Genomic DNA, 113,438 nt, shown 5'->3' on the forward strand with positions numbered 1-113,438 from the left:
TCAGAGCTGCTGTGATTGGATGAATGATGTCGCCTTCCCCCACCAGCTCAACAGGACTATTATCTTTCTTATTCCCAAAGTTGCAAATCCTTCTAATATGAAATAGCTCCGCCCTATTTCTCTGTGTAATGTGGTATATAAGATTGTCACACCCCAATTCTTGAAATAATAACTATAACTGGGGTACGACGCATCATTTAAAATGAACAAGGGAAAAACCTTGTTAAATCCGAATAAAAGGGATAACAATCGGGCTTAGCCCCTTTGAATGAAGAAAGACAGGTATTCAAGTGATACAAATCAATCAATAAGCATAATAACTTCAGGATCACAAGTTTAGTGTCATGCTTCGGATAACCAACATTTATAGAATGAAATACTTGCGAATTAAAAGTCTCAACTCAGCAAAAGATATTGTTTTAGAGTCACAACATAAAGTTCTTAAGTTAAGGAAACAAAAGACATATATTGGCTAGTTCTACAGCGAAAGTCAAAACACGGAGTTGAACCCTAGCCTCAACTCGCCCCGTCAGCACCAGCTGTTAACCTGAAAAACATTTGAAGATATTTGGCTAAGTACTAATGTACTTAGTGGGCTGCAACTTTTGAAACATTTCATAATCTGAAGGGCAGTTTATCCAATCATACTTGACATGACTTAGAAGGTTTTTAAAGTGAAAGAACTTCTAAGCATGTTAAAACATTTCATTATATATATATATATATATATGCTTAATTTGTGCGCAGTTGTCACACTCATTTCTGTTACTCGCTATGATCCCGGACTTTTTAGCCACCGACGGATCCATTTCTCCCATTTACTTGAACTGAGGGCGTAACCCAGACAAGTTTACTTTTGACCTCGGGACGCTACCCAGGCAGGCCCTTACATTACATGCTTCGGAACACATCCAGCAAGCACCCTTATAACGCCTCTTAGTTAGTGCCCGAATGGAGATCAACCCACCGAGTCAGCTAACGGTGTACACAATTCTCAAATAACGTGTTAGGCTATAAGAGAACCTCAATTGATTCGTTGTGGCGAGCCTTAAATAGAGTAGAGTGCACATAAACATTTTATTGGATAAACAGTTTACATTTCATTGAATAAATAATTTGCATTTCATTGAAACATTTAGAGCTTAATAACTCAATCATACTTTATACATTTGGAAAGTAAGCCCACCTGTTTAGGCAAAGCCTGTCGTTTAACTTATCTCTGAATCGGAATAGCAGTGCTAATCCTCCTGACGTTCAAAGCCTACAAGAAATCTATTCTTAATAGGTCTCTTAAATCTAAACTCAAGTCACGGTAAAGTGCTTAACATTCTATGATTCACTTAGCCGGGTTTTCAAAATTTAATGAATAAATAATTGAAAACAATTCTCTTGAGTTAAGAACACCAACAATATTCTTACTCGTCTTTCTTTTGAAATTGGAGTTTTAAAACCAATTAAATCATGATGCAATGCATGACTCATTTCATATAGTGTTTACTTAAAATGCACAAGTCCAAGATACAAAAACAAAGGCAGCCCACTGTCGCCTTTGCCCCATTTCTCTGCTCTGCTCTACTATACTCTACTCTGCTCTGCTTCAACCAGCTCTGCTAGTCAGCTCTGCTCGTCAGCTCTGCTAGTCAGCTCTGCTCTTCAGCTCTGCTAGTCAGCTCTGCTCTTCAGCTCTGCTAGTCAGCTCTGCTCTTCATCTCTGGCCTCCCAGCTCTGGCGTCCGAGCTCTGAATCCAGCTCTGGCCTCCTAGCTCTGCTATCCAGCTCTGGCCTCCGAGCTCTGCTATCCAGCTCTGGCCAGCTCTGCACCTCCAGCTCTGCTCTGCCCTCTCGCTCTGCTCTGCTCCCGTCTCCCTGCTCTGCTATCATCTCCCTGCTCTGCTCTCCCAAATTCAGTAACACCTCACGACTCTCTCTTTCTCAACCCACCAGTACAGCTCACGCCGATCACCTCCTTGGCAACGGCGAATCGCCGTCACCTCCCTCTGTTTCCGGCGACCGCAGCAAGCCACGACCGCCACCCTCAACTCTCATCCAAATCTCGATTGATCCACCCACACAGCCAACACTCCACAAAAATCTACCTTTCTTTCTTTTCCTTTAACACCGACAAGTTCTAAAGCAAGCATATAAACAAGACTCTACCTTTATCTATTCTTTCAAAAGTTATGCAGCAAAAATATACATACACACAGATACATGAACATGATTTTAGATTCTTGAACGAAAAGTGAAGTAAAGAAGCAGGGGAGTTAAAGGTGAAACCTTGGCTTGAATTTGCTGGGCTGCTGTGTGAATCGAGAATGGGCTATGGTTGCTGCGTTTGAAGCTCAGTCCGGGTGGAAACGAGAGAGATGAAGTGAGTGAATGAGAGGAGATGATTTTTGTGAACTTTGCGGAGGAGATATATTTGAAGAGAGAGATAACAGTGAGGCGGTGGAGGTGGACGAAAATATCAAGGATCAAAGGTGGGTTGGGCTTGATGGATCAAGATAGTGAATGGGCCGGTTCTATTTCCTTTAAAAGCAATTAAAAGCTTGAGGCCCAAATAAAATAAATTCACATACTCACATAAAAGCTTGAATGCTTAATTAAATAAATATGCAATACATATAAATTTAATTACTAAATTTACAAATGCTTTTGTAAATCATTTTTGTTGGAATTATAATAAATTCTTTTTCTCAATCCGGCGTGAATAATCTTAATTCTAAGTTCAAAGTTATTCTAAACTTAGCTCGAGGAAACGGGGTATTACAAATATTATCTCTAAGGTCCTTTGCAATAGATTGAAGAGTGTCTTGCCTCAGCTCATTGACCGTGCTCAATCTGCTTTCGTGGAAGGATGAATTATCCATGATAACATTCTTATCACCTTTGAAGCAATTTACTCTATGAAGAAGAAAACTAGAGGCAAGTTTAGGACCATGGCTTTAAAGATTGATATTAGTAAAGCCTATGATCGTGTCAACTGGGACTTCTTGGAAGCTGTTCTTGAGAGGTTGGGTTTTTGTAGTAAATGGCGTGGTTGGATTTCCTTGTGTATTCGCTAAGTCTCCTATGATGTTCTTGTCAATGGCATGATGGTAGGACCTATCATTCCGGGTCGAGGGTTACGACAGGGGGATCCGCTTTCCCCTTATTTGTTTATTCTTTGTGCCGAGGGTCTTTCGGCAATGGTTAATTATGAGATGGCACGTGGCTCTTTGCATGGGATCCAGATTAGTCGTAGGGGACCTGCGATTTCTCATTTGATGTTTGTCGACGACTGCATTTTTTTTTGTCGGGCTTCCGTGGCCGAATGTTCTACTTAGGGGTGTAAATGAGCCGAGTCGAGTCGAGTATTGCCATGCTCAGACTCGAGCTCGACTATTTTGATGAAGCTCGAGCTCGAGCTCGACTCGGCCGAGCTTGATTTTTTTGAGCTTGAGCTCGACTCGATGTCATATTTGTGAGCTCGAGCTCGACTCGGTTAAGCTCGATTATGGAGTCTTGCTTGAGTTTGAGCTCGAGCTCGTTTAAGCTCGTTAAGCTCGAGCTCGTTCAAACTCGGTGAACTCGAGCTCGTTTAAGCTCGTTTCATACATCTTATGTTCCTCCTGTTTCACCATCTCCACTTCCACCTGTTTCACCATCTCCACAGCAAATATTGCTAACTGAAAGTTAAGAGCAACACCCAACCAATAAAAAATCAAATCCCAACAGCAGCAAGCAATGAAATTCAGCAAGAAATTCGGCAAGCAATTAAGATATCAAAGTTCCAAACTCTAATCCACAAATTGAGCTAGATATATACCTTGGGCAATTTCATTATCTATTTAAACTCAGCTCAACCAAGCATGATTTTGGCAAAGAAAGAAGAGAAATAAATAAAACAATACAAGCATCGTTTGAACAAAAAAAAGAGAAATAAAACTAAGCTCAACCAAACTTACCGGAAAGTCCCAGAAATTCCTTGCTGCTCCGCTGCTGTCGCGCGCGCCGGGGTGCGCTCCGTGCTGCTCTGCTGCTGCTGTCGCTCGCGCCGGGGTGCACCGTTCGCGTCACCGGTGGCCGGTTAGACTCAGCCGAGATAGAGATGAGAGATTGGGAAAATGAGAGCTAAAGGCGGCGACTCTGTGCTGCTCTGCTGCTCTTGCTGTCTCGCGCGCGCCGGTGGGCGCGTCACCGGTCGCCGGTCGTCGTCCGAGAGAGAGAGATGAGAGATTGGGGTTGGGGCGGCTCACGGCTGGTAGGATTTAAGGTTTCAAATTAAAGCGTGTAATTCAAATTTAGATTTTGTTAGAATGGGCTTAGGGTTTGGGCCATTTTGTGGATTTTAAATATATTTAATTTTGGGCCAATATATAATACATTATATAATAATTACTTGAGCTCGATTAGGCTCGCGAGCCTAACGAGTCGAGTATCACGAAACTCGAACTCGGGCTCGGTACCAACTCGAGTAGCTTGAGCTCGAGCTCGACTCGACTAACATCGAGTCGATTTCGAGTAATCTTCGAGCCGATCCCGAGTAGCTCGCGAGCTAGCTCGACTCACTTACACCCCTAGTTCTACTCTCAAACGGGTCCTTGGTGATTATGAGCTCGCTTTCGGCCAAGGCATAAATTACCAGAAGTCTGGTATTCTGTTAAGCTCTAATGTCACTATTGGAGAGCGGGATTCTCTGTCGAATCTTCTAGGCGCGTGGTCTCCTCTAAACACGGGTCGATATCTTGGCCTTCCTTGTCTTATCGGTCGCAAGAAGAAGAAAATTTTCCAATACCTTAGGGATAGAATGTGGGAGAGAATTCAAGGATGGAATGGTAAGAAACTTTCAAAGGCGGGAAAGGAAAATCTTATTAAGAGGGTGGCGCAGGCTATACCGTCTTTTTGCATGGCAATTTTTTCTTTGCCTACAGGTCTCACGGAGACATGGAAAGGTTACTTAACAGTTTTTGGTGGGGTAATAAGGCCGGTGAATGGAGGAGTATAAATTGGATGAAATGGCATAAGCTTTGTGTGGATAAGAAGATTGGATGTATGGGGTTTCGGAGTCTCCAACTTTTTAATGTGGCTATGTTGGGTAAAACTGGGTGGCGTTTGATTCATGATCTGAATGCGCTGATTAGTCGGGTACTAAAAGCTAAATATTTTCCCCAAGGCGATTATCTCACTGCCAAACTGGGGCATAATCCTAGTTTCACTTGGCGGAGTATCCATTCGGCTCAAAATATTGTGAAGAGGGGGATTCGTTGGCGGATAGGGGATGGGTCTGCTGTTAAGGTTTTTAAGGACCCATGGTTACAACAGAATGGAAATTTTTGGGTTCCTTCGCTTCCTCCGCCGGGTCTTGATAACATGTTTGTCTCTGATCTTATTGATGCAAATACTGGAGGCTGGAATTTGAACCTCATTAATCAGTTGTTTCCCGATGATGTTGTGGCTTCTATTTCCAGCATTCCGTTTTGCCCGAGCTCTGGAACTGATTGGCTCATTTGGCACTATTCGTCCAATGGTTGTTACACTGTTAAGTCGGCCTATAGAATTGCGAGTGCTCTTACTCTCGATATTAGCTTTGGCGAGGAAGGACCTTGGACAAATATTTGGAAACTGAATATACCCCCGAAGGTTAAATCTTTTCTGTGGAGAGCGACAAAGAATAATCTTCCCACTAAAGAAAAGTTTTTATCGCGAGGTGTTCAGGTGGGCGGGGAGTGTGGTGTTTGTAGAGTGGGTTACGAGAGTTGTTGGCATATTTTCTTTGCATGTGCCTTTGCGGAGGAGTGCTGGCAGATTGGAGGTCATTCGATGCTTTTAACTTCCATCCGAGCTTCGTGCGACTCCTTTAAAGAAGCTCTCTCTTCCTTGCTGTGCAATGAAGATGGTGTTTTAGCAGCCAAGGCGTGTATGCTGCTGTGGCAGATTTGGAAAGATAGGAACAAGGCGGTGTGGAATGGCGTTCTCCCTATTCCCAGTTGCATTGTTGCTTTGGCTGCAAGCTGTCGGGAAGAGTGGTTGCTGGCTCGTGATGTTCACCCTTCTTCCTCCTCGGCTGCTGCTGGCTCGTTGCAGGTCAATGTGTGTGTTGGTTGGCATAATATCCAGGTGGGTTGGGTGCGGTGTGGAGTTGATGCTGCTTTCTTTGCTCATGATCGATCTATGGGCATTGGAATGGTTGTGAGGAATCATGTTGGCGATTTTGTGGTGGGAAAGACTTTGAAGGTTCTGGGCAACAGAGATGTGGCAGAGGGTGAACTTATGGGTATTAAGGAAGCCTTGTCTTGGCTCAAGTCCCTTGGTTTTGAGCATGGTTGGATTGATTGCGACAGTAAGATAGCTTGCGACGCTATTAAGAATAAAGAGAGGAGCTTAAATGAGAAAGGTGCCCTTGCTGATCATTGTCGTAATGAACTTTTATCCATGCCGGGTTTTTGGGTTTGTAATGTCCGACGTAATCAAAACGCTATAGCTCATTGCTTAGCGAAAGCTGCGAGAGATGTTTCTACGTTTCATGTTTGGAATGAACCCCCGATGTTTGTGGAGGGTCATCTCCATGTTCCATGTTCGTGTGCTTAAATAAAATCTCTCATTTTTCTTCAAAAAAAAAAGAAACAAAGTTGATTAGGGCGATGCTTTAATGCTCGACTATTACTCAATGCTCGAATACTCAAACGTCTAGGGTTGAGCACTTGAGTACCGAGTGGTGAGCGGTCGAGCATCCAGGAGCAGCAAGCAGCATCACATTTTAGATTCAAGAGAAATAGAGAGAAAGATGAGTGATGATGTGAGACATTTTAAATCCAGGAGAGAGCGTCGAGCAACGACAAACAACTTGATATTGTAAACGAGAAATTGAAGAATTATAGACGTGAAAGATGGTGTCGATGGAAGGAATTGTAGACATGGAGGAGAAAAGACGGTGATGATAGAAGAATCGCAGAATTGAGGCAGAGAGGAGGAAAGAGGCAATGATTGGAGAAATATTATTTTAATTTTTTTAGATATTTTTTATTTATTTTTATCTCTATTTTGTTAGAAACATTTTGTCAATTCATTCAAAATGTGAATATATTTTATATAATTTTTTTAGATGAGTTAGTTTTATCTTAAGTTTTTGAAATAGGCATCATCTACTATTAACTCTAACATTTATATATTTTAAATATGAAGAAAAAAAATGTAAAATTTTAAATATAAAAAAAATCTCAATAATTATCCGGCGGAATTCGACTCATTATATAATGAGTCTGATTTTAAATGATTGACCAAACAAGTTACAATTATAATGAAAATCGTGGCAATATTTTTTGTAAGAGGGAAATCATAAAATAATTTATTTGTATGTCAAGTATTAATTGCACTAATTTATTTGTATTAGAAGAATTTATTAAATATTGTTGGACGTAACGAAATTCGGGTTTTTTTGGTTTTCCTCTTCAGAATTTCGTCCCCAATTTGGGAAAAGAAACAAACAACCCTCTCCACTTTCCTTCTCCCCTATCCCCCGTCGTCCTCCTCCGCCACGGCCGCTGCCGCCGCAGCCCTTCCGACCGCCGAACCACGTTCCTCTTAACGAACTCGAAGTATCTGTGCTTCTCTTTCATTCCACCTGTTTCTCTGCTGTCTTCGACCTCGCGTTCGACGAATCTGCCTGCGCTGACTCGTTATCTAGTTGGGAATTCCGCCGCCTAAGCCAGCAGAGTAGGCAATTCTTCCTTTATCAGTTCGATTTTTCTGTTATCTGTTGTTTTTCCTCATTTTTTCCTTTCACTCTGTTCAATTGCGATCGTTTTGTCGGACAGTTTTTCTTTAGGGCTTATTTTTTATTTTTTTGGTTGCCTGGGTTGCCTGTATTCAGTTTCTGCGACTGCTACTTGTTTTATGTGCTTCTCTGTAATGATCAGTGTTGACTTTAAATTGTTGCAAATTGGTTTCTAGATTTAGAGTTTCCTCTGGCTTGTGCTGTAGTTATGGTATTTTCGATGATCTTAGTGCATTTTTTTTATTATTAATTTTCAGCACTCTGGCTCTCGTTCACTCGGCTCACTCGGCCATCATTCACAGGTAATTTATTTGCTGTTTTATCTATATAGAATCTCGTTTTGAATCCCGGAAGTTGCATTCACACAAAGGTCTAGAGACTATTACAAAGATGTGTTGCCTGGTGATAATTATTCTTTGAATATTATTGAATAAAGAGCATATTGATTACCTCATTAAGGATCAGTCCCTTCTTTGTTCTTTCCATTGTAAGTCAAATTAGTTGCGCACCTTCAGCATTTTCTGGTTGCCTGATTGTAGCAAACTTTGTAACCAATACAAGGGAAATTGAAGCACTTTATAGAAACTTTGCAATTTAATATTTAACCTATATAAATGTGAATGTCAATCCTTTTAAATGTTTATTGTTTATTGTTTATTGGTATTATTATTTTTGTTGTTTCTATTGTTGTTATTGTTACTATTATTATTATTATTACTCTTATTATTATTTTTAATATTAGCAAATAGATGGCAAATTGGCAATTAAAACCAATCCAAGAATTACTATTTAGCTCTCCCTATCTTTAAACAAAAAGCCATACAGGTTGCATTGCATACTTTAAACAAAGTTTCATTTTGTTCTCAATCAGAAAATCAAAAGAAAATTGTAAATGGAGTGACCATGGTACTTAAAGGGTTCCTCTTTCTTAATTATGTTGCATAAAACTAAACTGAATCAATGGGACTCAGAAATACCCTGTCAAGGTAAAGGATTGGTCGGAGCTGGAGGTAGATATTGAAGCTAAATACAATGCGGGATGATTTGAGTGTTTGATTTTAGAAAAAAACCCTTACAGTTTTTTTTGTCAGTTTAATACGTGGTTAGTGTACACTGTATCAACTTTTTTCATTTGACTCATTCTGAAGGGACCACACTATTACAGTAGTACACCAACCTTACACAAATATATCTGCTCTTTATCAATCCCCTCTGAGTTGGAGCATGCTATTCTTTTAGCTTCATATATACAACTAATTTATGACACATAAAGAAAATTGAAATCACAAGGAAAGAATGGCTGTCAACCAATTTAAAAATACTGAAAAATCTAGTTTACAGTTGGCGTCAGATGTTTGAGAAGTTGTAAGTCTTAACTACCGAACCCAACGAGGATCCACACATCAGCAACAAAAGCTCAAAAAAATGATAGTAGAATTTTGAAGTGCTAATATTGAGCAGCACAGAATGATGGTATTGGTTGCTCCATGCCTTTAGTAAAGCTGATTGACATTGAATTGAGTAGTCACATGACTCACATTAAGTGCTAATATTTAGCAGCACAGACTGATGGTTGCTCCATACCTTTAGTGACATGGATAAAGCTGATTGATGTTGAATCGAGTAGTCACATAACTCACATTAATTATGTTCATTCCCCTTTCTTGTGGTTAAGTGATATGATACAGACAGAGAGTAATAAAATTAAACAATTAAGCTGTAAAGGCTCTGCAGGCTTTATATGCTAAAAACTTGAAGATGAAATTACAATAATAATTTGACTAATTCCTAATCATTAATGCTGAGAAATCCCCCAGTTGCACTCACCTAGAGCTGGCCTTATATAATACCAGAGATCTTCTTGATTTTTCCCAGTTCCTAGTTATTCTCCTTTTTCTGTATCTGACTGCTATCAGTCTCTGGTGAAATAAGTCCAAAAGATAAAAGTAGAACTGAAGTTCCGAAGTCCCAATAAAACCACAAGAAAGATAATACTCTTCTAGCGCTTATATTGAGCAGCATGTGCTAGTGCTTTCCTCAACAGTCAACACCTATTTTATTTTTCTGAAACTGACTGGGATAAAAGTTGGCTAATATTCAGTAGATTGTCACATATTTTCTTTTTTCTTTTGTTGTGAAAAAGTGTTAATTACAGAAGTCAAGCAAGAGGATTAGGACGTGTAGCGTAATTGAACAGGTTGCTGTATTTTGTGCGTCCACAGATGACTCCTGTAAAGCATTCTATAGATGACACTTGCAAAGCATTTTATGCTATAAATAGGTTGTGCAGTAAAAACTATCATTCGATCAATTACTTATTTTTAACATTGAGCCTATCCCTTAGTTCTAGGCACCTAGATCAGGCCCAACACTAGAGGGATGCACAAATAAAAATGGCAATAGGGTCCACGTTGTGGGTTGTTTCACCGAACATTGTTGTGGGTCAAGCGATACTACTCGTTTGGCCCATTGTAGAAAAATGATATCATTATGATCTAGAATTGACAATTGTATTAACAACTATTTTTGATACCCAACATTCAGTACTAATTATTAAGAAATTAATATATCGTTGTTATATGCTTAAATCATATTTCATATGAACACTCACAATATTTCTAGAAGTGATTTAATTCTTTTTTTTTCTAGTACGATATAATTTTATATCTCATATTTGTTAATATTGATATCATTTTTATTTTTAGTGATTAGATTAATTGCCATTTCGATAAAACGAATCAATAATTTTGTGAATTTATAATATAATATTTATCACGTATTGGAGATGATATATTGATTCATTAATAGTTAGTCAATATAAAGTAATAATATATTAATGTTAGTTTATGTAATCTGCAAGTGAGTTTAAGGGGGAAAAACTTGCACTTTCTATTTTGGTAGTACTTTATTAATTAATATGTTGTGGATTGATCGTTTCAAAGTGTGATTAGCCATATAAAGCAAGCAATTCATGTTAGTCTTTATTTCTGTGTTTAAAATGCCATTAGCCTATCTTGTAATTAGTCTATGTGGTAGTAGAATTTCGATCGTCAAACAAATTATCAAGAGAAGGCATTACTATTTATGATGTCTTCAGCCATTCCAGCGATGCATCGCGTTGGAAGTTCAGGAAACACATCCAATTCAGTTCGTACTCGCAAGGAAAAGAGGTTAACATATGTATTGAACGATGCAGATGATACAAAGGTAATGCTCACTTTAGTTCAAAGAAAATTTTGTCCCTTTCATTGTTGTTGATAAGAGACGAATGGCTGGTATATTGAACATTGGTCTTATCGTCTTTTTACCTTAACTGTGCACTGCATACATAAGCACGAGTGCATGACACTTTTTCTATTTTTGCTGCTTGTTTCCCCCCACGGCAAGAGGGTACAAATGAAGAACAATTCAGCTTTTGTTGATTGTGTACCTATGTTAGGAAACTTAGGATATATAATTTGTCAGTTCCATTGAATCTGAACAGTAGCTGTTAGGTTACACTACTTATCTGCTGTTTCTTTTTGGACCAAAGTCTAATAACTGGCATTGAAGGGCTGTAGTTGTGAGTTGTGTTTCCTTTATTGGCATAGACATGTGTTTTAGTTTTATTCGGCTCCTTAATATGCAATAGAAGATAATTTATTTGAGATGAACATATAGAAGAAAATTGCTACTGCCATGTAAATGCTTCTCTTTCGACTTTGAAGAGATCTTGATACAGCAGGAAAGGTTTAGTGCTTGTGTATGCTTTGGAAGATGATATATGGTCAGACTCTGTTTCTTCTATGTGAGTCTTTTGGTCCTTTATCAATGTGGACTGCTTTTTACATCCATCTTGTTACAAGACTAAGAAATGTCCATGGGGAATATAATTGATCACACATTTCTTAATCTGATTATCTAATGGGGAATTCTATTACATAATAAATTAATAATCACAAATAACCAGTTCTTTCATACTGCATTTGTTTTGCTCAAGGGATGTTTGATTATATCAGTCACATCTATCGAATTTGTTATTTATTTGCAGCATTGTGCTGGCGTAAACTGCTTGGCCGTATCGAAATCTGCAGAACAAGAAGGAAGTGAGTACCTCTTCACTGGTAGTCGTGATGGCACATTGAAGAGATGGGCATTATCGGAAGATTCTGCTACTTTTTCTGCTACATTTGAGTCTCATGTTGATTGGGTACAAGTTTGTTTCATACTTGGTTAAGTCTCTTGTTTACTATTTTCTTATACTGTAATGGTTATGAAGGGAAGCTAATATAGGATTGGAGGTCTGTGATATCTTATCCACATCTAACATATTGGTCTAACTTGGTATACAATTGATTCGCTGGCTCATTCCATACCAAGTTCAAGAAACCCATTTGTGCAATTAGTTCATATTGAACTGGTTCTTTTGAGCAAAATAATGATTTCTAGATTAGAATTTTACAATTGCTCGATAATTTGAATCCATTACTTAAGAATTCTTCTATGCGTTAGATGACCTCTTATAAGTGTATTTTGAAACATGTTGGTGGGGCAGGTTAACGATGCAGTTCTAACGGGTGGTAACACTTTGGTCTCTTGCTCCTCTGATACCACTGTTAAGGTTAGTGCAGTTCACATTTATTTCATGATGTTCTCTTTCTTAATAAAGATGAATTTATCTATTTAGTTTTTATGTGGTGCTAATACTAGGTATGGAATTTTGCTCGAAAAAAAAAATACTAGGTATGGAATTGCTTGTCTGATGGAGTATGTGCCAGGACGTTTCATCAACACTCTGACTATGTCACTTGCCTGGCAGCAGCAGAGAAAAATGTAGTCTTTCTGCCAAATAATTAATATTCTAAGAATATGATATTGTTCCAGACATCAGTTTATGATTCTTCTCTATTGTGCATAGAGCAATGTCTTTGCCTCTGGAGGCCTTGGTGGGGAAGTTTTCATATGGGATCTGGAAGCTTCTCTGAATCCCGTTTCCAAATCAAGTGATGCAAATTCAGATGATTGTTCAACTAGTACTAATGGTTTGGGATCTTTGCCGAGTACTAGTCTTCGTCCTATCAACTCAAGCAATAACATATCTGTGCACGCCACCCAATCTCAAGGCTATGCTCCAATTGCTGCAAAAGGCCATAAAGAGTCAGTTTATGCGTTGGCAACTAATGACCGGGGAACTCTTCTTGTATCCGGTGGAACTGAGAAGGTGCGAGCTCTGGTTGTTTGTCTGGTATTTTGATGAAGTATTAGTTTTAGTTCATCTCATGGGAAAGCTATATCAAGTGATGCTTCTTTTCATTTTGTCAGTGCTGTTCATTTCAGATGACATCCTAATCTATTGTTTGACCAACAGTTTTCTAATTGATCCAATATCGTGTGATGATTTTTCATAGGTTGTGCGTGTTTGGGACCCCAGGACGGGCTCTAAGACCATGAAGCTAAGAGGGCACACAGATAATATCAGAGCGCTGTTATTGGATTCTACAGGCAGGTTAGTTGAGGGGACTTCCTTTATGTGTATTTTCAGGGTGCTGTGATATCAGCCTTTTGTGACAAATATTTACACTGAGAGACATTAAATACTCAACTTGGTAGTTACTCTTGGATTGATATCGGTACTCAGCTTAAGTTATCAGCCATGACCTTGAAATTCATGTTTAGCTACTCAAGCTCAAAGCTGGTCCTCATTTTGTGTTAGTAAATGTAGTGGGATGATAGTTCTGCTAAGTGTTGTGAGAAAACCTATGAAGCACCAGTACGTTTCTGAGGGTAGCGTCCGAGTATTAAAACGAAAAAAATACGAATACGTGTAAATACGTCTGAAATACGTATTTAATACGTCTTTTTCGTTATTTTCGTATTTTTGTTTTTAGGGTTTGAGAAATACGTTTTTAATACGCCTGTTGACTAGAAAATACGTTTGACCCAATTTAAAAAAGAAAAAAAAGAAGACCAAGCCTACCGCGAATTAGTTCTCTGAATTTCTCATCTCCTAAACCCTACATATATGCAAGCGGCGCAAATCCCAGCCCATTCTTCGCCGTCGCGACTGCCGCCGCCGCTGTTCTGGAGCAGTTCATGAATTGGAGTGTGAAATCCCAGCCCATTCCCCGCCGTCGAGACTGCCGCCGCCGCCGCTGTTCTGGAGTAGTTCATGAATTGGAGTGTGAATTGGGTTTTTATTGGGGGTGCGTATCGTGGAAGATTGGGGGTTAATCGATGGGTTAAATTCTAAATATTAAACACTCTAATATTGATGGTAGGCGGTGGGTATATTGGGGTAGGCGGTGGGTATATTGGGGTGGGTTTAATTATGTTATTTATTTACTTGGGTGGCCGATTGGTGTGTAGCAGTGTAGGTAAGGGGTGGGTTTAATTTTGTTATTTATTTATTTACTTCTAAGTTTTAAGAATTAAGTAGTTATTTTTTATATTTGGTTATGAATTAGTTTCTATAATATATATATTAATATTATTTATAAAATTATTATAAAAATTAAAACGTATTTTTAACGTATTCGTATTGTAATTTTTGGGATATTGACGTATTTTCGTTCTCGTCTCGTATCGTATTCGTATTTCGTATTCGTACCGGTGCTTCCTAGGAGAAAACATGAAACTTGCCTGGATGATGCCACTTGATTCTGAAACCTATAGTGTTATTCTAGGACCGAGTTAAATTTACTTCTTTTCTTTATAGGAACTATCTTCCTTAACAGAATGTTGGTCTTTTGTTGTCATGAAAGTAGTGTTGCATGAATTTCAGACACTCGTTAGCCAAAATATTTGTTTAGTAGAGATTGCTCTCATTAGTTTCTTTGTTGTTTGTGGCAATAGGAAACAACACAAGGTGCGTCAACTTGGTTCCAATTATTAAGCTTCTAGTAACCTGCTTTTACTGTGACCTCTGATTACATGTCATGCTGAAATGTATAATGCATATCATTTCTGTTAATTTGCAGATATTGTTTATCTGGCTCGTCTGATTCTATGATCAGGTATGCGTTTTTGCATATGCTACTAACCACAGGAAGCATCATTCATGAAACAAGTGTTATTAACTTATTATAAACCATGGTATGACCATGTGCTTTTTCATGTTCCCTCTTTGATTTCTATAATTGTGTGGCTGAAAATTTCACAGGTTGTGGGATCTTGCTCAACAGCGATGCATTCATTCCTATGCTGTGCACACAGACTCTGTCTGGGCACTAGCCGCTACTCCATCATTTAGTCATGTTTATAGTGGTGGGAGGGACCTTTCTGTAAGTGTGTCTAACTTTAACATTATAAATATAGCCTCCTAATATTGTGCTGCTTGTGTTTATATTACCTTACCTCTTTATGTAGTTGTATTTAACTGATTTGGCGACAAGAGAAAGCGTACTGCTATGTTCAAAAGAACATCCTATACTGCAACTAGAACTGCATGGTGATGGTATATGGGTTTCCACAACGGATTCTTCTGTACATAGATGGCCTGCAGAGGCGCATAATCCCCTTAAAGTATTCCAAAGAGGTGGCTCATTTTTAGCTGGTAACTTGTCTTTTTCAAGGGCAAGGGTTTCACTGGAAGGTTCTACACCTGTGAGTCTTATAGTTCTCTTCTTTCGCTCTTAGTGACAGTTTTCAACTTTCAGTCTCAACAGAAGAATTAGTTGGATGCATCTTTATTTTAAATGCAGCAATTTTCTTTCAGTTATTGGTTTTACAAATTTTGAGAGGGAAACTGCAGCTGGATCGTTTTCTGTACAGTTAGCAAATGTCAATGATGTCTTGCTTATGAAAATGCTTCGGAGTTTTTGGGGATGTTTTAGGGGAGGATATTCTTGGAAAGGATTTATGCAAAATGTTCGGACAACTCCAATGTTGTTTGGTTATCTTTTGGATGGTTTTAGAGTGTAGTTACAATATTTGAAGAACTTTGGGAGATAGAAAACGATGTGGTTTGGAGGGAAAAAATGGTGTTAAATGTTTTCACTTCCTTTTGGAGAAAGCAAAAGTGGGGTTGAAATATAACCTAAGATTCCTTTTCCTTTTCAGTTATTCCCCTAGGCATAATAGTACTTGTGGTAGTAGTAGCTCCAAATTGAACCATTAATGATCAAAATTTGGAATAAAGGACAAATTAGTAATCATAGTGAGTATGTTGTTTGAATATGTACCTGCTTACCAAAGAACATTTCCCAATACCTTTTATGATCTGTATGTAATCGAGGTTTTAATGAAATTAAATTGTTATCGTGGATTCTTGTGCAATTTTTGTGTGGTAATTTTGCAAAGTAAGCATTTGACTATTTAAGTTTCTGTAGGTTCCTGTTTATAAAGAACCGTCTCTTACCATTTATGGAACTTCGGCTATAGTGCAGCATGAGATTTTAAATAATAGAAGACATGTCCTGACAAAGGTAACTCGATGTTGATTCCTTTCTTAGCCTCACTTGTCATTGCAGTTTCCCTACAGCTATTGCCCGTTTTGTAAATTCAGTTTTCTAAACCGATTGTTCAATATTACATTTTCAAGGACACTGCTGGTACAGTAAAGTTGTGGGAAATCACGAAGGGTTTGGTCACAGAAAATTATGGAGAGGTCAGTGATGTGCATAAACCAAATAACTTTTTTACATTAGCAATTTCAGTGGGAGATCTGGTGGGAGTCTGTTAGTAGTTTTGGTAGTTTCCAATTCCATGCTATCTGAGTTTTGTCTGTTTTGCTTTTTCAGGTTCCATTTGAGAAGAAGAAAGAGGAATTGTTTGAGATGGTATGTACTTTTTGTTAGCATTCCCATATATTCATGTACATTTTGACTTATTGGCCATATTCAGGTGAATGTTCCAACATGGTTCACAGTAGATACAAGGCTTGGGAGTTTGTCCGTGCACTTAGACACACCACAATGTTTTTCTGCTGAGATGTACTCTGCTGATCTAGGGATTGCTGGGAAACCTGAGGATGACAAGGTATTTTCTGAACACACATATCTATGTATATATATAATCTCTTGATCCCTACTCCCCCTGATCTCTTTTAGTGTATAAGTGTATTAGCTATGACTGGCTTCATAAATACAAAACTTTCCTATGGGCTTATTCTCTCCGATTTAATAGCATTCCATAAACCATAGCGTATTAATCCCCCGGGTCAGTGGTACCTTGTATTTCCTTACTTAGATAACTTTTTCTTGCTAATAAGATCCTTATGGTACTTTTCTTTTCATTGTGATGATGATTCAATAAACATTCATAACCTTCTAATTTCTTATTCTTGTCATGTGGTGTTCTTCTGTTATTATTGGAAACTAATTTAAATTGTCCTTTGTTTAATATGTAGGTCAATTTGGCAAGAGAAACCCTCAAAGGGCTATTGGCGCATTGGTTGACCAAAAGAAGGCAGAGATTTGGGTCTCAATCTTCAGCTAATGGAGAAATTCCACCAGGAAAGGAAATGTCTACAAGAACTTTAACCCTGTCTCGAATAGAAGGAGATAGTAATTCGGAGAATGACTCTGCAGTATATCCACCCTTCGAATTTTTAGCAGCTTCCCCTCCTTCCATTGTTACTGAAGGCTCTCAGGGAGGACCCTGGAGAAAGAAAATTACTGACTTAGATGGAACTGAAGATGAGAAAGACTTCCCTTGGTGGGTTCTTGATTGTGTGCTGAATAATCGCCTTCCTCCAAGGGAAAATACCAAGTAATGTCAATCCTCTTTACTTGCTTGAATTGGTTGTCTTGCATTTCTCGAGCCTGCTGCTAGTTACTTATTTTGTATAGTTTTGTGTTATGCAATGTCAGAAGTCTGTTGAAAACAGTCACTTAACTGTCTGAAGCTGCATGCCATTCATTGGTCATGAAAACTTCTCCTGATTGTTGTGAACTCACTTCCTCAGAAACCTAATAAATTGTTCAAAGATGCTGGCGTTGTAATTTTATTAGGTCTGGAGGACTCATTCATGCACTTGAGCAAAACAATCGCGTGGCTTCTGCTTCTGCAAACTTCTGTATTTGCTTGATGAATGTGGTTTTGTCTTTTACTTAACCCAAGAATGTGATAGAGTTATCTTGAACTGGATTTGTTCTTACCTGAATCGCCTTTATAAGCTTTTGAGCAAGTGATATGTAATTATAGTTTTGTAGTCATCTCTCCCCATTCTCATATATTCGCTTAATATGATGTCATCTCTCCCCACAATTCTTGTTTCGGTGCTTTCCAGTGCTTGGCTTGTCCTGAGCTCTCTTGTTGTATTAATTCCATGTATTTTTTTTTATTGCAGATGTAGCTTCTATTTGCATCCGTGTGAAGGTTCTAATGTGCAGGTCCTCACACAAGGGAAACTGAGTGCTCCTCGCATTTTGAGAATACACAAGGTAAGAATTTCCACTTCATACCTTAAGGCTAATCTCATGAGCACTTTGGTTTTTAAAATGAATTGAAAATAGACATCTAGTTTTCAACTATGCAGATTTGTCTTGATTAGTGTCTTAGTGCTTGCAATTAAAAATGTAATTTTATTCTAGTTGGTGATTGCCATGAACCTAGCAATTATTGTCTTCCAATAGAGACAATATTATTGTCCATAATTAGATGAAATGAAAATAGACTTCTAGTTTTCGACCATGCAGATTTGTCTCGGTTAGTGCCTTAGTGCTTGCAATAAAAAATGTAAATTTTATGTTAGTTAATAGTTGGTGATTTCCATGAACCTAGCAATTATTGCCTTATAATAGTGTCAACAATATTGTCCATAATTATTTGGACATTGATTCATTATGTAGAAAGTTTTTCAATAGTGTAAATATTATTCTGGTGATCTGGCTATTAAAAACCACCCACTATGTGAATTTTGAAGGTTCCACCTTTTCTTTGTTTTTTGACAAACCTCTTAAGGCTCTTACTCAACTAAGCATCTGAGTATTGGATTGCCCCTAAGAAAAATTATTAGCGTTTAACACAATATCAGGTTCTAGGTGAAGGAATCTTATTGCAGTAGCAGTGCCAATGGAAATAAGTTCAGTGTGGCCCATCACTTATTTTTTTCTTCTTCTGGATCTCAATAGAAGATGTCCTTCTGGCTCATCAGTTTATGGTTTCCCTACTCTTTGTTTTTATAGGTTGTCAACTATGTGGTAGAAAAGATGCTTCTTGACAAGCCAATTGATAATCTGAATGCTGATGGAACTTTTGCTCCGAATGCACCTGGAGGTCAGATTCCACATCCAGTTGTAGGAGATGGTTCTCTCCGATCTGGGCTGAAACCTTGGCAAAAACTCAGGCCTTCTATAGAGATTCTTTGCAATAACCAGGTAAGTTGTTTGCTTTCTCTGTGATAGAGAGACTGACTCGCATCTGAAAAAGTTATGTGTCACTTCTTGATTCAATACCTATAAGTAATTAATATGTTTTCACGGAAGAAAAGCTTGGAGTGCATTTTGTTTGGAAAAGGCTCTGCTTGAAAGGCTGTTCTTGCATTACTGCTCTTGAACTTGCGATATTATGATTTTCTATACTTCAAAGGCCTGAAAGCTCAAAGGCAAGGGAATCTTTTAGATTACTTCTGTTGCTTACCTGCAGTATCACATTCAAATGCTACTTTTCCAGTCCCTTTTTATTGACAGATCTCTCTTATTATTTGAAATATTGTTGGATTGTGTTTCATGGTACGTTTCTGTATAGATGAAGTTTTCTCCCATGTTAACTTCTCTAGTGATGCTCCAGGTATTACCTCCAGACATGAGCTTGGCCACTGTTCGGGCTTACATATGGAAGAAATCTGAAGACCTTATCCTTAACTACAGAATTGTGCAGGGCAGGTGATGAATAGATTTCGAAGGTGATACTACGTTACAAGCCTAAGCTAAATATCTTATGTGTGAGTTTCATGTAAATATGATTCTATTCAAATTACAATCTGCCTATACTGATATGATTTAACTGTTTCTTGAATACCTACACAAGAAAACAGACACACCAACCGAAATGAAAAGTGAAAATGAAAATGAGATGTAGCAGAACCAACTATTGGAATCTCAAAATTCCAACAGATATTGAAAAGTAAAGAACTGTTGGAACCTTTTTTATTCGAATTAAGTTATACCTATCTTTTTTCCAATCCAAATATATGATGGAATTTTCATTATAGCTCCTCCATCGAGTTAACCTTAGGGATTTTACCATTAGAATATGATGCTTTTGGAATTCTAGAAATCCCATCAGTAAATTTCTTTCTGGTGGAACTTTGTTAAGAGTTTTATTAATTTGTTCTAGCAGTTGATCATGTTTTGAACTGAAGACGATGTTTCTCATGTATTTATAATTTATTATTTTCGATTTTTTTTCAACTACCAGGCTACGCGTTCTTAGTTTTGTGAATATCACTAGTTCTGCCAACAATGTATTAGTTGTATTCAGGGGAATCGAGTTTGAATTTCAGCAGCATTTAGATTTGAGTAGAGAGTTTGCTATTGAATTCTAAGAACTAGCCCTTTGCATGGATTTGAATGGAGAATCTATAAAGAAAAGTTAGATTGACCATTGATGGTAACTAAATTTTATAGCGACCAGATTCTGGCTGTTGTGATGAATCTTCATTACCGGCATAACTTTAAGCCCTAGGGGGAAAATATTACTTGGTTACTCCATCCAAAAATATAGATAAAACCACTTTGATAAAATCATGCAACCATATTTTTGAGTTATAATAAGATTCCTGGGGTAAGTCAAAGCCTTAAAACAGAGAATCCTTAATTTGTTGTCTTACTAGAAGATGCTTGAGTAGAAACATTGATTAGTAAGAATTCAAAAGGTACAACACGCATTTCTTATTAAAAACATGAAGACATGGTTCTAACCATTTCCCATGTCTATTCTAAAAACATGGATAAGTATCAATGACAAAATTAATATATCCTATTTCTGAGGATCGTACATATGGTGCCACATTACCCTGTTTCTAACATTTTCTTGGCTGAACAATACTTTTCCTGCCTTTGGTTGCATCTTTTATGAAAACATCTTTGAAGGAAGGTTTACTGCAGATGGACCTGCCTTAAGCTAGAAAATCTATACAAAGTAGCAAGTGGAGGGGAAAATTTAATAATATGCGTATCCCACAAATATACTCTTTCCTTCTAAAAGTCGGAAGTACTAGAATCCAAGAATATTTGTTCTGTATGGACAATTTATGCTGACATATGCTTGTTTGCAACTTTTTACTGGTAAGATTTGGTTACATGGCTCAGGACCAGGTTTACATATAACAATTTATTTATTCTGCATGCAATAAAAATCCCATGCCGTAATGAACACCAAGTTGGATTAATTCTCTAAAGTATGTATGAATAAATTTCGTCTTGGCTAAATACCCCTATCCACTGACCAACATGCGAGTATTTAGAATATCACGGTAGACAATTCGTGCAGTAAAAACTGACTCTCACAGTCTCACTCAAACTAGAACAATTACTGCTGTTAAACCTATTAGTTGGCTAGTTAGCATCAGTTAGATTTTCGAAGATAAAGCCACCATATAGACTGATGTATCAAAGATAACATTCACCAAAGTTTGAGATTGCATCTTAAGGTTTTGGATTTGTGGATTCCCCATTAGAGTTTTAATGACAGCATCAGTTTGAGGGACAGAACATAGTGATGAAGAGAGGAGCTCAAAAGCGATGGTAAGGTTAGAGTTGGGCTTCATTGATGTGGTATAAGGTATAAGTGAGTGCACTTGGTGGCAGAGGCGAGGAGTATTTGGTGGATAAATCTGAGAGAGAGAATTTTGTGTTAAGCTGATAGAAATTCGTAATTAATACCTTAGACAATAGCATGCAACTCTTAATACTGAATTTGGTAATAGCTTAGATGGTATAACATGACCATTTGGTTGAGCAATGGCCAATGGTAATCCCAGGATTACCAACTGATCTTCTCTTGAGTTTCTATTGGAATTTCCAAGTACTCTCTTTTGTATGATTTGGCATTTGCATAGTGGATCATGAACTGCCCTTTTATTTACTTTTTAGTTGGTACTGCATATATTTTATTCAACATTGATCTTGAGGTGGAAACCGTTTTATGCAGTCTTTCAGTTTAAAATGGTGTTAGTCCGTACAGGAATATCCACCGTATTGAAAATTGTGGTTTAGATGTGTGTGCTGTTAATAAGTTTAACCCATAAAGCAGAACAAAATTGGCAATCACACATTTGGCCTTTGTAGTTTTCTTTGCAATGCTTGATTGCTTGTACTGTGAACATATTTGAAGGTGTCCTTGATGTCTCAAATTGAATGACATGAAGGGAATGGTTGTTTATTTGGGAATTACCAAGCAATGGTTGTTTGTCATGTTGTCTATGTTCCCATGCATTTCTTGGATTTTTTATGTACAAAATTTCAGTGTATTTTTCATTGAATTCTAATTTGGGGTTTATTTGACCCATCATTAGCTTACTTGTCGCTCCTTTTGAGAGCCAACAAGAAACTACTTGGAACATAACTGTAGTATTTTGTTATTAACAGGAGCCAGGTAGTTCTATGATTAATTAGGTTGCTTGGGCGTGTAAATACTCAGAAAGTTGTGCATCTTCAGAAGCTAGAAATGTAGCATATCACCAAATCTTGGAAAACGAAGCCGTTGCTGGAGAGAAGAAATACCTCATGAAAACTGTGCAGATTGCTCTCTGAATTGAAGGTCTCGTGATGCTGCGATGCGTGACTATCTTTCTTTTTGGGTGCCGGCATGGACGAGTTTAGCCTTTTGATTGTGTGGTAACTCGCAGACGTGCTGGGAGCTAATAGCATATGTGGAAATATTTGAGAACTTTCAACGGGTAGCTTTACCCAAAGAGTAACCAGTCTGAGGGATTTGTATTAAAAAATTACTGTTGCGAAGCAGTGAAGGTCAATAGATTTTTTTTTTCTTTTTCTTAAAAAAAAATAAAAGCCTTCACCAATCTTAGTTATTTAATTGGTAATTTGATAAGATAACTTAAACTTCACCTGTAAACTGTTCAGGTTTGACTGTTGATGCTGAAATTTAGCTGGTATATTTTTGAATCAAATTTAGGTTACCGTAGATTAAAGACATAATTAAACCCTCAAATGTATTAATCTTAGTCGCTGAGACCTGTCGCCTGGAAATGCAGATGTACGATTACAAAATTGCTTTTTTTCTGGTTTTTAGTTTATGTCATGCTTCTAACGGGTAGAATCTAATTTCCTTTCATTGTTTGTTATAACTTGATGTACAGAAGTTGAAAATAAAATGTGTTTGTAGTTACCGTCTAATGGCGAGTGTTTATTCTTTTGGAAACCTTTCTACTTGTTTTCTTTTATCATGTTCTAGAAATTTTTTTATTTTTTATTTTTTAGCATAAGTAACTGCTTGAATTTCATAGGGAAAGAAAAGATTACACATTATATATGTGGGGTGGAATTTGGAGTCTCGCCTAGCCATAAAGTGTAGTGCTTCATGATCCCGTGTTGGTGTTGCGTTGTTGCGTCCAAAATAAATTGGAATAGATAAATGTTGATGCACAACATCAATAATATAAGGAATAAAATGTGAGGAGTATGATTCCAATCAAATCCTAATTTCCATCTCCTTGAGAATAAGGGAAACAACCAACAACCTTGTTTCTAAAATCATGAAAAACACCTCCTCGACTCGATACATCGTTTCTTTTTAGAAAAAAGACTTCTTTTATCTCCATTTCTCTACATTTTGGTGTTTTAGTCACTCCAATTTTTGTCTACAAACTTCAAAATTTTCAAACGCTCCTTTGTTAAGTTTATAAAATATAAAATACATAATATAAATTGCAAATACTCCCTCCGTCCCACGAATCTTGACACGTTTTCCTTTTTGAGCCGTCCCACGAATCTTGACACGTTTCCTTTTTTGGTAATAATTATTACCTTCTCTCTCCTACTTTATCACTTTTATTACCTTCTCTCTCATACTTTATCAATTTTATACTTTATTAATTACACACTTAAAACACTAATCTACAACTCCTTAATTCCCGTGCCGAACCCAAACGTATCAAGACTCGCGGGACGGAGGGAGTACTAATAAGTGAATAAAATTATTCGGTTGGGCTCGTGGTAGACCTTGAATGGGCCTAAGGCATGCCTGGGCTTGAGTTTATAAAAAAAATCCAAATAGAAGCATTTGGAGTGGGGTTGCCCAACATAGGCACATCCAACTGGGTCGAGGTGATTCGGCATGACCCGACCCACTTGACACCTCTAATTTAGGTATATGTTTCTTATTGTTTCTTGCCCCTAAACAAAGTCACAACAAGAAAGGCCATAATTTGTTATCCCCTCGTAATATCACATATCGTGCACCTTCTACGTGAACATCGCATTTAATTCTAAGAAAAATATAATTAGGTCATTATAATGCACTTAGCTAGTAGATGATGGACCCTTTTGATGTGGCGTGCTGCAATTGGCAATAATAGTTGATGATCAATGTGAGGCATAAGGGGTCCCTTTTGTTTCATGTTTTTCGAGTTACATAAACTGTCATCACTAGTTAATAGGATCTTATTGTAGGATAATCAAATGAACAAATTGGCTTTGACTATTCTATGTCTTAGATAGTGTAGATTCTTATTCAATTCAAAGCTCTTTTTGACTTTCTCTTTTATAATTCTAATTTATGTGTAATATTGATTACCAATACACCATCCGAATTAAATACTTTTATAAAAGTTGAGCTCATTTATAGCCTGAATATTACCTTTATAGACTATATAGTGATTCTTTAGTTTGAATTTAAAATATAGCCTTTAATTATTTATGTTGCTCACTTGATAGGAGTCACAATTTTCGGTCAATTTAATAGAGTTCTTGTTAGTTTTACCACATTTTAGAAAGCATTTCAAGTTATTTATTGGCATATCATTGGTTTAATATTTATTTTTGAAAAAACACGTAGATTTAAATTAACCAAATTTAGACCATTAAATGTACGATGAAGATAACTATAAAATATATTTATAATATTTTTAAATTAAAACTAAAAATTTATGGTAAGATTAAAGTTCAAATTTTTAATTTAATTCTTCGTGGAATTGACCCCACCCTTGATATTGAGTTAATCCCAATGGGCTAAGAAACTCTTTTGTCCAATTTAGACATACGTGGAAATTTATTTTGTTCACATCGAATCAGAATGCCGCTGCTGTACGTTGACTGTTGACTTTGAGGGGCATTGATATGAATGCGTAATATTTTCTGACACGTGGAAAATATAAATTCTGGTTTGAGGGGTTGACTTATCACAACCAAATCCAATGCTTTATTTTATGGAATGATTTTATGAAATGAGCATGACTATAGACATGAATTGAGAAATCCATTTGAAAATGACGTGCTATTGTAAATAAGCAAGTGATGATGCAGATCTAACGCACTCACATAATTAGAGCCTTAATAAACACAGTCGTAGCGATTACGTTGTTTCCCATTTCCATAAGCATCTATATTTGTGCCCCAAATGGCAAAATCTTCAAACACAAGACTAATCAATATCGTCCACCATTATTATTTAAACAATCGAGACTCATTTTCTTTTTAAAATTATTGTGGTCACAGTTTTCTTATTACGCTAATGTATTGACTTAGTTACAAATCAAATATGTAAATGGTTTAATTAAGGGTTAATAACATATAATATCACAAAGTTTGCTCAAAATTCATTTTCCCCAAAATTTCATGTTTTATCAAATACGTTGATATTTGTTCAATTTGTACACGATTTTTTCCCCCTTAAATCGGAATCTACATGGCGCTGATGTGGCTCACCGGCACACGTCATTCCGGCAAATGAAATGCTGCGTTCGATTGGGTTAATTGCATAATTTCATATAATATCACGAACTTTGCCTTAAATCCATTTTCCCCACGATCTTTAAAAATTTCATTTTTTATCAAATATTTTGACATCTATTCAATTTCCCCACGATTTTTTTCCATTAGCAAATGGAGTATATGTTTCAAGTTACTTCACTTTGTAGTACACCCACTCCACTCCAAGCTATTCCTTCCTTATCTGAGCTGTGGATGATGAAGATCCACCAACTGTCCCGACTATTCTTGTTGGTCATGTCATTTCAATTGAAGAATTGAGTGGAAGCCATGGCAGGAATCGGCCAATTTGATTAAAAGAGCTCAAATATGCGATTCTGTCACACCACAAACAATTGGCGTATTTCTCGGCGAAGCACCGGCCAGCAATCAACAGAAGATGTGTGCGAAGTACCGGCGCCAACAATCGGCGCACAGGCTCGGAAGACTGGAAACAGGAAGCAATCAACGCCAGCAATCAGCGCCAATGGTTTGGAATCTGCGAGCAATCTGAAGAGGAACCCTTCGACCAAAGGTGGTGGGAAGGAAAGGAACTGTTTCTTTCTTCCGCCAAAAGCAACTGATTTCAAATGAGAAATTAAAAAACTTAGGGTTTTTTTATTATTATTATTTAGTATTATATGTGTAATTTAAAATTCATATATATTTCAAGTCAGAGTTATGTGTAAAATTAAATCCACGTCACTGCTATGTCATTTTTCTGGTCATCGAAAAAAAAATCATGGGGAAATTGAACAAATGTCAAAGTATTTGATAAAACATAAAATTTTTAAAGATCGTGGGGAAAATGGATTTCGGGCAAAGTTCGTGATATCATATGCAATTAACCCTTTAACTAAGTACTACCTCCATTCCACCATAAGTGAGGCAGTTCTTTTGAACACGAAATTTAAAAAGTTAAAATTTCGTATATTAAGTATATTTAATTATATATAATTAATGATGTTGAAATAAATTAATTCAAAAATAATTTCAAAAATAGGGATGAGTACTAATTATGGTAACTAAAAAAAATAAGAGTATAATTAATTTTATTAATCGAGTTTTAAATTCTCTGATTTTACCTAAAAAAAACAACTCACTTTCACTGGGACGGCCCAAAAAGGAATATGATTCACTTTTGGTGGGACAGAGAGAGTAATTAAGATACTTTTAAGGGATCGTTTTGCTTACATTAGATTGATGTTTGAATTTACTTTTTTAAGGGCTCGTTTCTTGTGAAGGATTAACTTTGATAAATATAAATAGTAAAATTAATTATTTATTTATTTAAATAAATTAAAATTTTGGGATATCTCATTTACTTAATTCATATCTCATTAAATGAATGAAAATACATAAATTATAATATTGAAGATAAAAATATTACTCCCTCTTTTCTATTACAAATGTCCTAATTTTCATGATGAAACGTATCATTGCATATGTCTCATTCTTTTTTTGGCAAATATTTAAGGGACTAATTAAATTCACTAACTAATAGGGTCACCCATGCCACCTTACTCTCTCTATACTCTAATATTTTTCTCTCCTTGCATCCACCGTCTCTCTCTCTCTCTCTCGTCTTCTCTTACTCTCTCCCTTCCCATCGTGAAACCTCCTTGTTCATTCTCCTAATATGTCCGGAGATCCGATGAAAATTTAGGACGCTGACTGGAAAGATCCCATCAGAGTGGGTCCGTTGCTGACTCGGAGAATCCCACTGTCTCCTCAATTCCTTCAGTTATTTGCCCTAGAATCTAAGATTGAGAAACAAATTTATCTGCTCACTTCGAGAAAGCTATCTTACCTAAATCGGTTACATTTCTTTAAGAAGTTGGAGGAGAAGGACCAAATTTTGACGAAGATCACGGGTAGGGGTGTAAGTGAGTCGAGCTAGCTCGCGAGCTACTCGGGATCGACTCGAAAATTACTCGAAATCGACTCGGTATAAGTCGAGTCGAGCTCGAGCTCGAGCTACTCGACTAGGTATCGAGCCCGAGTTCGAGTTTCATCATACTCGACTCGTTAGGCTCGCGAGCCTAATCGAGCTTTCAAACAAATTACGATTTTATCCCTATATTATAGCTTAATTACTAATATAGCTCATAATATATAGAATTTGTTGAAGCATGTATGAGACGAGCTTAAACGAGCTCGAGCTCACCGAGCCTAAACGAGCTCGAGTTCGATTAAGATTCAATAATCGAGCCGGATCGAGTCGAGCTCGAGCTCATCGAATATGCAATCGAGTCGAGCTCGAGCTCAAAAATCTCAAACTCGAGCGAGTCGAGCTCGAGCTCGAGCTTGATACATATAGACCGAGCTCGAGCTCGAGTATGTCAATACTCGACTCGACTCGGCTCATTTACACCCCTAATCACGGGTATCAGAGTGAAATAACGAGATGCAATGATGTAGATTCTTTTGCCTGTAATCTCAAAATTGGTTAGATCTTTTTAATTTTTGAGGTGATGGTTGAAATTCCATGACTTCTCTGCGATTTATTTGAGTTTACTTAATGGTGTTATGCATGGCAATCTACCCGCGGGTAACGGATATCCGTGAAAATCCAAACCTATTAGGGTGGGTTTGGATATCATTTCATATCCACGGATAGTTTCGTGGTTACAATTCACTATCCATTTAGTTCGTGGGTATGGGTTTGGATACTTACTATCCATACCCACGAAACTCGTTTACCCACGAAAAATACCCGTCAATTACCCGTCAATTATCTGTGAATTACCCGTCAAATATCCACAAAAAATTCCATAAAATATGGGCTTTGAATATATATTTTGAGATTATGGGCTAGCATATTATATCTTAAAATAGGCCCAAACAGAAACTGAACTAAGACCCAAATTCTAATAGTCTAAGTTAAATTTGAATTTTGTTGAGCAATTATAGATTTTTGTTGGTTTTTATATTTTAGTTGATGAATTTGAATTTAAACATTGTTCTTTGTGGATTTCAACATATGGATTTGAACCATGTTATTTGTGTTGATTTTTTTTTCCTATTAAATTTAATGTAAATTTATATTTAAATTTTGTTTCGTGAGTATCCGGCGAATAGCGGGTGACGGATACCCGCTGAATAGCGGGTTCGTGGATACCCGACGGGTAGCGGGTATCCGCAGGTAGCGGGTCTGGATACCATTTGATATCCATGGATAGTTTCGTGGTTAAAAACCACTATCCATTTAGTTCGTGGTATGGGTATGGATAGTCACTATTCGTACCCGTCGTACCCGATTGCCATCCCTACTCGCGATCTTTTGTGGCTGTTCTCTTGAATTTTTTTCTTTAAACCAAATTCATAATGATTCAAAATTCTGTATAAATTTAGGGTTTTAGGTGAATTTTGAGTTAAAATGGTTAAGAAATTAGTGTATTTTAAAAATAATGTTTAAACAATCTCCTTCAACTAACTTTATTTAATAATAAGCACTCCTTAATCTCTGTTCCCCAAGTAATGAGACGGATGGAGTATAACATTACAATAAAATTTGATCCATTTCTCCACTCATATATATCACACTCACTTAACACAAAACTCGTGTCACTGTAAGTGATGCATAATTTCGTAGATCAAAGGAAATATATATAATTTGATTATCGATAATTCAATAAAAAGTATTCATATTGATCAATCGAATACCGAAATACTAAAATTTAATTTAATTTTAATAAAATTAACTGAATTAGCCGAATTAATCAAATTAACCAAATTTAAATTTTCGATTTTCCAATTTTGAAGAAATATGCTCACCCCTACTGTAACGTATTAAATTGAGTAATATGATGATTCTTTATATATTTTTGTGTTCCATTTCCCTTGTCTTCTTAGATACATGCATCGAAAATTCAATTTTCTCAATCATTTATAAATGGATTATTGGCGCATAAATACATTAATTTTGGATCAATTTTGATTTTTAACATAAATTTTAAAAGTGTCAAAAAAATACACTAACTTATTAATTATAGTAATTTTAACACGAATTCTATTTACTTTCATAGATACAATTTGAGACGAACCAAAATAAATGCTTTACAATTTAATATAATATGATAATTCGAAGTAGTGTGAAAATTACTATAATTTGATTTGTCCACATCTCGTTCTGGCATGCTAAGTAAGCTTCAATTTGGTTTAAAATAGAAGTGATCATGTTAAGTTGATGTATTTTTTAACGCTATTTAAAGTTTGTGTTAAAAATTAAAATTGATCCAAATTAATTATTGTATTTATACGCTAATAACCCTTTATAAATATGTGTCAAGCTTGATTTTGACAACTCTAATCTAGTTAGGTACAAAACACATAGTACAATAAATGTCACAAAACTAACAAAGCTGTTCGACAAAGTTGTCAGGGAAACTATATATTGATCGCACTTAATTAATTTTTGTATGGTAATATCTTAATTTAATTGACGTACGGTATTACGTAATCTCTACTCATAGAAAAATAAAAAATCTTTGATGTTCATATAATACACTAATTAATCATATAATTATTGTTTCATTTGATCTTAGATATATCGAATAAATACGCTACAAATAACACCAAGATTTTTTTTCTTCTTTGAGTTCGGATCACATCACACCAGGAATTGGAATTCGATGACCCTGACAAACGTGATCTTGAATATGTATTTAAATTTACATAATACATCTTTTTGACAAATGCGATCTTGAGAATATATTTAACTTTACACTTACATCTTTACATTGTATATATAGAAGATTTCATCGTTCATAAGAATATTAAAAAAATGAAAAGTAAATTTTCATCATTAATCATCATGAATATGCAAAAGACAGGATGCAATGATACGAGGATCAAAATTACTATATGCAAAAACATACCAAAATAGTGGAGTCTTGAGCTCTAAAAATACTTGATGATAGCCACATAATTATGGAAACAACAAGATATCGTGAATTGAAAGCATAGATTCCAATAATATAATTAAGCACTATGTGCTCCTCATAAATGCTTATGTCCATCACCTTCTATTCTAATGATAAATCTTTTCTTTTATAACAAATTGCAGCTACATCACCAAAGTCATATTCGGCTATAAAGTTACATATGTCATGTTGGGTTTTAAATTCTACTTTTATTTTTTTTTCAATAGATACTGATCACCGAAGTGGGGATTGAAGGAAATTCGTAACCTATTAATAGATAATTTGAAAGGGATAAATACATTTTCAGTTGTATTGTCTCGATATGTAGAGACATATAGGGGATAAATAGAAAGGGAGTACGTAGGGTTCTAAAAGAAAAGAAGAAGGGAAAAAAAAATTTAAAAAAAAAAATGAGAGAGGGGGTAGGGTTAATATTGGAGATTTATGGCAATTCCTCCATCTCTTAGCTGGTATGTAAAGAGACATTAGGTGGGAATGTGAACTTGGAAATAGAATCATTTTAGAAAATAAAAGAAATATGAGAGTAATTCCTTGGTTGGACTATCATATCTTACTTCTATTGTATTAATTCGATTGCACTTAATACTTATTATACCCTCAGATAACAGATTATTTGTACAATCTTTGATATATGTATCATAAAGTTTTCACTATTCTTTGCATTGTAATTCTTTCGAAAGGCAAAACTCACGCCAAAGAAAACCTAAACAAATGTTGATTTCTGCTACTTGCCATCACTATTTTTGTGGGCAAAATAATAAAGAAAATTAAACTAAAACAAAAAAGTGAGTTGATTAAAAGACAACGATGACCTAATTTGGACTTGAATCATTAAACATAAACTTTACTCGGTCATAAGTGTAATCATATTCACTACATGCATACATCAATTGGTTATAAGTCAAAATCAATAAGAGCACCCGCAACGCCTTCCTCGAGTGACTCCTCGAGGAAGGCGTTGCCTTCGAGTAGGTGCGTTGCGGGGGGGAGGTACTCGAGCAATACTCGAGTCTTCGAGTATGCTCGAAGGGGGGGAGAACCTCATGCATAACACCATTAAGTGCGCAAATTCATTAATTCTTTATATATTTTTGTGTTCCATTTCCCTTGTCTTCTTAGATACATGTATCCAAAATTCAATTTTCTCAATCATTTATAAATGGATTATTGGCGCATAAATGATCTAAAAAAAAAGAAAAAATGATAAATTCGAATTTAAATTCGAATTTTGACTGCAATGCCTCGATTTGCGCACTTTGACCGACCGTTTCCATTTTTTTTTTCTTCTTCTCCTCTTTAAAAAACCCCAACTTCTCCATTTTTCTTCACACCATCTTCTTCTCCAATTTTCTTCTCCTCCATTTCTCTTCAAGAATTTTCTCCAACATGGATCCACACAACCCTTTCTACGATCCAAATTGATGCCCCGATCTCTCCTCCGATTATCATCTCGATATGGGAGGAATCAACTTGGAGGAGATCCCGCCCGAGGAGGAACCGATCAGTGCACAGCTGTAATACCCCGTTTCCCTGAGTTAAATTTAGAATTTATTTTCGAAATTTAGAAGTAAGATGATTCACGCCGGATATAAAGAAAATGAATTTATTTTAATTCCAACAAACGATTTGCAAAATCTTTTTTTTGTAAATGTCAGTCATTTAAATTCTTATGCATTTCATATTTATTTAAATTGAGCATTTAGTATCTACACGAGCTATTTATTTAAGCAAACACTGAAGAATTATTACAGTTTTCATAATACAACCCGGAAGACTTTTTATTTTATTTTACTTTCCTTCACCTACTCTTCCACACCCACCTACTTCCTCCACCTTTCCTCCCACTTTCAGCTACTCCCACCCAACTACTCCTCTAAATAACCCTCAAAGTATAGATCAATCATCACTTCCTTTCTCTCCTCAAGTCACGCTGCTTTCGATCAAGAAGGGGGTAAGGATTTAATGTTCCTCCTTTCACAAACTGTTTCACCTCATCCACTACTAATGTGTTGGTGATTACTTATTCTGCAGAAACAACAAATTCACAATATACATCCCTCATATCTCAAGGTTTTTCCTATACTGAAAATCTATATTTCAATGTTCCATTATCATTATTTTTTTTATGATCCATACAAGACACGTTCAGAGCACCACCAACACACACGAGAATTCACATAACTATGAATACGTTATGAGTTGTTCTTGAATTGAAATTACTGTACAGATAACTGAAGGAAGAATAATAATTTACAGATCTAGAAGCTTTAATAAGAAATTGTCATTAAACAATTTACAGTTTAGTAATACAAATCTGCCCTAATCCTACTTTTAATTGTGGTTAAATTTTTGTGCTAAGCCCATGTGTATGTGTGTGAGTGTCGAGGGCAGAAGTCGGCGGCCCGGGAAGCTCGCCGGTGATGGCGTGGCGGCGGCAGACCCGCCGTTGACTCCAACCTGTCGAAAAAAAAAAAAAAAAAAAGGGGAGAGATATCAGTTTTTATTTGAAAATGAGAGATTAAAGAAAGAGGAAGTGAAATTAGGGTTTATTTTCCGGCGACAAAGGCGGCGGCGCACCACGGCGGGGCGTCTGCTGTCCTGTTTCCGTTAACAGAGAAGAACGAGCGAGGGAAAAAGGTTTGAGAGAGATGGTCGGGGCTGAGATGGTGGTGAGCGGCTGGACAGCGGGGCTGTTCGGCGGAGGACGACGGCGGTGGTGGTGGCTACGAAAGCTGCTACTGCCGGAGTCGAGAGAGTCAGAAGTGGCGTCGCCTGATCTACGGGCGGTGGCCGGAGATTCAAGGGAGAGGGGCGGATCGACGGTGGCTAGCTTCAGCTGCGGCGGCCGTCGGATTCTGCACAAATAGAAGGTGGGGCAGCGGCTGATCGCTGCTGAAATCACCGGAGGTCCGAAAGAGAGGGAGAATCGAGGGTGATGGTGAGGATGACAGAGCGGCGCTCGTCGCCGGGATGGTGGCACGCGGCCGTGAAGTCCGAGAGAGAGAGAGGGAGTGAGATCTGCAAATTGTATGAGTGTGTGCGTGTGTGTAGCGGCTGAGGGGGAAAAGAAGGGAAGGGGGTTGGGCTTTGAGGGTTGAGATGTAGGGCTTGAGAATTTGGGCCGAGTGTTGGGCTTGGTTGTGGGCCGATTTTTCTTTGTTTAATTTTCAGTTGGGCCTTATTTAAATACCACTTGGGCCGATTTTTTTTAAGGAAAATGTTGGGCCTTAATTCAATTATTTAATAGATGGCCCTATTATTGTTTAATTAACTTGGGCTGCCCATTTTATAGTGGGCTGCGAAAATTTTTAAGAAAAAGGGGGAGGTCCTTGATTTAATTATTTTAAATGGGCTGCCCATTATTTATTAATTGGACTTATAGCAAGGTTTGAATAAATTTTATTTAAAGAATAATTTGCATAATAATATTATTATTATTATTATGTGCATATACGATTAAGCATGAGATGATTTGTATAATAATATTATATCATTATTATGTGCATATTTTAAGTAATTACTTACCATATGCTAAGTATGCATTTGCATCATGCAATAAAAGTATTTATGATTTAATTGGTTTTATTTATAAATCCAATTATTTAAGAAAATTGAGTAAGAATATTGTTGGTGTTCTTAACTCAAGAGAAATATTTTCAAGTATTTATTTATTAAATTTTGAAAACCCGGCTAAGTGAATCATAGAATGTTAAGCACTACACCATGACTTAAGATTAGATACAAGGAGACCTATTGAGAATAGATTTCTTGTAGGCTTCGAGCATCAGAAGGATTAGCACTACTATTCCGATTCAGAGATAAGGTTAAACGACGGCTTTGCCTATACAGGTGGGCATTACTTTTACTATACGTATATAGAGATCCCCTGCGTGTCGTAGGCCTCTTATACGAATATATGCATGAGATGATTTTAACTGTTAATTTCAGTTTATTATTATGCCCAAATGATAAATGACTCTTATGAAATAAAAATGAAATGTTTATGAAATGAAATGAAATGTTTATGAAATGATTGACTGCCAAAAATGTTTATGTTTTTATATGTATCCTATCTGTGTTGGTTCGCCAACTTTAAAGGAAATCCAATTGGGATCCTATGCTAGACAAAGGTCGCTAGCTAGGGTTAACGTGTACACTTATGGAGACCGCGAGTCGCTTGCGACCGGTCTTGGCGTCCGTGGTAAGGAGGCCTCCTTCCCGGCGCGTGACAGAAAGGAACAGATATGGATCATATGAAGGAAAATGATCGGCCGATCGACTTTATGAAAATGAAAGAAATATTTTAGTAAGCGCAGGTCATTTAAGAAAACCCCTGTGTGTTACTGTTATGGCAGTTCAATTTATATATGTATGCATGTTGTATTTTCGGCTATGCCCACTGAGTATTTTTATACTCAGCCCTGCATGTATTTCTAAATGTGCAGGTTGAGCAATTGATGGAATGGAATGATGTTGAGCGGGTGTTCCTTTGACATTTCAAGAAATATAACCTTGAGTATACATCTTCATATGTATATCTCACACGTTTTTCCGCTGCAAAACACTTTGATTAGGATAACTCTATGGTATGAAGTTGTTACACGTGTTATTGGGTAACCCACCTTAATCAGTTCTCTTTTATGTGTATGTTTTATAAGTATCCAAATGATCATATATGATCCTAGCTTTTTATCTATAAGTGATATTTTCATATACTTTAATGTTAAGTAATTGTCCATTTCCATTTTTTTATTGTTCACCCCAAGTCATAACCCCTGTTAACCCGTCATTGGGAAGTGGGCTGTGACAGAGTGGTATCAGAGCGGTTCGTTCGCTCTGGCCCTAGAAACCTTATTCTAAAGAGTCGAGTCTAGTTTGATTCTTTAGACTTACATGGGTTCATATGGCACCGCTCAACACTCCATTGCATCGTGCTCAATCAAGGAAAGAAGGTAACTGCAGTTTCAACGTTTTAAAGATGTTAATGTTCTAAAATGCTTCATGAATATGTTTATGTGAAGAGCATGTTATGATGAAATGTTGAATGTTTTGCCTTTCATGGCATATTTTCGCAGTCTATGATGTTATGATCAGATGAATGATAGAAAAGTGACATATGTTTTCCCAGAGAACATAGATTGCTATAAGATGCATGATCACAATTTCAAAAGAACATAGACTACTAGATTAGTAGGATATCTCTACAATCTAGATTCTTAAGGTAATGATTTAGAAGAATGAAAGAGAACTTAGAACGTCTCAGCTCCCTTAAGAAAATGATGGTTCTTTTGAACTACAAAGAGGAATGAAAAGATATGTACGAGGTAAAGAAAAAGCACAGAATGAAAATACGAGACGAATTCAAGGTAAACGTTGCATCAAAGGTTGAACCATAGTCTCTACGTTCGAATGTTCAAGTGCGACGGAACATCGAATCGACTTTTGCTACACGATAGATTTTAAGAATAGTGTGTTTTGCCTGTGTACGTATGTCTGTGTGTATATGTCTTAAGAGAGGTTTGGGGTTTGAGATCAATAGGATAAGGAACCTTAAGATAAGTTTAGTTGTCATGATGGACTTATGCTTTGTTATGTATAGTATGTTCATGGCTCTCCAAGTTCGGGACGATGTTTCCCGTGTGACTGGGAGGTGATGATGTTGGACCTGGCCAGTCCACATGATCCAAATCTCAGTAGACGTCTTTTGGGTTGAAAACCCATGTGTTTCAACTTTCGGTTGAAAAGCCAGATGGGTTCTTACTCGAGGTCATTTTGTTCGACCTAGTAGTTAATCATTTCATACCCTCTGGTCATTCTTTTGATTCTCTTGAACAATTTCTACAACACCTTGTTTTGATGTTGTGTTGAGTTTGAGCCTTGCAACTCGTGAGTTGTCATAATAGATCCCCTTGTTTGATAAGACTAAGAAGTGTTAGTCTACCGACGTAGTATACTACCCAAACTATGGCTTCGTATAATTGTGATTAGTTGAGATTAGTCTTTGTCCTATAAATGATATCGACCACTCATTATGATAGAAATTCAGAGTCCAAGCTAAGACCGTAATATAGTGTTCGAGTACGAGGACTTAAGTTAATTGGTCTATGATAGTTTTAAGACAAATTCATAGGAAAGTGTTATTCATGTGATAGATAACAAGAAATGGGTTGATGACTATTTTAGTCTTTAAAAAAAAATACCCCGTAGATGAGCCCTAGGAATGAGGTAGGAGCAAAATGAACCGCCGCAAAAGGACGAGGGAACTTATTCTCAAGTAAATCTCGTGTATATAAATTGGAATTAGGAATCCAATTGATATGAGGAGAGACCCGAATCTATTCTAGATCGGAAAGTTAAAGTACTAAGGAATAAGTCGATACCCTTAGTAATAGTTCTTTGGAAGCACTATGATCAAGAAAAGGCGATGTGGGAACTCGATTCTAGCATGAATGAGAAGTACCCAGAATTATTTTCTGTGGTACAAATTTCGTGACGAAATTTCTTTTAAAGTGGATAGTATGTCATACCCCGACTTTTAATCCCTGATTAAGGGCTTAATTATTAATAATTAGGATTCGGCATCCATTTATAATAAAAACTGGTTTGATTTATCTAATGTGATTTAATCATTATATATGTGTTTTAATGTGCTTAGTTAAAGGAAATTTTTATAAATGTGGTGCATAAGTTTTAATTGGTGAGTTAAGTGTATTTATATGAGCCACATGAATTTTAAATTATGCATGAAGTCATGAATTTTATCTAAATTTGATAGTACATGTAACACCCCGTACTTTTCCTTATGTTGTAAGATAATGTCTTAACACTATTGAGAGTACTGAGATGTCAGAGAGATTGATTGTCCTATTAAGAAAATAGGAATAATGAGTTGGAAATAGAGTCGAGAAAGAAAGAGTAAAAAAAAAAAAAAATCGGTCGGAGAGACGTCTAGTTTGTCTGTGTTTGCCGACTGCTTTGACGTGATATTATGTGAAATTACGTGACTGATTGATTATGTGAGTTTTGTTACGTATGTCATTGTGAGCAAGTTATTATGATTTTTTATTTGAGGATATTAGCACTTGAAATTTTAATTAAGTTTTCAAAGCAAGTGCAATTTATTTTTACCGAGAAATCAAAGAATGTCGGTTTATGAAAATTTTTCCAAACAAAATATTTTCAAATTATTTTTCCTATGATGAGGAATATTATAATTGAGTGAGTGCACTAATATTAGTGCCATATTTATTTTAAATATTGGTCACAATAGTTTTGTGTTATAGCATTGCATTAATTAGTAATTAGTCTTTTATGATTTTGTTAATGTAGCTTAATACATGATTTATTCTAGACTACACAACCTTAAACACACATGATTATTTTAATCTAATAAGCATGTGATTAATTTCCTTAGCCTTACTTGAAGTGGACGTGTGGTATGAAGATGAAGGGAAGGGATTAGTGTATAGGGGGGGACAAGTATTAAATGGTGAATAGTGTTTGGTCTCCAATTATCCTTCCTAAGCAAGACAAATTCACTTCATTTCCCTCATTTTCTTCACCATTCGGCCACTCTCAATTCCTCTCCCTCTCTTCCGATTTTGCTCCAAAAGATCACCATAGATGAATCAACAAAGCTTCCAAGTTCACATCAAGATCAAATCCTCCACCCAATCAACATAAACACCTTTCAATTCTTGAAGATTTCAAGAGGACCGTGGGGTTTGGTTTGAAGAGTGAGAAAGGAAAACTTTGATTTTTGTTTAATCTTGGGTAAGTGATTCTTATTTTTATAGATCTAGATTGTATGATGTTATATGTGAGTATATGATCATGATTGAGCAAGAAAATCACCCAACTTATTTCTATGAAATTTTCGAAAATTAGGAGCTTGAAACCCTACGAAATTTTGTTATTTGTTTTCTTGAATTGGCTTGAGTTATATGATGATTGATGATTATTGAGTTAATATATATGAATATCTTGATGATTAGCCATGTGATATAGATTTTTCTATTAGGTTAGTTTACCTAAAATTGGGATGTTGAGATCCTATGGATCAATTGATGTATTGATGATGGATTTGAGTTTATGAGATGATCTAGATGATTAATGATGGATGAGATTGAAGCTTGAGGTTGAGAAGTGAAAAATGAAAAGTGTTAGTTTGAGGAAGAAAATGACATACATGTGTATCTATATATGATCTTGTTTTATGATGTTGATTTGTGCTAATTGGTAACCTATGATGTTAGATCTATGACTTGATCAATAGGTTATACATGATTAGTGATATTTTCAAAAGAGTTTAGTTTAATAAAAATTATGACTTTTTGCCTAAGTGTTATTTAAGTGATTTTGGCTTAAGATATATGTATTTGAGCATGATATTAGTGTATAATTATGTTTGAGTAAGTCTTTTGTTGGCTAAGAAATTTTTTTTACTTTGTTTAGTTTATATGAGTTTTTGAGTTTTCACATTTTGAGAAGTCAATGATTGATAAAATGAGGTCTAATTGCTTTATGACCATTATGTGAAAGTTTGTCATGTTTAATTAAGAGTTTTATGATGATACATGAAGTTTCATTAGAGTTTAGTACATGATAAAAGGGAATCTATATGTGTATAATGATTTATATGATGAATGAGATCGTGTTTGAGTATTTGAGTAATTTTGAGCATGAAAATGAGAAGAGAATTTTAATGATGCGTTTATTGAAACGTTTTACTAGAGATTTGAGGTTATGATGTAAGAAGAGAGTCAAGATTTGAGTATGATGAGCATTATAATGTGCTTGAATGTTTGTGAGTATTATATGTGTTTAAAATGAGCTTTGATGAGTTTCCTTTAAGGAATGTTGGGTTGAGTATTTTAAGAGTTTGAGATGAGATTTCGGTGAATTTCGTAGGCTTACTGACCTACTGTGATCGACGGTTTTTCAATGTTAAAAAGCTTTGAAAATTTTATACCAAGTCTCTACATGAGTATTGAGAACATCGGTAAAATTTCAAATGATTTGGACTTCGTTTACTATTTTTATAAAATACAAAACCGAAACTGTACATTACTATCGAGAGTTTCAGAGAGCAGGGGAAAGAGTCATTCATTTTAGTAGCTTCCTGTGTGATCTAGCTTTCCAAAATTTTATGGTATTAACCTTATTGTGATAGCTAGATATCCACAAAATTTGAGCCCAGTTTGACAATATTTACTATTTTTTTTTTCTTTCAAAAATCCAAGTTTTCGATTGCTCAAAACTGCCGAATATGGTAGACTGTAGTAAAACAGTCATGTCTCCTACAATAGTTGGAGTTTTTGACTCTACTTTTTTTTTTTTTATGAAAATGGACTCGAAGACCTTTCTTTTGATATGAGTCTCGAGTCTAAGAGGCGTCGGAGTAAGAACAGGTTGGATTTTGAAGTTGAGTCAGTGTAAAAACAGAGCATGTTTTGATAATGTTTGATTGTGTTTTCTTATGTGCCTTATGTGATTGTGTTGTCTATGTGTTGAATGAGATTAGACGAGCCTTATATGAGAGATAAATCGAGACTTAGTACCATGATTTTCTTGAAACTTATCCTTGAACTTAAGGATTTGAGATGAGTGGAGAGTTTATATAGAGATGAGTAAAGAGATAGAATATGAGATAGAGCATGAGTTAAGGCTTTATAAGTATGGATTTTAAAAGGATTAAAATGTTTTAAATCAATTCCTTTTTAATGGAGTTTAAAATGCTTATTTAAGTCATTTATAAATGAATAATGAGAAATGCGTAAAGAAGTTCGTAAATGAATCGCGGCATGAGATTTTCAATTTCCCTAGTAAACTAAGGAGATATTATGAAGGAACAAGCAATGAACGAGATTCTCACCACCGAGTCACTACAACAATTGGAGAAGGAAAAAGTTCACGCACAAACAAGATATGTACATCACCTCAAGATGGAGGTAAAAAAAAAAAGAAATGGAAGGAAAGCACTAGAACTAAACTTAAGGTATAACCCAACCCCAAGGCTAGTAGGCTCCAGTTAAGAGAGTGAATACTTTGGCTAAAGTGCCAGAAGCTACAGCAAGAATAAAGTTGGAACGCCACCACAATGAAAACTTAGAAACCCCCATTAAATAATCATTTGGAAATGAGAAAATGAGTTTACATGACAGAAGGAGTACCATTAATCTTTAAGTGAAAGTTACCAAGATAATGAGAAAAGTTTGATGTTAGAATTTCCTAGTCAAATCTGAGAAGGTGACTTATGACAAAGGAAACAATTAAGGTAGTTCGCCACTTTACTAAGATGAAGTGGGTGAAAGAATGTTGTTAGGTCCTAAACTGGTCCAATAGATGATTGAGAAAGTCGACCACATCAAGCAAAGAAACAAAGAAACTCAAGATAGACAAAAGTCTTACGCCGATAAACGCCGATCGGAATTAGAATTTAATGTTGGGGATCGAGTTTTCCTCAAAGTCTCTCCCTCAAAGGGAGTTATACGTTTCGGAAAGAAGGGCAAGTTACGACCCCGTTATATAGGACCTTTTGAGATCCTAGATAAGTTAGGCCTTTGTAGCCTATAAGTTGGCTCTGCCACCAAGCATTGTGGATGTATACAATACGTATAGCATCTCGCAATTAAGAAAGCATGTGATTAAGCAAGATAAAGTAGTCCTAGCCAGGACCTAAGTTGTGAAGAGAAATCAGTCCAAATACTTGATCGCAAGATTCAAGTTTTACGAGGCAATAATATTGTTCTCGTCATGTAGTGGAACCATCACAGGATGGAAAGGGCCACAAAAGAGATGAATAAACGAATGACTAGTATAACAAGATAGAATACCAGATATGCAATTCCGAGGACGGAATTTTTTTAAGGAGGGAGGAATGTAATACCCCGTTTCCCTGAGTTAAATTTAGAATTTATTTTCGAAATTTAGAAGTAAGATGATTCACGCCGGATATAAAGAAAATGAATTTATTTTAATTCCAACAAACGATTTGCAAAATCTTTTTTTTGTAAATGTCAGTCATTTAAATTCTTATGCATTTCATATTTATTTAAATTGAGCATTTAGTATCTACACGAGCTATTTATTTAAGCAAACACTGAAGAATTATTACAGTTTTCATAATACAACCCGGAAGACTTTTTATTTTATTTTACTTTCCTTCACCTACTCTTCCACACCCACCTACTTCCTCCACCTTTCCTCCCACTTTCAGCTACTCCCACCCAACTACTCCTCTAAATAACCCTCAAAGTATAGATCAATCATCACTTCCTTTCTCTCCTCAAGTCACGCTGCTTTCGATCAAGAAGGGGGTAAGGATTTAATGTTCCTCCTTTCACAAACTGTTTCACCTCATCCACTACTAATGTGTTGGTGATTACTTATTCTGCAGAAACAACAAATTCACAATATACATCCCTCATATCTCAAGGTTTTTCCTATACTGAAAATCTATATTTCAATGTTCCATTATCATTATTTTTTTTATGATCCATACAAGACACGTTCAGAGCACCACCAACACACACGAGAATTCACATAACTATGAATACGTTATGAGTTGTTCTTGAATTGAAATTACTGTACAGATAACTGAAGGAAGAATAATAATTTACAGATCTAGAAGCTTTAATAAGAAATTGTCATTAAACAATTTACAGTTTAGTAATACAAATCTGCCCTAATCCTACTTTTAATTGTGGTTAAATTTTTGTGCTAAGCCCATGTGTATGTGTGTGAGTGTCGAGGGCAGAAGTCGGCGGCCCGGGAAGCTCGCCGGTGATGGCGTGGCGGCGGCAGACCCGCCGTTGACTCCAACCTGTCGAAAAAAAAAAAAAAAAAAGGGGAGAGATATCAGTTTTTATTTGAAAATGAGAGATTAAAGAAAGAGGAAGTGAAATTAGGGTTTATTTTCCGGCGACAAAGGCGGCGGCGCACCACGGCGGGGCGTCTGCTGTTCTGTTTCCGTTAACAGAGAAGAACGAGCGAGGGAAAAAGGTTTGAGAGAGATGGTCGGGGCTGAGATGGTGGTGAGCGGCTGGACAGCGGGGCTGTTCGGCGGAGGACGACGGCGGTGGTGGTGGCTACGAAAGCTGCTACTGCCGGAGTCGAGAGAGTCAGAAGTGGCGTCGCCTGATCTACGGGCGGTGGCCGGAGATTCAAGGGAGAGGGGCGGATCGACGGTGGCTAGCTTCAGCTGCGGCGGCCGTCGGATTCTGCACAAATAGAAGGTGGGGCAGCGGCTGATCGCTGCTGAAATCACCGGAGGTCCGAAAGAGAGGGAGAATCGAGGGTGATGGTGAGGATGACAGAGCGGCGCTCGTCGCCGGGATGGTGGCACGCGGCCGTGAAGTCCGAGAGAGAGAGAGGGAGTGAGATCTGCAAATTGTATGAGTGTGTGCGTGTGTGTAGCGGCTGAGGGGGAAAAGAAGGGAAGGGGGTTGGGCTTTGAGGGTTGAGATGTAGGGCTTGAGAATTTGGGCCGAGTGTTGGGCTTGGTTGTGGGCCGATTTTTCTTTGTTTAATTTTCAGTTGGGCCTTATTTAAATACCACTTGGGCCGATTTTTTTTAAGGAAAATGTTGGGCCTTAATTCAATTATTTAATAGATGGCCCTATTATTGTTTAATTAACTTGGGCTGCCCATTTTATAGTGGGCTGCGAAAATTTTTAAGAAAAAGGGGGAGGTCCTTGATTTAATTATTTTAAATGGGCTGCCCATTATTTATTAATTGGACTTATAGCAAGGTTTGAATAAATTTTATTTAAAGAATAATTTGCATAATAATATTATTATTATTATTATGTGCATATACGATTAAGCATGAGATGATTTGTATAATAATATTATATCATTATTATGTGCATATTTTAAGTAATTACTTACCATATGCTAAGTATGCATTTGCATCATGCAATAAAAGTATTTATGATTTAATTGGTTTTATTTATAAATCCAATTATTTAAGAAAATTGAGTAAGAATATTGTTGGTGTTCTTAACTCAAGAGAAATATTTTCAAGTATTTATTTATTAAATTTTGAAAACCCGGCTAAGTGAATCATAGAATGTTAAGCACTACACCATGACTTAAGATTAGATACAAGGAGACCTATTGAGAATAGATTTCTTGTAGGCTTCGAGCATCAGAAGGATTAGCACTACTATTCCGATTCAGAGATAAGGTTAAACGACAGGCTTTGCCTATACAGGTGGGCATTACTTTTACTATACGTATATAGAGATCCCCTGCGTGTCGTAGGCCTCTTATACGAATATATGCATGAGATGATTTTAACTGTTAATTTCAGTTTATTATTATGCCCAAATGATAAATGACTCTTATGAAATAAAAATGAAATGTTTATGAAATGAAATGAAATGTTTATGAAATGATTGACTGCCAAAAATGTTTATGTTTTTATATGTATCCTATCTGTGTTGGTTCGCCAACTTTAAAGGAAATCCAATTGGGATCCTATGCTAGACAAAGGTCGCTAGCTAGGGTTAACGTGTACACTTATGGAGACCGCGAGTCGCTTGCGACCGGTCTTGGCGTCCGTGGTAAGGAGGCCTCCTTCCCGGCGCGTGACAGAAAGGAACAGATATGGATCATATGAAGGAAAATGATCGGCCGATCGACTTTATGAAAATGAAAGAAATATTTTAGTAAGCGCAGGTCATTTAAGAAAACCCCTGTGTGTTACTGTTATGGCAGTTCAATTTATATATGTATGCATGTTGTATTTTCGGCTATGCCCACTGAGTATTTTTATACTCAGCCCTGCATGTATTTCTAAATGTGCAGGTTGAGCAATTGATGGAATGGAATGATGTTGAGCGGGTGTTCCTTTGACATTTCAAGAAATATAACCTTGAGTATACATCTTCATATGTATATCTCACACGTTTTTCCGCTGCAAAACACTTTGATTAGGATAACTCTATGGTATGAAGTTGTTACACGTGTTATTGGGTAACCCACCTTAATCAGTTCTCTTTTATGTGTATGTTTTATAAGTATCCAAATGATCATATATGATCCTAGCTTTTTATCTATAAGTGATATTTTCATATACTTTAATGTTAAGTAATTGTCCATTTCCATTTTTTTATTGTTCACCCCAAGTCATAACCCCTGTTAACCCGTCATTGGGAAGTGGGCTGTGACAACAGCAGAGTGCCTCCCCACCAAAGAAAGGCGGCCGGAGGAAGGAAATGGCCACCAAAATCAAGCACGACAAGGAAGGAAGGATCCGTCGTACTTACCTTCCCGAGCATACGGATCTCATCGTCCAAATTTGGGCGGAGGAGACCAACGACGCCATCCGTGGGACGGATCAGAAGGGAGAGGCGTATTGGGGCCGGATCCGCGCACGTGTGAACCCCATCCTCGGCGTCGACCTTAAGATCAAGCAACTTCAAGGCCACTGGTCCCGGGTGAGCGCGGATGTGCGTCTCTGGGAAGCTATTTGGGTGGAGACGCGCAACAATTGGCCCTCCGGTCATTCGGATGATATGCTTCGTGACAAGGCCCAAATCCTCTTCAAGGCTTGAAGCCCACAAAGGGCCTCCTTCAATTTCTGAAACGCGTGGAAAGTTCTCCGGAACAATCCCAAGTTCAAGTCTATGTACCTCGTTGGAGACGTGCATGCCTCCAAGAGGACAAAGACTACGGAAGAGGGTGGCTTCACCACCTCGGCGTCGGGCGAGAAGATCTCTTCTGCCCGGCCCATTGGCAACAAGGCGGCGAAGGCTGCAAAGGGGAAAGGGAAGGCAGCAGCGTCGCATACGAGCTCGGAGCCTCCACCGGAAATAGTGGAGAGGTTGGACAGGTCCGACCAGCAGATGAGGGCATTCACCGCCTAGTACCAGTGGAGGAACGATATCAGGGAGAGAGAGCTCGATATGTGTTGGGGATGGATCCAACAACCACGAAATAGGACGTCGGGCATGTCCGGATCGGCGGGCACTAGCAACCTGAGAACCACAAACACGTTAGAGCCCTTCTAGGAACACCGGTGGGGGTGTCGATGGAAGGGCCTCCGACGCTCAAGTCAGTTCAACAATAAAAGATATTTGACGGAATTCGTAAAAATAATAATAAAACGTAAAATTAATGAACTAATAGAGCAAAGTTGAAGTAGTCGGTCTGGTTGGTCGGACTAGTCAGCCTGACGGGTCAGGGTTGTTCTGAACTTCAAACCGTGAGAGCGTGGAGGCGGATCGATTGGGCAAGAAAGCAAATCATGTCGAGTATAAGCGCAGGTAGCAGTGATTAGAGTATGAATGATCTATATCCGGTCTGACCTAGTTGATGTTTATTTATAATGTGGTCGTCTGACGACTAGGGTTTGGTTGACATGTCTCCTCAAACCCTAGTCGTTCCGATATTCGTGGGATTGACGTTTATCCTTTCCTCCTGCCTTCATCCCCAAGTCATTGCCTTTTCTAGGGTTTGAGTCGTTGGGCCTGAATGACTTGGCATATGGGTTGGATTAAAATTGAGTCAGTTTTTGAACGGACTTAAGTGCTGGGCTGTGAATATTAATTTAAGTGGGCCATACAAATTTTACCCACTACAATATGCAGCTCCTAAACGCGGATACGACGCACATGACGGACGCACAAAGGGCATTGCACGCGTCCATGGTCGCCGACGTGCTCAGGCGTCGTGGTCTAGACTAGGATTTTAATTATGTGATTTTAACGATGGGGTAATATGATTTTTTTTTTTAATTTGTTACAACCAAAGAAAGGAAAAAACTCACTCACACTCTAGCTCCTAGGGTGACTCGAACTCCCGACCTATTGGTTGGAAGGGAAGCGTCTTACCAACAGACTGCGCTTCATCGTCACGATGGGGTAATATGATGTTTTAGGTGTTTTTAATTTTTATGTAATTTTTTTTTAGGTTTTAGGTGTTTTTAAATTTTTATGTAATTTTTTTTTTATGTTTTAGGTGTTTTTAAATTTTATGTTTAATGGCGTATTTAACTATTACAAAAATATGTTATTTAAATTATGCAATAAAATTTAAATGAAAAACATAAAATCAAAATTAATGTTATCAAGTAGGCTATCAAGTAACCCTAATGCAGCACTACCGACTCAATAACACAACCACTATCAAGTAGGCTATCAAGGAACCCCATTGCGGATGCTCTAATGCCCCTATTGTTACGAGTCACGCTCGCTAAAGCCCCTAACCCAATCTTTCCTTATAGACTTATAGTGTATAAACCCATAAATTATCAATTAATGGATTTAATTATTCTGCTCATACGTCCCTCCTACGTTGACCTCTCGCTCGAAGGAGAGATGCCCAAAAAACATTAAGATTTAGAAAGACCCAATTCGGCCTCTCAAAAATGGGCAAAGTCATGGATCGCAGCTCCAACACCAGTTGTACTCTTCGGAGGCTGAAATTTCTTTCGTCTTATGCCCAAAGTTTACTTGTGACCAAAATCCCTTAACCAAATAGTGACCAATTAATTAATCATATTGCCCAGACCGTTTGAATCAAACCTAGTATATTAGGAATATATTCATTCATTTATTAACACCAAATAGATCTCACGAATTTAAGTGTTAATGCTTAAATAATCTTGTGGGCCCATTTTTTCACTCACTAACATAATTAATTTTTTCCACTTTTCTTAATTTGTGGCCCCTTTATCCATTAACTAAATAAACAATACAAATTTTCTTAAAACTTGTGTTACCATCTCTTAGGACATTATTTCGTGGATGGAGGGAGTACTTCGTAAATGATGATATTCTCCCGTCTCATTCATGATGGCTCACTTTCCCTTTTTCGTCTAACCTATTCTAAAAAAGAAAACCACATTCTCTCACAAAAAGTTGTGGGTTGACAAACATGGTTTTCGTACCTCAATATCGCATGAATTGTTGTCATTTTCCCCCATGAATTGATTGCTAATATGTGTTTGTATCCCAATTTTGAGTTTTGTTGAGTTTTAATTCCTTGGTGTAGTTTTGGAGTGATTTCAGGGAAAATCAAGAATTAATTGGAGGATTTTGAAGACATGAGATCGAAGTACGTCTCGAGAGGAATCCGTGAGCGCAAACGGCGACCAAATCCGAGTCCGGACGAGGGAGAACGGAGCAAAACGAGCGGCCTGCGCAATACGCCCAGTAGCCCGCGGTCACCACCCGCGGCCGCGGGGTGGGACCGCGGGTCAGCTGTTCCCGACTCAGGAGACACCCGCGGTCACCACCCGCGGCCGCGGGGCGGGACCGCGGGTCCCCTGAGCATCCCCCACGTTTGAAGGCCGCGGACGCGGGCCGTGACCGCGGGAAAAGGGCGGGGCTCCCCCAAATGGACCCCAAACGCGTTTTTAACCCCTTTCCTCACATTATTCATCATCCCCAACATCACACACCCACTCCATCTTCCCCAATTCTCTCCAATTCCAAACCCTAGCCTCCATTCTCTACCATTTTTTCTCTCTTCCACACACAAAAACAACACCAAAATCAAATAAAGAAGGGGGAGACTTGGAAAGGAGCTCATCAAGACTACATGATTGAAGATCAAGATTATAGGATTTGTCTATGAATCTCTATCTCTCTATATCTTTATTTATGTTTTCTTATGACTTGAGATTTGCTTTTATTATGAATATGCTTGGCTAAAATCTCTTATCTTAGGGATTAGATTAGATGGATTTGTAATGGATTGATTTCTTTGTTCAATATATATCTTGATTGTGCTTATTGTTATATTTTCAAGTCCTAGATTTATCTCTTGTATGATTGGTTGGCCACCTTTTGTGCATTTCTAATTTGTGATTTGAATCGGGAGAGGATAATTACAATAGATTAGGAGTTTGATACATATCATCTCAATAAACCGGGAGGTTGATAGGTGGGTGAGGGCTTGTTGATCTTTTGTGCTCTTGGGAGTTATAGGTTAGAAATTGACCGGGGACGGCAATTATGACCCGTAATCTACTGTTTTAGTCGTCCGGGAGGGGGCTAGAACTAGTGGGGAGATCGCCCTAGATAAGTAGGCCATATCAAGATTAATATTGCTTTAGATTGAAGTTCATTACGATCCATCGAAATCTAGTCCCTAGGATAACTTTCCTTCGAGTCATTCCCCAATTTATTAACTAAGTTTATCTTGTTGTTATTTTATTTATTTGCTTATTTAGCTTTGTTTTAGTTCTCAATATCTCTTCATCTTTGGTTGTCTAAATAGATTGAAAACAACTTATTAATAGTATTTAGAAGTTTAAATTCACCAATCCTTGTGGAATACGACCTTGCTTCCCTTATATTGCAACTACACCGTATACTTGCGGCGTGGTGAAAATAATAGCGAACAAGTTTTTGGCGCCGTTGCCGGGGATTGGTTGAGTTTTTACTTTTGATATTGTGAAAAGTTGTTTTTATCTAATTTAGATATTGTTTTTATGTTTGTTTATTTATATGTTTATTTGTTTTTGTTAGAGAAAATTGCTCCACAACCGTAAAAGCGGCACCAAAAATGGATGATGGAAGGAATGAGTTGGTTGAGCAACTCCAACTACAATTGGCGTTGATGCAACTTAAGTTGCGTGTTTTGGAAGCCAAAAGAAATTGTAGGCAACCAATGATCCAAAAAGCCTTCCAACCAACACCTTCCTATGGTGACTTTTATGACATGGGGTGCAATGCCATGGAGTGGCAATCACCATTGGAGTATGAGGACCATTTCAATAGTTGGAATTATGAAATTTCTTATTCCACTCAAGAAGGCTTCCAAGGGGGAAATCGATGCTATCAAGAGGAGAAATCAAATTCAAAAGACGATCTCCTTCAATGCTTCATAGCTACACAAGCTTGGATAGAAAAAAGTCTAGCAAAATCGGAGGTTATGCTAGAAGAGCAAAGAAGGTCTTTGGCTACCACTATGGAAAATCAAAAGCGAATTGATGATTTGTGCATGGCCATTAGCCTTCAAAATGGAACCTTGTATGAGGAACCAATGCCAATGCTAAGTGAAGAGCCTCAAGAAGTTGAAGAAGAGTATGAAGAAGATGAGGATCAATTCTCCAAACCCCTTGAAGTCGAGAGCCCAACTTTTCCGACACAACCTCTACAATTTCAAAAAGATGAAGATTTCACAAGCTTTAAAGAAAGCAAAGTCAAAAATTTTGTCGATCCTTACCTCGCCACAGGCGATTCTATGAAGGCTTGCTTCTTTCACTTTTATTTATCTTCATCTTTTGATTTTCACTTTGATTTGTCTAATAAGGAATTGTTTGAGTGTGGTGGTACTCTAGATGGTGAACGAGATTACCATGACGCCCGGGATGTCTCAAGAATTGCAAAGCCACCATATTTTTGGGTCGCGGTGGATGGAGCATGCAAATTTGATGAGAAATGGCCACCACCTAAGCCTCCACCTCGTTTGTGAGTACGAGACAAGTAACCATTTTCTCCTTCATCCAAACTTATTTCTCCTTTGTGTGAAATAAGTTTGGGGGGAGGGTGAAGATGGGTTACTTATCTCGTTTATCCGTTGTTTATTTATTTAGTTAGTTTAGTTTTCGAATAATGAGATTTTGTCTCTGTTTTTGAGCTTTTCCTTGTCTTTTGTTTTTGAGCTTGATTGTTGAAAAACATGAGTTGGATGAAATGTGTGTTGGGCTTATGATATGAATGTTGCTTTTGAAAAGAAATTGTGTGTATCACTTGTGGATTATGCATGAAAAGTTTGAACTTGTGACAAGTGAGTTAAATGTTTTGCCTCCAAGAACTTGATAATGAGCTTGTAAGATTTGAGCCATTGATTGTCATATTATCACAATCTCATTTTGTTCTTGAGTGTAAATCGATTGAGCATGTATGTTGGTCTCTAGAACTTGCCATGAGTCCTCTCTTGAAAATAAAAGTAGATGTGTTGTTAATATTGAAGTGATTTAAGGCCATCTTTGTTAGCCACTTGACCCCAATTGTGCCAAATTCTCATATGATCCTAGTTTACCCCTTTTGTGCCTTGTAGCCTTTCTTTGAATGAACCAATGATAAAGGGGTAGAACTTAGAGTGTTAGTGGTTGCTTTGATGAAGAAAAAAGTTTGGGAAATGATTGAAATTGCTTATCAAGCTTTGATTGTGTGAAAATCACTAATCCCCTATGAGCTCAAAAAGAAAAAGAAATGAAAATGAATGTGAATAAAAGAGCATAAAGGGGAGTGATTTGCCTTTTGAATCATAGCCATGATAGATATCACTAAGGATGAAAAGATGAAATGTAGGGATTTTGGTTTTTGATTGATAAGAGAAATGGTGAAGTTGATTTGTTCATTGTGATTGATGGATTGTGGGATGAGTCACTTTGCCTAAAAAAACTACTCACCTTACCAAAGAGCCCTCATTACAACCCAATGAAAGCCCTTTTTGATCTCTATTTATAACACATTGAAGCATAGAGAGTTAGGACAAATGGCAAGCCTATGGTAGATTGCATGCATTGTTTCGAATTGAGTGTAAACACGTCCATTCTAAACACTTGAGAGTCGAGTGCATCATTGAAACATTCACCTTGTGAGGATTCAAGCTTGGAGGCTATAATGTTGAACTTACTATCACTTGTGACTTCTTGAAATGCATATCTACTTGTGATACACTAGTGAAATATTTTGAAAAAAATTTGAAGCCCTTGAAATGACACCAATTCATTCTCACATGTTTGTTATCTTTTATTTCTCTTCTCTTTGTTGTTTGGGGACAAACAACGCTTTAAGTTTGGGGGGGTTGACAAACATGGTTTTCGTACCTCAATATCGCATGAATTGTTGTCATTTTCCCCCATGAATTGATTGCTAATATGTGTTTGTATCCCAATTTTGAGTTTTGTTGAGTTTTAATTCCTTGGTGTAGTTTTGGAGTGATTTCAGGGAAAATCAAGAATTAATTGGAGGATTTTGAAGACATGAGATCGAAGTACGTCTCGAGAGGAATCCGTGAGCGCAAACGGCGACCAAATCCGAGTCCGGACGAGGGAGAACGGAGCAAAACGAGCGGCCTGCGCAATACGCCCAGTAGCCCGCGGTCACCACCCGCGGCCGCGGGGTGGGACCGTGGGTCAGCTGTTCCCGACTCAGGAGACACCCGCGGTCACCACCCGCGGCCGCGGGGCGGGACCGCGGGTCCCCTGAGCATCCCCCACGTTTGAAGGCCGCGGACGCGGGCCGTGACCGCGGGAAAAGGGCGGGGCTCCCCCAAATGGACCCCAAACGCGTTTTTAACCCCTTTCCTCACATTATTCATCATCCCCAACATCACACACCCACTCCATCTTCCCCAATTCTCTCCAATTCCAAACCCTAGCCTCCATTCTCTACCATTTTTTCTCTCTTCCACACACAAAAACAACACCAAAATCAAATAAAGAAGGGGGAGACTTGGAAAGGAGCTCATCAAGACTACATGATTGAAGATCAAGATTATAGGATTTGTCTATGAATCTCTATCTCTCTATATCTTTATTTATGTTTTCTTATGACTTGAGATTTGCTTTTATTATGAATATGCTTGGCTAAAATCTCTTATCTTAGGGATTAGATTAGATGGATTTGTAATGGATTGATTTCTTTGTTCAATATATATCTTGATTGTGCTTATTGTTATATTTTCAAGTCCTAGATTTATCTCTTGTATGATTGGTTGGCCACCTTTTGTGCATTTCTAATTTGTGATTTGAATCGGGAGAGGATAATTACAATAGATTAGGAGTTTGATACATATCATCTCAATAAACCGGGAGGTTGATAGGTGGGTGAGGGCTTGTTGATCTTTTGTGCTCTTGGGAGTTATAGGTTAGAAATTGACCGGGGACGGCAATTATGACCCGTAATCTACTGTTTTAGTCGTCCGGGAGGGGGCTAGAACTAGTGGGGAGATCGCCCTAGATAAGTAGGCCATATCAAGATTAATATTGCTTTAGATTGAAGTTCATTACGATCCATCGAAATCTAGTCCCTAGGATAACTTTCCTTCGAGTCATTCCCCAATTTATTAACTAAGTTTATCTTGTTGTTATTTTATTTATTTGCTTATTTAGCTTTGTTTTAGTTCTCAATATCTCTTCATCTTTGGTTGTCTAAATAGATTGAAAACAACTTATTAATAGTATTTAGAAGTTTAAATTCACCAATCCTTGTGGAATACGACCTTGCTTCCCTTATATTGCAACTACACCGTATACTTGCGGCGTGGTGAAAATAATAGCGAACATGGGTTCCATCACTTTCTATCATTTTTATTCTTTGATCACTATTCTTCTTAATAACTGTGGCAAAGATAAATGAGTCATTATCAATAGGACGAATGGAGTAGTTTTTATAAAATCAAATGATACTTTATATAAAAATAAATGATTCATTACACATGATATTTTGAATAATTGAAAATGACACTTTAAATACATGCAAATGATACTTTTGAATATGATCGAGAAGGACTTGAAAAAAAAGTATTTTATTATTATTATTATTATTATTATTATTATTATTATTATTATTATTATTATTATTATTATTATTATTATTATTATTATTATTATTTTACAAAAAAATTGCATAAATCTCCAACTGAGCATATTTATAAAAGAGCATATAAATGCTCTAGGTGGGTTTCCAACCCACACCCTGCAACTGTTACGCTCATATGTCCCATTTATTTTGAGACATTTTTTTTGGACGTTCCATCTATTTTGAGATATTTTTTTGTTTGGCAAAAATTTATCTTTAATTCACCTTTTCACTTTTACACCTACACATAAAATACTATATTTTTAATTTTCGTGCTCAAAAAAAGGTCTTAAGATAATCGGGACGAAAGGAATATTAATACTAACATTCTTTTTATACATAGAATATACGAAGCGCATCATAAGTTTTAAATAAGGTGGAGCGCACACAAATGCGCCTCAAATAAAATTTATATGGACTAGAAAAGATAGTAGTACTTTTCTGCTGTTAATACAATTACATATAAATATGAAATTCCCTTCAAAAGAAAATTTTAAATATCAAATTAATAGTGAAATAAAAAAACTGAGAAAGACAGAATTATTGATGAGAAGGCATCCTTTTTCAACATAAAAAAATAAGCACTTATATTTTTAAAATCCTCTATGAATTTTCCGAATCACAATTTTGTCGGAAAGTGAGAGTCGTTTAGTTCCACCCTAAAAAGTTGAGATATACAGATAATAGTCCACTAGTAAGCATCTTTCTTTTTTGCCACATAAAAAATGAATGTATCGTATTTTCTCAACTCTTCTTCCTCTTTTTGTTTTTAGGTCGAAAAAAACTTGCAGATGCTACCAAAGTGTATAGTAGTAAATCTTATAGAAGGTGTTTCCGTGTTTGGTTTGAGTGATAATTGATAATTGATAAAATAATTTATTTTAATTAAGTGTTTGATTTGCATGATAAAGCCTGTAATTGATAATTCGGCCCGCATCTAATCATCCAATTGAGTGATTATTTATCACCTCAAAGTTAGATGAACCATTTAATCACTTCTTCAATCCTATCAATCATATTTATCTCATCCACCAAATCAAACGCCAATAGTGTAATAGTATACCACTAATAGTAGGGAATAGAAACGATCACCTACCCACCGTGGGCATGCATAACATGCCCACTATGATGTGACAATCGTAATTATAGTAAGATAATTTTAATTAGAGTAAGATTTATTAATTCTCTTTCTTAATTAAAATTGCCACATCAGTGGTGGGCATGTTATGCTTGCCCACGGTGGGTAGGTGATCGGTTCTGTAGTAGGGAATGAAATTCAGTGTACCACTCTTTATGTTCCACTCCATGTCCCACTTTCAATTTTGTTTAATTTCTTATATATATTTTCTTTAATTTCAATTTTATATGCTTTAGTTTAATTTTATGATTATTAACTAGGGTTTAATCCATCAATTTAGGGTATATAATTATTTTTTATCATTTAATTTCACTTTTATTAGTTAATAATAAGTTGATAAATTCAAAGTTATGGTATATACTTTTAAAAAAATTTAATCTTTTGAAATATAAATTAAATACAACTCATAGTATTATAATAAATTTTATTTTTATAAAAAAATATTTTTAAAATAATAAATATAAGCATGGGACACAGTGACACACATAAAATTGTGGGACACTGAATCTCATCCCTAGATATTTGCATAGAATTTTGACACTTAATTTTTCAGAAATTACGTGAATGAAAACATCGTTTTGATTCATATTTTTAAAAAATGTTAAGTCAAAAGTCAATACAAATCTACAATGTTCCGCCTACCATTTTTGTCTTTTTTTTTTTAATCAGGAAAAGAATTGAGAAATTTTATTAAAAAAGAGAGCAGGGGAACGGTACAAGAGGTACCACAGGAGAGAAGTGTACAGCCGGAGAACAGCCATAAAACAGAAGATCACAAGGGGAGGAATAACCTAAAAAAAAAAAACTCACATGAAGACAGCCACCGAGACGAAACACGAAGCTACCGCTGCAACTTCAGTTAAGAACATTTGGAGAGGTGACCCAAGATTGAAAATCCCAGTTCACCGTTCCCAACTTGTAAACTTTAAACTAATTCCACAATCTCGACTTTATCTTGGCCACCATTTTATCAATGTCACATTTCCCTTGGTTGAACACACAATCATTCCTCATCTTCCAGATACACCAAGTGTGAAAATGTCACATTTTTGTCTTCTAATATCAAAAGCCACGAATGTACGTGTGTTGATCTAGCGGTAAGAGGTTAATGTCCAAAACTTTGAGGTCTTAGATTCGAATCTTTCATCGTGTGGTTTTAAATTTCTTTATTTACTCATATAATTAACTTATTAAAAATATATCAAAAGTCATGATATTTTTATTGTAATCTCAATAGTTCAACCCTTCCACTAGGGAAATTTAGATACTCGTATTCATATATAGAGAATAATCGTACCAAAATTTAGATACTCGTATTCATATATAGAGAAATTATGTTATCCGTACTCGAACTTAAACGTTATTCGATTATCGATTAAATAAAAGGTCCATTAAATTATTTCTATAAAAAGAAAAAATGACAAAGCACTCACTAAATATGCATTTACATTGACATTCATAAGCAATCAAAATACATTAAATTAACCAATATAAATGTATTTATATGCTACGAAACACATGTAATAAAATTATAGATTATATCAAACATTCACTAATAAATTGGCTAATTCACGTAAATACTCTCCGTAGAAAATTATCGATTTGATTGAGTTAAGTTAATTCTTAATATATTGATAGGGTTTATATTTATTATTCAATATTTTATTAATTATAAGTTAATTTAATTTTAAATTTTAAGTTAATATCTTTCATTCTCACGTAAATACTAATTATTCTCCATATTAATAGCTTAAGTTTCAGGCCACCATTGGGCCAAATGTCGGGTATCGATTACCCAATAATCCACGGCTTTCGATTCGATTCAAATATAATCAATACCTAGTATTCAAATAAGGAGGACTACCTTTGAGTGATATCATCAAGAGTTCAATTTCTCCAAAACAATAAATAATTTAAAATTTGAAGCCTAATTTATTCAATAATAAATTACCAAAAAAACATATCCTTTTCCACATAGAAATAAATCGCAAAATATTTTGTAATACCAAAGTAGAACAATTCTTGCCTAACGCGTTGTGGACCAAAACATAAGTCATAACAAAGATTTGAAAGAAAACATCAAAGGCGTCGTCAGCTTTACCCATTTGCACGCCTGAAATCTCACGTAGCACTGCTGTATTTTAATGGAATTATTTGCACATTGCAAAATAAATTAAATTCTCTCCAACCCGTTGTACCCACACAGACACACACTCTTTGTGCAAGATTCGACGCTGTAATAAGAATTTGGTGTAAAATACGGAGAAGAAGAAGGAAAAAGATAGTAGCAGCGGAAAGAGCGCCCCCAGCTGTTTGCCTTTATTATTTTTGTTCTTAACGAGGAGCTTCAAATTCTGCCGCTGACTCTAGTCAAGTACCCTTGAATTCTCTTCTTTCAAGATATATTATATATATATATATATATGCATTGCATTGTTTCTAGAGAATATAAAAATCTGTTCTTGGAGATGGTGGAGGAGTAGTTGAAGAAATCTGAGCTCTTTGAGAAGAACCCTTTTGTTTTTTCTTCATTCTTGGGAGTTACTATGGCCGAAGAAATCTGTCTTTTCACAAAGGTTAGATTTTGGGTTCTTGTATTTTTGTTTTTGCTTTTGGTAGATTTATTTGAGTTGAAGTAATATTGTTGAGGAAATTGAGATTTTTCTTTCGTTGTCTTGCTCATGTTTCAGAAACTTGAGCTTTGATAAGTTTGAGTTCAATAGATAGTACTAGTAGAGTTGGATTTGAGCTTTTACCCTTGGCAAGTGTCAATGAAGGTTTGGGTTTTAGGTTTTTAAGTAGTTTTGGCTTCTAAAAATTCTTGAAATCTTGTTTGAAATTTACAATTTTGAGATTAAAGTATTTTTCTCTTTCAATTTGGTTTCATTCTTGTTGAATAGGGTTGATTTTCTTTTCTACCTGTGTGTTTATATTTACTGCATTCTGGTAAATTGTTTTTGCCATTTTCTGTGACATCTAAAATGGCATGCCTATAATAAAGCAAATTTCTTGTGGAAGAAAAGAAAACTGAAAGAGTATGCTGTTGTTCTTTATGAGATCTATAGCTTTATGCTAAATTTAATTATCTCAATTTGTTTATTATATGGATTTTATTTATTGTGTTGTTATTTAAGTAGACTCACTCACTCACAGTCACTTGAAATAACAAATTGATTCATAGTATGATGGATTTTATTTGGAGATGGTAGGGAGAGGTAGTTTCCATCAAACTCTTGTATCGAATTTTGTTGCTGAACTAAGTTGTTTGTGTATTGTCACACTTACCATTTCCATCTTCAAATTCACAGGACTCCATAATCATAAAACCTCCCAAGAAATCTCCTGCTCCGTTGAGGATGCTAGTTTTAGTATTTGCTATGGCCTGTGGTATTTATATCTGTTCAGTCTGTTTAAAACAAACTAGTATTCATACAAGAACTAAGTTCCACCACATCGAAGTTAGTCAGAGGCATTGTCATGATAACGCCATCGATAGGTCTCAAACTCCGTTCTTGCACTACCCGGTGCCCATTTCATTTAGCAGGCAAGTACTGCTTATGTTTAAAAACAAGCTTGCTAGTATGGAAAGTACAAGATATGACTATTCTCTAATTTTATGGCAGGGCCGAATGTGCTAGTAATCCAGTGCGGCTTTTTGCTATTCTATCAATGCAAAGATCCGGAAGCGGATGGTTTGAGACATTGTTGAACAACCACACCAATGTGAGCTCGAATGGGGAGATATTTTCTGTTAAAGAAAGGAGAAGCAATGCTTCTTCAATTATGTCAACTCTGGATAGAGTTTACAATTTGGACCTGTTCACCAGTGCTTCCAAGAACGAGTGCTCAGCCGCAGTCGGCTTCAAGTGGATGCTTAACCAGGTGAGATAAGAATGTTTCCAGCGAGGTGCTTGTCTTTCTACACTCTTTCTGTTTCACGCCTTATAAATTTGGGATTCTGTGGCATTGTCCTGCACTACGGAATCTGTTTTAGGGAACTCCTAGCATTCACCGTAAATAAAATGTGCTTTTTGCTTCCAACTACAAGGTAAAAGGAGTGAACCGAGAAGCTCAAGTTCATGTGGTAAATGTTCCATCGACAAATCATGTGATAGTCATCTATCTGGTGATTATCTTTCCGAGAAAAGCTAGAAGGGAATTATTATCGGATGCTAGGCTTTGTCTGAACAATTTCACCCATTTTCTATGAGAAAGAATACCAAGATGAATTTCTCAGATATACCCCTCTTTTTTAGAGATAAAAGTCTGTATTATACCCCTTAGCATGATTATCCCTGAGGTGTTTGTAAAGATATCGATGAACAGGGAACTACAGCTCGTAAGTAGCACTAAATTGAGCAGTATTATTAGCAGTATTAGAGGATTGCTTAAATGGGAGGAAGGATCAGGAACACCTCTAGTTAAATAGTAAAGATTCTGTATGTTTTCAGGACTTCGTTTCACATAGTTTATCTCAACAATTAGAATCGGGTATTTGTGCAAATATTTCCTGAGTGCTTCGCTTTGCAGGCTTCATCTTGAGTAACATATTTGACTTTCACATTACTGTTGATGCTGCAGGGGTTGATGGAATACCATAAGGAAATCGCAGATTACTTCAACAATAGAGGTGTTTCTGTAATCTTCCTTTTCCGGAGAAATCTGCTTAGGCGGATGGTTTCTGTTCTTGCTAATTCTTATGACCGCTATGCTAAACTCCTAAATGGGACGCACAAGTCTCATGTGCACTCACATGAAGAGGTACGGTGCCACTTGTCACTTTCAACTCGCGTCTAACCAACTGTATGTGCTTATGGGATCTGATCCCTTGATCTGCTTATCGTAGGCTGAGGCTCTTTCCAAATATAAACCAGAAATCAATGCAACATCATTGATGAAGGATTTAAAGGTCATGGAGAAGATGGTCTTGGCAGCGCTGGAGTATTTCAGCAGCACAAGGCATATTATTTTATATTACGAGGATCTCATAAAAAATCGAACTGTAAGTTGCTTTTCATCTTCCAAAGCAAGCTTTATTTTTCCTGTTATTTTTTAATGCCACCTGTCTGTATTGTTTGCTTCTTTATCTGCTGTTATTCTTTTCAATGCTTGTAGAGAAGTGAATCAGTGATACACACTTAAATCATAATCTTTTAACTTTATTAGTAGTTATTGAATCCAGGATTTAGTAGACTAATTTTGTTCATATATCAAGTTATAGAGATATTTATAATTTAGTTAAGGGGTCTGTCTATTAGAAATAGTTGTTAGAGTTGTGCATTTTAATCATGGAATAAGAAAAAAAGTGTTCTTGCTCTCTTGTGTCTCTCCTTTCTTCCCTTTCTTCATTTGAAGGGGCTTCCTTTATGCATTTGAAGGAGCTTGTGCTCACTTGAAGAGTGTGTAAACTAGAATTTGTACCCGCTCGAAGCTCTCTTGAAGAGTGAGTGGTGTGATATGAAATTGTATTGAATAGAACTATTTCAAGCAAGTGCAAGCTCCTTAAAATAAGGAAAGGGGAGATGGAAACCCCTTAAAGTGAAGAAAGGAGACACAGAGTGCAGGTAGAAGACTTTACTCTTCTACTCCCTCCATTCCACAAGAGTGTGCACTTTTTGCCATTTAGGTATGTCGCATAAGAGTGTGCATTTTCTATTTTAGACACTATCTATCCCACCACAACACTACAAAAAGTGTGTCTATTTCGCCACTCTCAACACACTCAACTAACATTAGTATTAAACATATACCTCCAAAACTCCAAAAGTGATTCACACTCTTAAGGGACGGAGGGAGTTGCATAGTTGATCTTGACTAAATGGATGGCCATAATTAGTTTTAATGCTCTTTATATATTAGATAATGCTTATCTATATGATATCATACAAAGATCAATTGTGCAAATTGGTTTTTAGTTAGTCCAGGGTAAGGTTTCTACTTCATCCTCCCTCCCTCCTGTCAAGATGCATTTACGTACGAAATCTTTAGGGGGCATTCACTTCGAGTGATAGAATAGATTGATAAAACATAGGATCGAGTATTTGAAGGGATAAGATGGTCAAATAAGCTCAAAATTGATCAATCCATCAAAGTAAATGGTAGATTAATTTGGATTATTTTCATCTATCCATCCTATGACTAAATGTAAACGCCCCCCTTAGACATGATAACTAGTGATAAATATAGAAGAGTAGGAATTGAGTGCAAAAACGTAGTTGTTAGTGTCACTCTTCTGTTATGCCTCTAACCTGAAAACTAAGATTCTCAGCCAATCCATTGTCACGAAAATTCATCATTACTTGTTGCATTTTCCATCTGCTGCAGAAACTGATGGATGTTCAAAGGTTTCTCGGGCTGCCGGAAATGGATTTAAGTAGTCGGCAGGTGAAGATACACCGGGGGCCGTTGTCGGAGAATATCAAGAATTGGGATGATGTCGACAAGAGTCTACGAGGAACGGTATATGAGAGCTTCCTCCACACTGACTACACTAATTAGTGACTGATGCAAAGCAGTTTAATTCTCTTATAGGAGTTTCACATTTTTTAACCAAATTTGTCAGGTGATCAATGCAATGTTGATCTCTATCTGCTTCTGTCCAATCCAAGCTTTCATCTTTAGTTTCACTTAGCCTTTTTGTTTTTTTCATCTTCATTTTATTTTTCCAAGGCACACGGGATGTATAGGTTTGTAATTTGTGCATAGACATTGATGTGAATTGAACCTACAGCGATATCAATAGATTTCATATCAGTGCATATGTATTTTAATTCATTGTTGAGAGGAACTAGCATTTGCACCCTGTGCAAGGTACGATAAACAATTTTATATTTATATAAAATTGATATCAATTCAATTGATATATTTATAAATATAATAAAAATAATAATTTTAACTGAATACTATATTTGAATTGAATATTGAAAAAATAAAAAAAATAAAGAAGAATTTACAAATATATATAAAATTGATATCAATTTATAAATATAATAGTAAAAAATAATTTTAACTGAATATATTCAAATTGTATATTAAAAAAATAAAGAAGAATTTACAATAATAAAAATTGATATCATGAAAAGGTAAAAAAAATTAAAAAATAAAAATAAAAAGAAATGAAAGCAAGATTTATTCAAAAAAAAAAGGTGAGAGAGAAGAAAGTTTTTTTTTATTTTAATCTTTAAAATATAACTTTCACATTTTAAATCAAATATTTACATAAAATATATCAAATTAAATTTTTTATCGTGATATTTAATTTGATATGCATATTAAACATTTTATAATTAGTTGAATTTCACAATTTTAGAAAGAAATAAAACAAAAAAGAAGAAGATAACAAATAAGAAAAAATATAGTTTACAAATAAATCTTCAAGTTTATTATAACTATAAAATTGCCACTCAATTTTGAAATCAATTTGAAATTAATTTCAAATTGAAATATTGACTTTTTACTATAGTATTATAGATGTTGTTAACTTATTGAGTGAATATATCAAAATAGCTATTTTCAAATTATAAAAATAAAAAATACTCGTAAAAAAAAGATAATTAAACAATTAATTTTGGTTTAAAGTACCATTTTGTCATTAATTCACGTCTAGCTTTGTGAATTGTAGGTAAAATACAATAAGTTCACAATTAAAAAACTTTGTGATTGTGAATTGCCGACAAAAAGTCAATTTATGACTAAAATGTTTTGTAATTGTACATATATATGACTAAAGAGATGTAATTGTGAATTATTATAATAATAAGGATATAATTGTAAGTGATCATTTTTATTCTAATACTAGCTATTTTATGGCCTTCTATTTATTTATGTATTTGGCTTTAATTTATTGGCTCGGTCTATTTAGTTAGTTTATATATAAAAGATTTCCTCTTTTATGTGTTTTTCGATATTCCTGAGAGAATCAACAACATTTCATTATTATCAATATACTATATTTTTTCGCTATTTTGTGAATATTAATGAACGAACTACCCTTCAAATAAGCTAAGCACAACTATATTGTATTAAAACATTACGACATTCTTGGGTTCCTGAAAAATGAAAACATTAAGACAAAAAAAGTTCACATAGCCACCAAACCTACGACACTATATTGTATTATAAAACCTATAAACCCAAGAAAATTGTATTCAAAACAGAACGCTCCCAATATTTTCTGGCACTAAACCAAAAAAGTTGCAATTATTCTTACTATTATAATTAATATAATTTATTTCCCCCAAAGTTAACGTTAATAGGCTGGTGGCTGCGATCCATAGAAAATTATGGAACTAATTCTTTTTATAATAAATTAATGCAGTCGCATTATAGTCAATTATAAATTAATTAAATTGAAAATTTTAATTCATTTAATTTATTTTTTAAATAAAAAGGAATTTAGACTGTATTGTCCAAATTGTAGTTATTTTTATTATCTTTTTATTTTTTATTTTTTATTTTTATTTTATTTTAGACATACAAAAATTAGAAAATAAAATTTAAAAAATAGTTATAACATGGACATACAATAAAAGATGAAAGTGCTTGAGCCCCCACCTCTAAGAGCATCTCTAGTGGCGACTCTAGTAGCTGGATTGATTCGGGACTGACGGAACTGAAAATCGACGAGCTTAAAATTCTTGGACCGAACCGAACTGATTTCGATGTTGAGACATAATCGAAACCGACCCTCTCGGTTTTGGTTCAATTTTGGTCCAAACCGACCAAAACAGGGTAGCCTAAAAAATGTTTTTTTTTCTTTCCATTTTTAATCATGTTTTAGCCTAGTTAACAACAACAATTCAATATACTACTTCCGTTCATGAAAATTGTGACCTTATTACTATATCGGTACGTCCCTGAAAATTGTGACATTTCCTTATTTGGAAATGACCTTACAAACTTTCTCTCTCACTATTTACAAAAAGGTGTGGTACTCAATCTCCACTCAAATACAACTACTACACTTTTTTTTAAAACTCGTGCCATCTTCGTTGGGTTACAATTGTTAGGGATGGAGGGAGTACTAATCAATACATTAAAATTCATAAAAACATTCATCGTATCATATCTCCTTGATTTCAAAGTCCATAAGTAACCTCCAAAAAAACGTCACAAAGTTCATGAGAGAGACTGTGTACTGCGACGTTGTGTGGTGCGACGTTGACGTTGAACCGTGATCGAGAAGAGAGCATGAGCGGAGGCGACTGCGAAGGGGGGCAGCGAGATTAAGGGCTGCCGGTTGTGTGACAGTGTGAGAGTCTGAGAGATCAGAGAATAGCAGTTGTGTAACTATGTTGTTTAGCCTTAGGATTTGAATTCAATTATGTAAATTAAAAAAAAAAATCATAAAATATGAATAAAAATAAAAAAGTATATATTTATTACTCTTGGCGGCCGAAATGAGTATATATAATCGGTTCGGTCTGGTTTTCGAAGGTCTAGGCCACCCAAAATCGAAACCGAATCGAAAATATTTCGATCCCTAACGTTGGAAACGACATGGACCGAAATGGTGAGCAGAAGCGACCCAAACCGATTGAACTGGCCGGTTCGGTCCGATTCGACGATTTTGGTATGATTCTGCTCACCCCTACATATAATCATGTAATATTGTTATTTAAATGAGTTTTTGCAAATAAAATCATCATCTATTTCGAAATTACAATTTTAACATGACTTTTGAAGTGTGGCGAATTAAATATTTGCCTTTTCAATTTTTGCAATTTCGTTCCCCCAATTTTTTATAAATGAGGATCGAACCAAATTAATTACTCCATCAGTTCCATTATTAATGGCACGTATTCCTCTTTGGGCCGTCCTACGCTACATGACCTGTTTCATTTTTGAGCTAACATTAAGGCATAATTAAAAGCTTAATTAACCCCATTATAAAATCCTAATCCTAACCCTAAATTCACATTCGCGCCGCACTCATTTCTCCCTCTCTCAGATTTCTTCACCGCCTTCCCTCTCTGCCTCACGCCGCCAGCCACCGCCCATCGTTGCCTTACCTGCGGACAGCAACCGCGCCTCCATTTGCTCTTCCTCAACCTTTTCTTCTCTCATCAACAAAAATTAGAAAAAAAGTACAATAATTTAAATCTACCTTACATAAATCCTTTACGCTTGAGCACATCTTAGAGCATGCTCCTATGCAATGCCAAAGAGCCTCCAACATTTTCGACGTGTCTGCATTGAGGATTTTGACGTCGATCACCTCCCTTTTCAACTCTTGAGCCTTTATTTTGGCTTTGGCAATGGTACCAGTTTGGATGACATGTTCCTTGATGCCGTCTCCAATGCGGTCCAGTCTTCGAAGTATTGCGCCTTCTCCGTCGAGAATTTCTCCTTCTTCCCCTTGCCTTTATCGCGCTTCGCCACTTTCTGGTCTTGGGGCCTGATCGTGATACTTGGCTCCGCAGATGTTGTTGTAGTTTGCTCCTCGGAGCCCTTTGACTTTTTCGAGGAGTGTACATCTTCACCGTAAGATGCGAATCTCTGACACTCGCATAAGATCATTCAAGCATTGAAATGCTTGAATCTGGTTCATTGTTGGCCTCGTACATTTCTTGCGCCTATTCAGTTATTTGCTTGCCACTCATCCTGTTACCCCAATTGGCTTTGCATTTTTCGCGTATCGCTTCCCACACTTTAACGTCCTTTTGGACACGTTGAAAGTAAATTTGATATGCCTATTCTCACGAACATGAGGCTTCAGAGAAAGGGGCGAACCCCATCATCAGGTTGGTAGTAGATATACCCGAGCCATCAGCGTATTTTTGCAAGTAATCGTCGAATTGGCGATCCATTGCTTGAAATAAATTTGAGAGAATAAACTTTGAAATAAAAAGTGAAATGATAGATTGAGATGTGAAGAGGGAATTGTGAAAATTTGAGAGAGAAATGAGTACTCCCTCCGTCCCACTATAAGTGAGACTCTTTCTATTTTGGGTGTCCCACCATAAGTGAGACTCTTTCCTTTTTGGGTAAAAGTTTTACGCTTTAAACACATTTTTACTTTTTTATCTACACACAAAATACACATTTCTTAATTTCCGTGCCCAAAAAAATATCTCATTTATAGTGGGACGGATGGAGTAGTATATATAAAAGAAGGAAAGAAAATTAAAAAAAAAAAAAAAAACTTATACTAGCCGTTGCCATTTTCAACGGTAAAATACCAAAAAAAACACAAACGGTCAAAATTTGGAAAAACCAGATTTTTTTTTACTTTTTTAATTAAGCGCGTGTTAAACACGCGCCTAACCCAAAACACGTTCGTGCCTAGCACCAACGAAGGCACCGAACACGTGCCCCCTCGGTTCGCTAGTGCGCAACCCTCCATAGTTGTCGGCTCGGTCCGGCACTTAAAGCTTGGCGTTGTGGATGTTCTTATAATTTAATAATATTTATAAAATAATTGTTACAAATAAGCTTATGAAAAAATAAGTTGGGGGTAGAGAAATTTATTTTTTGGGGAGCTTATAAGTTCTTGAAGCTTATTTTTAGAGTCTATAAGTTGTTTACGAGCTTATTTTGTCAAACACGTTGAAGGAACTTACAAACTCTTAAACAGCTTATAAGCTCATCCAAACACCCTCTTATTTGAATCTATAGAAAAGGTGGAGTTAGATCAGTCTACTAGACACTACTCATATATAGTAGCAAGGCAGAAAATTGTAATGCATTAAACAAACAAGTGAATAATTGAGTACAAATATTTAACTATGCAAATTGCGCTGCATTTAGTATAGGTAGCTAGCTAGGAAAAATGTTAATTAATTATCTTGGCTGCTTATATAAAGCCATACAAATTAAGAATGGATGATGGAAACACACAGAATTAATTAATATTATATATAATGATGATGAAAGTTGATGTTTGGATTAATGTGGTGGTTATGATTGGTTTGTTGGCATCGAAAGCAAATGGCGGTGCTTCCAAATATACAGCAATGTATGTATTCGGAGATTCTCTATCTGACGCCGGAAACAACAAGTATTTTGTGGACACTTCAGCCAAAGCCAACTTCCTGCCTAACGGTATGGATTTTAGTAGCGGCCCCACCGGAAGATTCTGCAACGGCAAAATCATCGTAGACTTCATTGGTAAGTTGAGTTGTGCTTTAAGTTGGGATCTGCAAATTGAATTGATTTAGTTTGATGATGATGCAGCGGAGATGGTGGGGCTTCCTCTTCTTCCATCCTATGCAGATGTTAGCGTCAAAGGCGCCACCATTCTATATGGCGTCAATTATGCTTCAGCTGGTGCAGGAATTCTTCGCGACACCGGATACCGCTTTGTATTGCTCTTCAACTATCACTGCTTCTGCTTGCATTGCATATAACTTTAATGATTCACAAAATAACACCTTATAAGCTATTAAAATAAACTTCAATACTTTATAAATTTTAAAAATAATAAAGGTGTTAGTATTATGATATGGTGGTTGAATTGATAGTAGGTAAACATGATGAACAGGGGCGTGTGATCCCTCTGGAAGAGCAGATAAGCAAGTTGAGGAAAACGGTAGATGAGTTGAAAAGGCAAATGCAAGGGAATGATGAAGTGAGCAAGTATTTGGCAAGTGCATTGGTGTTTATCAACATCGGATCTAATGACTACCTCAACAACTACAACATACCCAAATACTACCAAAGCAGTCACATCTACAATCTTCACCAGTTTACTGATCTCCTTATAAACCGCTACAGACAGAAAATACTGGTAACAAACAAGACTTGAATATATGTATGTATGTATGTATATATGTTGAAGGAATTAATGGAATGGTGAGTGATGGATATATGCAGGAAATCCAAGGTTTAGGGCTGAGAAAGTTTTTGATATCAGAGGCTTCACCTATAGGTTGCGCGCCTATTAATATTGAAAAAGGGGAGTGTAACGCCACCTTAAACAAGATGGTGGCAATGTTTAATTCGCGGGTGAAAGGTGTTGTGCAGGAGCTCCGCAGCAACTACCCGGGCTCTGCATTCAGCTACGCGCCAGCATTCGAAGTTTTCTTGCGCTTCTTGGGCAATGCTGAGGGCTACGGGTTTAAGGTGAAGGATAAAGCTTGCTGTGGGGAGGTGAGTGAGAGTGAGACAGGAGGAACAAAGCCTTTGTGTTTTGCAAATTCAACACCATGTCCCAATAGAGACGAGTACGTCTTCTGGGATGCTGCTCATCCTACTCAAGCTGCCAATCGGATTCTTGCCACCCTCTTGCACAACACTACCTCATTACCATGATATATGCATGCCTCTCACATTTCACCAATAAATAAATTAATATGTAAGCCTTTTCGATTCAATCTAATGGAATTCTCACTCTAGATCCACTCTTTCATTGTCTACTGTTTTCAATTTTGTAACAACTTTTGCCTTGTACTTTAATTCTTGAATTTTAGTTTATTTTCATACTTATTTTACTCAATTAGAATATATATTTATTTTTTGTTAATTAATAAATGATTATTAGGATTGATAAATTCACATATAGTTAGGTAGGGTATATATAACTTTTTATAAGTATTAGTACTTACATAGTATAATAAATTTTAAATTAATGAATTTGATAGTAAAATAAAGGAAATATTGAGGCAATAAATATGAACCGGGAGTTGGGAGTATATTTGTTTCATCTGTTTTGAATTGAATGGGCCGGGTCGGCGCTTTATAACAAACATTGAACTCCCAAAATCTTCTTTGTCTTAAGTTTATTTGTACTATTGTTTTAGAATTAAATCCTGCCATACACATATTCCAAGTCTAGATGGAGTACTTCAAAAAGGGGGGAAATCTAAATACAGGATAGCAACTTGTCAAGTAACATTCTCTTAGTCTACTATAGATCTTGTTTCACTATACTAGTACATGTATATTAGATAAATTATTTTTGATCAAAAATAATTTGAAGATTTCCGAACTATAGTCATCTTATCAAAAATAATTTGAACATTCAGAAATGTTTATTCAAATTCTAAAAATTAAATCATAAATTATCAAATTTATACTAAAATTAATGTCCTTCATCCATTCTCTTTTAGCTCCTAATTGATTGCCACAATGTATTTTAGGATTGGTTTCATATAAGTGATTAGAGTGTATGGTATATCTATAATAATCTAATACCTTGTATGATACAAATACACAATCCTTTATATACAAAAAAAAATCCAAAAATATTATACAAATTTGTGTGATTATGTATACCACCCGCACATAATACAAATAATAATTTATATTTAATTTGAATACTCCTATATCTTACCGAACAATGAATTATACATTAGTACCAAAGATGATATTGATATGTTGTATAGTACTAAAAGATATTTGAATTAAACATATCACAATTTATCAGAGAAGCATCCTTTAACCGCTAAAATTGCAGCCCGCCCATATGGTTGTGTCGAGATTCTCAAATTAATATTGTAAATCATTGGGGCGGCAAGGTGAAGGAAGCACGATGATCCACACTTTTCCCATACGAGAATCTTCCTAGCTTATTCTTCGACTTTTCAACTCCATAAATACCCACAGTTAGCCCAGTTTCTCATAATATATATTACTATAACTTACTTATATATATATATATTGTTGATCAAGACGAGACGAGAGAGAGGCGTAGGCGTAGGTTATGGGCAAAGCTTTTGTTTGCGTGATGATGGTGGTTTTGGGAGTCCATCTGCATCATCTTGTGTGTAGTGAAGGACGAAGCTTGGTTGAAGGAAAAGCTTTGCATTTGCAAGCTCCTGAGAATGATGGTGATGGTGATGGTGATGGTGGGACCCACAGCCACAGCCACAGACGTGAATTTATTGAGGATTATTTTCGCCCTACCACGCCTGGTCATAGTCCTGGTATAGGCCATTCTAAGCATGATTAATTAATCAATCACTATTCTACAATTTGTATCTATTATTACTTCACATTCTACCTCTTCATCTTTAATTTCTTTCTAATTTGTACATCCACAGTGTATCTTTCGGTTTTTATGGATTTTGATTTTTTACTTTACATGAATTGGAAGTTGAAGCATTTTGATGTGTATATATATATATATATAAGATTAGGGTGCGGTTATAGTGAGAACCACAATTATCGTGAGAACATAAGAACCAATAAAATTACTGCATCTGGTATACAAATTAATGCATCTGCTATTAAATTGAATGCATCCGAAAAAAATAATTTTTTTGCTCCCTTCAGGATTCGAACCCAGCACCTGCATCCATCCACCAAGATGGTGCATCCACCGTAGATCTTGATGATCGAATGGCTTAAAATGGTTCTCCGTTCTTATTTTATTAGTGGTTCTTATTTGAACCTCTCCCTATAAGATTAAGCCACAAATCCCGTGATTTTAAAATATAAATTACAAACTGTAAATACATAACAGTTATATATCTATCAAACATGATGACAATCCGTTGCAAAAAATGATACATTAAAAAAAAATACTTATGAAATTTTCACCTTTCTATATATGCAATTCGTGACCACGAATTCATTTGATGACTCCATCATAGATCTCATAATCTAAAAGGTGAAAATATGATTTCTAATTTTATATTTTAAAATAAACTTTTATTTTATCCAATTCATATTTTGTAGTATATACTATGCAAACATGGTCAAACTCAATATTTCATTCTAATTAAATTAAATTCGTTTTGCATCCACATTGATCTTAATATATATAGCGCTGCATTGCAAAATGATAGAAAACATGCACTCGAATGTATGTTTTTTTAAGAAAGATCTCCATGGCATTTCTTTACCACCAAAATGCATGTTCATTAATTAATTTCTCAGTCAATCCAATTGAATTTATGCTTAGCTATATATGTGAAATTCTCCCGATGCGTGTGTAGTGTAGAATATCGGTCATGTGATAATTCGCAAACAACACATAGAAAAATTATGTATAAAAAAGAAGGATAAATATCATGAAAACCTCTGAAGTATACTTATTTTATTAAAACTTCTCTAAAACTTTTAAAATGTTCTATAAACCCTCACACTATCAGGTTTTTATCAAATATATCCCACATCTATTTTTTGGTGACCAAAAACGTGATGTGGCTCGTCAGATGCCACAATGTAATTTATATTCTATTTTTTTTAAATGCAATGGCAAAAACGACGTCGTTTCGTACCATATCATTTTAAAAAATCCACTTTGAAATTTAAAATTCACTCATGTCGTGTTTGAAATTCACGCTAATAACCTAGAATTAGGGATAAACACGATAAAATATGGTACAAAACGATGTCGTTTTTGCCATTGCATTTACAAAAGTAGAATATAAATTACATTGTGGCATATCCGGCGAGCCACATCACGTTTTTTGGTGACCGAAAAATAGATGCGGGATATATTTGATAAAAATCTTATAGTTTGAGGGTTTATAGAACATTTTGAAAGTTTCAGGGTATTTTTTATAAAGCGGGTATACGGCAGGGGTTTTCATGATATTTACCCAAAAAAGAATCGATATGAGTTATTTTTGACACAAACACCTCATGCTTAGGAAAAATGTTTCTTGTCTTTCCTTTTTTTTGTGAGGGAATTGGAAACATGGTTCTTGAATATTCTACTATTAGAAAATTCCAATTCGTCGAAAAAACATTAATTATAATGAGTTGGACGTTCTTGAATATTGTCTGGTCAAAAGAAGAAATACATGAATTTTGAATTGAACCGGTAGCAAAAATGTTGGAATAAACTTTTTCTTTTTATTATTGGAAGGAAGAATACTCATATCGATTATCCTTAAAAAAATGGGGAATACTATTCCTAAAAATTTGACTTCAATAAATAAATTTCTAAAAGATAAAGTCTAGTAATTAGAAATGAATCATAAAATCTATTTTGTTTATATTTATAGTCACATTTATGGGTTTAAAGAAGCCTATAATGGATTTTTGGGGCTTTCTAATTATAATGGACAAAAAATATAAATACGATTTTGCACTAATTAATATTTGGTGACCCGTTCATTTTATTTTCAGAAGATATTATTCCAATTTAACCGGTTAAATTGCGGTTTAATTGTAGTCCATAAGATTGACACAACAAAGTTAACGATAGGAGGTGAATCTAGAATTTGATAAGGAGATGTGCTGAAAAATAAATATTTCGATGAATGATGATGGTTGAAAGAGATGAAAAGGAAAAGTGAAGGAGAAACATATTGAACTATTTCAATCTCATACCTTCACTAGTGCCGTTGCACACATGACAAACGTTTATGTTTTGATTTTTAATCACTTTAACTTGGGTTAATTTTGAATTTGACTTAGAACAATACACGATTATTAAAATAAAAAATTGGAGCTTTTGTACTGGCCGGTTGGAGCCTGCTGCGATTCCTTAAGACCATGTTTATCAGTAACTATCTATGCAATCATCCAACCATCTTCAATATTTAATTAATTTCTCTCTTTTCCACATCACTAATATTCATCCCAATCCAACCATCTCTATTTTTGTTGATTTCTCAATGACCACCCCAACCACCCAACCACAACATAACTTTATAAATATTTTATTATTATTTTCAATCGTAATAATTTTAGCAATATTAGTATAAATTAAAATATTACAAAAAAGTTAAAATAACAAAAAAATAACAAATAATAAAAATTTAAATTACGACAAACTAAAAATATAAATTACAACAATCGAAGCTCAAAATTGCAAAAAAAAATAAAAAAATACTAAGCATTTAATTATCATCGCCAAACTTTTGTCATGTATGCTCGATCAAGTCATATAATAGAGAGCTGTGAGCTTCTCTATTGCGAAGTTGGGACCTAGTTCTCATAAAGCTCGCTAGGCTTGCAATCCTATTCGTAAAGTATACAAAATCATTAATCTCATCTCCATCTTCATTTCGACGAGTATTCTGTGTTAGTCGATCTTCGATAAATTCTGTAGGATCATGATAGTTAAGGTAAGTGCTTCTTTCAACTTCCACTATCATATTATGCATAATGATGCAAGCAATCATTATTTTTCCCATAATATCACGATCCCAAATAAGACATGGCCGCTTGATAAAAGCAAAACGTGCTTGTAAAACTCCAAATGCTCGCTCAACATCTTTTCGTGTAGCCTCTTGATGTTGAGCAAACAACCGGTGCTTTCGAAGTTTTGGAGCAAGAATTGATTTGATAAATGTCGCCCATTGAGGAAATATATCATCAGTGAGATAATATCTCATATTCTTTTCGCGACCATTAACGATATAATTGACCTTTGGTGCTCGACCTTCCAAGATATCATCAAAAACAGGAGATTGATATCATTTCTTGAACCTGAGGTTCTAAAAAATGCATGTCATATCCATAGGTCTTGTGATGCAACTGCTTCCAAAATAATTGTTGGCGTACCGCTTCGTCCTGCATATTGCCTTGCCCATGCAGTAGGGCAATTTTTCAATTCCCAATCCATACAGTCAATACTGCCCATCATGCCTGGGAACCCTCGCCGTTCTCCGATATGAAGAAGAGCTGTCATATCTTCTTCAGTGGGCTTTCTGAGGTACTCAGCTCCGAAATTAGAAATTACACCTTCAACAAATTTGATGACTAATTTACGAATGACTTGGGCGCTCATTCGTAAGTATTCATCATGCAAATCGGCTGAGGTGCCGTATGCCAACACCCTCATAGCTGCCGTACATTTTTGAATTGGAGACATACCAAGACGGCCAGTTGCATCAGGGTGTTATTGAAAAAATTTATTTGTGGCGATGAGCTTGTTCATTATACGTTAGAACAAAGGCTTTCGCATGCGAAACCTTGTTCGAAAATATTCCGGGGGATAGATTGGATCTTCTGAAAAGTACTGCTCGAACACACCTTCATGACCTATCTCATGTTTTCTTTCAATATACTGCCTTGTTGCTCTAACAGCATGATTGGTAGGTTGTACAGATAGACTTGCGGCATGGATGACCACATCCTCAATGATGCGGTCAAGTTGGCGATTATGTTCAGCAACGCTTTGTTCCCATGCTTCATCATCACTTGAGTTTGAAGCATCAATATTAGAACTAGATGCCATTTTTTAAGAGGAGTTTTTTCTATCAAGAGTATAGAAGATATAATTGTTCTGTCATTTGAGAGAGAACATGGATAAATATATAAGCAAGAGCATGATAAGTGTCACATGCTATCGTACAATAATGCAGAAATCACATGGGTGGTGCCACCGAAAGTTAATGATTTTTGGAAATGTAGTGGCAATAATGCAGAAATCACATGGATGGTGACACCGAAAGTTAATGATTTTGAAAATGTCGTGGCAATAATGCAGAAATCACATGGGTGGTGCCACCGAAAGTTAATTCTTTTGAAAATGTCGTGACAATAATGCAGAAATCACATGGGTGGTGCCACCGAAAGTTAATGCTTTTGGAAATGTAGTGACAATAATGCAGAATTAAATTACATTAAAATTACACAAAATGAAATTACATTGAAATTACACAAAATGAGATTGCACAAATTGAAATTGCATACAGAAAGTGACATTGAAGTTACATTACAAACATAAATCAACCCTACAACAATAATTTAAATAACACACTAATTAAAAACAAGCATCATAAGTTCGATTGCATTCCATAAAGTTCTTCCATTAGCCGACATTTGAGAGCTTCTTCTTCTGGTGATAACTGGATTTTTTTCATCAACGTATCCAACGTAGATGTTTGTTAGGTCCTGAGGGTCTCGAATAGGTGTATGGGGGGGGGAATACACCTATAGGTTATTTTTGACTTAATCTACTGACCTCAATCAGAGGGATCTCAGTCAGAGATCAAAACGAAACTTTGCACGCAAACAAGGACTCATGTTTTACTGAAATCAGTTTTGACCAACAGGGTTGACGACTGATACTAAAAGCTCTTCAGTAATGAGTTATCAGTTAAGTTACTGGAACTTAACTGATCCAAGTAAGGGCTTCAGTCGTGTTTGCAAAGATAGAGATGATATCATTCTTCCTTACTATCAGAGGATAGTTCAGTCAGATTGATATCATACGCAGCGGAAATTAAACTTAGTTTCGTAATAGCCTCGGTGGAGCAGATTGTTGGATTAAGGTTTCTCTTTGCTGTTAGTCAGTGTTCAGTTTTATCAATAGAAAAGCACAAGTAAGAATGTAAAACTGAAAGCTGTAAATAACACAGAGACTTTTACGTGGTTCGGAAAAACCCTTTCCTACATCCACGGCTGGTTGATCAGACCAACAATCCACTCCGCAAGTGCTTCACTGGTGCACTGCAAACCATACCCGTGTGCTTGCCTGGTGCACACAACCGTAAACTGAAGAAAACCCTTCTTCAACACCCACACACCTCGCGTAGGATTTCCCTGCTAAGCACACCTCGTGCTCAGACTTTTCACTCAAAGTTCAGAGTACCTTCCTGAACTCCGAACCACTCAAACACTCTTATAGGGGGGAGGTTTGAACGAGTGTCAACTATACTTACAAAGAACAAGTTCTTTGAAGCAAGTTTGACCTTTGGCTTCTGGGTAAACAGATATATGCCTAGGGTCTAAGAGAATGTATGTAATCAGCAGTGACTGATTTTGACTTTGGAATTCTCTTCTTCGATTCAAGCTTTGGGGCGGTTAAGCTTTAGGCTGAGTAGCAATTTCGGCAGAGCTTCAGCTTATGTCGTTGAATCGGTGAAGGTTGAAGTGATCCTCGAGCGCTATTTGTAGGAGAACTCTTGAATAGATCCGTTGGCGTAAATCGTCCTCAAGATTTCTTCCGTTGGAGAGCAATTCGAATTTGGGCTGAGGCTTCAATCTTCGAGGTTCCTTGTCTGTGTGGAAACGGCTCTCTTTGATGGACAGGAGATGTGACATCTCTGAAAAGTAACCACCAGATAGGAATGACCTCTGCAGAGATAAGATATTCTGAGATCTCTGCATTTAATGCGGCTGTACTTGTGCGTACGTGGCTTCCTCTGAACGTTGGAAGATCAGTCCTAGGAGGAATGTTCAACTGATACTTGACTTTAGTATCAGTCCTTTGCGCGCATTAAATAATCAGTCTTCAACTGATTCTTCAACTGATACTTCAGTTGGTATCTGCAGTCTTCAGTCTTCAGTCTTCGACACCGCAACTAAACTAGAAACGAACTCTAACACTTGAGTTCAAAATGATTCTAGTCTATTACATATAAGTCCTATGAATTTTGGTATCATCAAAACAAGGGTTAGGATACTCCACAAGGTTCCCAACAATGTTTTCATTTATTTTTCACGTGTGATCTTCATTCCACGTAATTCAGCAGTGAAAGCATCTGAAACTATCAAAGATTTTGATTCTGTTTGTTTTCCTTTTCTTTTAGCCTTAGCTTTAGCTTTATCTCTACCAATAGGACGATGAATTCTTGAAGCATCACTTCCAGGAGTTTCTGGAGTGGAGTCGGTTGGAGGATCTGCATCTTCATCTGTCTTTGATTTTTTGAGCTGCTGCGACTTTCGTCAACACTGTCTTCGTCGTCTGGGTGAGAACGTCGTATATAACTAGTACTATCCAATTTCAGTTCCCATTTCGGATAGCTGCTCATAACTTTTTCAAACACCTCATGGTGAGTAAACTTAGTTTTATCATAAATTGTTTGAGCTACTTTCTCAATATCCTCTTTGGACTGACTGCTCGTTCGTCGCTCATATGTTTTTTTGTATGCAACAACCCACATAGTTACATTTTTGTTGAGGCATCTGAAACGTTGCCTCAATGATTCTAAGGACCTTGGACCTCCGATTTCTGGATTATCTGCTCGACTTTGCTCGTACATATTTGCAACACTTTTCCAAAATGACGAACTATTTTGGTTAGTGCAAACAATTAGATTGTTATTGACAAAGCACCAAGCAGACATTAGTGATATATATTCTATATCAGTCCAACTTTGCACATTGTTTGAAGGGTTTGCAGAGAAATTTTCATAGGTTTGGTGATATTCAGATATAGGATAATGAGTTGGATTAATATGCGAGAATTTTGAATTCATAGCATAATCAAACTCTGGGAATTCATTGGAGCTTGGAATATCAGCAAGATTTGGATAATAGTCATGGGAGGGATTGAAATTTTGAGAGTTGAAGAAAGAATTATTGCCTCGATCCATTGAAAAATAGAGAAAGAAATACTAGATATTTTATGTAAAGAGTGGAAATGAAAGAATTTGAAGGTGTGTTGAAATATAGTAAGAGTGGTCTTTATTTATAGAGAATGAAAAAATATAAATTTTGATATTTTTAATTTTTTTTTAATATTTTATATAAAAGATACTCCCTCCGTCCCCAAAATAAGTTCCTCTTTAATTTTTTTTTAATATTTTATATTGATAGTGGAGAAAAATATGTTACAATTAGTATTGGAGTAATGAAAAGATGAAAAAAGTGTTATAATTAGTATTGAGAGTGGTGAAAAAGTGAAAAATAAGAATAAATAAATTATTATTAGTGGTGGGGTAGTTGTCCAAAAATAGAAAAAAAGAAAGAGGAACTTATTTGGGGGACGTCCCAAAATGGAAAAAGATGAACTTATTTCAGGGACGGAGGGAATATAATACTTTTATCTATTTATCTAAATAAAATCTTTTACACCAATACAATACAAACAAGTGTCAAACGATGATTGGTGCTAGAGTGGAGGAAAGAGAGAGACCATGCTGGTCTCTTTTTCTCGCTGGTCGACCAGGCTGATTCCAAGCCTTTTCAATTTTATTTTATTTAACCTATTAATCTACATGGCGGTCGACCACTTCATATATTTCTCATCGATAAAGATGGTCTAATACATCCTCCCATAAAGTAGAGTTTTTTTTTTAAAATAAACATCAACCAATATCTCATACATGGCGTTGCCCAAAAGTGACAACACCCAAAAGAAACCGAATGAGGAAGCAGAAATAAGACAAGACAGAACCATACAAAGATGTAGCCCAAAAGTGACTACATCATGAAGAAAAATGAAACAAAATCAAACAGGAACTAAACATACGAAAACTAACTATCAACATGATATTTAAATCTGAAGCTAGGATAACCAAGTTGATCCATCCTAACTCTCATAAAGTAGAGTTAGAGGCCCATATTTTATTTTATTAAATATATAAAAAATATTAAATTAAGAGACAAACTAAAATAGAAATATGGATAATAAATTGTGGGACGAAGGGAGTAAAAAAATTACAAAAAAACCACCATGTGGAGAAAAAAAATAGGGGTTTTGGCAAATTAAATTACGAAGTATTTTGAAATTGTAATTTTAACGTGGATTTTGAAGTGTGATGAATTGAATCACCGAATTTTAATTTTTTGTAATTTTGTCTCCTCCAATTTTTAGCGATCGCTGAATTTTTGAGTTGAAGTTTACGTGGATTAGTTCGCCACGTAATACTCATGATGTTACGATGTCGCTTGCAATAAAATTGCTGAATATTGAAAATTATGGTGCAAATACAGGATACATTTCCTTTATAATTTGAGAATTTTTTTTATTAAAATTGTAGAAATGGTTTCGTTTAAGCCTCACAAAACAATATCGTCTTTACGAATTCATGTAAGCTCCACTTCAGCGACCGAAAAAAAATGAGAGGACGAAATTTTAAAAATTAAAAAGTGGTGATTTAATTCACCACTTTAAAAGTAACGTAAAAATGTGTGTGTGTGTGTGTGTGTGTGTGTGTTGGCCTAGCGATAGGTGGTTAATGTCCAAGGCATGAGGTCCTGGGTTCGAGTTCACCACAGTGTGATCTTTAAATTTCTTTATTCTTATCTAATTTATCCAAAAAAAAAGTAACGTAAAAATATCATATTCAAAATAGCTCGTGATTTTATTCGTCAAAATCCCCAAAAAAAAATAGTAGTACTAACTAAATACTTTTTAAATTTGAACCAAAATTTTAAATAAATAAAAATTTTAAAATATTTAATTTTTTTTACTAGAACATATTTTATCCAAATAGCACACTCTTTATGAAATGCCTCTAGAAAGAGATCATTCAATATATAGATCTCCCCCTCTCAAAAAATGAATATAGATCTCCCTGAGCTATGGAGACAAGCTTTTAACAGCAAAAATCTTTGCCATAAACCGCAAAGAGAATCTTAGCTTTAGCACACAAAACCTGACAAAGGTGTAACCTCAGGCTGTAAAGCAAAGATTGTGCAAAGGCAAATGCCCTCAATTTTAAAGGGATGGTTTCAAACAAAACAGTATCGGTACCAAATAACTAAATTTCGTGTCAATGTGCATGCAGTTGCCACTACTTGCTACTAAATATTTATGTCATATATCATTTTAGTGGTGGATTAGCATTTAGTAGTCAGCTCATGGGAAAATTGTTAGTATCTTTTTTAAATTATCTTATTCATATATGTCCTTTCAATTCCCCAAAGGCTTGGACTTTAAATTAATTAATCAAATGAGTTATAATTATTTATTTGTGTCCTATACTAGTTCCTCAGAAATCCAATCATCTTGGAAAGGCCTTCAATTCTCTCAATTGTTTTTTGGCTTATTAATTACTCTAGGATACAGAAAACTTGCGAGCGCATTACAATAATGAGAAAAAAAAAAAGTAGAAGATAAGAATTATAAGGAAATAAATTGAATTTAGATTACAGAAAGTGAAATTCGTAGAAACAATACAGTGGAGTCGAGAAGACCGCAAGACAATATACGTCCCACTAATGCTCTCAGATTGGCCTGCCATTTTAAAAAATAAAACGACTTCGTCTTGTGCGTAGCAATATTGCAGACCAACGAATTGGAACGAAGCGAGAACAAAGCTCAACTAAATGAATGCATAGTGTTTGATGTTTGTGCAGATTTTGCAAGTGTGATGAGTGCATGAGTGACTGTCATATTTATAGGGATGTCAATCGGGCCAACTCATCGGGTTTCGGGCTAGCTCTATCGAGTTACGAGTTATTCAGGTGTGGGCTAATCGAGCTGAAAAAAATTCGAATTAGAAATTTTCAACCCTAACCTTAAATGTTCGGGTTTCGGGCTAGCCCAATCGGATTACGGGTTATTCGGGTGCGGACTAATCGGGTTGAAAAAAAAATTCGGGATAGAAATTTCCAACCCTAATCCTAAATGTTCTAGTTTCGGGCTAGCTCATCGGATTAGTAGGGCTAAAAAAATTATTTTAAAAAAAATAACTAAATATTTCTCTTTAACAATATTATATTTGTAATAAATAATACACGTATTTTATAGTAATATTTCAACATCGACTTAGATAATAATTTATATACAAGTCTTAGAGATATAAAAATGTAATATTTTTATTAAATAAGTATCATTTTTTAATTTTTACATCTAAATATTTTATGTTAATTATTGAATTAAAAATACAGAAAAGTGAAATGATGAGTATAACTTCTAATATTGAATTTCTAATATTGAATCAAAATACATTTCACAATTTTTGGAAAAAAAAAACCTTATTATACTAGTTTTCATAAACAAGTGAAATTGAAAATCAAATAATGAGAAAATTTTCATATAATGAAGCGAACACATTATTTTTGGGTCAGCCCTATAGGGTTACGGGTTAATATCGGGCCGACCCGATCGGTTGTCGGATTATTCGATTATGAGTTAATCGAATTGTAATTTTTATCGAATTGAAAATTTTCAGCCCTAACCCTTTTGAATTGACGGGTTAATCAAATCAACCCACGAATTTCGAGCTGAATTGATCCAACTTCTCTAATCTATAACAACCTACCCAAAAATAAATAAAAGGATTCTGAAATTAAATAAATTAATTCAGAAAATCTGATGAATGACGTCTACAAAATATAATTACACCATACTTAGCGTCAATTAAGGAAGAGATCCTATTACCGCAGTATTTAAGCAAATTATTAATTTTATCTTATCTTAATATATAAAAAATAAAATAATCGTTTTTATGATCAATAAAATCAATTAATGCATCAGATTTTAAGATCCTGTCTCATAAGAGAGATAGAACATAACACATTATTTTAATAATTGTAGCATCCACGCTAATTGCTTACCTTTTGCAATAATTTGTTGTATTAGTTTGGTAAATTTATGTTATGTTTGTCCATTTTCCTCTCTTACTTAATTTTCATTTCTAAGTTTGAATCAACTCTGTAATTTATATAAAATTATGAACTATTAATAATGAAAATATTCTATTTTCGTATAATGAAATGAATTAATTTATAAGAAACACGTAATGTACTTGTTGTTGAATCAATGAAAAGAGAATAATTATTTATTATAGTAAGTGATTGAATTCTAATCATAACCCCATTATAATTCCATTTGAGCCAAAAACGAACAATACATATTTCCCAATTTATTTTTTGGCTTGGGGCTACTGCCCTCAAACTCTCGTGCAAATACCTTCAAGCTTAATATTACAACAAATTCAACTCTCCATCAATAATTTCTAGATCCGCCCTTGCACGGGTCATGTATTGGCGCTAAGCTCCATCCACACAGATATGCGGGCATTTGTACCAAAGACCATCTCATACTTTAGAAATATAAGTATGTTTATTACATATTAATAATATTAATATATATACCTTCATTGATAATTTCTAAAGTATGTTTATTACATATTAATAATATCTATACCTTCATTGATAAGATTCTATACATAATTACTCTAAACAAAAGATTCTACACATAATTTTCACTGATAAGATTCTATAGAAAGTACGAAACAAAGGTTCTGAGTTGGGCACCTCAAATATTGTTCTATTGTTGAGAATGGCCTTCAAATATCAAAATCATATTCCCTTTGTTTCTAGGCGAAGTATAAAAACAGTACAGACAGAATTGATTGGTTATATTTTCTGTGCTTCACTTCTCCTTTACCTGTCAACCAGACAAATAAGATCACAGAATCAAACAATATTCAAGAAAAGGTATCACCAGATATTTGCTATATATCTCCCTAGACTCTACTCTAGTGCAAACATATTGGAATAGTATAACATCAATATCTAGAGATGGGCATCCATTAAGATTGTGCATTGAAAAAGAAAAAAAAATAAAAACATGAGCAAACGTACTCCAAGGCCGGACAAGTGCTAGGGTTGGTCCACTACAAAAAAACGCCGTTTTACCGGCGAGATTTACCGGCGGCAGCTCCGCCGCCAACGATTACCGGCGGCTTTCCGACGGCATTATTTTTAAATCTACGGCGTAAATACCGGCGGCAACATCGCCGCCGGCAAATATTAAGGCTGCCGAAAAATATATATTAATTTTTTTTAAAAAATTAACAATACCGGCGGCAACATGCCATCGGTGATTAGCGGCGGCTACAGTGCCGCCGATAAATGAAAAGGCGGGTTGGGCTTTAGCGGCGGCAATGGGCCGCCGCTAATTGTGAAGCTCAAAATCGGGCTTCAAGCCCTAGCAGCAGCAAATTAACACCCCCCCCCCGCCTGCCGCCCCCTGCCGCTGTCCGCCTCCGTCAAGGTAAGCCCCCAATCACATCTCCGGCGGCTTCATTTCGCCGCCGGCAATCACATCTCCGACGAGATAATTGCCGGCGGCAATGGGCCGCCGCTAATGTCATCGCTGGCGGCCGCCTCTTTTTTAGCGGCGGGAATTGCCGCCGGTGATTTCCTTTTTTTTCTGTAGTGGTCCCATCTCAAAGAAGTTCTATAATATTGTTAATTTATTTATTACTACATCCGTCCCATGAAACAAGACCAAGTTCTTTTCGGCACGGGAATTAAGAAATTGGTATTTTGTGTGTTATGTGTGATAGGTGAATAAAGACTAAATTTTTTGCTACTTTTTAGAAACTGGTCTTGTTTCGTGAGAAAGACCAAAAAGGAAACTTGGTCTTGCTTCATGGGACGGAGGGAGTATTAGAAATTAAAGCAATCTTCCCTCAAAAAAATAAAAAAAATTAAACGAATCTCAACGTATACCAAAATTAATACATTATATTCTCTAAAAAAAATTAATACATTATAAACTACTATAATTTCCTTTAAAAGTATAATGTCTTTTTTCTTGAGACCACCAGCTGTGTGTTGAGTGAAACAGTTAAAAGGATCCAACTACTTAATCCTCTTTTCTTCTTCTTCTTTTTTTTTTTTGTTCTTTTTTTCGACGGGAACTAAGACGAATTAATTCATCCTTGTTTATTGTATAATTCACATGATTTAAAGTTTTTTAAACTCGTTAATTACTCCCTCGTGATTTTTTGGATACAAAAATTAAGATTTTTAATTAGATGATAATTTGTGTTATTTTAAGAAATGAGATAAGAAGAATCGTACGAAGGGAGTAGTTTGATTCAAGAATCATGAAACACTGCTTTGAGCTATATCTAATAGACTTAGCACATAAAGATCTGAGAATTAGGTTTTAGCTGAACCCAGCGCACACCTATTGTTTCTTTAATAAATAAATTTGTAAATATCGTGTGACAATAAATTCAAACTCGAGACATGTGGTCTCAATGTGCACACACTAGAGTACATCTATACTTACTATAAGTCTATAAAAGAGTTGTGTGTTATAAAATATAATTTCCCTATTATATGCTTCATAACACCTTTAATATAAGGATAATAGTGTAATATGATACGCTATATTTATCTATTTATTTATCTATAAAACATGCATTCTTATGATTTTAATTAGTGTTAATGCCTATATATATATATATATATATATATATATATATATTAGGTTCCATGGAAAATGTTATATATTGAGATAATGAAAAATAATGAATAAATCATAAATTTAACGAATAAATCAATATAACTCATGAGTGAAAAACTCGTCACCTCCAAAATTCGAACCCAAAAGAAAATGAATGTTTATACAAAATGTTGATTCATTCGGGAAAAAAAAATTATCAATTTATTCACATCCCAGCGAAAAATGCATGTTTATGAGTTGGACTTGGGTGAGGGCACCCGCATGGGATGCGGCCGGGTCGACCCGCGCCCCAACCCTGACCCGGATCCGCGCCCCTGACCCGCGCCCATTTGATCCGTCACCCCAAATTATTACATTTGCTTATAGTAAATGCTACTTTTAATAAGCATAACATATACATTTATTCGCACAAATATATAATTTTGTAAATATAAGTATTTATCTTCATTTAATATAAAGTATTATATTTTTACACCCTAAATCCTATAAATTAAACCCTAAACCCTGTAAACTAAACCTTAAAACCTAAACACTAAACCATAATATGAGTATTTACTTTTAATAAGCATAAGATATACTCCCTCCGTCCCAATATTCAAGTCTCTTATTCCTTTTTGGGCCGTCCCAATATTCAAGTCTCCTTTCCCTTTTTGGCAAAAATTAAGATACAATTAGTTGAATTAACAATTCTCTCTCTCCCTATCTATTGCCTATCTATCTCTCACTCTCACTCTCTCTCTCTCTATCTCTATCTTCGTCCTCTCTCTCTGAAATCAAGCGCCGCCCGCTTCTGTGGGAAAACCCTAAGGCTCGTCGTCTTCCTCCATTCTTTGAGTCCGCCGCCTTTCTCCGTTCTTCTCCTCCGCCGTGATGAACCCTTCGTATGGTTGGAAGGAATATCTGAGCGACGAAGTCATTCCCAACACCGAAGATTCTCTGTCGTTGTGGGGTGATCCACCGCCCGTGTTTTTCCCTTTCTCCCTGTCGGAGACGTTGCCGGCGTCGCCTGAGGAGCGTGGTGGTGGCGCGTCAGAGAGCGAGGGCGTCCGAGAGTATGAGGTACCTGATACTCCTTCTCCTCCGTTTCGACCTCCGATCATCCGACGGCCCGCAAGGATGAAAACGAGAATGAGGTCTGGCGAACTCGGGGATTTCGACCTTCTCTGTCATGAAGCTTGGGGATCTGACTTTCTGAGCGAGGAAAACCCTAGAGGTCTGGCGATCTCGGAGGAATTGGAGGCGAACTCGGAGGAATTGGAGGCGATCTTGGAGGAACCGAACGAGTGGTGGCCCACTGCATCCAAAGCCCACCTACGGATGCTCGCACATATGTTCCCAATTCTGTTTCCGGTGAGATCTTTCCTTGGGCTCATGCTTATTTCTGCTTGGGTGATTCCCAAATCTGTTTTCCCTGATTAATTTTGGGTGATTCCCAAATATGTTCATGATTATTTGTGCTTGGGTGATTCCCAAATATGTTCCCAATTCTGTAAAGGGTGATTCCCAAATCTATTTTCCCTGATTAATTTTGTGATTGGGTGATTCCCATTCTGTTTCCCCTGATCTATTTTGTGCTTGGGTGATTCCCAATTCTTGGTGGCTGCATGCAAGAGCACTAGGGTTTGTTGGTTGGCAATTGGATCTGAAATGATATAAACATGCTCTGATTTTGCCACTATGATGGTTAAATGTGCTGTCTGTGCTTTGTGTGTTCGTGTGCTTACGTTGTGATGTGTAGTTGGCTGCCATCTTAGTTGTTGGGTGTGTAGTTGGCTGCCATCTTAATGGTTGTGATGTGTAGTTGGCTGCCATCTTAGTTGTTGGGTGTGTAGTTGGCTGCCATCTTAATTGAATAAACATGTGTAGTTGGCTGCCATCTTAATTGTTGGGTGTGTAGTTGGCTGCCATCTTAATTGTTGGGTGTGTAGTTGGCTGCCATCTTAATTGTTGGGTGTGTAGTTGGCTGCCACATTCATTAATGCACTATATCTTCATGTAGGCCTTTACAAAAAATAAGCCTATCTATGTGCCCTACTACAGATTCTAAACTGCACTATATCTTCATGTAGGCCTTTACAAAAAACTGCACAAAAAACATTTTTGGTCTTGCAGATGCTAAACTGCACTATACCTTCAGTTTGGCCTTTACAAAAACTGCACAAAAACTGCACTAAAACCCTTCTAGATGATAGCTTTAATCAAGCAACATCATGGCATTGAAAAGTTCTTCAATGCCATCCATATTTGCTTCATTAATGCCTAATCTATCCATTAGCTCTTCTAGTCCTTCCTCTGCACCTTGATCTTTCAAATACTTCATGCTTTGTGTGACAAGTTCATGGGGGACTTCCAAACTTGTTGGAAGCAAATCTTGTCTAATCAATGCCCCTTTCTTCATATGTGGCAGCTTATAACAGTTATTGCCCTTCACCTTCATGATCTCCAACATGCAACCTTGTAAGCTTAAGAAAACACAGTTTAAAGCCATTGGATCTAGGTCTTCATAAGCTTTATGCACTGCATTCACTAAATCATCAACATCACTGCATGCAATTTCAGTTTGTAGGCTTTGAATGGCCCTAAAAAACCCAAGGTCATTGATATTGGTGTCGGGTGAGTTTGGAGGTTGATTCACAATGTTGATATTGAAACCATCACGTGTGGCAGCCTCTCTAAACTCCAAGTCATCATTGCAAATATGTGGTCTTGCATTATCTTGTTGAATAAACACATCTTTGCTTGCAAAAGAGGGCCACTTGGTTATGATGGCAGGCACAATCTGTTGTTTTACATTAAAAAAAGCATGCAAATGGTCAGTTCTTTGATGTTGACAATCTGCATTCACTAATTGATGCATATAGGCATTACCTTGTTGATGAAAAAGTCTCTCATAACTGGTTTGCTCACACTTTCTATGGGCTTTTGCTCTAGAGTTCCAGCCACCCTGTTCTTACTTGATCTTTTTGCTGCCACCATCTCTGTAAATGGGAATATGCCTATCTTCCCATCAAATATAATGCTGCCATCTGCAGCAAATAGTGGTCGGCACACTGCAGATATGAACATCACCTTTTTTATGAAGTTCTTGTTCTTGCATGTTCTATGTGGTTCAGCCTCTGTTGGTGTTAAATAGAACCTGTGAGAACTCTTTGTTAAGTAAAACCATTTCTCATCTACGTGTACAATGTTTTGCATGCTCTTGAACCTCAAGTTATGTGACAGTCTGCCCATCTCTATTGCATCTAAGCAAAACCTCAACCTTAACAGCTTATTTTGGGCTGTAAGGTCAGGTCTTAGTGCACTCGTGTGAGCTTTGATCAGACCTTGATCTATCCACCGACCTACGGTGCTCTTGCTGCAATTTATTCCATTAGCTAGTCTCCTTATGGTGGACCTCTTTGTTAAATCTAAACTTGCAATTAGCTCTAGGTCTATTTGAACTCTTTTTCTTCTTGGTCTTGCTATCTTCTTACTTGATGAATTTATGGCATGCCCTTGATTTTGTTGTTGTTTTGCCTCAGCCCAAATGCGCGAAACAGTTCGCCGGCAGACGTGGAACTTCTCCTCCATAGCTTTCATCTTCCCTCTTGGTGGCTTTCCATTTTTGCTTTCAAGAAGAAGGAATTGAAGCATTGAAGACCTCTCCTCTGTTGTTAAATCCTTTCTTCTCATCTTTTTTTTTTGGCACTTGTTCTGCTCGCAACCTGCTCTCAGAAATGGTGAGCAAACAAACAAATGCTCTGTATATATAGCTGATGTTGTAGCAATTTCAAATTTATGGAATGAAATGATTAAGTTTGGCCCACCATTTCTGCCGCCTTTTTTTTCCCTCTATTTTGCCGTGTTTTAGCAACAGTTACTGTTCCCAATTCATAGTTAATCTAATAAACAATTCAATCACATTAAATAAAGCATTTTAAAATTAATTTAAATTGTTGAATTAATTTAAAAGACATTTTATTAGTCACTTTAATTAGTTAATAAAATAACATTAAATAAAGCACTAATTCTGTGGTCCCTACTACTTTTACATCTAATTCAACTCTCCTTAATTCCCGTGTCCAAAAGCAAGGAGACTTGATTAATGGGACGGAGGGAGTACATTTTGTTACACAAATGCATACTTATGGTAATATAAATATTTACCTTCATTCAATATAAAGCATTATACATATCAATAATTATTTTTTCTTACGATAATAATTATTTGATCAAATAATAATATTATTATTTATGTTTATTAAAAGTAATCATTGATATATATAATAAAAAGTAATAATTGATATGGAAAAATGTAATGTTTCAAAAATAATATATTTATTGTAATCATTGTTGTCTAAACAGTAATTATTGTTATAAAGCTTACTTTTCTTCACATCAATAATTACTTTTATTTACAAAGATTATTACTTAAGTAACTAACTAAAAGTAAACATTCGTATGAATAAAAATAAACATTGTTGTGAAGAAATGTAATGTTTCAAACTTAAACATGGAATGCATACTTTTATTTTATCTAAGATATACATTTACATGCTTAAATGTATACTTATGTGAACATAAGTATTAACCATCATTCAATATTTTTTAAACCTAAACACTGAATACTAAATCCTAAACCTTGAATACTAAACCTTAGTCATATTCAATAATAAACCCTAGTCATTCAATAATAAATCCAAATGACAATATTTACTTTAATTTTATCTAAGATATACATTTCCATGCTTAAATGTATACTTATGTGAATATAAGTATTAATCATCATTCAATATTTTGTAAACACTGAATACTAAACCCTAAATAGGGAATACTAAACCCTAAACACTAAACACTGAATACTAAACACTAATCATTCAATAATAAACCCAAATGGCAATATTTACTTTTATTTTAGCTAAGATATACATTTTAATGCATAAATGTATACTTATGTGAATATTAGTATTAACCATCATTCAATATTTTTTAAACCTAAACACGGAATACTAAACCCTAGTCATATTCAATAATAAACCCTAGCCATTCAATAATAAATTCAAATGGCAATATTTACTTTAATTTTATCTAAGATATACATTTCCATGCTTAAATGTAATATTTTAAAATATTACATTTTCACAAAAATATATAAAAAAAAATACAAAAGAAAAACAAAAAATAAAAAACAAACGAAACATAAAGAAAATACCGAAAGAATAAAAAAACCAAAATATATTAAAAATGCAAAAGAAAAATAGTAAAATTTAAAAATAATGCAAAGAAAAAGAAATATTGTAAAGAAAAAGATTATATATATAAAGATAAAAAAATAAAGAAAACAGAAAAAGGAAAAAAAAAGAAAGAAATAAAACTAGAAAAAAAAACAAACAAAAAACGCAAAAATGCAAAGAAAAAGATTATATATATAAAGATAAAAAAATAAAGAAAACAGAAAAAGGAAAAAAAAAAGAAATAAAACTAGAAAAAAAAACAAACAAAAAACGCAAATGGTGGCAACAGGATTCGAAATCTTGACCTTGGAGAGAAAGGGTAGTGGCTGTTACCACTACACCACATCATAAGTTTGAAAATCATTACTATAACTTAATATATAAACACATGTGTTCGGGTGGTCCGCATACCATGCGGGCACCCGCATACAAGTCTTTGCGCATGTTTATAATTATACGGCACATTATTCATTCAGAGAAATTACTTCAATCTCTAAATATATAGAATTTTCAATATAATCTTTCGCTTCTATAGATATATCAATAATTCAAATTTTGATTGAAATCATATACTATAATAATTGCAAAAATATTTTCAAAATTCAAATCTTTGACACAATCAATTTTAGCCTTTGTCTATATAATACGCAGGATCGGCTATAAATGTAAAATAATTAGAGCATCTCCAATGGGAGGTGCTATAAGAGCATCAACAATCGTGGGTGCAATAGAAGTGGGGACCACTTCTATTGCACCCAGTTCAACAATGGTATTGCACCCACTTGGGTGCAATGGATTTAATTATAGTTTTGATATAATTTTATTTTTGCTTGAAAAGGGGCGCGTGTTGCCACCCCCTTCCATTGCACTCGGTGCGCCCAATTGCAACATCTCCATTGCTCCCGGGTGCGGCAACGGTGGCGGGTGCGATAGGCCAGGTTCGATCCCGCCATTGCACCCGCCGTTGTTGATGCTCTAAGGGGGCTCTATAAGGTGGTCCCCACCTTAGCATGATAGCATCTCTCCTCCCAATGCAAAGGTTCTATAGGGAGTTCTTAAATCCTCATTTCCATTTAATCTCATTTCTACACTTTTATTTTAAAATTTGAAATTTTCATTGAAATTAAAATTGAACAATTAAATTAATTAAAATAAAAACATAATAATTAAAATAAAAAATTAGTATATTAAAAATTAGATAACAAAAATTGATCAAATAATTCGAAAAATTGAAAAATTTAAATAACTAAAATTAGCCCAAAATAAAATAGTAGCAATAAAGCCCAATAGAAATCCCACAAAAATTGAAAAAATAGGGCAATCTCTTCATCTTCTTCCTTGCGCTGCTGTAAACGTCCGCCTCTCTCATCTTTCTCTTTTTTTTTAGTCAAGCGTGCTTCACACGCATTTCTCTCTCCTCTCCGTGCCGCGGTTCTCAACAGAAGATCGGCTCTCCACCGTGCGCAGCACTCCCTTTCCCGGCCTGATGCACCTCCTTCTCCAAGCGCTGGAGATGCTCTTAGTGTTGTAAATGTAACTGCACCTAATTCAGTGAGGAGGCATTTATTTTGAATGACAAAGCATGTTTAATAAAATAACCCAACTTAATATTCTACCCCGAAAGTTTCAACACTAGATTGGCTCGCCATTTCTTTCCATTCATGGTTAAGAAAAGGTGTTGAGTTCACTCAGCAATTAAATTGCCTCTAAAACTAGCTTGGCTCGCCACTTCTGGACGGCAATTAGAGCACATTTTTTTACAGCTCATGATAAAAATACACATACCAATTCAAGAAAACGAATTAAGCCACCAGCAACAGCTGCTAAATTAAATTAACAGCCAAATGTCTGGCCTACACTGTTGATAAGTATAATTTTAAATGCAAATAGAGATTCAAAGAGAATAGTTCAATAACAATAAATCTGCAATACACGCTCAACAGATAAACTCAAAAGACTCCTAAAAATTGTGCGAAACTCCTACAACACAGAAACCACATTTGGAGTTTGATATCGAAAACCCAAAAATGTTCAAGATCAACGGTAACGGCGAAGGGAAAGGGTCTGGTTTCTCTTCCATGTCGCCCTTCTCGAAGGACGAGCTTTGTGGTGCAAGTGGCCCCTGCCCCTGAGACCCCTGTACTTCTTTCCCGCAGATGTAAGCCCTCGAAGCTCTCTGTGTTTGTGGACTGGGTTGCAAATCCAGTTGATACGCGGGTCATTGCGGATAGTAGTGTGAGCTGGATCAATCAATATTACTTCAAAATACTTGTATGTAGAGTCCTGCAATAACAAATTCGAGTTTCATGTCACACCAGCCAAGAATAAGTAGATTAATAGAATAGTACTACAAATGAGAAAGCTTTATTTCAGTAGTAGATTGTAAGAGCACTCTTCCAAATATAGGTTTGCAAAATTATTGTGTAAAAGCAAAACTAAAAATAGACTAGCTACTAAATATTGAAAGGTTTAATAACTCGATTCATCAGACTGAAGCTCAACATGCAAGTTGCACAGAAGTAATTGTTTATTGAAGCCCACAAGACAAACAAATTATATAGCCAGATGTGTGCTCGAGATAATTGCATGAAAAGAAAAAAGATACAATTGTTAAATGTGTGAGCAAGTCTAAATGCAAACCTCATTGATCCAGTAAGAACTCAGAACCCTTAGACCACCCAATTTACGGCCAGCACGCTCCTCAGCAACAGACCTTTTGCTGCGTTGGAACTTCAGCTGAGTAACTCCCTGATTTGTGGGCTTACCGTACACAATACCCTTTGAAACAGGCCTCTTTCGTCCACCACGTCTAACACGAACTCGGTATACTACATACCCCTGCAATAGGTTATAGCACAAAAGAATATTCACAAAAAAGATAATGATTTTATAAATACAAATAGAGAAACGAAGCAGAAGCTATATCTCCATTCTTCCATAGCATGATCAGATAGCTTGAACAGCTAAATTGAAGTTTGACTGATAACAATATTTAACGTCTATAACTGCATAATAAATGGTTTATAGAATAGAATTCAATTTATTCTTCTACATAAATAAATCACCAACTCTCTGAAACATCTCTCTAATTACAAATTTTGAGACTGAACATTCAAACCGAGACTCCAATGCAATAATCCGACAAAACTAACAAAATTAACCTTGTACATAGACTTTCACATCCTAATTGGGAGGAAGCCGAACAATTTCTTACTCCATATCTATCCACAGCACCTATAAACCTACAATCCCAGTATCATTATGGATTTTAGAAGGCCTAGTTATAAAACTTAATCTAGTTTAATATCAAACGTAGAAATTCTCAAGCTCGATACAAAACCTAGGGGCAAGAAAAAAAAAACGCAACTCATTACCCTAGACATAATTCCACTATAAAATCCCCCATTAATTCAGTTACATGTAGCAAATGGTAACAGAGAACACAGAAATCATATAATTAACCTAAACTAACTATCAAGTACACCACTTCGTCAAATACAAAGGTAAAAGCAGTGATTAACAATGAGCAAAACATCTAGGAAAAAAAGAAAAAACTAGACTTCCGTTAATCTTCAATGACAGTTGCAAGTTGAGATCCGTTAATCTACATACCTGCTTGGCCTTGTAGCCAAGGCGTCGGGCCTTGTCGGGCCGTGTGGGGCGGGTTACACGTACAACAGCAGGAAGCTGTCGGTACTCCCAGCAGCGAACCCTAAGCAGGAACCGCATCACATCGGATTGCTTCTTCTTCCATAGCTCCGATACATAAGTGTAGGCACCTGAAAATCCGAACAAAATCCTCTCAGAAAAAGAAAATCCGAATAAAATCAGGCAGAATCCGCGACTGAGAAATGGCGCTACTCACCCATGGTTGTGTCGTCGCTGCTGCAGTTGAGAAAATTTGATGGCGAAGTGAGATTATATGGCAGTGAGTCAGCTAGGGTTTTAGTTTTAGAGATTTTCTAAAGACGATTTGGGCCGACGTTATAAACTTGCTTCGTATTGCTGGGCCAAACTACAGTTGCAATGAAATAGGCCGAAATTTGTTTAAGCCCGATTACTACTATTAGTATATAAATTTTTTTTTTTTTTTGAACTGATAACTCTACTATGGGTAACAAAATTAATAAATCTATATCTATGGATATAATAACAACTATAGGCTGTCGAAAACAGAAAGATCACATTTTCCTGTTTATTTAACCTTTTCATATCTAGAAATTAAATCTAATAATTATTATAAAATATTGAATTACTAATAATGTTAATGCATTTTTCACTATCTATAAGATTGTAAAGAAAGCTATAACTAATAGGCTCTGTAGAGTGTTGGGAAGTGTGGTTGATGAAGCACAAAGCGCTTTTGTGCCTGAAAGGCTTATATCGAATAATATTCTTGTTGGCTATGAGTGTATGCACTGGCTACGTAATCAAAAACTTGGAAAGAAGGGCTTTGCGGCGGCTAAGCTAGATATGAGTAAAGCATATGATCGCGTGGAGTGGGGTTTCTTGGAGGCAATTATGATGGCTATGGGTTTTCCGGGACATTTAAGAAGTGTGGTTATGGATTGCATATCTACGGCGGAATTTTCGTTTGTAGTGAACAACAGAGTTTATGGTTCGGTCCGCCCTTCCCGAGGCATCCGACAGGGATGCTCCTTGTCGCCCTTCCTTTTTGTCCTTTGTACACAAGGTTTTTCAGCGATTATCCATGAGTTTGCTAGGACGATGATGTTCGATGGTATTAGAGTGGCTCGAGCGAGTCCTATGGTGTCACATTTTCTTTTTGCCGATGATAGTTTGTTGTTTTTTAATGCTAATTCTCTGGGAGCTCAAGCTATTAAGGAAGCGGTGGGGATTTATTCCAGGGCGTCGGGACAAATGGTGAATTTTGATAAATCAGTAGTTTCTTTTAGCCCTTGCACTTCGAGGAAGGATATGGATGAGGTGATGGCAGTGTTGGGTGTTAAAGAAACCCAGGGGCATTCTCTTTATTTGGTTTTCCCACGTTCGTTATGAGAAAGAAGAGAATGCAATTTGACTATCTCCGGGAACGAGTTTGCAAGAAATTTAGCTCTTGGAAGAATAAATTATTTTCCGCCGGCGGGAAGGAAGTTCTCCTGAAATCAATCATACAAGCTATGCCGACTTATTCTATGAGTTGTTTCCGTATTCCTCAGGCGGTTTGTAATGATATTGAGAGGGCTTGCTACAATTTCTAGTGGGGTAATTCTGGAGACAGGAACCTTTTGCATTGGTCCTCTTGGCAGAAGCTGTGTGATCTTAAGTCTAAAGGGAGTGTTGGTTTTAGGAGATTGGAAGCGTTTAATAGGGCTCTGTTGGCTAAACAGATATGGAAATTGGTTAAATATCCTCATTCTTTGGTAGCCCGGGTACTCAAGGGGAGGTATTACAAAGACGGCGACGTATTGGCTGCCAAGGTCTCTTGCAACGCATCATATGCGTGGCGTTCTATGTGTTGGGGGGTCGGCCTTTTGAGAGGGGGTATAAGGTGGAGGATTGGGGATGGGAAGAAGGTGAATGCTTTTTTGGAGCCGTGGATTCCTAATGTTGGGGGTTTGCCTAGCAGTACTGATTTAGGGGGCGGGGGTTTGTCATGGTAGCTGATTTTTTGAAGGTGGACGGGGAGTGGGATCGGGCCAAGTTAGCTGACACTTTTTTGCCATATGAGGTTTCAGCGATTCTCTCTATTGATCGTAATAAGGGGTGTAAAGAGGACGATAGGTTTTGGAAATTTGACGAGAAAGAACGATACTCAGTGAAGTTGGGCTATCTTTATGAAGTGGGGTACTACGCGGGGCATAAATCGACCTCGTCGTTGAACGCAAAGAGATGGTGGAGTTGTATCTGGAAAGCTAATATTCCCCATGAGATTAGGGTTTTCATATGGAGGGTTACGTCCAATATGTTGGCGACGGAGGTGAACTTATGGAGACACCATATTCTGTGCTCCGGGATTTGCTCATGGTGTAATAAGGATTGGGGTACGGTGGTTCATTGCTTGTTGTTCTGCGACGTCACTAGAGGTGCATGGAAGTTTACTAAATGGTGGCATATTATCAAAGCTTTGAAGCTTCTTTCTCTTAAAGACATCTGCCGCATTGTGGTCGACAAGGGGGGTGTATCAGAGTTTGATTTGTTTTGTGTGGAGTTATGGTGGGTTTGGTGTTGGCTTTGCAAGGTAATACATGATCCCAGTTGGAAGGCGGAGCTCGAGTTGGTGGAGGGGTGCATTGCTTTCCTTCGGTCGTATCAAGAGGCCAGGAGGAATATCTTGACTCGTAACAAGGTCCTGCCGCTGGAAGGGGATCGCACCTGGAAAACTCCACCTTCGGGGGTTTTTCGGCTGGATGTTGACGTCTCTGTGCACGCCGATGGTGGAGTAACGGGGGTGAGGTTTCTGGTTCGCGACTTGGCAGGGAAGATTCATGCGGCTGCCGCGCATCGGGTGGGAAGGACCGAGATGATTTTGATGGGGGAGCTTCATGCCTTAATGATGGGTATCGACTTCTGCTTGGAGGAGAGTCTTGGCCCGATTTTGGTGTTTACCGACTCCATGCTAGCGATTCATATAGTGCATGAGGACTTCAAGGGTATGGAATCTCTTAGTGATGATCTTTTTGAGGTGTTTGCTCATGCAAATGAGAATATTGTTTTAGATTTTTGTCATGCTCGTAGAGATGCCAATAGGGCTGCTCATGTTTTGGCGAATTTTGCTGTGTCTATTTCTGGTGTAATGATCTGAAAGTCGAGTTTCCTTGCTTGGCTCTCGGATATTGCTTGCCGTGATTTAATATAAATTCTATGTTTTTCCTTTAAAAAAATAATGTTAATGCATTTTTTACAATTATCAATACGTTATTGCACTAGCATAATTTGTGCATTATTCATGATAATTTATTAATAACTTATTGTATTATAAAAAATTAATTATATATAGCTTATATTGTTGATATCATATTTATATTAATATAGGATTAAGTAGCAAAAACATTCATAATATTTACAGCGAAAAATAACTAATCATCATTATATAATACGATTTCGGATTTTAAGCCTCCCTTTATTTTAGGTCCTATGTGGCTTCGTGAGAGATTTTTATTTCTAATATTTGCAGTTCTAGAGCTTGTAGCTTAATAATATACCGCTTACGTGGCAATATAATTCCATATGTAATATTTTATTTTAGGGGGGTGTATTAGTTCAAGATTTATCTAGATTTTAAAAGTCTATAGAATTCACACGGATTCTTCATGATTTTGAATGAATTCTTGGTTGGATTTTTAATGAATTAACAATAATTTGACGTGATATTTTCGGACTTCAAATCCACAAACCCAGCGAGCGCGGGGATTGAACGAGCGATAGACGGGCACCCAGCGACCGCTGGACCCTAGCGGTCACTGGATACCCAGCGAGCAACTGTTTGAATTGAATTTTTATTTTCAATTTCTGAAATGGGATTAGTCGTTATGTGATTTGGCGTTCATTAATTTGCTGGAGCATTAAAGTTGAAGAAACAGTGGCGCAGGAGCAAGATTCAATAAAGTTATTCTACTTTGTGCAGACTTTTGTTGTATTAATAGCCATCAAATGTTTGTCTTCTTGCGCAGGAGTAGTACTTAAGAAACAAATCAAGTAATAAAGTTTAACAACACTCAAGCCAGCGAGCGCTGGATTGCTGCATGTTACACCCAGCGAGCGCTGGGTGTCCAGCGAGTGCTGGCTTCTTCAGCCGCGTTCGCTGGTACCCAGCTAGCGCTGAAAACTCTCAAGATTTGAATTCTCGTGGTTCGAGCTCGGATTTGTTCATGTGTATTTTTTGAATGAAATCCATGGAAATCAGTCCAATGTTAAAATCCATAGATTTTTAAATACACTCAAATTTTCATAGACTTTTAAAAGTCTTGAATGAATACACCAAGATTTTTATAGACTTTTAAAAGTCTTGAACGAATACACCCAGATTTTCATAGACTTTTAAAAGTCTTGAACGAATACACCCAGATTTTAAAAGTCTGCAGAAATCTATTAAAATCCTGAACGAATACACCCCCCTTAATCTTCAAAACACAAAAGAAATAATTTCTCACTCCTAATTCCCAAATTTCATTTCCCCTTCGCAATCTTTTCTGCCTTTCCACACACCACACCGACTCTCTCTTCCCCCACCGTCTCTTTATTTCCCCACAGCTCCGATCTACCCCTCTCACCGCTGTGATATGCCCTGAGTCGTCGAATTTTCTAGATTTTAGGCTATATGTTCTATTTTCTTTCCTATTTATATCAACATATTAAAGCATGGACTGCAAACATCGTTGAGTTTATTAAAGTGGAGAAAAAGTTGTTGAGTATATTGGGAATGATGAAAAAGTATTTTAATTAGCATTGAAAGTGGTGAAAATGTGAAAAGTAAAGGTAATGAGATATTTATAGCACATTGTTTTTGAAGTGCATTTCGTATTTTTCAAATATATATTTCCCTAAGTCATAGGGTGGATGAAAGTCCTCTTTAATATACTTTTTTATTTTAGTTTGACATGTAAATTTTTTTTTGTTTTGAGGGAAAGTTTGACATGTAATTAAATAGGTCTAAAAATTTATTTAATTATAAATTTTTAGACCTATTTAATTATAAATTTTGACTGTCATGTTAACACTTATTTTATTGAAAAATATTCATATTTTATAAATATATTATGAAATAATTTCACAACTTTTTCTCTTATAAATTATGACATTAAATGATTTTCATTAAATTTCGACGGATTACACACTAGTTTTTATAATAAATATTACTTAAATATTAAAATTAAACCTGAAAAATTCATGTGATGAAATATGAATAGTTTTTTTTTAAGATCCGGTGTTTCTAAGGTGGTCGCGTGGGGTCGTCAAGACTAGAGTAGAGACACACTCATTTTCCCTTCAACAAGTTTTCTTTGTCAATAATTTACTAGTAATGGACCCAAGTCAAACTTGACGCTCTTCCTTTCTGAAATGCTGATAGTGGAGAGGCTGAGGCTGACTAAATAAGTAAATACGTGTGTGTGTTCGTTTTATGTCCTTCCACAGATCTATGTATAGATGTAATTTTTAAAATTTCAAACATAGACATTAATTAATGGGGACATCCAAAGAATGAGAGTTTTCGATTTAGGGTTTAATAAACATCGTTCTTCTTTCTCAAATTAAAAATTTGAAATAACTGGACTGTTAATTTTAAATATTCAAAGAAATAGATAGTTTAATGCAAATATATCCAAACAAGACATTATTAATTAATTTTGTTGTTCTCGTAGAAACAAGAGAAAGAAGCACATTGTATGCGACCATTTAATTAAGCTATAGATAATTTTTCTTTGGCAAATGATTGAGTAACATTTTTTTGGGCTTAGATTTATAATTTTTAAATGACTTGAAAAATACGGCAATTACAACACGGTACCATGTTTTATGTCTTTTATAATTACAATATTTTTAATTGAGTAAAATTTTGGAATAGCCAAAATGAATCATAAAACACAAATTATGGCCACTCATTGAAAAAACATAAATTTTGGCCATTTTTATAGTTTTGGGACGTTTTTGCCCTTAATTGGGCGGACTGGGCAGGGTCAGGAGCGCGGGTCGCGTGCCGGGTAGGGTCAGGCACGCGGGTCGGGTTAGGCACTTATGGCACTATTAGTGCCATAAGTGCCAACGAATTTTTTTTTTACTCCCCCTGCCCTGTCTATCCCCCCAGACCCCCGACCCCACCCACCCCACCCACCCCCAAGCCAAAAAAAAAAAAAATACTCCCCCTAGCTAGATAAAAATAAATCAAATTTTACTTTTGTTATTTTATTTTATGGCACTAATAGTGCCATAAGTGCCAACGAAAATTCAAAATAAAACAAAGTAAAATGGTCTTTTATGGCACTATTTAGTGCCACAAGTGCCAACGGAAATTCAAAATAAAAATAAGTAAAATTGTCATTTTGGCACTTATGGCACTAATAGTGCCACGTACAGCACAAATACAGAAACAACATCATTTAAACCCTAAATGGAACATCTAAACCCTAAATGGATAATCTAAACCCTAAATGGAACATCTAAACCCCAAATGGATAATCTAAACCCTAAATGGAATATCTAAACCCTAGGGGGAAGTGTGCACTTATGGCACTTATGGCACTAATAGTGCCATAAGTGCCATACGTGCAGCACAAATACAGATCGGATCAGATCTGTCGATGGCTGAAAGCCTGAAATCGAAGGAGGCAGAGATCAGATCTGCCGATGGAGGAGGCGGCGCAACGATCAGATCAGATCCACATCCAAACCCTAGATCCCGGCTACAAGTCCGTCAATTTCGTCGGTTCACTAAGGCTCGGACCCAACAGCCAGCCCAAGAGAATCAAAACCACCCAACTTTTGAAGAACCCTAGAAGATCGTCTCTCTAATATGTCAATCTCCTCGCCATCAGAGTCGGGAGAAAGGTCGTCGCAATTCCTCCCTCTGCCTTCGCCTTCGATCCCAACACCGGTGCCGGCACCGTTTTCGATTCAGGTAATTAATTGTGATTTTTAGTTAGAGAGAGAGAGAGAGGTCGGAGAATAGATCTGATTGAATTTTCGGTTGCTTTGACTGGCACGGTGTTCACGATCCTGGTGAAGCCGGCGTACGTGGCGGTGAGGGACGAGGTGGCCGGCAGTTGTGGCTGACGGCGGTGCTCTCCACCGGGGAAGAAGGGGGCGGCATCAGTCTTGGTGTGTGTTGTGTGTTGAGAGAGAGAGGGGGGGAAGATGAGAGAGAGAGGGAGGAAGATGAGGAAAAGCTGGATCCGACGGGTCAAAGAAAATTGAGTTGGATCTGCTAAGTTAAAAGGGTAGATTAGGCATGACACATAAAAGATGGCAAAATATTGTGATTTTTCATTTTGTGGCCAAAATTTGATGAGTTTTCATCTTCAATAGGGTTATCCGGCCCTATTGTTTCTTTTTAATTTCTTTCAGCAACGACTGTCCAATGTACATATGCACTAGAAAGGCATGTTTTACTTATAGAATGACATGGTTTTATTATTGAAAATTTGAGAATGTTACATATAATTATGAACAATTAAAAAGTGATGTTGCAACATGATGTAAAAGTTATAAGCTCGGAAATATATTATGTTATTTTCAGTAATATCATCAACCTTTCATGTTTGGGGTGCCATCGTATTAAAATGAAATTCTGTATCTCACAATTTTTTACTATGTTTCACTATTATACTTCATCTGTCTCAACTTTTATAAAAGTGTGCATTTTTTGTCATTTTGATACGCTCATAAAAATATGTATTTTTTATTTTTGAATATTATCCCACTAGAAACCCTTTATCTTTTACTATCACTTTATCAATTTATTCACAACTTTACTATATATGGTCCCACCATAAATCCTTCATTTTTTATTTCAACGCTACAAATAGAGTAGGTTTCTTCCTCCACTCACAAATGACTCACTTAATATTTAGTATTAAAATTCGTGCGACCAAAAGTGATGCACACTCCTGTGGAACAAAGAGAGTATCTATTAATTATTTTAATAATACATTTTATAAAAATAATTTTTTTTATATTACTATGAATCAATACTTAACTTTTATTTCAAAAAATCAAAGTTTAAATATTATATACCTTAATATCAAATTTATTAATTAACTCTAATAATAAATTATTAACTAATTAAAATAAAATTAAATGATAAATATAATTATATACTCTAAGGACTCGTTTGGTATGTGGTATGGAATAAGCTGTGATATTTTAACTATGATGTCTTTTACTATATGTCATATTAATATCATGTTTTGGTAGAATGCATTAAAATATATGAAAAAATATAATATATTATTTGACATTAAAATTAATGATAATTATAATTAAGATTCGTATTACGAATACCACCTCCGCGGGTGATATATAGAATCACTCAAATCAGTATAATATTTTTGAATTTTTGATTTATAAAGGATCGTGTGCTTCGTATTACTTCTTATTGAATAAAATATTAGAGTATTGTAGGTATATTACGCCTTAATAACCCGTACTAATCGAGCCCTAAGCAAATGGAATAAACTCTAACTAATACATATATATAAAATGAAAATAAAGCACACATGCGACACTGAAATATATATTAAATAAATTAAGAAAAGATGAAAATAAATTAAAAAAAAACTAGATACCAAATATACAGCATCATAGTGAGTTCCGGAAAGTAACTCCAAATGGGAATTGGGAAATAGATAATGGGTTTTCACACTAGAGGGACCACCAATATAGAATGAAATTGAATGGGACAACTAAAACATTCTCCTCGTGCTATAGATATATAGATATACATTGTTTTTTTAACAAGCTAGCATCATCACTTTTAGCTTTTCGCTATTGCCTCGACGCTTCCATATATATATAAAAAGGGGCCGAGCATAAGCTACTCTATAAATAACAAGAAACCAGAGAATCTCATAAGCATAGCTAATTACTTCAATTCTCTGACAATACATATTTGATATTAATTGGTAATTGGAATGGATGAAATGTTCGACCTCGACTTAGCTTTATCAATGCCAGAAGAGGATTCAGCAACAGAGTGGAATAAATACAACCTTGAAGCTCAGTTTAGGGTGGAAGCTGCCCGGCACATGGTGGAGGAGATGCCGACGACGGCAGGCGGCGGCGGCGAATGCACAGTGTGCATGGAGGGCTTTGGGTCAGGCGGCGGCAGGGAAGTCCCCTGCGGCCATGTTTTCCATGAAAGCTGCATTTTTCGGTGGCTCTCCATCCATAATTCATGCCCTTTGTGCCGCCGCGATGTCTCCGCCTCTTAAAATCATATCATTTCTTAATTTGTTTTTTTATTTCTTGTAATTCCATCATTATTGATACAAGTAAAGTAAGGAAATGATTCTTTGCAATGAATTGATATGAAAAGCTACGGTCTAGGTCTCAAGTTATTCATTTGTTCGCCATGTCAAATGGAGTATATTTTTCACCAGAAAAAATTGCAATTTCCTAGAGTTCAAGATAATGATTCAATTTGACTGGTTTTAACTATCTATAGCTATATCTAATCCATCATGCATCCCGCGGTAATATTTATTTGATCCAAAATTTATATCATCACAACAGACAATCATAAATTATAAGATTAATTAGTTATACTTTATAGTCTAAATTTTGATTCGTGGTGATTTGTATCTGACATTAAAAAGAATGCTAAGAGCAACCGCAATGGGGCTCATTTTCAGGGATCGAGCCCCCCAATTGCGCGCCTCCCTCCATTGATGAGCCCTGGGTTCTCGCGCCCGGCTCTCCCTAGTGCACCGAGCTCACAGCCTGCGCGTCACTACACTGCCCAATTAAAATACTTCGGACAATAAAAAAAATAAAAAATTAAAAGTCAACGGTTGGCTCTTCCATTGTGGAGGTGGGCTAAAAAATGGTGGGGACCACATTTATGAGCCCACTCTTAACTCTCCATTGTTGATGCTCTAAAATGCACTAAACTTTGCTTCGGTGTTCCCTATGTAGTCCGAGAGAATTTTCAATGATGGGAAAGTATGGATCGGCGGACTTTGACAACTTTTGTCCAATAACCATCCATAACACGGGAATGAGATTTAGTGTACCACACTTTATGTTTCATTTTGTGTTTCACTTTCAATTTTATTTATTTTCTTATATATTTTCTCCTCAATTTTAATTTTGTATGTTTTAATTTAATTTTGTGATTATTAACTAGGATTTATTCCATCAATATAGGGTGTATAATTATTTTTTATCATTTAATTTCACTTTTATTAGCTAATAATAGATGATAAATTCAAAGCCATGGTGGAGTACTTTAAAAAAAATTGAAATAAAAATTAAATATAATTCATAGTATTATAATATATTTTATTTTTATAAAAATTATTTTTAAAATAATAAACATAAGGGTTAATTACGTAAAAAATCATGAACTTTGGGTCGATTTCCAAGTTTGCCATGAACTTTTTTTTTTATCAAATTTTCCCTGAACTTAACCAACTGATCAATTTTGCCATGGTTTTCAAAAATCCCCAAATTGAGTGCTGACATAGCACTTTTCAGTGACCTGAAATATGGCATGGCGCCGCCGGACGAGAACCAAAACGACGTCGTTTAGTTGGGCGTAAAACGACGTCGTTTTACCTCAAATTCTAGCCCCCATCTTCTCCTCTCTGAACTCCGGCGAAGAGCCGCCCACTGGACTGCATCTGCCCTCAGTTTTGCAGAGCCCTAGTTTCCCAAATCTCTCATTCCTTAATCTCGCCAGAGCGATGAAAGGCGGCGCGAGGTCGGGTAGTGGCGCCGCGCGAAAGGGGGCGCAAACCCTAGTGAGGTGTGAGGTCGGCGGCGCGAGATCTGGGAAAGAAGAAGATTTTTTTAGGGATAAGAAGTCGACGGCGGCGATGGATGTTTGGGAAAGAAGAAGAACGGCGCGAGGTTTGTGGTGGACGGCAGCAATTGAGGTATGGGGAGAAGAAGAATTTCTGGAATGATGCGAGGTCTGCGGTGGACGGCGACAGTGGAGAATTCTGGATTGATGCGAGCCTAAAATTGAAGATGACGAAGGGTTCCAGAGCTGACTAAGCCTTGCCAGAGGCAGCTCTGCCGACTCTGCCCGACTCAGCTCTGCCCCGACTCTACGACTCAGCTCTGCCGACTCAGCTCTGCCAAATCTGCTCTGCTCTGCCACATCAGCTCGGTATTACCACGTACGTGCCACATCAGCTCGGTATAACCACGTACGTGCCACATCAGCTTGGTATTACCACGTAAGCGACACGTTAGCTCGAAGCTTCACCGGAGCAAAAAAGCATGGAAAAATTGTTCAACCCCTTAAGTTTAGGGAATTTTTGATAAAAAAAAAAAAAAAGTTCATGGCAAACTTGGAAATCGGCCCAAAGTTCATGATTTTTCGCGTAATTAACCCTAAATATAAACATGAGATATAGTGACAAACATAAAATTGTGGGACACTGGATCTCATCCCCATAATATATGCCTCTTGTGCCGCCCCATTCTTTCCACTACTTTTGTTTTTCTAAAAGGGTGCGTTTATTTTGATGGATAAATTTATCACTGGAAAAAGATGAATAACAAAAATGTATGCCTTTAAAATGTCTCCTTTCTTTTTCAATATTTGACCAAAAGAGAAGTTCACTATTTTTTCTTCCTTATTTTCACTTCAAAGATGGATAATATTATCCCTCCATTTTTTGGTGGATAATATTATCCATCTTTGAAGTGAAAATAAGGAAGAAAAAATGGTGAATTTCTCTTTTGTGTCAAATGTTGGAAAAAAAGAAGACATTTAAAGACATAAATTTTTATTATCCTTCCTTTTCCAATGATAAATTTACCATCAAAGTAAACTCACCCAAAGGGGTTATTGCCGAAAAATACTCGTAGTTTGCTAATTTTCTTATTTATAAAGTGACCTTAAAATTTGGCCATAAAATACACTAATTTTAAATTTAATCACAATTTTAACATAATTTGAATTTGTGAGAAATAAAAACCTATGTGACAATTAAGTCCTACAAAATAAAATCCTACATGAAAACAGAGTCTTTAAGCTTCAAAATTTCTGTCGACTCTGTCTGGTGAAGACGGTGGCGCTGCTGCTAGTGGAGTCTCCTCTATCGCCGAAAAACAAGAGTGGATGTAGAGGTGGTGATTTGGGAATTTAAGGCTCCGATTTACGGCGGCCCTTCTGCCGTTCAAAATCAAAGCAAGAGAGGGGCGGCCTTTCGGTGAGAAAGAAGAAAAGTCGAGGGGCGCGTAGACTCAACTGGTCTTCGCCGGAGTTCGCGGAAAGGGAGGCTGAGCCTGGGGTTTCAGGTGGTGGCTCTCACTACTGTCGTGTTGCCCAGTCAAAACAGATGAGAGGGGCTCTGCCGATTTGAACGTGTGAGGGGTTAGGCGAGAAATGAGAGATAGCAAGGGAGGTCTGGCGTCGGTCGACGTCTATTCTTGTCTGTGGAGAGAGCGGCGCCGCTGCGGTTTGTGTGTGTACATTTTGAATCTAGGAAAAAACAGAGAAAACAAGGGGGAGAGAGAGAGAGGAAAGTCGGTGGCTCCTGGCAGTGAGCGGTCAGAATCAGAGAGAGAGGAGAAGCGTGGGCTGTTGTCCATCGGCGTGCGACGTCAGGCGGCAACTGGCGACGTGAGGACAGAGATAGGGAGGCTGATGGCGAAGAACTTCAGAGAGGGAGAGACGAGAGATGAGGAAGGGAGAGAGATAACGAAGGGAGAGGCTGAGACTGCCGCCTTCGGGGACGGCACCACCGTCGAGCCGGCGGTGGCAAAAGCGCTAAGAGAGAAGAGGTGGGCGGCGGTGTGTGTGTGTGTGTGTGTTGTGGTCATGCCGCATAGGTTTTAAAAAAAAAAGTAATATATGACACATAGATTTTTATTTCTCACAAATTCAAATTATGTTAAAATTGAGATTAAATTTAAAATTGGTGTATTTTCTGGTCAAATTTTAAGATCATGTTATAAATCAAAAAATTATCAAACTATGAGTATTTTCCAACAATAACCCATTTTTAAAATATGATCTTGTTCAGTGTTGGTTATACTCAAATATATATTACTTCCCTCCGTCCCTGAAATAAGTTCATCTTTTTCATTTTTAGGACGTCCCCCAAATAAGTTCATCTTTCTTTCGTTCCATTTTTGGACAACTACCCCACCACTAATAATACTTTATTTATTCTTACTTTTCACTTTTTCACCACTCTCCACTACTAATTATAACACCTTTTTCACATTTTCACCACCCTCAATACTAGTATAATATATTTTTCTCCACTATCAATACACTTTATCATTTTTTCTTAAAGCACGTGCCGTCCCCAAAGAGGAACTTATTTTGGGGACGGATGGAGTATCATTATGTAGATAATTTCAACAGTATTTTTGGATATTCTTTCAGAAATAAGCACGCTATCTATTTTTGTTCTTATCGATCTATTACATCGAGAAGTACAATCATGTGCGAATTTTTTAAAGCATATTTTCATATATACTTTACACAACTCTTATATATGGATATATTCAACATCAGATCTCCAGAATTCTTGAACTATTATTGGTGTGTTGTTATACCCTATTATCTTCATTAGAGTTCCATTCAATATATAATTCTTATTAGTGTTCCCCTATTTAAGACGAATGAGGTGAATGTACTTTTATTCTACTTTTTTGTATTAACACTATCCCTATAAATATTACTCCATCCATTCACCAAAAATAATCCTAAAGGTGGACAACACGAGTTTTAATAAAAATAGTTATTGTATTTTTTTAACTTTGGGGGAGGGAAAGTGGTGGGGTTTGAACCCTGGATTGGATCTCACTGTTCATAGATAGGAGTTCGCACCGCTTGATGTTCCTTTTAGGAACAAAATAATTATTGTATTACCAGTGGAGATAGAAGGTCCACTATGTGATAGATAGTTTCTAAAAATTAAAAAAAGACTAATTTTTGTGGACATCCCCGCAAAAATGGATTTTTTTTTTTTTAATAGAGGGAGTAAAAAATATTGGTAATTTTTATGGTGATCGTGCGTGCGTATGCACGGGAGGGAGGACGTCACCCTACAAGTTATATAATGATGGTTAAATAAACGACTCCACTTCAATGATGGCAGAGAGAATCAAAGAAAAGGAAACACAGATTCCAGAATCTGCTAACATATCACTACTGAATTGTATTGATCTCTCCAGTCCAGATGTTCAATCATCCGTCTCCCTCCTTAAACAGGCAACTACCTCTCCACTTCTGCTTCTATACCTTTCAACATTAATTGGTAACTGGGATTCTCGTTTATTTAGGGTTTAGAGTTTACTGAATGGTTTATTAGTGTGCCGGAGTTTTCCCAAGGAAACAAGTATGTTAATTTTCAAGTACAGTGTAGATTCACGAAAGACAAGTATGTTAACTTATAAGCTCTTGAGAGATTACAATCCTATAAGCTGTTGAAACATCTTATAATTTGTTGGAGCTTATAAGCTCTCTAAAATAAGCTTAGCCAAACACCCTCGAAGTCCTTTAAATTACTTGTGGTGTGTTTATTTAAGGAGACTTATGTTGAATGGATATTTTTTTGTGCTACTTCTCTTCTGAATCATCAACTTATTCTGTGAACTATAGGCATGCTTAGATTCTGGGTTCTTCTATTTGATCAATCATGGAATTGGTGAGGAATTCATGGATGAGGTATTCTATCAAAGCAAAAGATTTTTCAATTTGCCCATGGAGGAAAAAATGAAGCTTCTAAAGAACGAGAAAACTCGAGGCTATACTCCATTGTTTGATGAAAACTTGGACCCTGCTAATCAAATACATGGTTAGGTCACTATTGTATCTCCAACCACATGATACAGCTTCAAAGAATTTAACTGTTCCTACTGAGTTAAACGATGAACTATATGGGCACATTTCAGGGGACTATAAGGAGGGATATTACATAGGTATTGAAGCATTTGAAGATCAGTCTGATGCACAGAAACCATTTTACGGCTCAAACAGGTGGCCATCTGAAGGTAACTTCTAGAAAGATTTTATCTTATGAAGAGTAACTAGTTTGAGCTGCACTTTTTGCATGCTGAATGCCTGTTGTCCTTGTGTCTAATGCCCAGGGGTGCATATGGTGCTCAGTTGGCATCTTAGTTTTGCAGCAACTAGCAAGTCGAAATCAAATTTGATTATTGTGAATGTCCTCTAACTTAATAAACTTTTGGGATCACTGACAGATATTTTACCCGGATGGAGGAAAACTATGGAGAAATATCACCAAGGGGCACTGTAAGTTTCATCTTGCCATTTGTGTAATAATCATCAGTTCTAGACACAAATGTATCCATGACATTCAATACTGCATATTTTTTCCCTTGTTAGTGGATGCTAAATCATTATGTACAGTAGCATCTCCAGAGTGTAACTACTAAAATGAGAAACAGTAGAAAAACATTGGCTAGTTTATCAAAGACACCTGCTGAATTCTGGATATGCAGGGCAGAAAGATTATATATTCCATGACATTTATTTATTCCGGGAAGAAGGATTTAGTGATGTTTATGAGAGTTTGTCATGTACTAGTCTGCTACTACACGGAGATAGTAGTCCCTGAATATTATTTGGACCATTAACTATATGCTATTCATCATCCATGTCCCACTTTGCTCGCTTCTGGTTTTCATTCCAAAACTTATTCTTGTGGCCAGCAGATTACAGACCCCCCCCCACCATTTTAGGCGTATTGCCATTTTTTAGTTTTAGGAACAGATTGCTTTACTTAACAGGAATGACCGAATGAGAAATACGATCCTGCTACAATGCTTTTTAGCAAGTCAAGTAAAAGAAATTACAAACAGTGGTGGATTAAATTTTTTAACTGAGATTTTATATTCTTTTCTATTAAGTATCCCTTATTCATCTCAATGAACTCTCCTCGCCTAAAAGCTAGTTTCAGAGAGGTTCATTTGATACTCATTTTGTTAAGAGTACTCATGTCTCAGTTAGAGATTTTTGTTGCAGGGCATACTGCTACAAATTTATCTACCATTTGAACTAATAGCTTAGGAGCTATGCAAATCACTGTTATGGGCAAGATAATGGGTGATATGTATCATGATTTTGACATAATAAGCAAGTATTCTTGTCCAGTTAATGACATGTTAGGGACAAAGCTGATACACAAAGGGTGCACTGTGTAGCCGCGCAGGCTTATTTACGTCCCTTGGATGATTTGTTTTCCTTAACTTATCTGTTATTGTTGGGTTCAGGCTCCTGCATCGGCTAAAACAAGTTGTTTCTCTGTTTGTGGAGCACCTATCTATTATTTTGACTCTCAGAAATTGGCAGTGTACACTTGGAGCATGAGATTCTCTCATGTCTTCTTTCTGTTTGATCATTCAATTCGGTTCCAGAAATCTTCTTTCATATTTGAGCTTCTCTTTCACTATATCGCATGTCATAAGGAAAGGAGCCTCTGGTCTTCCAAAAGCTTGTATTTCATGTAAAAAACACTGCACTCATTCATGCATTGCACATTTAATGTCTTCTAGCTTCTCCAAATGCTGACCCTCTTAGCGTTCCACAACCTTTTGCATTTCCTATAAATCATTAGGGAGTGTATCCATCTCTTTATATTTTCAATTGCCACCTACCTAGTAGTTTAAATTTGTTCAGTTTCATTTTTTGGATATCAATAGAGAGGTAGCAAGATCCGTTTCGCGACTGATAGCCCTTGCGCTAGGGCTAGATTTCAACTTTTTCGATCAACCTGAAATGCTTGAAAACCCTATTGCATCTTTGAGGCTGCTACATTATGATGGTAAGGATTATTGAGATTCAAGTGGCATGTCATAGGCTCATAGCTGATCTTTGTAGAGAGTATAACAGTGTTCATTATGATGTAGGTCAAACTTCTGATCCCGCCAACGGAATTTTTGGAGCTGGTGCACATTCTGATTATGGTTTAGTTACCCTTTTGGCTACAGATGATAACTATGGTCTTCAGGTATGTGTAACATAGGATATTCATGACTTGTTTGTTCACCATTTTCTCAGATGATCTGGAAGTTAGCAATATTTACAGATATGTAAAGACAAAGATGCTAAGCCTCAGATCTGGGAGTACATACCACCGTTAAAAGGGTGAGACTTTATAAAGTATATTTTGTCCCTGGCAGAATTTTATGCCCACTCATCTAAAACTGTTTTCCATCTTTGATTATCAGTGCCTAATTCGCCTTATATGGTTAGGAACATTCAATTTTATGTTTTCATGAAATCTAATACTAGTGGGCACTAAATTATAAAGATGCTTTCTCATTCCTCTAAACATAGCCAGCTTTTATTGTCGAAACCATTAGATAACATTAATAGTAAATTACTACTACTTTAAGTCAATAATCTACCTTTTTTGTTTAGAATTGACTTATAATTGATCAAGTCAGTGTTATATATCTCTCTAATACGTAAAATACAGACAACTGAGAAATATAAATGCACCTTCTTTTGAATCCAATTCAAGCATTATAACCATGCCTGTCATTTTATCTGGTGTAGGGCATTTATAGTTAATCTAGGTGATATGCTGGAGCGCTGGAGCAACTGCTTTTTCAGGTAGTCTTACAATCACATACTGATACAAGTATGATAACTGGTCTATTTTAATACCCTAAGGGGCGTTTACTTTGAGTTATAGCATAGATTGATGAAAATAATCCAAGTTAATCTACCAATTACTTTGATGGATTGATTAATTGTGCACTTGTTTGACCATCTTATCCTTCAAATACTCAATCCTATGTTTTATCAATCTATCATATCACTCAAAGTAAACACCCCCAAAGAGTTTTTTAGAAATTAGACATGGATCCTATTTTCAATTTCATGGAGTTCTTCCTCAATTTTTAATGTTCTGTGACTTCTGTCTCTTTTTATAGAAAGTTGCACCATTACATCTGGTTTGTGTCCACCCACAGAAGCAGTATACTGCGATTTTGTTTAGCATTAACTGTCAAATAATGTTGATATGCATATGTAATGTACAGATCCACGCTGCATCGAGTATTGGGCAATGGCCAAGAAAGATATTCAGTAAGACTTTTTAATTATTGTGATGTCCTTTGAGGGATTTCCATCTTGTCCTGCACAACATCTTTGTTTAATCTAGTAGTTTTCATTTCTTTCATTGAATGATGAACCATCTGTGTAAAGGGAAGAAGATATACATGACCCTGACTGAAAGGAGAGAAATATGTTTTGTTAAGCTGAGTCACAGTTGAGGGTTTGTTAGTGTTAATGGTCATAACAAGAGATGGGAGGGGCTAATTTCAAAGTATTTTTAGAAATCAACATAAGCTCAATTACCTACAATCTGCATAGTATCACTGCTAGGGATCAGACAGCAAAAAATTTAGCTACTGAACTGAAACCTAGAACAATGGGTTTATTTCCTCAGTCAGTATCAGTTTGACAAAAAAGCAAAACATGGGCGCCGCTTTTTTATTTGTCTTCTTACCTCTTCAGTAATGAAATATACGACTTGAACCAAAGAAGCTTCTTTTTATGGAATGGTGTAAGTTGTCTCTCTATGTAGGCCAAGGTTTTTTGTAGGATAAAAGGACTATTCTTGTAATCTTTTGATGGTGATATAACCTGTCCTGTTATCAATATGCATGTTGATCTTTGTATGGTCTCATCTGAACATGGGAAGGCTGACTCTTGTTTTTCCATTGGCAGATAGCATTTTTTGTCGAGCCTAGTCATGACTGCATTGTTGAATGTCTGCCAACGTGCCAATCAGAGAAGAATCCTCCAAAGTGAGTTTAATTGATAATCACTTGCTCTTAATACTCTCTAGAAATTGCTCTTTATTTGCTTCACACATCGGATACTGGATTTAAATTTCACATCATGCTGAGAAAGAAATTTGTCTCTCGTATGCTAATGAGGCATTTGGTCATTATATTGTGTGGAACAAGATAGCATAACGTCTAGCATCTAATTACTTGCATGTACTTATATTTTAGTGAATATTTGTTACTAATACTATTTTATTTTGGGGTAATTGCGCCTAAATACACTTTAACTTTTTCCAAATTTTGTTTTTGCACGTGAACTAAAAATTATGCCTCCAAATACACGGACTTTCAATTGTTCCGATTTTTCACACCGTTGTCAATTTTCGGCAATTTAATGTTATTGTTGCTCCAACTACATCGTTTAAGATGTTGGCTATTTAAGTTATGTAGACATTTCAGACATCCACCTTAGCATTAATTGGGGGGCAATTGACAACCGTGTGAAAAATCAGAATAATTGAATGTTCGTATATTTGAAGGCATAGTGTTCAGCTCATGTGCAAAATCAGAATTTGCGGAAATTTAGTGTATTTGGCGTAATTACTCTTATTATTTTTTGTGGTTCTTATTTATTGTGCAATGTCATGATGCACTTTTAGGTTCCTTCCAATCAAATGCGAAGATTACCTTCTACAGAAGTATAAAGATACTCATGCCGACCTCAGTTCCTACAAATGATATTTATACATACAAAATCTAATGCTTAGGAAAAGCTACTGATGTTGAAGGCCAAGGGAGATTCCATGAACATACCTATGATCAAATCTTTCGCTTTCAGTTCTTCTACTTAGTTCTATATACGAATTTATACATTCTTGGAGATGTTATACGAATCTATACCAAGCTGCTATACGTGTGTGTGTGTGTGAATATAGGATGAAGTAGAACCATCTTTTGGCATAAATGGTGAAGCTTCTATTGCTAGCTTGTTAAATTGAAGTGTGTACAGCTCTCACCATGCTTACCAAGTCACCCTCTGCAAGTCAATGCAGTGGTGTTGCCAAACCTAAATGTAGATCTATTTCTTTATTTTACAAAATTTGATTTGTCTATTATATTTCTATTTTAAGTGCATTTAACTTTACATTTATCTCAAAATTAATAATTACTTTAAAATTATGAGGAATGAGCAAGAGTCAAGTAGGAAATGAAGGAAAAAAAATGAAGGTTTTAAAGGGTGAAATTTTGATTATCCCTCATTTTCCCATGATAAATTTACAACAAAAGAGAACGCACTTTAAGAATAATAACAAAAAAATACAAGCATCAAATTATATTATATTATTAAATTGAGGTTTATTATAAAAGAAAAGAAAAATATCCCATGAAAGCACAAAGACGCAGACTAAGGGCACGAAACTCGAAAGGAAATCGTAAAACAAAAAATACCAAACAAAAACATCTCAGAACCGAAATTCAGGATAATCATCAATTTCATCCGACCAACGTCCATGTCATTGCCTGCATACTGGGACTATTGCTAAGGTCGACCACAAAATCCCTCGGCTTGTAACTCATTTCTTCCGCATTCATGAGGCGACTTTAATGCTACCTTCTGGAATTGCATGCACAGGCTCCCTGCCCTTTCTCGAGCCCTTTGGACGGCCACGTCCTCGCTTCCGCTCCGAGAGCAACTGCATCCCCCTGACTCACCTGCTCCTCTAACTGACTTATTCGGCTAGCAATATCCTCCGGGGTAGGATTGGACTGCTAATCACCAACAACCTCCTTTTGAATTGGAGAATTAACCTGCTCTAAACTTTCTGCCCGAACGCCCGACTGTTGCTCTGCCACTTCCTTCTCAAGCACCAAAGTATCCTTTCGCAAGCCACTGCCCGCATTCACCGAATCCGCAGCAGCTACCTTCTCCGTTGGATTCCTGACTCCATCTCTATATCCTCATCCACTTCCCCGTCGTCGCCATCCAACTGAATCTCATCCTTAGATTTCCCATCAGAACCCTGCTGACTTCTTCCATGTCCCTCTGCCTCTCCATGCTCCTGCAATTCCCCCTCACATTCTTGGTTATCCCGTAGAGCATCAAACTTGTTAACCGAAGTAGAGCTGCAAATGACAGCAGCCCCCGATCCATTTAACGCCTGCTGATTTCGCCCATGCAACTCGATCCCTCCTTTCACCTGCAACTCCCGCGATGAAGATATAAACTGCGAGAGTGTCACATAGGATAGAGAATAGTGGAGAGCTCTCTAATATGTAGATAATTGATATAGTACATAGATAAATAATAAAAAAAAAGGGTGGCTGCGAATATTTTAAAAATAACAATACATGGATCATTTTTTTTATTGAATTGATTAATAGTTTGTTTAAATCAATAAATATTAAAATAATTATAAGTCAATAGTAAGTCAATAAAATTAATACGAGCAATTAAATTTTAGAAAAACAAAGGGTATTGATCAATTATTTAGTAATTGTCAAAATAAGTTGACAATGAGTGAAGTTCAAGTGAAATAAAGAAGGTTCTTTCTCGATTATTTACATAAAAAATCTAAAAATATGTTATCGGGTATTATTATTTTCTTAATTGTGATTTAAATTTTCAGTATTTATTTCATCATCAAATGAATTAAAATTAAATCCAAGATTAAATAATCCAATTCTAATTGAATAAAAAAATTATAAGATACATAGAAAATCATATATGTTTGAATTTGTTCAAAAGTATTGTTGCTTTCTAAATATGGTAACTGTTTTTTTTATTAATATATGTACTCTCTCCGTCCCGCCTTCTAGTATCTATCTTTTATTTTTTGGATGACCCATATTATT

At 36.2% G+C, this 113,438-nt stretch overlaps 9 protein-coding genes and 1 long non-coding RNA gene across 15 annotated transcripts; 7 read left to right on the forward strand and 3 right to left on the reverse strand.

The window, feature by feature from the left end:
* The first annotated feature begins 7,261 nt into the window (after positions 1 to 7,261).
* LOC131021493 (uncharacterized) lies at positions 7,262 to 22,908 on the forward strand. Of its 6 annotated transcripts, none has more exons than XM_057950699.1 (20): positions 7,262 to 7,695; positions 8,014 to 8,058; positions 10,796 to 10,963; positions 11,787 to 11,945; positions 12,291 to 12,356; positions 12,479 to 12,568; positions 12,654 to 12,956; positions 13,144 to 13,241; positions 14,713 to 14,748; positions 14,895 to 15,015; positions 15,101 to 15,337; positions 16,063 to 16,158; positions 16,275 to 16,340; positions 16,474 to 16,512; positions 16,577 to 16,711; positions 17,082 to 17,443; positions 18,024 to 18,117; positions 18,862 to 19,053; positions 19,466 to 19,560; positions 22,267 to 22,908. In XM_057950699.1, exons 3-20 carry the CDS (start codon positions 10,841 to 10,843, stop codon positions 22,283 to 22,285), a joined length of 2,331 nt encoding a protein of 776 aa, XP_057806682.1. In that variant the 5' UTR covers positions 7,262 to 7,695; positions 8,014 to 8,058; positions 10,796 to 10,840; the 3' UTR covers positions 22,286 to 22,908. The 6 variants fall into 6 exon arrangements, 4 of the variants coding, with proteins under 4 accessions (XP_057806682.1, XP_057806686.1, XP_057806685.1 ...); XR_009100962.1 differs by having other exon boundaries at positions 7,399 to 7,695; positions 10,854 to 10,963; positions 19,466 to 19,619; XM_057950703.1 differs by having other exon boundaries at positions 7,399 to 7,695; positions 10,854 to 10,963.
* Positions 22,909 to 32,729: 9,821 nt separating this feature from the next.
* LOC131023396 (uncharacterized) lies at positions 32,730 to 41,980 on the reverse strand. The gene is made up of 3 exons (XM_057952937.1): positions 41,972 to 41,980; positions 33,129 to 33,705; positions 32,730 to 33,008 (listed from the first exon to the last, which is right to left on the reverse strand). The coding sequence occupies exons 1-3, from the start codon at positions 41,978 to 41,980 to the stop codon at positions 32,893 to 32,895; spliced, it is 702 nt and encodes a 233-aa protein (XP_057808920.1). The 3' UTR covers positions 32,730 to 32,892.
* Positions 41,981 to 42,096: 116 nt separating this feature from the next.
* LOC131023397 (uncharacterized) lies at positions 42,097 to 43,277 on the reverse strand. The gene is made up of 3 exons (XM_057952938.1): positions 43,218 to 43,277; positions 42,495 to 43,071; positions 42,097 to 42,375 (listed from the first exon to the last, which is right to left on the reverse strand). The coding sequence occupies exons 1-3, from the start codon at positions 43,275 to 43,277 to the stop codon at positions 42,260 to 42,262; spliced, it is 753 nt and encodes a 250-aa protein (XP_057808921.1). The 3' UTR covers positions 42,097 to 42,259.
* Positions 43,278 to 43,376: 99 nt separating this feature from the next.
* Positions 43,377 to 44,662, forward strand: LOC131021494 (uncharacterized). Its single transcript, XR_009100963.1, has 2 exons — positions 43,377 to 43,767; positions 44,364 to 44,662. It is a non-coding gene; the product is annotated as an uncharacterized LOC131021494 (long non-coding RNA).
* Positions 44,663 to 56,256: 11,594 nt separating this feature from the next.
* On the forward strand, positions 56,257 to 61,013 carry LOC131021495 (uncharacterized). Its single transcript, XM_057950704.1, has 6 exons — positions 56,257 to 56,815; positions 57,548 to 57,783; positions 57,863 to 58,121; positions 58,821 to 59,000; positions 59,086 to 59,241; positions 60,564 to 61,013. The coding sequence occupies exons 1-6, from the start codon at positions 56,786 to 56,788 to the stop codon at positions 60,735 to 60,737; spliced, it is 1,035 nt and encodes a 344-aa protein (XP_057806687.1). The 5' UTR covers positions 56,257 to 56,785; the 3' UTR covers positions 60,738 to 61,013.
* Positions 61,014 to 66,106: 5,093 nt separating this feature from the next.
* LOC131023398 (GDSL esterase/lipase 7-like) lies at positions 66,107 to 67,603 on the forward strand. The gene is made up of 4 exons (XM_057952939.1): positions 66,107 to 66,347; positions 66,414 to 66,541; positions 66,721 to 66,966; positions 67,053 to 67,603. Exons 1-4 carry the CDS (start codon positions 66,107 to 66,109, stop codon positions 67,488 to 67,490), a joined length of 1,053 nt encoding a protein of 350 aa, XP_057808922.1. The 3' UTR covers positions 67,491 to 67,603.
* Positions 67,604 to 83,835: 16,232 nt separating this feature from the next.
* On the forward strand, positions 83,836 to 86,761 carry LOC131023399 (uncharacterized). Its single transcript, XM_057952940.1, has 2 exons — positions 83,836 to 84,315; positions 86,487 to 86,761. Exons 1-2 carry the CDS (start codon positions 83,836 to 83,838, stop codon positions 86,535 to 86,537), a joined length of 531 nt encoding a protein of 176 aa, XP_057808923.1. The 3' UTR covers positions 86,538 to 86,761.
* A 3,205-nt stretch (positions 86,762 to 89,966) lies between these two features.
* On the reverse strand, positions 89,967 to 92,211 carry LOC131021496 (60S ribosomal protein L15). Its single transcript, XM_057950705.1, has 4 exons — positions 92,044 to 92,211; positions 91,791 to 91,957; positions 90,819 to 91,016; positions 89,967 to 90,461 (listed from the first exon to the last, which is right to left on the reverse strand). The coding sequence occupies exons 1-4, from the start codon at positions 92,045 to 92,047 to the stop codon at positions 90,216 to 90,218; spliced, it is 615 nt and encodes a 204-aa protein (XP_057806688.1). The 5' UTR covers positions 92,048 to 92,211; the 3' UTR covers positions 89,967 to 90,215.
* Positions 92,212 to 100,765: 8,554 nt separating this feature from the next.
* On the forward strand, positions 100,766 to 101,065 carry LOC131023400 (uncharacterized). The gene has a single exon (XM_057952941.1). The coding sequence runs from the start codon at positions 100,766 to 100,768 to the stop codon at positions 101,063 to 101,065; it is 300 nt and encodes a 99-aa protein (XP_057808924.1).
* A 4,811-nt stretch (positions 101,066 to 105,876) lies between these two features.
* LOC131021497 (2-oxoglutarate-Fe(II) type oxidoreductase hxnY-like) lies at positions 105,877 to 111,697 on the forward strand. The gene is made up of 11 exons (XM_057950706.1): positions 105,877 to 106,032; positions 106,423 to 106,618; positions 106,716 to 106,814; positions 107,025 to 107,076; positions 108,486 to 108,607; positions 108,693 to 108,793; positions 108,872 to 108,930; positions 109,345 to 109,401; positions 109,833 to 109,878; positions 110,524 to 110,603; positions 111,245 to 111,697. The coding sequence occupies exons 1-11, from the start codon at positions 105,910 to 105,912 to the stop codon at positions 111,321 to 111,323; spliced, it is 1,014 nt and encodes a 337-aa protein (XP_057806689.1). The 5' UTR covers positions 105,877 to 105,909; the 3' UTR covers positions 111,324 to 111,697.
* Positions 111,698 to 113,438: the final 1,741 nt, after the last annotated feature.

This window comes from Salvia miltiorrhiza, chromosome 4 (assembly GCF_028751815.1).
Source record: "Salvia miltiorrhiza cultivar Shanhuang (shh) chromosome 4, IMPLAD_Smil_shh, whole genome shotgun sequence".
Lineage (NCBI taxonomy): Eukaryota > Viridiplantae > Streptophyta > Magnoliopsida > Lamiales > Lamiaceae > Salvia > Salvia miltiorrhiza.

Coding starts and splice junctions, on each gene's coding strand:
- LOC131023396 (XM_057952937.1), bottom strand. Junction 33,009..33,128: donor ACAGCAGACGCCCCGCCGTG/GTGCGCCGCCGC, acceptor TTTTTTCGACAG/GTTGGAGTCAACGGCGGGTC.
- LOC131021497 (XM_057950706.1), top strand. CDS start 105,910: ATGATGGCAGAGAGAATCAAAGAAAAGGAAACACAGATTCCAGAATCT. Junction 108,794..108,871: donor ATGATAACTATGGTCTTCAG/GTATGTGTAACA, acceptor CAATATTTACAG/ATATGTAAAGACAAAGATGC. Junction 108,931..109,344: donor TACATACCACCGTTAAAAGG/GTGAGACTTTAT, acceptor TATCTGGTGTAG/GGCATTTATAGTTAATCTAG.
- LOC131021495 (XM_057950704.1), top strand. CDS start 56,786: ATGGCCGAAGAAATCTGTCTTTTCACAAAG. Junction 57,784..57,862: donor GTGCCCATTTCATTTAGCAG/GCAAGTACTGCT, acceptor ATTTTATGGCAG/GGCCGAATGTGCTAGTAATC. Junction 59,242..60,563: donor ATCTCATAAAAAATCGAACT/GTAAGTTGCTTT, acceptor CATCTGCTGCAG/AAACTGATGGATGTTCAAAG.
- LOC131021493 (XM_057950699.1), top strand. CDS start 10,841: ATGATGTCTTCAGCCATTCCAGCGATGCATCGCGTTGGAAGTTCAGGA. Junction 10,964..11,786: donor ACGATGCAGATGATACAAAG/GTAATGCTCACT, acceptor ATTTATTTGCAG/CATTGTGCTGGCGTAAACTG. Junction 16,712..17,081: donor GGAAACCTGAGGATGACAAG/GTATTTTCTGAA, acceptor TTTAATATGTAG/GTCAATTTGGCAAGAGAAAC.
- LOC131023397 (XM_057952938.1), bottom strand. CDS start 43,277: ATGGGCAGCCCATTTAAAATAATTAAATCAAGGACCTCCCCCTTTTTC. Junction 43,072..43,217: donor CCTTTTTCTTAAAAATTTTC/GCAGCCCACTAT, acceptor AATTAAACAAAG/AAAAATCGGCCCACAACCAA. Junction 42,376..42,494: donor ACAGCAGACGCCCCGCCGTG/GTGCGCCGCCGC, acceptor TTTTTTCGACAG/GTTGGAGTCAACGGCGGGTC.
- LOC131021496 (XM_057950705.1), bottom strand. Junction 91,017..91,790: donor TTGGCTACAAGGCCAAGCAG/GTATGTAGATTA, acceptor AACCTATTGCAG/GGGTATGTAGTATACCGAGT. Junction 90,462..90,818: donor GTTCTTACTGGATCAATGAG/GTTTGCATTTAG, acceptor TTGTTATTGCAG/GACTCTACATACAAGTATTT.
- LOC131023398 (XM_057952939.1), top strand. CDS start 66,107: ATGAAAGTTGATGTTTGGATTAATGTGGTGGTTATGATTGGTTTGTTG. Junction 66,348..66,413: donor AATCATCGTAGACTTCATTG/GTAAGTTGAGTT, acceptor ATGATGATGCAG/CGGAGATGGTGGGGCTTCCT. Junction 66,542..66,720: donor GCGACACCGGATACCGCTTT/GTATTGCTCTTC, acceptor CATGATGAACAG/GGGCGTGTGATCCCTCTGGA.
- LOC131023399 (XM_057952940.1), top strand. CDS start 83,836: ATGAACCCTTCGTATGGTTGGAAGGAATATCTGAGCGACGAAGTCATT. Junction 84,316..86,486: donor TGTTCCCAATTCTGTTTCCG/GTGAGATCTTTC, acceptor GTTTTGCCTCAG/CCCAAATGCGCGAAACAGTT.
- LOC131023400 (XM_057952941.1), top strand. CDS start 100,766: ATGGATGAAATGTTCGACCTCGACTTAGCTTTATCAATGCCAGAAGAG.